General features: G+C 40.6%; 1 protein-coding gene across 1 annotated transcript; it reads left to right on the top strand.

Annotated features, from left to right (window-relative positions):
• Window positions 1–77,917: 77,917 nt before the first annotated feature.
• On the top strand, window positions 77,918–143,817 carry LOC140724582 (opsin-3-like). Its single transcript, XM_073039009.1, has 4 exons — window positions 77,918–78,272; window positions 96,911–97,239; window positions 125,398–125,628; window positions 142,763–143,817. Exons 1-4 carry the CDS (start codon window positions 77,918–77,920, stop codon window positions 142,946–142,948), a joined length of 1,101 nt encoding a protein of 366 aa, XP_072895110.1. The 3' UTR covers window positions 142,949–143,817.
• The last annotated feature ends 362 nt before the right edge of the window (window positions 143,818–144,179 follow it).

Raw genomic sequence — 144,179 nt, 5'->3', positions numbered from 1 at the left:
CAGTGATGATTGCTACACGGTTACAACATTGGACACTTTTCCTAGGAGCCCACTCTTATAATATAGAGTTCAAGGGTACCAAACCACACAGCAACGCTAACGGCTTGTCACGTCTTCCACTGTTCGCAACTGAAGAAGAAAAGTCTTCATACTGTGACCCAGCCTTGGTGGACCAGTTGTTAGTAACAAATTCTGAAATGCAAAGGGAAACAAGGAATGACCTGACATTGTCAAAACTCTAAGACATCACTCTGCAAGGATAGCTGGCTCATAGTAATCCTGTGTTTCCAGAGTACTCAGTGAGACAAGACCAACTGTCTGTATGTTGAAGGGGACTGATGGTTGGATCAAATGTTATATTTCCCTCTAAACTGTTGGAGTTACCCTCTAAATTATCAGTGTTAGAGAATCTGTATGAAGGACACCTGGGTACAGTCAAGTCAAAGAGTCTCACCCAGAGCTATGTGTGGTGGCTAGAATAGATACATAGATTTAAGCCTTGACCAAAAGCTATTTGTGATGCCAAAAAGTTCAAAGGCACCCGCATAGGCACCATTACATCTACAGGAGTGGTTGTCATCACCATGGCAAAAGTACATATTGACTTTGCTGGGCATGCTTCTGCTTGCTCTGGATTCTCATTTGAAGTGGCCAGAGCTTATACCATTGAAGTCAACCACCTCAGAAAAGACTGTTTCCACTCTGAGGACTATCTTCACCAGAAATGACTTACGTGAACCAAATGTAAGTGACAACGGACCACAATAAATGTCAGAAGAATTCAAATTATTCATTGAAAAAAATGGCATCAAACAATTTAAGTCACCTCCTCACCACCCAGCAACAAATGGGTTAGCTGAAAGGTTTATCCAAACCTTCAAGAAGTCCATTACAGCTATGGACAAGGAGGTTGTTTCTCTGCAGCACAAGGTAGATAATTTCTTTTTTGTGTAGATAGATAGATAGATAGATAGATAGATAGTTAGATAGATAGATACTTTATTCATCCCCATGGGGAAATTCAACATTTTTTCCAATGTCCCATACACTTGTTGTAGCAAAAACTCATTACATACAATACTTAACTCAGTAATAATATGATATGCATCTAAATCACTAACTCAAAAAGCATTAATAATAGCTTTAAAAAAAAAAGTTCTTAGGTCCTGGCAGTTGAATTGTAAAGCCTAATGGCATTGGGGAGTATTGACCTCTTCATCCTGTCTGAGGAGCATTGCATCGACAGTAACCTGTCGCTGAAACTGCTTCTCTGTCTCTGAATCTGTATCAGAAGTCTGTTCATGTGGCAACAAATCAAACTCCTGTAATGCTGTTCATGAGCAGGAATCTGAGATCTCACATAGACCTCCTGCAGCCAGATCTATGGAGGGAAGTCCAGAATAGATAGTTCAGCCGGTTGCCAAGTGAATTAGCAAGGAGTTTTGAGGTCGGACAGGAAGTCTTAGTGCGTGATTACTGAGAAAACAAGTGGACACCCTATAGAATAGCTACAAGCATTGGATGTCAGAGATTCTACATGGAGACATCATTTGGGCCAAATACCAGATGCTCAGCCAAAGAACACACCTGACTCGACCGCATCCAACAAGACAAGACACATTACCACCGCTGGACCTAATTCTCGGTAATGATCATGTCACTAACAGCAACGTGACACCTGCAACAGGGAAAGTTATCTTTGACAAGGTGCTGGCCAAACATAACGTCACTCCACTGGTGTAAAGGTGCTACCCTGAAAGAAATAGAGCGCCACTCAAAAGACTGAATCTTTACTATAGAGAAGTTAGTTATGAACTGAAGTGAAAATTTGTTTGTTTGTGAAATGGAAATTGAATGTTTTTTTACATATACAGTTTTATGTTACATTATTCTAAAGGGGGAGGAAATGTAATGTATGGTTCTAATTCTTTTAGAGCAATGACCCCCCCCCCCCAGCACTGATAACTTATCTATGCGCACAGATGTGTTGTCCTCTCATGCACGTTGATCTCTCTCTCCCTCTTTGTAAAGTGGATACACAAGTTAAAGACATATCCCGTGTGTGTGCTTTTATTTATTTGAGATGTAGTTGTACAGACACAACAGAATTGAGGAGATTACTCTGAAAGTAATGAGCTGAATTGGCTTATTCTCTGTCTTCCAAAATTCACATGGCCCACAGTGCATTCTGGGTTAGTGAAGGAAGTAAAGAAGAAAATCGAAGGAGCCTTGGTGATAACTTTACAGCTGTCCATAGTTTCTGGGGTAGAGTCTGAGGGTTTGAAATCTTAATTCTTTGCACTTTTTGTTCAAACAAGTGTGTACCCTGAACTACAGTCCAGTCTATTTAACCTCTAGAAACAAAAATCAAGGACATAATTAACACCACTTGCAAATATGTTGTTTGCACAAATGTTGTGCTTTTACTTAAGTAGGGTAGTGATAACAGACTCGATAATTATAGAGTCTAATATCCATGGAAGACAAGATGCTGGAATGCTTTTTGAGGAATAAAATATAATTATATTTGGAAAGCTGAGGGTTGATTAGGAGTAGCCAGCATGGCTTTGCACGTGGGAGATTTTGTCTTACAAATTTGAGCTTTTTCATGAAGTGACATGGAAGGCTGACAAGGGGAGGGCGATGGACAAAATATAAATGGACCAACAAATCCACTGTAAGATAAGTGGGTGGAAGAGAGTGGTTGACATTTTAGAGCAATAAATTTCAGGTATGCACTCTATATGGACTTCAGTAAAGTTGTTGATAAGGTTCCCATGCAGTAGTCTACTCTGGAAGGTTTGATCATAAGGCATCCAAGCAACTACAAATGTTTGTATTTTACAGAGAAGGTGGTAAATATATACATCTGGCTGCCAGAGGAAATGTTTGAGCCTGGTACATTAGATCCATTTTAGAATTGTGTCTACAGGTATATACTGTAGATGACAAGAGTTTAGAGGGATATGGGCCAAGTGCTGCAAAATAGGATTATCTCAAACATACATCTCGATAGGCATGGACAAATATGGAATGAGCGGTCTTCTTTTCTGTGCTCTACAACTCTATGATTCTATCATCAGAGAAAACCTGTTTGGATTTCAAAAAGGGAAAACGTGTGACTAACTTGACGGATTTTTTTTATTGAAGGAACAGAGAGAATTGATGGAGAAATTGCATCTAAGGACTTATAAAAAGTGTATTAGATTGTTCCATAATGAACTTATGATCACTATGAATGCTTGTGGTGGGAAAAGCAGTGGCAGCATAGTTAGAAAATCTGCTTAGAGACAGGAAACAAGGAGATTGTGGATCATTGTTTTTCAGACTGGAGGACAGTGTACAAAGGCTGGGACTGGATCACTGCTTTTCTCAGATACATATTAATGATGAGATTGGGTACATATTCCAAAATGTCATGTGATACAAAATTTGGAAGACAATGAACTTTGAGTAAGGAACTTCAAAGTAACACAGAGAGTGGTGAAATTTAATGCTATGAAATATGTAATGTTACATTTTGATTGGAAAAATCAGGAGGGGCAACTAGAGTGTATAATTCCAAAAGGAGCAACAGAACAAAGAGACCTAAGGATATATCTACATAGTCAATTGAAAGTGGCAGGACAGGTTCACAAAGTGTTTAAAATCATACAGAATCCTGGGACTTATAAGTAGATGCATGGAGTGCAGGAGCAAAAATATCACAATACAACTATAGAAATCTGATTCTGACACAAGGCAAATATTGTACTGAGTCTGATTGCTACTCCTTAGTGACATTGTGGAGGCTTCAGAGAGTACAGAAAGGATACAGTAAAGCAATGATTCCCTACTTGGGATCCAAAGACCCGTTGCTTAATGATATTGGCCCATGTCATAAAAAGGTTGGAAAAATCCCTGCTCTGAAGTGATTCTAGAAATGGACTTCAGCTATTTGGATAGACTGGTGAGTCTGGGTTTGTCTTCCTAGGGAGAGAGGAGATTGTCAAGAGATTTTGTAAGAATGTTTAAGTTCATTGCAAATGATATACAGGACCATCAGAACATTAAACTCATTCTATTGGTGGAGGAAACAAGTACCAGGAAACATCAGATGAAAGTGATTGGCAAAAGAGTCAAAAGTGAAATGAGGACAAACTCTTTTCTGCAACAGAAATGCATGGCTAATGCCAGTAATGAGGGCAATTTCAAATATAACATTCCAAAGGGTGCTGGATATGTGTCCGAAAGGTAAGGTTTTGCAGAGGTATGGGGAAATGGTGGGTAGGTGGGCTGGCTAGATTGCTCTCATACTGAGCTAGTAAAAAAAGTGTTTAAGTGGCCTCCTCTGTGTTGTGATTAGAGAGTAATTATATGAAGAAAAAGGCCAGTTTATCAATGACATATAGAAAAACAAATATGTAATTAAAAGTTATCATGAGGAGAGTTCAGTTATCATTCCAAACAACATTAAAATAAGATTTCCTCAGTCCAAAACCAAATTAGACAAACAGACAACTTATTCGGAAAGACAGTATTAAACATGTAATCTATCAATAACTCCATTATATTTTGTGTCAGAGTTAAAACAATATTGTATGTGTCTGTGGTGATTGAGGTTTTGTAAATGAAAACTTAAGCCCTTATTATTTGACTTCTGCACTCATAGATAAACACCTAAGCCACTGTTAAAATCCTAACAATTAAAGTGAGCTACATGATTTCAAAGCAACAAACACAAAATGATGGAGGACCCAGCCTGAGGAAGGGTCTCAGTCTGAAATCGCAATTGCTTACACTTTTCCATAGATGCTGCCTGACCTGCTGAGTTCCACCAGTATTTTGTGTGTGTTCCTTCGGATCTCCAGCATCTGCTGGTTTTCCCGTGTATACAAATTTCTACATCAGTTTACTTTTACATTCAAGTAGCCATCTTTATCAAATTTAGTTTATAAATGAAAACATTCTCACATTGTAGCCCAATTTTGAGCTATGAACTAGAATTTGTAGCTGAAGAGATAGGAACAGGCTTTGCTATATAAAAAGTGCTTGTAAATCTGATTCTTGCAATTGCATAGCCTTTGTCTGAATATCAGCAATCTCCCTTTTATCTAATGACTGATTATAAAAATATTAACATTTCCATGGTTTCAAGGTGATACAGAAAATCTTGCTTCTTTCAAGCTTTAAACTGCTCAACTTCTCACGTCATACACAACTTCTTACCTTCACACTCTCCAATCATTTGAGCCCTTTACTTTCTGAATCCTTTATACTGATGTCATCAGTCATTCGATATGTTTCGTACTGATACAGTAACACAGAATATAATTTGTTTCAAATTTCCAAGACTGAAGCATATACTTTCTTGGTAGCAATTAAACTAAAAGAAAATATCAGAATGCAGAAAAAGTAAAAATAAAATTGCTCAAGTATAAAATGGAGAATTTCTCTCTCACATGTGCTAATCATTATTCAAGCATCCTGTTCGATAGTTTATGTGCTATCACTGAAGCATTTTTCCTCAGTTGGTGGCTTTAGGCAGTTACCTTATGTGAAGCCCAAATCAGCCCTTTTTAGAAAACAGTCAGTAGAATTTGTGTGGAGGATGTGAGCTGGAGAGCAGTATGCTGGCTCTGAGATCAGTCTGATATTGGGCAGTGTGCCTTACCTCCAGCTGGAATAGCTTAAGTTCATGAAAATAGAGCCAATTGGGGATTTCATGGTTGGAGTTGAAGAAGTGTGGTGTTTATAAAGTGTAGAGGGGTTCTTCTTGTCACAAAAAAGTACAGTAAAAACCTGAAGTGTTGCTCCTTTTCAACTGGATAGCACCCTCCCTTCCACAGCCCAAACTTAAAGTTACTTCCTCCAACCACTGCATCTCAAGGTCATCAATAGGTCCGGGTTAGGGGTTCGCTCCAGCCATCGCTCCCCTAAAATGGCCAAGATGTCTGATGTATGCTATAAAATCACAACATATATAAAATATGAAAGGCACTAACCTCCTGACAGTAGTTTGGGTGGAAGGTTAAGTTATGCAACATCAAAACATCTTCAGAAGGTCTGAGTTATTTTAAAAATAATACAAGGGTTAACTTTGTATAAAATTTAAGTTTTTTCATTAAATTTGCAAGTATACTCATTTCACTAATTTTGGTGTAGAATATGTCAATTAATGAACACTAAGTCAGCCTGACAGCATACGTTTCTTTACATACTTTCCTTGAGCAAACCATGCAAAGGGTTTTTGGACAGTTTCCAGCTCCTCAGTGTCCAAAGGGAGGAAAATCCTTTGGGCAAAGTCTCCTTGACCTTAGATTATGCTATTTTGTAGTACTTGGGCAGAACAGAGTAGCTGATCTTTCTGCAGCAGCTGATAGCTGTCCCAGCCAGTGCAGAGTCCCATGTTTTGCAGGTATCCAGGTTGATCCTCAAAATAAAATCTGCATCTCTTCCCAGGCTGAGCTGAGACATTGAGGCATGGAGCTGAGATGTAACTCTGTTCCCCACTCCAAAGATGCTGAATGACCGCTAAGTATTTCCAGCATTAGAGTACAGTCAAGTTTGTTTAACACCTCCTTATAGGACGATGCCATTCTCCAAGCAATAAATCTGGTGAGCCTTTTTTGCAGCTCCCATGCAAGTACATTAATCTTAATGCCTTAAATTAAGTATAGACCAGGTAAAATCTATTGTTTGCTGTACCAGAAAATGAACGTTCAAGGATCCCAGGTCTCTCTAAACACCAACACGTTTTAGTCACTATTGCTGTGTTAGAAATGTACAAATAAACACACAAAAATAAAATTGTGATAAGAAACAAATAATTTATTTTTATCTAATATTGTGAGAGCTAAATATGTTTGAGGAAACCAGGGATAATTTCTCTGGTGTAGTCTTTGGATCATATGCAATCACCCAGGAGAGCAGATGTAGCATTAACTGAATATTTTATCCAAATTCACATCCCATAATATAGTTTGCTTTCTTTCAGAACGGCACTGGATGATTAATCTAAATTCCTGTTTTCAAGACAACAGAAAGCAATGGATCCATAATCAACTAAATCACAGCCAATCCATAACCAAGGTCTCATAATCTCTTCATACATATCCTGACTTGAGCCCGAGGACCTGTAATTGTTTTCACACCTGACCTAACCTGCAAAAACCACTGTAAGAAATGCAAAATGGTTTCCTACAATTTACCACCCATAGAATTCACATGCTTCCAGAAGAGAAGCTGACTGGGCTTTAAGATTAATTTTGTAGATATAAGTAAGAAAACAAGACAGAGAGATAGAAATAGAGAGAGAGAAACAAGGACTTTCTGGGTCCCAGGAAGTTTGTCTTGTTGACTATAAGAACATCTTTATGTGATCTGGCTGTGGAAGATATATACTAAATAAATGTTGAAAAATTAAAGAACAGAAAACACTTGTGACTATAAGTTTTATCAATTGGAACAGAAATACATTGCGACTAATGAATGTTAAAAATATAAAATCTACTCTAAATTGGTACCTGGGACCTCCGGTGAGAGGTAGCGAGCTTTAGTTGTTTTGGTGATAGAAGAAATACATCCAGATTACAACAGAACCAGTCAATTTGCTGATGTCCTCAATGTATGAGAATTATTATTTGCATTCACTTATGGTGTTGCTTTTGTATTAATTTGAAACCGGATTAATAGCCTGAGATTAGCAACTTGTCCCGTGATTAGGCTGGGGTTATATCAGTGGGTTGCTTGCAGCAGGGCTTGAAGGGCTGATAGGGCCTATTCAACGCTGTATCTCCAAATAAAAATAAGTAAAATAAATAGGTCTGCTTACACTAGAATCACCATGGCAACCCTGCATTCACTCTTTCAGAGCTAACTACTTTGTCCTTTCCATACCTTCACTGCTTCTCTGTAACTTAAAATGAATATTTTTTCTTTTATTTTCCCAGTTTTGATATAGGGTCTTTGATTTTAACTACTTTCTCTTTTCAGACATGTTAAGCGTTTCCAACTTCTTTGTTTTCATTTCAGATTTCCAGCATCTGCAGATTAAAAAAAAACTCATTTCTGTACCTCATCCAAGTCCCCTTGATATCTTTTCCTAGATCTGCTTGATACACATTGCCATCTCGATGTTTATTGCCCTGGAACATTTTAACACTTAAGCCACAACATAAGTGTGTTTGTTTTTGGTAACAGTTTACCTTGGAGGAATGCCATGGATAAATTGTGGGAAACAAAAAATTGCTCTTTATTGAGGCTAGTTTTGAGGCCACACCATTATATAAACTTAGGGTCAACATATATATAACAGAGAACAGCATTCCTTCCATTTTGTTTTTTAAATAATGTGCAAAACTGTGGAATATAGTGATCAGTGCCTCAGTAATGGAATGAGATTTTTGCCTCTCTTTTGTCTACCCAAATGGAAAGGAGAAAAAAAGAGAGAAGGAGGAACTTGCATTGATATAGCATATCACAAAGTATCTCACAGCCAATAAAATACCTATGATGTGTAATCATAATTTGAGGACAGAATTTTCATTTAGATACCTTTTACAAACATATGAATGCTCCACAGTCAAAGCAGTACTTATTTAAAACTGCACCAAATTGCAGATCTGGATTATAAAATGCAGAGAGTACAGCCATGAGTTGTAACAGGGCTTACATATTCTAACAGACTAAAGGTTAAGTTGGCCAGAATTGCTAACAACAGCACACCTCTTCCCAATAAGCTTTATGCATTTTCTGCACATTTTCAGCGGAAGGAAATGGGTATGTCGTGTCCTCACCGACAGTCTCCAATGCGCTGGAACCTGAAGTCCACATTGCAGATGTATGATCTGTCTTCCAGAGGGTGAACATGCATCATTGGGCCAAAATGGTGTCCTCAGCCATGTCCTTATATTCTCTGCAGATCAGCTGTTACAGGTAATTGTAGATGGTTTTCATCTCTCCCTGCTTCAAGCTGTGGCTTCCTCCTACTTTAAGGCAACCAGCATCATCCTGGTATCAAAGAGAAACAAGCTAACCTGCCTTAACGACTACCACCCATAATGAAGTGCTTTCAGATGTTGGTCACGGCACATATTAACTCTAGTCTTTCAGAAAACCTTGACTTACTGCAATTTGCCTACTGCCGAAATAAGTCTACAGCAGATTTCATCTCCTTGGCCCTATACTCATCACTGGAGCATCTAGACTACAGCTCCGCATTGCTATTACTTCAAGCAAACTGATCACCAAACTCCAGACCCTGAGAATCTACACCTCCCTCTGCAACTGGATCCTTGACTACCTGACCAAGAGATCACAATCAGCGTAAAGATAGGCAACAACATCATCTCTACCATGATTATTCTGGACATTGGTGTTCCACACGGTTGCATCCACAGCCCCCTACTCTAGTCCCTGTGCACTCATGACTGTGTGGCCAGACAGTTTGAGGGCTGAACCTCAAGTAACGATGAGTCGGAGTACAGGAAAGAGATAGAGAGCTTAGTGACATGGTGTCATGACAACAACATTTCCGTCAATGATAACAGAACCAAAGAGCAGGTCATTGATTTCACAAAGGAGAACAATGCGCATGCTGCTGTCTACATCTAGGGTGTTGAGAGGTGAAGCGGGATGAGAGCTTCAAGTTCCTAAGAGTGAATGTCACCAATAGCATGTCCTCGCCCAACAATATTGATATCACAGCCAAGTAAGCTCACCAATGCCTCTACTTAATGCTGACTGTTTCCTTTGCTACAGGTGCCAAATGATCTGCTTAGTTTTGCAGGCAATTTCTGCTTTTATTTCAGACTTCCAGCATCTGCAGTTTCTTTATTCATTTTCACTCAATTTAACTGGGTGGGTGCTACTGTAAGGGTAGGTGTCAAAACAGCATTGCATGAGCATTGTTGCCACCAGCCGGCTGTGCAGTTAACCTCTACTTTGAGAATGTCACCAACAAGCATTCAGAAACTAAAATGGAAGCAAATAAGTGCTGGTAGTGCCAAACAAAATGCCACTGTACCCCAATATTCAGCCTTGAAATTTCTGTATTTCATTTGAATGCAATTACAGCTTCTCTTCTTATTGTTATCGTCAATTAGGAGGTACAGAAGCCTGAAGGCACACACTCAGTGACTCAGGAACAGCTTCTTCCCCTCTGCTATCTGATTTCGAAATGGATATTGAGTCCATGAAAATTCTGCCACTTTTTAAAATATATATTACTTCTGTTTTTGCACTATTTTAATCTATTCAATATTCATGTATATACTTCTTGTAATTGATTGATTCAATGCATTTATTCATTTATCCCTTTCTATATTATCACATATTGGATTGTACTGCAGTTGCTAAATTAACAAATTTCATGACACACGATTGTTGTAAGGACTAGATACGGTGGATGTGGAGAGGATGTTTTCTCTGGTGGGGGTATGCAGAACTAGAGAGCATAGTCTCAAAACTGAGGGGCGACCATTTAGAACAGAAGTAAGGAGGAATTTTTTTAGCCAAATAGTGGTGAATCTGTGAAAGGCTCTGCCACAGACTGTGGAGGCAGTCAAGTCCGTGGGTATATTTAAAGCCAAAGTTGAGAGATTCCCAGTTGATCAGGGCATCAAGGATTATGGTGCGAGGGCATGTACATGGGGTCGAATGGTATCTGGGATCAGCCATGACGGAATGGTGGAGCAGCCTCGATAGGATGAATGGCCTAATTCTATTCCTATATCTTTGGGCCTTATGGTCTTATGCTGGTGATAATAAACCTCACTCTGATTCTGATTTTCTTTCCCTTTATCCTATGGTCCACGCTCCACTCCAATCAGATTCCTCCTTCTCCATCCCCTGACCTGTCCCACCCACCTGGCTTCACCTTCACCTGCCAGCTAGCTTCTTTTCTCTTCTTCTTAATCTGACATCTTCTTTCTCAGTCCTGAAGAAGGGTCTCAGCCAGAAACGTCGACTATTCATGTCCATAGATGCTGATTGACCTGCTGAATTTCTCCAGCATTTTCATATGTGGTGCTTCAGACTTCCAGCACCTGCAGAATTTCTCATGTTTACAGAATAGAAATGGCCCTTCAGGCCCTCCAAATCCACACCCACCATCAAGCACTCATTTACATTCCCATCACACTCACTCTTTTCTTCTCTCCACATTCCCACTAATTCCCACCTAATCTTACCCTTGGGCAAATTGCAATGACAAATTAACCAATCAAACTACATGTCTTTAGGAGGTGGAAGGAAACTCATGCACATTCAATGATAACATGTAAACTTCACCTTGTGGCACTGGAAACCAAGATCAAATCCAGGTTGCTGGAGTGTTAAGGCAACGGCTCTGCTGGCTATATTGCCCGAATTGATTTCTGAAGACATTCAGCTTTAGCTAAATACTGACTTCTAAGTTGACTCCTTCCCTGTACTGGATGAACTGATAATTCCTCCAACTATCTGTGCTAGATTGTGTTGGATCCAATCATTCCCCATACTTACGTGCAGCCACAAGTAGTACTTGTGACTCCACAGTGTATCGGTCTTGCATGATCTTTGCATTGCAATGGAGCTGGCTGCCAGCTGAGCTCCAGGCAATCATCAAAGTCATGTGTAAGACTATGTTTAGAATGCAAAGTAATATCTGGATGGAAAAAATGCCCAAGGGTTGAGTTAGGGAGAAAAAGGAACTTGGTAATGACTTGCACAAACTATCTGCAGTTTGAAAATCAGAAGGAACAATCAGGTGAGCAAGGTATGAAATTGGAGAAGAATCACACGTGTGCTCTGTGTTAATTGTGATTATGTGTCCTCTGTTCAAGTAACTTTCAGTTCTTTCATCATAGAAAACAAGAGCTTGGAAATAGGCTTCTCAATCCACTGAATCTGTAGCAACCATCAAGTAGGATTTATACTTCCCTGATGCAGGGTTTTAACCCAAAACATCAACAATTCCTTTCTCCACATAGATGCTGCTCAAACCTTTGATTTCATCCAGCAAATTGTTTGTTGCTCAAAATTGTAGAATCTACAACCTCTTGTGTCACCTTTATATTTTCCTACATATTTCTTCCTGCATCATCTCCATCACCTTGCTTACCTTCTATACTTATATACTGGGGATAACTCACAACGGGTGATCATACATCCAACTTGCACACCTTTACAACATGGAAAGAAACTGGAGCACTTGCAGAAAACCCTTACGGTCACAGGGAGAATTTGTAAGCACCATGCAGACGGCACTAGAAGACAAGACTGAATTTGGGTGACAACTGAGTGGTGAGGCAGGTGTGCTACTAGGTGTCCCACTGTGATTTGCCATTACATCTGCACCCGTCTGTCACTCTGTGGACTTTCACAGGAGTGGGGTGAGTAACGGTGAGTTTGGTGCAGTATGTCGACTTATGTGCTTATCACTGCCAGATAGCCAGCAGTCTGTCGAATCTAGGTTGTGTGGTCGTGAGGATTGAACTACTTGCAGGCTTGTGAAGGTGGGGATATATAATATTTGGTGAAAATATGATTGATAGAGATACGTAATGGAGATGATTGCATGGGTCTGCAAGTCTACAATCTACAAGTCCACTAGGGACCTTAGGGAAGTCATGGGCCTGATCTCTGTGAGTACACAAGGCCACTGCAAGCTGGGGGTTTGGAAGGGGACAGGCCTAGGGTAGGAGGACAGTCTGTGTATGTGAATGGGTGGATGGGATGGTGGGGTGGAGGGAGGAAATGGACTTCCTTTGCTTTTGCTGCTTTGTTGTTTTATTCTGTTTCAGTTGTTGCTGCTTATATTGTTCTTTGTTTTGTGTTGTACTGAGCATTGTAGGCATGATATATCTATGAGGCGATGCTTGTGGGATGCCCACAGCACATCTTTGGTTGTGTTGGATGTTAATGTAAATGATGCATTTCATTGTATGTTTTGATATACTGTAGATGTGATAAATAAATCTGAATCTGCAATAAAAATGAGAAAGCAGTTAAGTCTTGGGTTTGCAAAGAATACAGTGGGATATAGATTAGTTGCAGAGAAATGGCTAATAGAGTTTAACCCTGTCCAATATGAATTTTTGCACCTTGGTAGGTTGAATGCAAAGAGACAGTACAGTGGTAAAGCGAAGATCCTTAATGGTGTTGATGAGCAGAGGGATCTTGGGGTCCAAGTTCATAGCTCACTGTAAGTGGCTCCACAGGTTGATAGGGTGATTGAGAAGGCTTATGGCATGCTTGCCTTTATTAGTCGAGGCAGTGAGTTCAAAAATCAGGAAGTTATGTTGCCGCTTTATAAAAATCTTGTTAGGAAGCATCAGGGGTATTGCACACAATTCTGGTTGCCCTATTAAGAACGGATGTTGAGGTTTTGGAGAGGACGCAGAAGAAATTTAGCAGGATGCTGCTTGGATGAGAGGGCGTAGACTATAAGGAGAGGCTGAGCAAGTTTGGCTTGTTTTCACTGGAGAGTTGAAGGATGAGGGAAGATCTAATAGAAGTTTACAACATTATGAGGGGCATATACAGAGTAGACAACCAACATATTCTTCCCAGGGTTGAAATGTCTAATATCAGAGGTTATGCATTTAAGGGGATAGGGGGTAATTTCAAGGGAGATGTGAGGGGCAAATTTTTTTTATAGAGAGAGTAATGGGTTCCTGGAGTGGTGGTAGAGTCAGAAGCATTAGAGACTTTTAAGAGACATTTAGATAGGTACAAGAATGTGAGGAAAATTGAAGGATATGGACATTGTGTATGTAGAATAGATCAGTTAATTAGCCATTTGATTACTAATTAAATTGGTTCAGCACAACATTGTGAGCCAAAAGACCTGTTCCTGTACTGTACTGTTCTATGTTCTATGTTCTGTTTGAAGACTTGGCCTCCACACTTACCTGTGGTAGAGACTTCTACACTTCACTGTCCTCTGAGTGAAGACATTTTGCATCACCTTGGTCCTAAATGTCTTATACTGCTTCGTGAAACAAAATGATGGAAAAGATTCTACCTACATCAGGTCTGTTCAGCTTGTCAGAATTTTATGTTGCAATGAGATTACCATTTACCAATCTAAGTTCTGGTAACAAAATGTTTTGTTGACTCCGTTTGTAAAAACAGTTGATTATTATAAAGCTCTCATTCATCAGAACCAGGACGAGAATGGTGGTCCCTGAATCTTATGCAAATTTGTCAGACCCCCTGCTCCTGTGAATATGAACTCTTTCAAGCAAGCATTAATGTTAAAATACATATAAAATAACATTTCTGGATATTCACAACTATATAAAACATGAAAAGATTGAAATGATTCCTAGCAAATCAATTCTAGACCAGCTGTATATTGCATTTCCATTTTAATATACAAAAGAAGTCTCCCACATGTAGCTAAACAGTTATGTAACAGAACTTCCTGGCATAAGGGTTCAGAGAAGATTCACGAGAATGATTCCAGGAATGAAAGGGCTACCGTATGAGGAATGTCTGGCAGCTCTTGGGCTGTATTCCCTGGAGTTCAGGAGAATGAGGGGGGATCTCATAGAAACATTCTGAGTGTTAAAAGGCCTGAACAGATTAGATATGGCAAAGTTATTTCCCATGGCAGGGGATTCTAGGACAAGAAGGCACGACTTCAGGATTGAAGGACGTCCTTTTAGAACTGAGATGCGGAGAACTTACTTTAGTCAGAGGGTGGAAACTGTGTGGAATTCATTGCCATGAGTGGCTGTGGAGGCCAAGTCATTGGGAGTATTTAAGGTGGAGATAGATAGGTTCTTGATTAGCCAGGGCGTCAAAGGATATGGGGTGAAAGAAGGGGTGTGGGGATGACTGGAAGAATTGGATCAGCCCATTATTGAATGGGAGAGCAGACTCAATGGGCCGAATGGCCTACTTCTGCTCCTATAACTTATGGTCTTATGAAAATGTTATTGAGGTATTTATAGCAGTGACCAATGAAAGGGCTAAGGTGATACATTTTCCTTTCAACTCCAAACAACATTTCCGATAAATACAGAAGTTTATAAATTATCTTCACAGATCCAAGCATCAATCTCTCTCAGCAGCAATTCTTACTGGATTTTTGTGGATCAATATTTTTATTATTTTGTCTGATAAAGTTTGAAAAATATATGACCTGCTGATTTAAATGACCAAAGTCTGTGGTCAGCAGTGAAGCTATGACCCTTGCTGTTGATTAGAAAAGTCAAAGATTCAGCTTACACTAATCTCTTAAAGACAAACAGATTGAAGATTTGCACAAAAAGCAAACTGGGAAGAGTGTAATTTCTAACCAGATTTCCATACAATTTATTGAGCACGAAATAAAAATCAGATCAAGTCTATAGGCTTCTCGTCAAGAGGCTTCGAGGAGAAGAGGCGGAGAACGAGCTTGCTCCCAGTTAGGCTTTACAATGCCTCCTGAGACGGTGATGTGCCTCTCATGTGAGATGTGGCAGTCTCCAGGGAACACCCCTCTCCTGCAGAGTCACATCTGCCAGAGGTGCATGTGGCTGGGCGATATGGAAGACCGTGTAAGGAATCTGGAGCAGCAGCTGGATGACCTTCGACTCATAAGGGAGAATGAGGCAGTCATAGATGGGAGCTACAGGGAGGTAGTCACGCCTAGGCTGCCGGAAGCAGGTCGTTGGGTGACAGTCGGAGGGGGGAAAGCGAAGGAAAGTAGACAGGTAGTGCAGAGCACCCCTGTAGCCATTCTCATGAATAATAAGTATACTGTCCTGGATACTGTTGGTGGGGACGACCGACCAGGGGTGAGCCATGGTGGCAGGGCCTCCGACACTGAGTCTGACCCTGCGGTGCAGAAGGGTGGGACGGAGAAGAGGAGAGCTGTCATCATTCGAGACTCTATAGTCGGGGAGCAGACAGGAGATTTTGTGGACGTGAGAAGGAAACCCGCATGGTTTGTTGCCTCCCGGGTGCCAGGATCCGGGATGTCTCTGACCAGGTGCATGACATCCTGGTACGAGAGGGAAAGCAAACAGAAGTCATGATACATGTTGGTACCAATGACATAGGCAGCAAGAGGGATGAGGTCCTGAAGTGTGAGTTTCGGGAACTAGGCAGAAAGCTGAAGAACAGGACCTCAAGGGTGGCGTTCTCAGGATTGCTGCCAGTGCTACGTGATAGTGATGGAAAGAATTAGAGGAGATGGGAGTTGAATGCGTGGCTGAGGAGTTGGTGCAAGGGACAAGGTTTTAGATTTTTGGATCATTGGAATTTCTTCTGGGGAAGGTGGGACCTGTACAGATTGGATGGGTTGCACCTGAACTTGAGGGGGAGCAATATTCTTGCAGATAGGTTTGCTAGCATGGTTCGGGAGGGTTTAAACTAATTTGCAAGGGGTATGGGACCCAGAGCGATAGAGCAGTGGAAGAAGTACATGGAGTAAAGCCAGATCTAACATATAGAGAGGCATTGAGGAAAGAGAAGCAGAATAAAGGGTGTAAAGGTAATAAGGTAGAAGGGTTAAAGCATGTGTACTTCAATGCAAGAAGCATCAGGAACAAAGGTGATGAACTGAGAGCTTGGATACATATGTGGAATTATGATGTTGTGGCCATTACAGAGACTTGGCTGGCACCAGGGCAGGAATGGATTCTCAATATTCCTGGATTTCAGTGCTTTAAAAGGGATAGAGAGGGGGGAAAAGGGGAGGAGGGGTGGCATTACTGGTCAGGGATACTATTACAGCAACAGAAAGGGTGGGTAATGTAGCAGGATCCTCTTTTGAGTCAGTATGGGTGGAAGTCAGGAACAGGAAGGGAGCAGTTACTCTACTGGGGGTATTCTATAGGCCCCCTGGTAACAGTAGAGATACTGAGGAGCAGTTTGGGAGGCAGATTTTGGAAAGGTGCAAAACTAACAGGATTGTTATCATGGGTGACTTTAACTTCCCTAATATTGATTGGCACCTGATTAGTTCCAATGGTTTAGATGGGGCAGAGTTTGTTAAGTGTGTCCAGGGCGGATTCCTGTAATGTTGACAATATGTTGACAGGCTGACTAGGGGAATGCCATACTAGATCTAGTATTAGGTAATGAACCGGGTCAGGTCACAGATCTGTCAGTGGGTGAGCATCTGGGGGACAGTGACTACTGTTCCCTGGCCTTTAGCATTATCATGGAAAAGGATAGAATCAGAGAGGACAGGAAAATTTTTAATTGGGGAAGGGCAAATTATGAGGCTATAAGGCTAGAACTTACGGGTGTGAATTGGGATGATGTTTTTGCAGGGAAATGTACTATGGACATGTGGTCGATGTTTAGGGATCTCTTGCAGGATGTTAAGGATAAATTTGTCCTGGTGAGGAAGATAAAGAATGGTAGGTTGCGGAACCATGGGTGACAACTGAAGTGGAAAAATCTAGTCAGGTGAAAGAAGGCAGCATACATGAGGTTTAGGAAGCAAGGATCAGATGAGTCTATTTAGGAATATAGGGTAGCAAGAAAGAGCTTAAGAAGGGGCTGAGGAGAGCAAGAAGGGGGTATGAGGAGGTCTTGGCGAGTAGGGTAAAGGAAAACCCCAAGGCATTCTTCAATTATGTGAAGAACAAAAGGATGACGGGAGTGAAGGTAGGACCGATTATAGATAAAGGAGGGAAGATCTGCCTGGATGCTGTGGAAGTGAGTGAGGTCCTCAATGAATACTTATTTTCGATATTCACCAATGAGGGGGAACTTGATGACCGTGAGGACAATATGAGTGAGGCTGATGTTCTGGAGCATGTTGATATTAAGGGAGAGGAGGTGTTGGAGTTGTTAAAATACATTAGGACAGATAAGTCCCTGGGGCCTGATGGAATATTCCCCAGGCTGCTCCACAAGGCAAGGGAAGAGATTGCTGAGCCTCTGGCTCAGATTTTTATGTCCTCATTGTCCACAGGAATGGTACCGGAGGAATGGAGGGAGGCAAATGTTGTGCCCTTGTTCAAAAAAGGTAGGGATAGTCCGGGTAATTATAGACCAGTGAGCTTTACATCTGTGGTGAGAAAACTGTTGGAAAAGATTCTTAGAGATAGGATCTATGGGCATTTAGAGAATTATGGTCTGATCAGGGACAGTCAGCATGGCATTGTGAAGGGCAGATCATGTCTAACAAGCCTGATAGAGTTCTTTGAGGAGGTGACCAGGCATATAGATGAGGGAAGTGCAGTGGATGTGATCTACGTGGATTTTAGTAAGGCATTTGACAAGGTACCACATGGTAGGCTTATTCAGAAAGTCAGAAGGCATGGGATCCACGGAAGTTTGGCCAGGTGGATTCAGAATTGGCTTGCCTGCGGAAAGCAGAGGGTCGTGGTGGAGGGCGTACATTCAGTTTGGAGGGTTGTTACTAGTGATGTCCCACAAGGATCAGTTCTGTGACCACTACGTTTTGTGATTTTTATTAACAACCAGGATGTGGGGGGTAGAAGGGTGGGTTGGCAAGTTTGCAGGTGACACAAAGGTTGGTAATGTTATGGCTAGTGTAGAGGATTGTCGAAGATCGCAGAGAGACATTGATAGGATACAGAAGTGGGCTGAGAAGTGGCAGATGGAGTTCAACCGGGAGAAGTGTGAGGTTGTACACTTTGGAAGGACGAACTCCAAGGCAGAGTACAAAGTAAACAGCAGGATACTTGGTAGTGTGGAGGAGCAGAAGGATCTGGGGGTATATGTCCACAGATCCCTGAAAGTTGCCTCACAGGTAGATAGGGTAGTTAAGAAAGCTTATGGGGTGTTAGCTTTCATAAGTTGAGGGATAGAGTTTAAGAGTCGCGAGGTAATGATGCAGCTCTATAAAACTCTGGTTAGGCCACACTTGGAGTACTGTGTCCAGTTCTGGTCGCCTCACTATAGGAAGGATGTGGAAGCATTGGAAAGGGTACAGAGGAGATTTGCCAGGATGCTGCCTGGTTTAGAGAGTATGCATTATGATCAGCGATTAAGGGAGCTAGGGCTTTACTCTTTGTAGAGAAGGAGGATGAGAGGACACATGATAGAGTTATACAAGATATTAAGAGGAATAGATAGAGTGAACAGCCAGTGCCTCTTCCCCAGGGCCCACTGCTCAATACAAGAGGACATGGCTTTAAGGTAAGGGGTGGGAAGTTCAAGGGGGATATTAGAGGAAGGTTTTTTTACTCAGAGAGTGGTTGGTGCATGGATTGCACTGCCTGAGTCAGTGGTGGAGGAAGATACACTAGTGAAATTTAAGAGACTACTAGACAGGTATATGGAGAAATTTAAGGTGGGGGTTATATGGAAGGTAGGGTTTAAGGGTCGGCACAACATTGTGGGCCAAAGGGCCTGTACTGTGTTGTACTATTCTATGTTGTATATGAAAATTGTCGATGAGATATGGTAAACAAACACAATTTTCTTTTGGAAAGCATTGAAATTTGAAATAATTATCTGAGGAAATTGTAAAATTAGGTTTTATAGCTACAGAAGCAGTTGAGCAGCATTTAATGCCTGAGCATATCAGTAAACGGATCACTCAACACACCTGAGCCTGCACCTCCGGAAACAAGGACGGTGGAAGCTTGTCAGTATACCCGGTTCAGCAGCCAATAGGTTCACATTACTGTGGAAGGGGTGTGCAGAATTAAAGCAAGTGTTTATAGTTGCACATATTGGATCTTAAGGCACCATTCTAAAGAGAATAAATTGTTCCCAGAGTCCTGGACATTACCTATCTAGCAAATAACACCAAACAAAAGACATGATTTGCTATTTATGGAAATATTCTTTGCTCAAATTGGCTGTTGGGTTTCCTCTATTACAGCACTGGCTTCATTCAAAATGTACATACTTGGTTATGATATTTTGGGAGCATCTATTTACATACATGAGAGGCCTTTCTTTCTTTTTATATGTGCATTTATGTCGATGCATTCAAAAACTATCTTGCATGTGCTTTCTTTCTAACTTTCCCTTTTAATAAACTATACTTTAATTTTAATTTTCCCCTTCTCTTATGCATCTCATGTCTCCTCTCTAATATTTTGCCTTTGTGCTTCACATGAAATTAGATTAAATTCTTTCCCACAATGCCAGTTCATCTTAGAAACATAGAAAACCTAAGCACAATACAGGGCCTTTGGCCCGCAATGCTGTGCCAAATTTTAGAAATGACCTAGGGTTACCTATAGCCCTCTATTTTTCTAAGCTCCATATACCTATCCAGGAGCCTCTTAAAAGACCCTATCGTATCCACCTCCACCACCGTCACCAGCAGCCCATTCCATGCACTCAATACTCTCTGCGTAAAAACTTAGGTACTGACATCCCCTCTGTACCTACTTCCAAGCACCTTAAAACTGTGCCCTCTTGTATTACCATTTCAGCCCTGGGAAAAAGCCTCTGACTATCCACATGATCAATGCCTCTCATCATCATATACACCTCTATCAGGTCACCTCTCATCCTCCGTCGCTCCAAGGAGAAAAGGCCAAGTTCACTCAACCTATTCTTGTAAGGCATGCTCTCCAATCCAGGCAACATCCTTGTAAATCTCCTCTGTACCCTTTCTCCACATCCTTCCTGCAGTGAGGCAACCAGAACTGAGCACAGTACTCAAAGTGGGGTCTGACCAGGGTTCTGTACAGCTATAACACTACTTCTCGGCTCTTGAACTCAATCCCATAAGGAAATTTGTCTTCAGAGCAAAAAAAGCCCTATCGAACCCAGGTACCCCAAGACTCCGAATTCTTCTCTTTGCACCATATATCTAAATGCACTTTACTTTGTCTAACTCAGCTATGTGTATTTTTGCTGGTGCATGGCAAATAAGCAAGCATTAAGTGGTCAAAAGCAATTCCCATTAATGTCCTCTGAAAGTGCTAAAAGGTCTGATTGCATCATTTCAATCTCTTTGCTTCCTTTTAATCAGTTCCCACATGGACCACAACTTTTGGTCTGTTAAATCCTCTTCTTCCACACTATTTTTTAAATGTCCTGTGTTCAATGAATTTCATTTCCATCCCCCAGAGCAGAAAATAGCCACCCGTGAAACATTTTGTTGGTTGTAGAAAGCTAACCTTCTCCCAGTCACCCAATCCCTTATGACTGCTGCATTTAACATGCCACAATGATTTGCTGTAAAATCCTTTGTTTGATAGTGATTCAGTTATTTGTAAAAAATAAAGTCAGCAGGGGTTTGTTACTCTATGGGTATTCAGTGATGAAAATCAATGTAATCATTTCCTGATCTCAGAGAATTACTGCACCGTCCATTGCTATTCTAGACTGTTAACACACCTGCTTCTGGTTTTCCTGCTCCATCATCCATTTTAATCAACAGGCCTTGACTGACAATACAGAAATAAGAGTTCAAATCCCACATGGCTGTAATGGAAATTCAATTTACCTAATGATAAAATCTTACTTAAGCCAATCTTACTTAAACTGGTCCAACTGTGAATCCACTCAGCAATATGTTTGGCATTTTATGTCCTTCAATGAACCTGTAGATCACTCACTTGTAGCAAAATCAACTAATCAGAGAAAGAATTAAACTGGACAGACCACTCGTCATTGAGTTGGGCACATTCAAATACGAGTCTCTCTCAGCTCAGTTGCAAAGTCCTCAAAAGAATTGGTAGAGCTGACCAACAGACAAGTCAGGCTATGTCCAAGCATAATTTCTTGTGTCAGTCTCCTGCTGGATACACTCACTTGCAGAATAAATCCACCAGGTACATTGACAGACCCGATGGTACCAGCCCAAACATGGATAAGAGTTATCCATCTGATTATCACTTATCATCTTTTCTCAGCCACTGAATCAGCTGAGGGATGATAATAGGTGGAGACCAAAAAAAAACATACTCTGGGTGAGGGATTTCAATACTCACCAGTAGAAGTGACTTGCTTGCCACATCACTGGCTAAATCCTGAATAATACAGCTGCCAAATTGAGTGTGAGGGTCAATACGAAGGAAAATCCTTCTTGACCTTTTCTTTGCCAATCTGTCCATGGCATCTATCCATGACAACATTTGTAGTAGTTAACATTGCATAGTCCATGTGGAAACATGTCCCAGCTTCACACCCTCCATCACTTTTTGTGGCACTTCATTTAGGTTGATAGAGGCAACCTGGAGACCAAAAATCTGGGCATCCTTGGGCTGTTGTGACTTATCATTATTAATAGCAGAAATATACAGCTCAATAATCTGTAACCTCATGGCCTGTCATTTCCCTCACTCTACTATGATTATCAAGCTATGGAACCAATGTTGTTACACCGAGGAGTGCTCAGGGAATCGGGTGTTGCTAAAATGGGGTGCCAACCTGCTGAAGCAACAAAAATGGCATGAAATAGAGTTAAATAGTCTGACAACCAATAATGAGATCAAAGCTCCACACATCTGAACACAAATGGAGGAGGAGAACCTCCAACAACCAACAGGAGGAGAAGACCCCATGAAGATTACACCCCACAATAGGGCAGTGTCCAACACATAAATTGATGCATTTCCAACCATCTTCAGCAAAAAGCAGTCTGCTGGAGGGACACAGCAGGTTAACTGGCATCGGTGGGGTAGTGCAAGGAAATGACAATGTTTCAGGTTGAAGGATGAAATTTTTTAACCCAAAACATTGACAGCATATTTCCCCCTCCAAAGATGCTGCTCATATGCGGAGTTCCTCCAGCAGATTGTTGCTTCAGATTTCAGCATCTGCAGTGCCTTGTGTCTCGAACTATCTTCACTTTGAGTGGATGAACCACCCCAGTTTCTTCCTGACATTCCTACCATCACAAAAGCCAATCTTCAGCCAGCCTCCATAAGATATCAAGAAATAACAGTGAGCACTAAATATAGCTAATGCTCCTAGATAAGAGTTTTGAGGACCTGCGCTCTTGAACCAAACAACTGAAGCAAAAAAAATTACAGATGTCACCTCCAGCTGAGCTGTTTCAGCAGCATTAAAAATAGCCAGAAAAACAGATAATGTTGAGATCAGTTAACTGGTTAGGTAACCTAATTAGCAGAGTGTTTCCAGAATTTTCCATTTTAACTTCAGACTTTCACAGTACCATGCATAAGTCTTAGGCACATGTGGAGAAAAATCTGTACAGCAAAGATGCTTTCAAAAATAATGAAATGAAAAGTTTCTAATTATCCAAAAAATTACTATAAAGAGCAGTAAATGGTAAAAAATGAAATCAAATCAATGTCTGGTATAACCACATTTTGCCTTTAAAATTGCATCAATTCTCGTAGGTACACTGTCATGCATCTTTCTAAGAAAATCATCTGGTAGGTTGTTCCAAGCATCTTGAAGAACTTATTATAGATCTTCTGCAGACTTTGGGTGTCTTGTTTGCTTCTGTCTCTCCAGGTGATCCCAGACAGTCTCGATAATGTTAACATCAGGGCTCTGTGGAGGAAATATCATCTGAAACCATAGAAAAAAATCTAGGCTGCCTTAGATTTTTGCACAGTACTATACAAAACCTGTATTCTGTTGAATTTTATTTACAAGGTCTACACAATGTGGAAAATTACTTGTACTATATTGCTCAAAAAAGCAAAATAATTCTGTCTGATAATGCCTACCTTATCATTCTCCTCTCAGTTATCAGTACAGTGACACAAAACACCATTGTCATCAGTTTTCTCAAATGCCCTTTACTCTGCAATAATCAGTCCATGTTACAAGGAGTGACTGGGAGTGAACCCAAGTGCAGGGCACAGACACGGAGACAGGCTTGAGAGGTGCTTGCACAGTAAAGAACATGGAACAGATAACCAGGGGAATCTTGACCTGGAGACGAGGTTTTCATAGAATATTTAGAGACTGGAGCTGAACTTAGAACTAACGGTCCTAAGTGATCGGGAAACGAGGTAAACACATGGGAATCGACCAACAAACTGGTGACCCGAGGTTGTGACGTCAGAGTTCTTATCCTGCAGTCTCTGATGGAAACCAGGTGTGCTGTGATTAAGTGAACTAGCAGCAATTGGGAATCTAACGACTGGAATTAAGGCATAATAAAGGAGATAGGAGCGAGATGGGGGACAGCCAGATGGGACCATGACAGTCCACCAACGTTAAGTTCAGGTTTTGGCTGGACCACTAGGTTACAGATCTCATCTCATCCTTGCTCCAAACAAAGCAGAAGAGTTAAATCTCAGAGGTAAGGTGAGAATAAGTAACCTCAACATAAAGTAGCATTTGACCAAGTGAGGCATCAAGAAAACTTGGTGTGAAATAAGTCAATAGACATTAGTGGGAAACACTTCTGTGGTCGGAGTCATATCTCAATGAAAGTTAGATGGCTGTGATTGTTTGAAGTCAATCAAAGGCTAAGAACACTTTCTCGGAATGATGTCCAAGATTCAAATAGTTTCATCAATAAGCTTTCTCTATCAATTGTTCAGAACTGAGCACAATGTTAAATTCCATTCACAGCTCCTCAGCAAACAAAGTAACCCATTCCAGTATCAGCTGATAATTGGCAAGTAATATTTGCACGACAAAAGAGTTCAGCTGATTACCCACAGCAATCAATGACATTTGCCATTGCTGAATCCCCATCATTAATACCTTGGGGATTAACAGGATGTCATCTTGACCAGCCATAGAAATCCTATTCTGTGACTGGATGCCCTGCCACATGATTAAATTCTGGACACTCCAGTTTCTTTCCATCATACACTAGGGACAATTCAAGAATGTGATGGAGTGCTCTACGCTTCCTGGAGCTCCAACATTGCTCTCAAAACTTAACATCACCAAGACTTTGATGCCAGCTTGCTGCCACCCTATCAGCCACTCAAATATTTATTCCCCTGATCACCAGTAAACATTATTTGCGTTGTAGAGGATGCTCTAATAGCATTTGCAACTCTTGTGAGTTCCACTGCCAAGAAGGATAAGGCCAGCCAGCACAGAGGATCATCTCCAGGTACAGGTACAGTGTCCCTCCAAACTGCAGACATGCTGAAAGAACACAAATCACTGGTCCTGCTCTGCTGCTGGGCCAGTTCCTGGAGTATCCTAGGGGAACGTGCAATAGAAGAACTGCAGTGGTTTGAGAAAGCAGCTCATTGCTGCCTTTGCAAGGACAATTAGGGAGGCTGCCAGTAATAACCATTTCACAAAAATTAGGAAAAAAAACCAAAATGAAGTTCTCCATCGTATATGGAATGAACATGCATCACAGAGAATTCTCATTATATGTTGTGTCTCCAGGTACTCCCAAAGCATAGAAACACTGCAAATGAAGGTACTTCCTAGTTACATCATTACTGTGCACCAACTACTCTCTCCCCAACTGAGTGAATGGAGTCACATTTAAGTCAGGTGATCTAGTGTGACACTTCCTTTCATGACTACCCAGGAGATTTATAATCAGCATTGCTCGTACTAGTATTTCTTTATTCCATTTTTTCCACAATGCTTGAATTATATTTTGCGGCTGCTGTTGTGTGAATTGAATGCATGTCACTTGATAATAACACAGAAGCTTAATTACTATGTTACCATGACATCTTTTTAGACATTGCGCCTGAAAGACACTTGACACATTGAGCACTTCAGTCATGAGACTTCAGGAAAAGAAGGAGAATGTAAAAATAATGTTTGTTCTATATTGTCAATGCAAACAAACTTTGGAAGAAAGATGTTTGCCTGCAGTCAAATTATTGAAAATTGAGAGGACATCAGGAAATAACATTCAAACTAAATAAGATCGAAATTGCCCTGGACACTCTGAAATTAATTACTAATTACTTGTGACATTCAATAACATATTTGTTCTATTTGTTAAAAGCTGGCTGACAATAGCTCACATTCAGTTTCAGATTTATTTATCACATGTACATCAAAACATCCCAAGGACGTACCGGGACCAACACGCAAATGTCACCACACTTTCCGGCAGCAATACAACATGCCCACAAAGCTCAACAGAACATAACAAAACTTAGACTGAACCACATGGACGTACCTGTGTTTAAGTGGGTCTGTGCCTTTCAGAAGCTCAAATAACATTGAAAAGTAAGAAGCAAAAGCTGACTGTTCACTTAATTGAGATTTTCTTTGCATTTTCTTCTTAATTTAAGTGAGCATAAATTACAAAATGTTCATTAAGAATTTGGATGTGTTACAAGATAACAAAAGTGCCTTCACTAAGCTAAAATTAATAAGTTCTGATGAAGGTTCACTGTTTACTCTTTTCCATTGATACTGTCTGGCCTGCTCAGTTCTTCAAGCATTTGTGTGTATGTTATGAATATGTTTTATTTAGATTGAATATCTGTTGTGGAAACAAATACTTTAATGGTTCTATGTGAAGTATGCAAAATACTAGTGTTTTTTTTGCTAAAATTGAAATCTCTTCTTGAAGAATTACTTATCTGAAATTAATTTCTAGGGTCTAAGATTCAGAAGAATATTGAATTGAATTGAATTGAATTTCGGTTTATTGTCATTTAGAAACCACAACTGCAATGCAGTTTAAAAAATGAAATAACGTTCCTCCAGAATGATATCACAAAAGCACATGACAAAACAGACTACTCCAGAAAATCCACATAACGTTTGGCAATCCCCAAATCCAGAGTCCAGAGAGGCTGCTACATATTAACATCACGCTACCATCTTAGCGTGTTCCCAGAAAGGAGCTCCAAAGCCACCAGACAAAACAAGACTACCCAGACACACCAAGTCAGGAGACCAACTCTACCACCCAACAAAACCAAAAACTAAAGCTACAAGACCTACACAAAACCACATTGTTACATATAGTTATAGTTAATATATAGTTACAACAGAACAACGATACCATAATTGATAAAAAAAACAGACTATGGACACAGTAAAAAGAGTCCAAAGATGTTAAAAGACTATAAGTTTGAAAGAAACCACAACACAGTTTCCACAAGTCCTCAGGGTCCTGATAGACTCATCATCCCACACAGGCAGCAGAAGGGAATACCCCCGTTATGGACTTCCACGGTGCCTGACTCAGCCTCACAGACACAGCACACAATGAAAGCACCACCGGACCCAGCCTCACAGATGCAGCACACAGTGAAAGTGCCCTGACCGCAGTGGACTCCGAGATCGTCAAACCTCTGAGACTCTGAACATCACCTCCAGCACAGCCTATCTGAGCAGCATCCTCTGCTGAGCGCACTATGACGCCCCTGCCACTGGCCACCGGCAACACGACCCCGAGGACTGGGGGCCTGTTTTTCCCAGCAGAGACCCGGACCTCACAACAGCAGCAGCAACGAAGAAGGCCTTCTTGGAGATTTCCAGATGTTCCTCCATGCTCCCACATCCGTTTTTCATCAGATTAGGATTGTGCAGGGCACCCCGCTTAATAAATAACAGGTATCATCTCCGGAGAGGCTGCTGCAAACTGCGTCGCGCTGCCATCTTGAATATATGAGCAAAATTTTAAGGAACAAAAGAAAACAATCTTTTTGTGTTGGACAATCAAAAAAAAAAAGATTCAGTTTGTTCCTAGATTATGCACAATTTCTGAAACCTGACCAACAGGAAATTCAGTACATCAGCTAACAAGAGAATAATTTCCATCTGATGGCAGGTAACTTGTAAGAATGGGTAGACGGTGGTTTTATATCAACCTGATGTCACTATCAAAAACAAAATACTGCAGGTGCTGGAAATTTGTAATAAAACAACACTGGTTTTGTTAAAATTTCTCCATAAACTCACCATGCTTTATTTTGTTAGCAGATTTGTGTTGAAAGTATTTGCTCTTCCCCAACAATGCAAGTTTGCTCTCCCTACTTTGTAAGGACCCAACTATGACATAAATGTGAGCGACATTTTCTGACTTCAAACAATTGGGCTCTTCTGATAACTTTCTTGAAACACCCAACTGGACTCTCAATTTGGTGCTGCAGTGCTAAGTTTGTATTCAAAGCATTAATGATGGTTGAAATGGTGATCTTATACTTAGACATGAACTTAGGAATATCTTTCTTTTCCTACTTTAAATTAAAATGATTATGTGGTGTAACATTTCATTTCTTTGTTAGTAGAGAACATCTGCGGTATTTCGTTCTGGTTTTATTTATTCAAATTAATTTATAGGCAACCCCCACATTATGCTCTGTTAGGTTATGGCAATTCATCTCTGCAGAATTTACAAATCACACCCCAAAATTTGAAATATGGAATAAAATTTACTCTCAAGGGATTTGTTTCAGCTTGTTTCTTGATAATGTGCAGATGAGGCAGCTTCTCATTACAGAAAATTGTGAAACAGACTGTTTTCTAGAACCCCAAGAATGTGAGGCCGGCTGTATTTATTAATTGCAGAGTTTTCCCTTCATGTGCTGCATGCAATCTTTGCAACATATTGTCTTCTAGTCAGGTAGTGCTCTGGACTCAGCAGTTAGTGAGCTAATGGTGTTTGAAAAATATGCGGGCAGAAACTGCATGAGTCAATGAATTAATTTTTTTTCCCTCATAATCAAAAGACAGTGTAAATAAGAAATTCTCCATAAATGTTGGGTAAATGTGTGGCTGAGGGATTGGAGCAGGGGACCGGGATTCAGACTTCTGGATCATTGGGACCTCTTTTGGGACAGGTGTGACCTGTACAAAAAGGATGGGTTGCACTTGAATCTGAGGGGGACCAATATCCTGGCGGGGAGGTTTGTTAAGGCTATTGGGGAGAGTTTAAACTAAAATTGCTGGGGGCTGGGAACCAAACTGAAGTGATGGAGGAAGGGGAGGTTGGCTCACAAATAGAGAAAGCTTGGAGACAGTGTGAAAGGGAGGATAGGCAGGTGATAGAGAAGGGATACACTCAGACCGATGGTTTGAGAATTGTCTATTTTAATGTGAGGAGTATTATGAATAAAGCGGATGAGATTAGAGTGTGGATCAGTACTTGGAGCTATGATGTTGTGGCCATTACAGAGGCTTGGATGGTGCAGGGGCAGGAATGGCTACTTCAAGAGCCAGGCTTTAGATTTTTCTGAAAGGACAAGGAGGAAGGCAAAAAAGGTGGGGCATGGCACTGTTGATCAGAGATAGTGTCACGGCTGCAGAAAAGGAGGAAGTCATGGAGGGATTGTCTACTGAGTCTCTGTTAGAATCAGGAAGGGGTCAATAACTCCACTGGGTGTTTTTATAGACCACCCAATAGTAACAGGGACATCGAGGAGCAGATAGAGAGACAGATTCTGGAAAGGAGTATTAATAACAGGGTTGTTGTGGTGGGAGATTTTAATTTCCCAAATGGTGATTGGCTTCTCCCTAGAGTGAGGGGTTTAGATGGGGTGGAGTTTGTTAGATGTCTCTAGGAAGGTTTCTTGACACAGTATGTAGATAAGCCTACAAGAGAAGAGGCTGTACTTGATCTGGCATGGGAAATGAATCTGGTCAGGTGTCAGCTCTCTCAGTGGGAGAGCATTTTGGAGATAGTGATCACAATTCAATCTCCTTTACCATAGCATTGGAGAGGGTTAGGAACAGATAAGTTAAGATGTTTAAATGGAGTAAGGGGAAATATGAGGCTATCAGGCAGGAACTTGGAAGCTTAAATTGGAAACAGATGTTCTCAGGGAAACGTATGGAAGAAATGTGGCAAACGCTCAGGGGCTATTTGCTTGGGGTTCTGGGTAGATACATTCCAATGAGACTGGGAAAAGATGGTAGGGTACAGGAACCATGGTGTACAAAGTCTGTTGTAAATCTAGTCAAGAAGAAAAGAAGAGCTTACAAAAGGTTCAAAAAACTAGGTAATGACAGAGATCTAGAAGATTATAAGGCTGGCAGGAAGGAGCTTAAGAAAGAAATTAGGGGAGCCAGAAGGGGCCATGAGAAGGACTTGGTGGACAGGATTAAGGAAAACCCCAAGGCATTCTACAAGTATGTGAAGAGCAAGAGGAGAGATGTAAGAGAATAGGACCAATCAAGTGTGACAGTGGAAATATGTGAATGGAACCAGAGGAGATCGTAGAGGTACTTAATGAAAACTTTGCTTCAGTATTCACTACAGAAAAGGATCTTGGCAATTGTAGGGATGACTTGCAGTGAACTGAAAAGCTTGAGCATGTAGATATTAAGGAAGAAGTTGTGCTGGAGCTTTTGGAAAGCATCAAGTTGGATAAGTCACCAGGACTGGACAAGATGTACCCCAGGCTACTGTGGGAAGCAAGGGAGGATATTGCTGAGCCTCTGGCAACGATCTTTGCATCATCAGTGAGGACAGGAGAGGTTCTGGAGGATTGGAGGGTTGCAGATGTTGTTCCCTTATTCAAGAAAGGGAGTAGAGATAGCCCAGGAAATTATAGACCAGTGAGTCTTACCTCAGAGGTTGGTAAGTTGATGGAGAAGATCCTGAGAGGCAGGATTTATGAACATTTGGAAAGGCATAATATTATTAGGAATAGTCAGCATGGCTTTGTCAAAGGCAAGTCGTGCCTTATGAGCCTGATTGAATTTTTTGAGGATGTGACTAAACATATTGATGAAGATAGAGCCGCAGATGTAGTGTATATGCAAGGCTTATTGAGAAAGTAAGTAGGCATGGGATCCAAAAGGACATTGCTTTGTGGATCCAGAACTGGCTTGCCCACAAAAGGCAAAGAAAGGTTGTAGACAGATCGTATTCTGCATGGAGGTCGGTGACCAGTGGTGTGCCTCAGGGATCTGTTCTGGGAGCCCTACTCTTTGTGATTTTTATAAATGACCTGGATGAGGAAGTGGAGGGATGGGTTAGTAAAATTGTTGATGACACAAAGATTGGGGGTGTTGTGGATAGTGTGGAGGGCTGTCAGAGGTTACAGCAGGACATCGATAGGATGCAAAACTGGCCTGAGAAGTGGCAGATGGAGTTCAACCCAGATAAGTGTGAGGTGGTTCATTTTCGTAGATCAAATATGATGGCAGAATTTAGCATTAATGGCAAGACTCCTAGCAGTGTGGAGGATCAGAGGGATCTTGGGATCTGAGTCCATAGGACACTCAAAACTGCTACATAGGTTGACTCTGTGGTTAAGAAGGCATATGGAACATTAGCCTTTATCAATCGTGGGATTGAGTTTAAGAGCCAAGAGGTATTGTTGCAGTTATATTGGACCCTGGTCAGACCCCCCCCCCCGCCCCCGGAGTACTGTGCTCAGTTCTGGTTGCCTCACTACAAGAAGGACGTGGAAACCATAGAAAGGGTGCAGAGGAGATTTACAAGGATGTTGCCTGGATTGGGGAGCATGCCTTATGTGAATAGGTTGAGTGAATTCAGCCTTTTCTCCTTGGAGCAACAGAGAATGAGAGGTGACCTGATAGAGGTGTACAAGATGATGAGAGGCATTGATCATGTGGTTAGTCAGAAGCTTTTTCCCAGGACTAAAATGGCTATCACGAGAGAGCACAGTTTTAAGGTGCTTGGAAGGAGGTACAGAGGAGATGTCAGGGGTAAGTTTTTTATGCAGAGAGTGGTGAGTGTGTGGAATGGGCTGCCAATGGCGGTGGTGGAGGTGGAAGTGATAAGGTCTTTTAAGAGACTCCTGGATGGATACATGGAACTTAGAAAAATAGAGGGCTATGGGTAAGCCTAGGTAATTTCTAAGGTAAAGACATGTTCAGTACAGCTTTGTGGGCCGAAGGGCCTGTATTGTACTGTAGGTTTGCTATGTTTCTAAATGCTCTTGAAATAAAGAACAAGTCCTGAACATCCAAACTGCATACGGATGAAAAGCTGATATTTCCTATTGCAGTACAACCTGATCCGTTCTCTTCAGTCCCTTGGATTCTTGACAGTTATCAAACTGTGCAATACACACAAAATATTGGAAGAACTCAGCAAGCCAGGCAGCACTTATGGAAAAAAGTACAGCTGACATCTCGGCCTGAAACGTATACTGTACTTTTTTCCATAGATGCTGACTGGCCTGCCGAGATCTTCCAGCATTTTGTGTGTGTTGCTTGGATTTCCAGCATCTGCAGATTTTCACTTGTTGGTAATTATCAAACCATGAAGTGTACTGAGCCCCAGGAAATCAAAATAAATATGTTACCCAGAGTAGTGACGCTCTCAACTTGTCTCTTATCTGCACTTTTCAAACGCTTCATAAAATATTAACATAAAGCAAGAGTAATGAAAGGCGAGCTGTGTTTTGTGCCCGCAGTATTTTGTCTAATTACATTGTTTACAATAAGCTTTGTGCTTTTTCTTTATTGCCTTTTGATCTATCGGCAATGCCCCTGGCTCTGAGTTCTTTCACAGAGAAAACTGAACAAATTTTTGTCATTTTGGGTTTCCAGCAGCTCAGCAATTACAATGATTTCAACAGTGTGGAAGTTCTAGCGTATGCCCGGTGTGTATGTGTACTTGTGGAATGTCTTGAAGTGTTTCACTATCATAGAGAGAATATAGAAATTAAAGAATTTGTTCTCATAGACCATCATTATCTCTGTCATTTAATTCTCAAATTACAGACATCCCTTTTATAATTTCTCTGCTCTGTCCTTTTTCTGAAGCTATACCCCTTCCACTTCTGGTTCTTATGGAAGGTCTCTAAACTTCAATCTGTCTTGCCTGATGCCTGTCACAAATCTTGCCCAGACTTCTTTGGATCCATTCCTGAAAACAGTCAAGTAACAAACTGGTCTGAACGTTCCAATGTGTCACATGACATTGGACATGTGATGTATGATTCTTAAATTTTTTTGTCTTTTTTTGAGAAATTGCTATGCTGAGAGGATGAAGGGCCCCAGATCTGAAATGAGACTATTTCTCTTTCTACAGATGTTGCCTGACCTACTGTGTGCTTCAAGCAGTCTCTAATTTTGTTGAAGATGATTGGTTTTCTCAGCAAATCTCACATTTGCCAGTTTCTTGCAGTAGGCATAGAAATAGCACACCAATCCCCATGCCCTTGACTACAGAGGAAGACATTTTTCATCCAACACTCCACTTATTACAGACACTCTAATTCTTACCTGTATTTATCTCACCAGATCCACATATGGTCCTGTTGCATCACTGCCCTCTCAACTCACCCCATGCCCTACCATTGCATGAAGCACATTCCTTCCCCCAGCGTTGAGCAAACACTGATACTTACCATCTCCTATTCAAAACCAATCCAATCAGTTTCTCTCATAAATCACAGATCAAAACAAAAGTCTTTACATGGTCAATGATCACGTTAATTCATGAGTTGTGAAGCATCATTCCTATTTATTTATTCCTCAGGACCTAGGTGCCACTGGCAAGGTGTCTGTTGCCCATCTCTACCTACACTAAATTGCTTTCATTGGCTATTACTGTTTTTCTGGTGAAGGTACACTCATAGTACGGTTGGAGAAGGAGTTCCATGACTTAGAAAAGATCCTGCGGGCGGTGGTGTTTTCATACCCCCGGTATTTTTCGTGATGGTAGAGTTTGCTGAATTAAACCTTCACATCAACCTTCATGGCTATCTTAAACTTTATTGCATCTAGATACTGACTTTGAAAAGACTAATGCAAGCAAACTGTCATTATCGTCTGGTATAACTAAACAAACTCCAATGGTGTACTACATTCTACAGATTCTTGGTTTCTCATGTTATACTTGATATAATGAGCCAATTTAAGCTGAAGTGTGAGCAGTGGATTCAATGCTTCTTTCATCTTCGATCTTCAAGGTTGCAGACTAACTTTGAATCACAGGGAGTAAGAGGCCACAAAGCTTCACCTCAGGCTGGTCTTCATTAGAAAGGGAAGTTGTTTTTCACCATATTTCATTTCTTGATGTCAATTAGGTTACAATAGAGTCTACAGTAGTTTAATGTCTACTTTTCACTTTTCATTTTTTAATCAATTAAATTGTTCTAAGTTTTTTACACATAGGATATCAAAGGAAGATAAACACAGAGTATGTATTTAAGGGCAGTGATCTGTCAAAGGCCATCATATTGGTTCAGCAGCCAAACCCTCAGGTTCTACTGTTAGTTTAGCCCAGAAATTCAAAGCAGTGGATCAGATTGAGCTGGATTTTGTCTTTTGTTGCAATCAATCACAAGTTCAAATTTCAAAGTAAATTTATTATCAAAGTACATGTATGTCTCCATAAGCAACAATGGGATCCTTTTTTGCGGCATGCTCAGTAAATCCAAGAACCATCAATCACTGAAAGACAACAAAATGTGCAAATATAAAAGGAATAAACATAATAAATAAATTAGCTATAAGTATCAAGAACATGAGATGAAGAGTACTTGAAAATCAGTCCATAGGTTGTGGGTAGAGTTCAGTGATGGGGAAAGTGAAGTTGAGTGAAGTTCAAGAGCCTGTTGATTGAAGGGTAGTCACTGTTCCTGAACCTGGTGGTGTGGCTCCTGTACCTCCTTCCTGACGGTAGTAATGAGAAGACAGCATGGTGGGGATCCCAGATGATGGATGCCGCTTTCCTGCAACAATGCTCCATGTGGACCTGCTCACTGGTGGGGAGGCTTTACCAGTGGTGGATGGGGCCATATCCAATTCCTTTTGTAGGATTTTCCACCCGAGGGCATCGGTGTTTCCATACCAGTCTGTATTACAGCCACTCAATACTCTCCACTACACACCTATAGAAGTTTGTCAGAGTTTTAGATGTCATGCCTAATCTTCGCAAAGTTCTAAGGATGTAGAAGCATTGTCATGCTTTCTTCATAATGGCACTTATGTAAGTGCTGGGCTCAGGACAGGTCCTCTGAAATGGTGACACCAAGGAATTTTAAAAATGCCAATGCTCCCCACCTCTCATTTCTTGATGAGGACTGGCTTATGAACCTCCTTATTATATTTTGAGTAATATTAAAACAGTACATAATTGTTAAGAATTGTTAAACATAGAGTATCATGCACGAATTATACAGATAGCAGGCATTAATACAAATAAGAGCTAGTCTTCAAAATTGTTCAGATGTAAATAGCAAGTAGTGAGCAGTTCTGAAAGTAAATGGAGAGCTTTGTAAACAGAGTACAGGCTGCTAGACCACTGCAGGAGTCTACACATGAAACATTGTTTGTAAACTGACATGACCATGAGATGTTCTCTTAAGCATCAGCCAAACATATGATGATGGGGGTATATTTGGCCTACATCACACCAAGCTTCACATACCTTCAACTAAGTTATTTTGCATCATTGTAGAAGTGATCATGAATGTTCTAGACCAGGGGTTCCCAACCTTTTTAATGCCATGGACCCATACCATTAAACGAGCCCTCCATGGACCCATGTTCTACACAAAACTTACTTTTTCACTTAGCACATCAAGCATGTTCATGTTATTTGAGGCACGATCCAGGAGAAGATGGAGCTGGAGTTGGAGTCAGAATCTGAGAGGTAGCTGGAGTGAGCAGAGTGAAGAAAAGCTGAAGTGGAGCTGTTTTAGAGCCCACCCACTTAAATGGGAGCGAGGTTTGATCCATCTATGTGCTGTACTGATTTAGAAACAGACTGGAAACAGCCCAGAGCGTATCAATATGGTGGGACTGAGGCTCAGGCCCAGGTTGAGGAGAGATTGTGGTGCTTGGACAATTTAAATGCCGGGAGACAGACTGAAAGAGCACAGTGTCAGGACCAGATGTGAGGGTTGATCCAATTCTGCTTTAAAACATTTTACTCCACTCTCCTCAGCACTGAGGCTGAGGCTGTGTGGTGCCCTGGCTGTTCTGGGCCTAGTGACTATGAGCTTCGCAGTTATTTGCCTCCGTGTGATGGACTGAGCCTGGGACTATGGGCCCACTCTGGCTGCTCCTGGCTTCGGGTTTATGGACTCAGTTCATTGTTCTGAATGCTGATGCTTGCTTTATTGTTTGCATGATTTGATTTGTTTCTTCTCTCTGCGCGTTGGGTGTTGGTCACTCTTAAAACTGGGTTCTTTCAGGTTTTTTGTTTGGTCACTCCCTGTTAATTAGAAGAATCTCAAGATTGTATAATTTATACATACTTGATAATAAATGTACTTTGAACTTGCAACGTGTGCAGAAGAGCATCTCTGAATGCACTATGCATTGAACCTTGAAGTGGATGGGCTACAGCAGCAGAAGACCATGCATATACTCTCAGTGGCCACTTTATTAGGTATAGGAGGTATGATTTGTTGAGTTGTTCTTGTTCACTTATGTGTGATCTCATTTGACAGGACAGACATATGGAGTGCCTACTTGTCAACAATCTACCAATGTCTACAGCACATTAAAGGCCCTTCAGCCCACAATGTTGTGCCGACCATGTAACCTATTCTAGAAACTGCCTAGAATTTCCCTCGCGCATAGCACTCTATTTTTCTAAGCTCCATGTACCTATCTAAGAGGCTCTTAAAAGACCCTGTTGTATCTGCTTCCACCACTGCTGCTGGCTGTGCATTCCACACTCCCACCACTCTGTGTGAAAAACCTACCCCTGACATCCCTTCAGCACCTATTTCCAAGCACCTTAAAACTATGCCTCTTTGCATTTGCCATTTCAGCCCTGGGAAGAGGGAAAAGTCCTCTGGCTATCCACAGGATCAATACCCCTCATCATCTTGTACACCTCTATCAGGTCACCTCTCAACCTCCATCAGCCCAAGGAGAAAAGGCTGAATTCACTCAACCTATTCACATAAGGCATGCTCCCCAATCTAGGCAACATCCTTGTAAATCTCCTCTATACCCTTTCTCCACATCCTTCCTGCAGTGAGGCAACCAGAACTGAGCACAGTAATCAAAGTGGGGTCTGACCAAGGTCTTGTATATCTGTGACATTAACTCCAAGTGAGATCTGACCTAGGTCTTGTATATCTGCGACATTAACTCCAAGTGAAATCTGACCAAGGTCTTGTATATCTGTGACATTAACTCCAAGTGAGATCTGACCAAGGTCTTGCATAGCTGTGATAGAACCAGAGGTTAAACAACTTCAGTTGTTTTCTCTGGAGCTGAGGAGATCTGGTAGAGGTTTGTAAGATTATGAGAGGCATAGAGAGAGAGACAGACAATATCATTTTCCCAGGGTTGAAGTGTCTAATACCAGAGGGTGTGCATTGAACGTGAGAGAAGGTAATTTCAAAGAAGATGTGAGGAGAAAGTTTTTAACAAGTTTTTAATTTGGTGCCTGGGATGTTCTGCCTAGAGCGGTGGAAGAGGCAGAAATATTTTTTAAAAATTTTGAGATGTACATGAATGTGAGGAAAATGGAAGAATTATGGACATTGTGTAGGCAGAAGGGATTAGTTTAGATGGTCATTTCATTTCTAATTTATTTGGTTTGGCTCAACGTTGTGGGCTGAACAGCCCATTGCTGTACTTTACTTTTCTAAAAGGAGAGTCTCTTCTGCCCTGAAATTTCTTCCTCACAATCCATCCAGGGTTCTACTAGAGCAATACACAGCCACAGGCAGTAATTCAGTAAAGCAGGCAGATATCACACTCATTACTTTACAAGGCAGACAGATACAGGTACATCATTTTATTACCATGGAGGTCAGTCATAATGAACAGGCACTGAGATCTGCGTTGTTAGCTGCCTTTCAGCAGGTGCAGAGTATAACAGGCTTCCCACACATTGTTATAAAATAGTCAACCCAAGATCTCCCAGGGATGTTCAGTTACCAGAATAGCTGGAACTTCAGGAGGTTAGTAACCTTACTGCAGCCCTGCACAAGATTTCTCTACAACTTCCTGTATTTGCTTATGCTGTGGCAGCTGTCTCTTCCTGATCTATTTCCCCTATACTTAGACTCAGGAGCAAACTACTTACACACAGTTGGCGACTACAGTAAGACAAACTAAGAGGTCCAGCTGCTATCTAAAATGACTACTCTAACAGAAACCTCGCTGATTTAATCACTGTTGTGCCAGAATTCACATGAGGTGCTTTGCACAAGCTGGACAGCATATTTTAATTCGCACCAGATAACAGCTCCAGAATGATAGTGACCTTCCCATGACCACGTGGTTTTCCTCCCACAGCCAAAGACGTACTGGTTGGTAGATTACTGCAGTCGGTCATTGTAAATTGTTCTGCAAATAGGCAAGGATTATGCCGGGGAATTGCTGGGCAGCACAGCTCCAAGTGCTGGAAGGGCCTATTCATATTGTATCTCAATAAAAAAAGGTTTATTAATATCAATTTATATGAAATTAAATTTTTATTTTTGGGAAGAAGACCAGTGCAAAGACATAAAATTATTATAAACTCCACAATTAAATAGGACAAAGAATAAATAATAAGGCAGTGTTCATGGACCATTTAGAAATCTGATGCTGGAGAGAAAGAACTTCCTCCCAGAATATTGAGTGTGGGTCTTGAAGCTCCGATACCTACTCCGAAATGGTAGTAATGAGAAGGGGGCATGTCCTTGATGTTTTCATGATGGATGCCGCCTTCTTGAGGCATTCCCTCGATGATTTCCTCATCAGAGTTGAGGGTTGTGCCCATGATGGAGCTGGTTGAGCCTACAACTTTCTGCAGCCTCTTGCAATCCTGTGATTGGAGGATCCATACCAGGCTGGGATTCAACAAGTTTAAATACTCTTCAGCATACATCTATGGAAACTTATAAGAGTGTTTATTTAAATTTAAAGCTCAAACTCCTAAAAAGGTGGAGCTGCTGGTGTACCTTCTTCACAATTGCATTAATATATTGGGCTCGGAATAGGTCCATCAGGATGGTGATGCCCAGGAACATGAAGCTACTCACCTTTTCTACTGCTGACCCTCAACAGGAGGTTGTCCAGACTTCCCCATCCTGAAGTCCACAAATCAATTGCTTGGTCTTGCAAATACCAAGCGTAAAGTTGTTACTGCAACACCATTCAAGCAACCAATCTATCTATATCACCAGCTGAATAGAATAATTTTCTCTGTCTACTTTGAAAACTTGGTGATTTGACGACTGGTACGTGTAGAATCAGAGACCAGGAAAAGTCAAGAGGAGTGGTGGCTGAGTGAATTTAGAACAGGGAAGATTCGGATCTTGTAATTTGATGGAATATTTGTGCTGCTTTGATAATATTTCTGAAATGATCAAAGTGTGGCCGATGGATATAAAGCTAACTTTTCTACAGAAGAATCAAATATTTATGAATCAGCTTTTTTTGCGCTTTTGAAGGATTTGGAGCCTCAGATTAGATGTGAACACCTGCTGCTTGTAATAATTTTCTAAGACTGTTGTGACCAGATAGCAATCCAGAACAGAAAACAAATGGAAATAGTGGAAGCACAGCAGCACTAGGCAAGGGATATGGGGAACAAAATAGGAGAATATTGGAAGAGTCAATCAAGACAGAAAGAGAGGGGAAAGAGGAAAGAAAATGCTAGAGAGAGAGGACAATGATAGTGAGAGAAAGTTAGAAGGAAATTGGCATTTCAAAAGGTAGAGGTAAGAAGGAACCAGGGAAGGAGCAATGCAATGTAATGCAAGGAGTAGAGTAGCAGCACCAGATCACAGAGGATGGTAGACTCTGGCAGCTCCATCACTCCATCTTCACCACCGAGGACCTCTTCAAGAGGTAGAATCTCAAGGAAGGCTGTATCCATCACAAAGGATGCTCACAATCCAGGACATGCTTTCAGCTCATTACAACCATTGGGGAGCAATGCCCAGTGATTCAGAAACAACTTTCTCCCTCCTTGGCCATGTGAACCTGTGAACACCATCTCACTATTTGTTCTTTTAGCACTAGTCTTTAATCTTTGTAAATAATATAATTTTATGTCTTTGCCCTGTACTGTTGCTACAAACAACTGTCATGTAGTTTAAATCAGTGACAGTAAATCCAATTCAGAACACGAGGGGCAGCTGGTAAAGGATATTCTGACGAAAAGGGGGAGGGAGATACCCAGGGACAAAGGAGATGGAGGGTGCAGAGGGGCAGGGAGAAGGATGTGTGATACTGGTAAGGGAGATTGATAGTGTGGAAAACAGGGAGTTGCAGACAGAGAGAAGAGAGCAAGAAGAAACAAAGGGAAAGTGAAGAGTGACCATCCAGAAGGATATAAGACAAAGGCTTGTTCCAGAAACAATCAGATCATGAGTATAAAGGTAATAATAGGCAGCAAATAAAATCGTACCTGCAATTACAGTATATTGCATGATATGGTGAATTCATTTTATTACTGAGTGGCCTTGGCATATGGAACAAATGGATCAACAACATCCATCTTGCAGGAGAAAAATGCTGAAGTTGTGCACTGGGTACAAGGTAAACACTTAACTCCTTTGCATGGTAAATTAGCAAGAATTATTTTTAGGATTTTCTTAAGCTCCAGGTGGTACCCTTTAAGATGGTTTACCAAATGTTTTATATTTAGCAAAAAGACTTCCATTTATATAGTTTTCCAAACCTCATTTTTTCTAAAATAAATTTGCAGTTTAAGATGGGACTGATGAAATTCAGCAACTGCTTGCTGGTGGCAGATCAAACAAGGAAAACAACTAATTACTTAATAACTTTTTTCCCCTACTAAACAATCACTACAAACAATAGACCCCTGCTGGAGTCAAGCTGTTGAACTGCCTGTACCACATGGCAATTTTTCAGTGGGAACTGAAGTCTGGAAGGTGCAGGACGGCTCCAGCGAAGTGTGTATAGGCCAAATTGAGGCGCTGGAATCTGTGCTGGAGAGCAAGGAATGCACCAATATTTGAGTTTTTGACAGAGCACTGGAGCAGGGATCCAATCACAGACCCAGTACTGTGCACACAGTGATATTAACTGAGGATCAAATCCCAAGGTGCGAACAAAGTCGGCAAAGTTCAGGCAGAGATCAAAATATCCAGAGAAATCCAAAAACCAGAATCGGGAAACAGGCAGAGTCAATATTCAGACTGACAGTACAGATACAAATGCTGGAAAAGACTCAGGAAAATTCACTGCACAATCTGGCAACAAGCAGGTGAAAACACAGGACTGAAATACACTGGAATAAACAGAGGCAGATGATAGGTGGAGCACAGTGAGACACGGGTGGCAACAATACAGGTAATAATGACAGGCAGATGACAGAGAGACCATTCAGTGATACAGGGGCTGGAGTAAAGCAGGAACAGGTACAGGAGCACATGGCAATACAAAACCACAAACTGACAACTAGGGTGAAAACACACAAAAAGACAGTTCACCTGGAGGTACTGACCATAATGCCCCCTCTACGGAAGCCTCTGGTGTCACAGCAGGTAGCGCTGGGTGCTGGTGATGAAGATCCCTGACGCGAGAGAGGTCCAGAATGTTACGAGCAGGGACCCAGCACCTCTCCTCAGGCCCGTAACCCTCCCAGTCCACAAGGTACCGGAGGCCACAGCAACAAATGTCCAGCAGTTGACGCACCGTGAAGGCCTCTGCCTCATCAATGTGCCATGGGGGAGGGTGGTGGTTTTGGGGTCAGGACACAGGGTGTGGCTCATAAAAGGCTTGATGCATGATACTTAGAAGCTGGGATGAATGTGGCAGAAAGTGGAGGGGAGCTTGAGATGGATGGCAGCAGGGCTGATGAAGCAGGGGCAAGCTTGCAGGAATCCACCTTGAGGGGCAGGTCTCGGGTTGATAGTCACACGCTGTCCCTGGTGGCAATGTGGGCCTTGACACGATGGCGGTCAGCTTGATGCTTGATCCTAGCAGAGGCACGGAGAAGGGCAGAGCGATTGCACCTCCAGGTCCACTGAAAATGGCAGATGGATGCCTCCACAGGTAAAATGCTAACAACCTCCTCCTGTGCAGGAAGCAGTGGAGGTTAGTAGCCAAGGGAACACTTGAAAGGGGACAGACTGGTGGGTGAGGATGGATGAGAGTTTATGGCGTACTCGGCCCAGGGTAGCTGCTGTCTCCAGCTGTTGGTTGGCCCTCTCAGTCTGGCCATTGGTCTGTGGCTGGAATCCTGAAGACAGACTCAGAGGCACCCAGAAGAAAACATAATGCCCTTCTCAATGTGAATTGAGAGATCCTGTCTGACACAACATCTACAGGTAAACATGACATTTAAAAACATGCAGTATTAGTTTCTTTGGCAGAGGGGAGTTCAGGTAGAAGAATGAAAAGTAGACTTGGAGAAGCAATCAAATACTGTGAGAATGGTGGTGTTACCATCTGATGTGGGGGGGGGGTGGAGGTGGGAGGGGGAAGACCAATGACAAAATCCAGGGCAATGTGGGACCAGGGTCTCTTGGAGATAAACAGGGGTTGTAACAGACCAGTGGGTGACCTCCACAATGAGCTGCCAGTTGGTGTTGGGTTGAATCAGGATGGGGGCAGAGGTGAAACGTTCCCTCAGATCAGAGAATGCTTTTTCAGCAGCAGGGGACCAGGAGAATCTGACAGCAGATGAGGTAAGAGCAGTGAGTGGTGCAGCCAGTGACTATAATTTCTGATGAAGCAGCGATAGAAGTTAATGAAACCCAAGAAGTGTTGCAACTCCTGACAAGTCGAAGGTTGGTGCCATTCAACCACCACCTTGACCTCCTGTTGGTCCATCTAAATGGAACCGCCTGAAATTACATACCCCAGGAAGGAGACAGTATTCTGATGAAGCTCACATTTCTCAGCCTTCACAAAGAGCTGATTCTCCAGAAGGTGTTGGAGAACTCTGCAGATGTGATCTGTGTGTTCAGCAAGGAACTGAGAAAAAAATCAAAATGTCATTGATATACACAAAAGCAAATTGGGTCAGCATGTCCCTGGGAATGTCATTTACCAGGGTTTGGAAGACAGCGGGGGCATTGGTGAGACCGAACGGCATGACCAGATACTCATGATGGTCTGAGGTGGTGTTGAAGGCCGTCTTCCACTCATCCCCTTCGCGGATGCAGACAAGAGGGTAGGCATTATGGAGATCAAGCTTGGTGAAAACTGAGGCTCCTTGCAGTAGTTCAAATACTGAGGTCATGTGCGGAAGAGGGTAATGGTTCTTAACAGTGACTTCATTCAATGCATGTATGCAAGGAGAAGTGTTTCCTTTCAACAAAGAAAAAAGTGTCATCAGCAGGGGAGGAAGATGGCCGGATGATGCCTGCAGCCAGGGACTCTTAAATGTAGATACTCATGGCTTCTGTTTCAGGTACGGACAGGGAATACAGGCGGCCCCTTGGGGAGATGTGCCAGGCAAGAGGTCAATGGCACAATCATATGGATGATGAGGCAGCAGGAAAGTGGCCCGGGACTTGATAAACACAGCCTTGAGGTCCATGTATTCAGGAGGGATGGCACTAAGGTCTGGAAATTCCTCAGGGGGATCTGTGCTTGGAGACAAGGGGATCTGAAAATGACGGAGGCAGTGGGAGTGACAGAATGGGCTCCAGCCTACAACCTTGTGACTGAGCCAGTCAATGTGGGGGTTGTGTTTAACTAACCAGGATGGCCCAGGACAATGGGAGCTTGAGGAGAGGCAATAACATAAAGGGTTAACTGTTCATGATGGTTGCCAGATAAACTGAGACTCACTGGGGCTGTGACATGGATGATGTTAGCCAGTCTCTGACCGTTCAAGGCATTGGCCAGCAATGGTGACTGGAGAGCAGATGTGGGTAATCCCCACTAGGCAGCTGAGCCAGAATCGATAAAAAACCCTCGGCACCAGAATCGACCAAGGTGGAGACTGCTTGGCGATGGATGCCCCACTCCAGAGAAGCAGGAATGAGAGAGAGTGGTGTCGAGGAGGGCCAAACAGGGTCACACTCACCAGTACTCCTCATCCTACTGGTGAACGCTTGGCTTTTACTGGGCAGGTGGAGATGAAGTGGTCTGGTTGGCCACAGTACAGACAGGAACAGGTGGTGATTCTCCTTTGTCTTTCAGTTGGCGTCAGGCGGGTACAGTCAACCTTCATAGCTTCATGCTCTGGAACAGGAATTGTAGTTGGGGGCAAACGGCAGTGCAATGTAGACTGACGAGGAGCTTGGAACTCACCCAGTGCCCCCAGGGACCCTCTGGAACCCCTCCCTCTGCGGCACTGCTGAAGGCGAACATCAATATGGATGGTCAAATCCACCAGGGCTTCAAAGGTTGCAGGAAGGTCCTGGGTGACCAGCTCATCTTTGATGTCTTCACAGAGGCCAGGAAGGTGTTGTACTGTGCCTCTGAGTTCCAGCCGCTGGAGGTGGCTAGGTTCTGGAATGCCATGGCATAATCTGAAACAGATCTGCGTCCCTGGTGCAGGGGCGGCATTTCACATCCAGTCTCTCTCCCATGTTTGGAGTGATCAAATAATTTTCGTATCTTCTCTGAAAATAACTGAAAATTACTGCAGAGAGGGGAGCCTGCCTCCCAGACAACTGTTCCCCGTTCTCTCACCCGACCGGCCAGTTGGGTGATGACATAGGCTACCATGGCCTGATCAGGGGGAGAATGGTGGTTGCAATTCAAAAATGGGGGTGCACTGGGAAAGAAAAGAGCAGCAGATACCAGGCTCACCTGAGTACTTTTCTGGAGGAGGCAGACAAGGCTCTTGGACAGGAGAAGCATGCAAGGACACAGAGGGCAGGGCAGAAGGTGCAGTCACAGAAAGTTGATGGGCACTCTGGGACAGCTGGAGTGACTGAGTCTGGGCCACAAGATCAGCTACTTTGGCAGAAGGCAACTCCATTGCCCTGAACACAAACTTCAGTTGGTTCTGGTGCCTCCCCAGCATCACACCCTGTTGTTCCAGGGCAGCTCTCAGATGATCAGGGTCTGCTGGATCCATTCTGGCCAGATTGTACTGTCAGGGCGCTGGAGCAGGGATCCAATCACAGACCTTGTACTGTGCACACAGTGATATTAATTGAGTAACAAATCCCGAGGTGTAAACAAAGTCAGCATCAAAGTTCAGGCAGAGATCAAAACATCCAGAGAAATCCAAAAACCAGAATCAGGAAACAGGTGGTCAATATTCAGATGGACAGAGTACAGATACAAATGCTGGAAGGGCTCAGGAAAATTCACTGGCACAATCTGGCAACAAACAAGTGAAAACACAGGACTGAAATACATTGAGCAACAAACAGAGAGGCAGATGATAGGTGGAGCACAAGGACCCAGAGAGCAGTAAGGCAGGATTTGGGATGTACGTGTTTCAACTTGGAGTTGAAGATTGGTCACTGGGATTCAAATGGTGTTTCTGTCTTTGCAACAAAATTATTAGCAATCTTTTGGGCCTTATGGTGGATAGAAGACTCTGGACCATGCAGGGTTATCAACTGTTCGATTCTGCATCTGCCTTACAGCCTCTAAGGGAATAAATCAAAAGCTTGTCCTGACATAGTTATTGAGATTCTCTTAGCTTTGTTTACAGTAGGGAAGATGGGTTGTGAAGTTAGATTTACATGGATACCTGGGCAGGCTGGGGTGGAGGGAAATGAAATTGTGGATGGCATTGCAAAGTCTTCCTTACAGAGTGGGCAGTAGGAATTAGAATACCCTTAGGCAGAGCAGAATTGAGAAGTAGGATTAAAAAAGGCATAGAGAAGAAATGGCAAGAGGATTGGAAAAATGAATTAAAGGGAAGGCATTTCTTTTCTAGTCACCCTCTAGTTAGAAAGGTCTCACACTGTTACTCTTTAAATCATAGTGAAGTTAACAAGACTTAGGTTGGGGCATTGTGGGTAAACTATTACTTAAAGATAATAGGAAAACATTCAACTGGATTATGTGACTGTGGTAGTTCAAAGATAGTTCAGCATATTTTGCTGAGTTGTAATTGATATAAAATTGAAAGAAAAATATTGTTCAAGAGGCTGTCTGACATAAATGTATTTTGTTTTTCTGTTAAATCTTTGTTTGGCCACCAAGAGAACCACCATCTGATTGAAGAGTTTATTATCCTGTTTCTACGTGTGAGTGACTAGTTTATATTTGAGAATTCGAGTTTCTTGAAATTCTGTAATTAATTGTACATCTTGCAGAGGGCAGTGTCTAAACTGCCAGAAATGGAAGAAGAAGAAGAAGAAGAAGAAGAAGAAAGTGGAGCACAATGAGACACGGGTGGCAGCAAAACAGGTAATAATGAGAAACAGATGAGAGACGGAGTACTCAGTAATACAGGGGCCGAGGTGGAGCAGGAGTGGGGACAGGAGCACATGGCAATACAAAACCACAGACTGACAGCTAGCGGGAAACACACAAAGATAGAGTTCAACTGGAGGTACTAGCAGCATTCCCGGAGCGAACTTGGAGGCAATTCAATTCGGCAGAACCAAGGCGAGGTGAATGGAGCTGATGCAGAGTTGAGAGGGCGTGGCCTCAGTCCAGGTCTGAGCGCGAGGAAAGACACAAGGTTTGATTGAGATAGATTCAGGACAGACCTGGCAGCCAAAAACCTGGCATCCATGCTTTGGACTATCAGCAACATCACCAACACTTCACCACAAGTGTAACCTTGTGGCCTGGCATATCCTTTACTTTGCCACTGCTGTCAGATAATGAGCAAACTACGGTTCTGTGAAGAGGTTTGAAGTCCATAGTAGGAATTGGTTTCAACTGATATATTGTAAATGACTTACCATACTGGTGAAGGTGCAACATGTGTGTTCACAATGAAAGCAGCAACATGATAATAGACGGAATTCAGCAATCCCACGATCAAAGGATCAGGTTAACTGGGATTTCTTCATTGTTACTTGATGTAAATCTTGGAATTTATAACCCAACGTGACAATGGGAGTGAATTCACCAGGAGAAAAACAACTGTTCAAGACTGCCAGTCATCACAAGAGTAATCAGAATCAGCTTTACTATCACCGGCATGTGTCATGAAATTTGTTAACTTAGCAACAGCAGTACAATGCAATACATAACCTAGCAGAGTAAAAATATAATAATTTAAAATAATAATAAATAAACAAGTAAATCAATTATGTATATTGAATGGATTACAAAAAATGTGTAAAAACAGAAATTATATTAAAATAAAGTAAGGTAGTGCCCAAAGATTCAATGTCCATTTAGGAATCGGTTGGCAGAGGGGAAGAACCTGTTCCTGAATGGCTGAGTGTGTGTCTTCAGGCTTCTGTACCTTCTACCTGATTGTAACAGTGAGAAAAGGGCATGCCCTGGGTGCTGGAGGTCCTCGATAATGGATGCTGCCTTTCTGAGACACCACTCCTTAAAGATGTTCTGGATACTTTGTAGGCTAGTACCCAAGATGGAGCTGACTAGATTTACAACCTTCTACAGCTTCTTTTGGACCTGTGCAGTAGTCCCTCCATACCAGACAGTGATGCAGCTTGTCAGAATGCTCTCCATGGTACAACTATAGAAGTTTTTGAATGTATTTGTTGACATGCCAAATCTCTTCAAACTCCTAATAAAGTATAGCTGCTGTCTTACCTTCATTATACCTACATTGATATGTTGGGACCAGGTTAGATCCTCAGAGACCTTGACATCCAGGATCATGAAGCTGCTCACTCTCTCCACTTCTGATCCCTCTATGAGGATTGGTATGTGTTCCTTTGTCTTACCCTTCCTGAAATCCACAAACAGCTCTTTCATCCTACTGACGTTGAGTGCCAGGTTGTTGCTGTGGCACCACTCCACTAGTTGGCATATCTCACTCCTGTATACCCCCTCGTCACCACCCGAGATTCCACCAACAATGGTTGTATCGTCAGCAAATTTATAGATGGTATTTGAGCTATGCCTAGCCACACAGTCATGTGTATATAGAGAGTAGAGCAGTGGGCTAAGTACACACCCCTGAGGTGTTCCAGTGTTGATCGTCAGTGGAGAGAATATGTTATCACCAATCTGCACAGATTGTGGTCTTCGGGTTAGGAAGTTGAGGATCAAGTTGCAGAGGGAGGTACAGAGGCCCAGGTTCTGCAACTTCTCAATCAGGATTGTGGGAATGATGGTGTTAAATGCTGAGCTATTGTCAATGAACAGCATCCTGACGTAGGTACTTGTGTTGTCCAGGATGGGTATTTATTCGTGCTTGCCTATCTGGCAGACTCAAATTCCATGGGAGTTTTGCTTTGAAGCCTATAGGTGCTGATTGTGAAGAACTAGGAAAGAGAATTTAGGCAGTAAAATTTCAGATGATCTCAGGTTTTCAGAGACAAGTAGTTACAAGTGACTTTGTATGGTCAAATCTAGAGATAATAGGTGCACAAATGAGCATTAGAGTAGCAGATGCTTACTTTAGATGATGTTATGAAGTGATCTCATTAGTCATCTGGGACTATATGAAGCAATGCTGCAAGCAATTCCCAGTTTCAAAAAAGTGTAAGAGAAAGGGGTGGAGTGAGTGGGAGGAGAGCTGATTTTGTGATAGTACTGATGAGGATGGTATTGGTTTTCTTCAGATTTAATTGGGGGGAAATGTTTACACATTGAAAGCTGCAAATTGAACAAGAAGACTGATAGTATTGACAGACTGAAGATCAAGAGATGTGTTGGAAATAAAGAGGAGATTGTTGTTAATGTATAGTTGGAGACTTCTATTATGCTTCGAGAAGTTGCCAAGTGGCCCTAGGGAGATAGGAAATGGGAAGAAGCAAAACAAAAGGCTTTTACATTGTACAGAGTTAATGGTGCCATGGCACAGGAAGAGAAGTGATTGTAGGTTAAATTTCTGGTGGCTGCTGGGTGAATAAAAATAGTTGTAATTCAATGAAGCACAATGGGGTGATGGTGGAGAGGCAATGGAAGGAAAATATTGTGGTCTACCATGTCAGTAGCTGTGGTCAGGAAGGGTGGAAAAAGATTAGACAGATTGGTTCCGTCACAATCACATGAAATGCTATGGCTAAAGTAACGTTAATGAAATCTGCTTTAGTAGCCTGGCAGAGCTAAATTGCAAATAGTTCTAGCAGAGAATTTGATGGTGTCAGATTAGCTACCTCTGATTTCACTGGTTACGTGTCCCTTACCCTCACTTAATTTGTATTCACTCAACCCTTTCTGTTCATAAATACTTCATCTGCAGTCTCAAGCTGCCCAAAGAAAATGGTATATTTCCTACAGGCAAATTTCAGCTGCTTATCTGCATTTATAACTAAGGACTTCTGTTACTTTATTTTTCTCTTCTACAAGGTTGAAACCTGTATTGCTAATAATGAATCAATTCCATCCACCTTATGATCACAAAGAACATAGGTATTCCTTAAACAGGCCTATTTCCCAATATATCTAAATCATTTATGAACATTTGGGAACAGTGAAGCAAAACAAACTGGCACAAAATCGGAGAGTCATACAGTACAGAGGCAGAACATGATGTCAGGCGCATTGCATTGCTGCTTCCCAGTTACACCATTTGCAGGTGACACTAAGAATAGGGGGTTAGTGGACAGGGAGGAAGTCTATCGAAATTTGCAGTGTGTTCTAGCTGAGCTGAAAAATGGGCTGGAAAAGTGACAGATGGAATTTAATACAGAGAAATGTGAGGTGTTATTTTGCTCTCCTTTCACCATTTTGTATAAGGTTTATGCATGCCTCTGATATATAAACCCTAGGCTCTCAGTACCATCCAAAATATTCCTTCTCCACATTGAGTGATCAAGAACTAAAGGTTCCCAGGAGACAGTTGTATCTTTTCGGGAAAACTTACAGCACGTCCTTGGCTCTTTTCCTTTGTAAACATTGTAACCTGTACACGTGGAACCGCACAGAATGTTGTATCTATTTCATGATTCTTGTGTTTGGTATGCATGTGATAGGGCCTGATGAACTGAGCTTACAGAGTGTAATGTGGGTCCAAATGGGAGTGCTGTGTTGGTCTGTGACAGACTACTGAAATGTATGGTTAAGTATGAAAATAGGCATCAAACTATAGGAGTCTGCACTAATTATTGAATATCTCAGAATGGTTGTAGATGGGTCATATTCTGCATGGAGGTCGATGACCAGTGGTGTGCTTCAGGGATCTGTTCTGGGACCCCTACTCATTGTGATTTTTATAAATCACCTGGATGAGGAAGTGGAGGGATGGGTTAGTAAATTTGCTGATGACACAAAGGTTGGAGGTGTTGTGGACAGTGTGGAGGGCTGTCAGAGGTTACAATGGGACATTGTTAGGATGCAAAACTGGGCTGAGAAGTGGCAGGTGGAGTTTAGCCCAGATATGTGTGAGGTGGTTCATTTTGATAGGTCAAATATGATGGCAGAATAGAGCATTAACAGTAAGACTCTTGGCAGTGTGGAGGATCAGAGGGATCTTGGGGTCCAAGTTCATAGGACACTCAAAGCTGCTACGCAGGTTGACTCTGTGGTTAAGAAGGCATACGGTGTATTGGCCTTCATCAATCATGGGACTGAGTTTAAGAGCTGAGAGATAATCTTGCAATTATATAGGGCCCTGGTCAGACCCCACTTGGAGTACTGTGCTTAATTCTGGTCGCCTCACTACAGGAAGGATGTTGAAACCATAGAAAGGGTGCAGAGGAGATATACAAGGATGTTGCCTGGATTGGGGAGCATGCATTATGAGAATAGGTTGAGTGAACTTGGCCTTTTCTCTTTGGAGCAATGGAGGATGAGAGGTTACATGATAGAGGTGTACAAGATAATGAGAGGTATTGATCGTGTGGAAAATCAGAGGCTTTTCCCAGGGTTGAAATGACTAGCATGAGAGTGCATAGTTTTAATGTGCTTGGAAGTAGGTGCCGAGGAGATGTCAGGGGTAGGTATTTTACGCAGAGAGTGGTGAGTGCATGGAATGGGCTGCCAGTGGCAGTGGTGGAGTCGGAAACGATAGGGTCTTCTAAGTGACTCCTGGATGGCTACATGGAGCTTAGTTAAAAAAAAAGAAAAATAGAGGGCTATGGGTAAGCCTAGGTAGTTCTAAGGTAGGGGCATGTTCGGCACAGCTTTGTGGGCTGAAGGGCCTGTATTGTGCTGTAGGCTTTCTATGTTTCTGTACAGAGAGAAGGGATAGTTGCCAGCATACAGACCATGAGCTCTATGCCGGGTGAGAGGTCTTAATCTTCAAGAACCCTTTTCCTCAATTGATCAAATGTGCATGAAAAGCTGTGCTAACTCATTTACGCATATACTGACAATGTAAATCAATTGAAGAGCTTCTGTATGCTAAAATTTCCCAGGAAAAAACACCAACAAAGCAGCTTTCAGAGTATCTGGTCTCTGTTGACCGAACATGAACTGACCTAGGTTAGGCAATTCACTATGCAATTGTTAATGAATCAAAGCTCACACTTTATTGTCTCTGTACAAACATCAAGATAACACCAGGCCCACCAACTTAAAGAATAATTTCTACTGTTCCCTCTGTACCTGTACTCACTAAGATCACTTCTACAATTTATAACACTGAAATGGAAGATTTCCCATTGGCCAGATGATTGATTTTTCTTCCCTCTGCCTCTGGCATGGGAATTTTTCTTTGCAATAGTTACTCTCCAGAGTTCTTGCTGCTTTCATTTTAAACCTTTCATTTTTATGTTTTTCCCTTATCAGTTCAAATGTTGCATTTCCATCTTATTCGCTCAACATCATCTGACTGATCTGTATCTGATTCCCATTGGATGTGGCCAAGGGCTGAACTACATTGTGCCTTCGTGACATCTTTTGTTCTATTCAATTCTGGTTCAAACCAGTTATAATGGGTTATCCAGACACTGGGCCAAGATGACAAGATTAAATCTGCAAACCTGCCATTGTGCACAAGGAACTCTTCATTTGGGAATGATCTCAGGTTTAGTAGATCAATAGCAGAAACTCCTTGTGTCCACGTTCAGTTGCTCTGATTAAGTTATCCCAGAGCCAGAATCAGTTCATCGAACAATTCACAAAATGGAGGATACAGAGCAGCTTCTCAAAATGGCAGCCACACGGTAGGAACAAAGACCAAAGACATCTGGTTTGTCTACTTGCACTGTCCTTGACCCATTCACATTTGATATTCTCCATATTTTAATTCTTCCATGGCATTATTATTTTGCAGCACAGTTGAGAGCTGTGATATGTTGGTGCAACCCATCATGTGACGCTCAATGGAAAAACATTGAGGAGCGGGTACTTCCCATCCCCATACAAGGTAACAACCTGCAAAGGTACATAATTACTATTGATAACCCATGGGTGAAATTGACTCATAAAATATGGAAAATTACTATAAAAGAATATAATCTAGAGGGAGATATTGCAATTCTTAAATGATATGCATATGACTTGGATTTTACACCAAATAAATTGGATGCTAGATTTAAGGACTGGACAGCTAAAGGAATAACAGTTCTTTGCAACATAATGAAAGAAGGAACACTGTTCAGTTTTGAAATGTTTAAAGAGAAACACTTATTAGAAAAACAAGATTGTTTTTGATATTTGCAGATGCAACAATATGTTAATAAGACAATTAAAATGTAACCAAGGCAAGTACATGCTTTATAGAGCTATTTAGAAAAGCATATAATTCAGATAACAGTAGTAGAATCATTTCAAGCGTGTATAAGGGGTTGTCAAATCTTAAGACACATTCGACTTCATACATTAAAACAAAATGGGAGAAGGAAGGAGGGATAATTATATCTGAGGAAGAATGGACAATAATATGGAGGTATCAATGGAAGTGTACCAGTTCACAGAAATAGAGTTTGGATGGAAAAACTTGATAAGATATTTTATTACACCCTCTCAGAAATCCCATTATGATAGTAACCTTCCTGTTTGCTGGAGAAATTGTGGAAATCAAAATGCAAATCATTATTATATTTCTTGGGACTGCCCTGTTATCAAAAACTATTGGAGGGGGATACACAATGCCCTACAAGACATCTTTAAATGTGAAATACCCTTTGAGAGTAAGACCATATACTTTGGATATATACCTCAAGAATGGTTGAAAAGAGATAAATATTTAATGAATATACTGTTGGTGGCTGGTATAAAGACACTTACTAGGAAATGGTTATCACAGAAGAGCCCAACTTTAAATACATGGATGGAAATTACAATGGACATTTACAAAATGGAGAAGATAATAGCATCTGTTAATCATAAGCTGGAACAATTTGATTCATACTGGGAAAAATGGTTTAACTACATAATGCCTCATAGGCCTGATTTTATTCTCACAAATCAATGAATATGTTGTAAAAAAGATCGCTCCCTACTTGTACATAGTTTTTTCCTTTTGCTTGTTTTTCCTTTCCACTCTTTTCTATAAGTGTATACCTCAGATAAATACTTTGTGGAGTTTTGTGACATATATCATATATGATATATGTTGATATATATGTACAATGTCTGAAATACATCTTATGGAAATGTTTGTTTGATGATGAACTTCAATAAAAAAAATAAATTACCAAAAAAAAATAATTCTTTCATGGCCAACAGTCTCCAGAGTTTGATGTTCATTTTCATGTTTAGTTGTAATTCTAGATAAAGGAAGTTAAGGCGTACCTATTCCATGTAAAAATGATGGGTTTTTTTTACTATAGCACAGTACTGAGTGTTAAGATATACATGCACCTTCACATTTCTTCTCAGGAAAACTTTATAAAAGTTTTCTAACTCCCAAAGATATGGGTTGTATATGATCTTAACACAGTTTAATTGCCAAAACAAAATCACAAAAAATCAGTTTCACATGGCTTTATTCTGAGCATAGATCCCATTTATCAATGATACAATGTTTTTAAAATGACAAGCAAAGCCATGAAAATGGGGCACAGGACCAATAATTTAATTAACATAACACTATCTGAATTGTTTTGCAACTACTCATGTTTGACAGCACAATGTAATATCTATTTCCATGCATTACTTTGATGTTGGGCTATGATTTTTTACGGGTATTAATCTGATGGTATATGATATTAATACAACTTGCTCTTAGAACCTTATTGTAACTTGCTGAAAATATTTTTAGAAGAGTAATTTTAAAAAGACTTTTTAAAAGTCTTTGAAAAGTTGAGCACAGAAACAGACCTTTCGGTCCATCTAGTCCATGCCTAACCATTCAAACTGCCTACTCCCATCAAACTGCACCAATCTCATAGCCCTCTATACCCCTACCATCCATGTACCTAACCAAACTTCTCCTAAATCTTACAATTGAGTTCGTATGGACCTCTTGTGCTGACAGCTTGTTACGCTCTCTCATGACACTCTGAATGAAGAAGTTTCCCCTCATGTTGTCCTTAAACTCTTCACCTTTCACCCTTAACCCATGACCTCTATAGTCCCATCCAACCCTAGTGATAAAAGCATGCATGCATTTACCTGTTTATATCGTTCATAGTTTTGTATACGTCCATCAGATCTCCACTCAGACTTCTATGTTCCAAGGAATAAAGTCCTAAACTACTTAATCTTTCCTTATAACTCAGGTCCTCCAGTTCCGGCAACATCCTTGTAAATTTTCTCTGCACTCTTTCAACCTTATTTACATCTTTCCTGTAGGTAGGTGACCAAACTGCACACAATACTCCAATTAAGCCTCACCAACGTCTTATACAACTTCAACAAAACATCCCTTCTCCTGTACTCAATACTTTGATTTATTAAGGCTGATGTGCCAAAAGCTTTCTTTATGACCCTATCAACCTGTACCGCCATTTTCAATTAATTATGTTTGTGTATTCCCAGATCCCTTTTTTCTACCACACTACTCAGTACCCGGCTGTTCACCTAACCTCGTTGGTCCAGATCCCAGTGCAAGCTCTGATCATCTTCATCACTGTCCACTACACACCCAATCTTGGTGTCATCTTCAGATTTGCTGATCCAGTAAACCACATCATCATCCATATCATTGATATTTTTGATAAACAACAAGGAACCCAGCACTGATTCCTGCGAAACTCCACCAGTCACAGGCAACCCGTCAGAAAGACAACCATCTATTACCAGTGTCTGGTGTCTCCCACAAAACCGCAGCCTAACCCAATTTAATGTCGAGTGACTGAACCTTTTTGACCATTCTCCCCTGTGGGAACTTGTCAAAAGCTTTGCTAAAGTCCACGTAGACAACATCCACTGCCTTCCCTTCATCAACTTTCCTGGTAATTTCTTCAAAAAACTGTAAGATTGCTTAGACATGACCTATCATGCACAAAGCCATGCTGACTATCCCTAATCAGTCCCAAAACGTCTGCTATTTCTTCCCCATATTTGTCACTGATAAAATGTCCTGCTGTATTCCTTCACACTGTCCAAAACTGTTGGTATCTTCTACAAACATGCTTATCCACCCAGCTACACTTTCATCAAACTCACTTATCATTATCAATAGAGGTCCCAGCACAAATCTTTCCAGAAACACCACTGGTCACAAGTATTCCACCTCTACTCTCTGTGTTCTATCAGCAAGCCAGTTCGGAATCCAAACTTCCAATTTTTCTTGGATCCCATGCATCTTTATTTTCTGAATCAAACTACCATGAGGGACTTCATCAATTACCTTACTAAAATCCATGTAAATAACATCTACTGCCTTAACCTCATCATGCAGCTTTGTCATCAACAGTTGTCATTCCACAAAATCCTACGGACAGTTTGTTCAGCCATTTCCACTTCATAGGATTATGATGCATGCAAATCAGTTAAACAATTTTAACAAAAGTAATTTTGTGGCAGTGACTGTGAAGTATTGAGACAAATCTTGACCTTATGATATTTTTATATTTTTTTTCTTTTAGAAAATAATTTGAGATTGAATAAACAAATACATCATTCAGATTTGACATTTATTTATGTTAACTGTTCGCTAAGACTCAGGAAGACTGCCCTTATCTTTGTCAATATAATACCACAGGGATGTTTACAACCATTTCAAAGAGCAACTGGTTTAATATCACATGTAATCAACATTGTAGCACCCCACATATTAATGCACTAGATTTTGCAATTTGATTGTAAGTAATAAGCTTTATAACTTGTTTATGACATGACATGTACTTCAAAGCTTAGATTTCTGTTGTTAATAAATGTGCCTATTTTTATGCCCTTGTGTCTGGAGGTTTCAGTTCTTTTTATAAATTTAGGAATTTACCTTAATGAATTTTTGGACTTTAAAAATAAATTTCTTGGTAATGTATATATATATATATATATCACTCACACTAACATAGTCAATGTAAAATATGTTGAGAATGATGGCACAGAGATTTGCTAAAACCTGTGCATCTTGCTTAAGCAACTCTTTTCTTGTATTGTAAGAGATTAGAGGAGTTATGTTATTAGGACTATACTTGAGTTACTTGACAGAACCAAAGTGAAGTTAAAGCAATTTGCACCGAGGTATCAGAAACCCGAGAATTTTCTACCATCACATACCCAGTAACATAACAAAATCCATACTTTAACAGTGAACAAGGCAGGGGTGCTAATTGGTCCCCCTCTCACCTCACCCCCACAACTTACATCCCATTCTCCCAAACAGAGAATGTGTCATATCATGGATCAACTTCACTCTTGAGGGATAAACATCCTCTTGAAGGGATACATCCATTTTCAAACCAAATGTCGAATTCTGACAGAAATTAAATAAAAGTTGCCTGATAAATCAAGAAAAGGCCTTTCAAAGTTCAATGTAAATTTATTATCAACGTGCATAAATGTTATGTTTTATAACTTCAAACCTCAAACTAACTCAAATGAATACATGAGAATGTGGGAATGCGGGTCTAACTTTGTGTTTACTTTAAGCAAGGCATACACGTATCACGTGGTAGTGTGATGTTGTAAGCTACTCACATATTTGTACATATAACTTATAATGAGTTATTTAAAAAAAGAAGAATGCTTAATCAACCTGTATATAAGATTGCTCAAATATTAAATACACAACACTTCTCCCTGCTTAGCTATAAACTCCAACTCAATAGAGAATGCATCTCAACTGTATACACAGTATACTGTATAATACAACTACCATACAGACATGCCCATAGCATAGTCAACTTTTAAATTGTCCCATTCAGTCCTAAAGATTTAATCACTGTGGGGCATTTCTTACTTTTGTGGGATAACATGATTCCTAATAAGGGGGATCACTCTGTCTGGCAGGTGAGACGTGGCTGTCAATTTCAGGTTCTGGGGCCTCCTCCATGGCGGTTATAGGAACTGAATCTAGGGCTGCAGGAAGTGGTAGCTATCTTTCTTCTCTAACAGTTGACTCTGCTCTCCTCATGGATGTGTCATCTCCAGGTGATATCAGACACAATCCCCATTGTGTAAGAGAATGATCCAGTTCCATCCTTATTCTTTCTGAGCACCCACTTTTGATCACCTTTGTAGTCCCTCACCATGACTGTTTTTCTAGGAGTGAAACATCCTTTTCTGAGGAGCCTTCAACTTGTCTCAGCTATTCACCTTACATACACCAAGCTTGAGTGCAAGGGACGATGCAGGAACAGCATGGCTGATGAGTTGTTAGTTGTGGAATGTGCTGCATTAGTTGCATTACAACATGCAAGAAGGAAATTGGTTGAGATTCTGGATCAGAGACAGAGTAACTGGGTGGTATGGTGCAGATGTAATATATCTTATTCCATTCACTTTCAGGAATGACTGAGACTGTTCCGAAACAAACTGGTCCATTGACACCGGCTTCTCAATACATCAACAGTATTCAAGGCTGTAGTGGAGTGTATTGGCAACACTTCTGGCCACTTTGCAGCTGCATCCAATACTAGTAAAAATCTGTGCCCATGAAGGGTCCGGCAAAATCCACATGAATCCTCTGCCAGGGCAATGCAAGCAATTCCCAGGCACAGAGAGGTGCTGCTCTTGGCATCTTTCAGCCATGTTGGCACCCTGTACAGTGTATGGCAAGCTGCTTGATCTGCTGATAAATCCCTGGGCCACCAGACAAAGCTTTGTCAATATAATACCACAGGGATGTTTACAAACTTTTCAAAGAGCAACTGGTTTAATATCACATGTAATCAACATTGTAGCACCCCACATATTAATGCACTAGATTTATGTGCTCAAGATCTTACAATTTGATTAGGTGATAAGCTGTTTAAGCAACTCTCTAGCTGTATTATAAGAGATTAGAAGAGTTATGTTAGTATGTGTGGTGAACTAGATATACCTGTCTGACTGCTCCTGTGGCTCCTCCCACAGACCCCTGCTGACTGCTCCTGTGGCTCCTCCCACAGACCCTGCTGACTGCTCCTGTGGCTCCTCCCACAGACCCTGCTGACTGCTCCTGTGGCTCCTCCCACAGACCCCTGTATAAAGGCGACTGTGGGCTGCTGCTCTCCCTCATTTTCCCCAGGATGTAGTGCTGTTTATTCTTCCAGTCAATAAAAGCCGATATCTCACTTCCTAAGTCTCAGCGTGAGTTATTGATGGTGCATCAGTATGACAACACCAAAGCAAAGTTAAAGCAATTAGCACAGAGGCATCAGGAACCCAAGAATCTTCTTCCTTCACATATGCAGTAACATGACAGTATCTATACTTTAACAGTGATCAAGGCAGGAGTGCTGATTGGTCCTCGTTTCACCTCAACCACACCCCCCCACCCCCAGCCCACATCCCAAGTTAGATACAAACAGATAATGTGCCATACTATGGACCAACTTCACTCTTGAGGGAATAACAGCTTTTCAAAGGGATACGCCCATTCGAAAGCAACGCCTAGAAATGCCAAATTCTGACAGAAATCAAATAAAAGATGGCTTGTAAATCAAGAAACAGCTTTTCAAAGTTCAGAGTAAATTTATTATCAAAGTACATTAATGTCACTGTATTCAACACTGAGATTCATTTTCTCCTGGACATTCCCAATCAATCCATAATAGAATAATAACTATAATAGAATCAATGATAGCCCACACCAGCTGGGTGTTCAACAATAGGTAAAAGACAACAAACTGTGCAAATACAAACAAAGCAATAGTAATAATAAATAATAAGCAATAAATATCAAAAACATGAGATAAAGTGTCCTTGAAAGTGAGTCCATAGTTGTGTGATCATTCAATTGAAGTTGAGTGAAGTTATCCCATTTCTTTCAAGAGCCTAATGGTTGAGGGGTAATAACTGTTACTGAACCTGGTGGTGTGAAACCTAAGGCTCCTGTACCTTCTTCCTAATGGCAACAGTGAGAAGAGAGCATGTCCTTTGTGGTATGGGTCCCTGATGATGGATGCTGTTTTCATGTTGATTGTGGGGAGGGCTTTACCCGTGATGGACTGGGCAATATCCTCTGCCTTTGGTAGGATTTTCCATTCAAGGGCATTGGTGTTTCCATACCAGGCTGTGATTAGCTTGTGAATATACTGTCCACCACACATCTATAGAAGTTTATAAACATTTTAGATGGTATGAGGAATCTTTGAAAACTCCTAAGGAAATGGAGGTGCTGCAGTACATTCTTCATAATTGTACAAGTGCTGGGCCAAGCACAGGTTCTCTGAAATGATAACACCAAGGAATTTAAAGTTCCTCACCCTCTCCACCTCTGATCCTCATATGACCTCCTATGACTAATGGACCTCTGGTTTCTTACTCCTGAAGTCAAATATCAGCTCCTTAGTCATGCTGACACTGAGTAAGATATTGTTTTCCTGGCACCATTCAGTCAGATTTTCATCCTCCCTCCTGTACGCTGCTTCATCACCACCTTTGATTCAGCTGACAACAGTGGTGTCATCAGCAAACTTGAATGTAGTGTTGGAGCTGTGCTTAATCATTCAGTCATAAGTGTAAATCAAGTAGAGCAGGGGACTAAGCACACAGCCTTGGAGTGCTTCAGTGCTGATGGACATTGTGGAGGAGATGTTGTTGCCAATCCGAACTGAATGATGTCTGCAAGTGAGGAAATTGAGGATTCTAATTCACAACAAACTGTTGAGTCCAAGGTCTTGAAGCTTAATGAATAATTTAAAGGGGATGATAGTATTGAATGCCAAACTGTAGTCAATAAAAAACATCATTCAATATAAAGGCTATTCACATAAAAATAAACCATAAATTTGATTAATTAAAGACATTTAACTATTCATTCAATTTTAAGACATCTTTAAAAGATTTTATGTGATATCTTTATAAATGTCTGAAGGCAGTATAAAAGAATTAATTTAATGTAGTATGTAAGTGGTGATGAGGAGGCATACAGGAGTGAGATGGATCAGCAGGTTGAAACAACGAAGTAGTACTCAACATCAAGAAGACCAAGGAAATGGAAAGGGACATTGAAAGCACACACACCAGTCCTCATCAAGGGATCAGCAGTAGAAGAAGTGAGCAGTTTCAAGTTCCTGGGTGAACAGCATCTCTGAAGATGTATCCTGGGCCACAACACATTGATGCAATTACAAAGAAGGCACAACAGTGGCTATATTTCATTAGGCATTTGAGGAGACTTGGTATGTCACCAAAGACTTCCACAAATTTCTCTGGATGTAATGTGGAGAGCATTCTAACTGGTTGCCTCACAGTCTGGTATGGAGGAGCCATTGCACAGTATCAGAAAAGAAAAAGAAGAAATTGCAGACTTACCCATCTCCATTGTAGTAACCAGCTTTGCCAGCATCGAGGTAATGCCTCAGAAGGTGGTATCCTTCATTAAGGACCCCCATCACCCAGAATAAGTCCTCTTCTCATTGTTACCCTCAAGGAGGAGGTACAGAAGCTTGAAGACACACACTCAGAGTTTTAGGAAGAGCTCCATCCCCACTGCCATCAGATTTCTGAATGGACAATGAACCCATGTACATTCCCTCACTTTTCATTTCCTTTTCTGTTCTCTTTTTTCACTATTTATTTAAATCGCTTTTTAAAAATATGTTCCATATTGTGATTTATAATTTTTATTATGTATTGTGATGTACTGCTACCACAAAACAACATACTTCATAACATCTGCCAGTGATATTAAACTTGATTCTGATTCTGATATCAGATTGGCACACTATAGTGTGAAAGGTTGCCAATGTGAATAAGTGCAGAGAAGTTAACCCTTTTCACTTAACCCTTTTCGGGCATTCTGCACATTATGAAGGTTTAATTGGGGGAAGAAGGATGACATTGAGAAAGCCTGTCAATTCTACAATAACATTTACTTGTACTCTAGAGCTAAGTAAAGAACAATGTCCTGTTATATCAAGGTATACTGAGGCATTTCTGGGAATAAATAGGTGTTAGTCTAACTTCAAAATTTAAATTAATGAGAGAACGAGGTTAGGAAAAGATGATTAAACACTTATTCTTAGAGAAGCCTGAGCCTTTGTCTAGGAAAGCTAAAGGGTGGATTGAATTGAATAACACCCCTGGTGTGGTGTTGGGAAATAGAATTATTGAAAAGTATTTGATTGGGAACAGTTGAAGACCAAGAAGAGGTAATAATTGAGGACCAATGGAATGGGATGTGTAAAAGGAGAACTGCAATATCTTTTATGTCTATTTTTGTAATATGTTATTTATTGTATTTAACTGAGAAGTATAAGGAGAATTAGAATGTTGTAATGGGCTGGATTGATCACATCCAAAGTACTCAAACCAATTCAAGTGTCCAGGGGATATGGTAATAAGCATACAAGCACAACAAAGTAACTAAAGCCTAATTTATTATCATGAAAAAGAAAGCACAAATAAACTACACAAAATACAACATAATAAGTTACAAAGATTTCATGGCTCATGATTCATAGTCTCCATTTGATTGTCACTATTGTCGGGCAACTCCGAATTCCGACTCATGATATCACCCTGGGTCCATCCTAGGACCCAGATGATCATGATTCCTCGGTCTAGGTGAAGTCCCAAGAACTGAAGGAAAGTTGCCTAAATAAATATAGGTTCAATCAAACAAACATAGCAAGACACACAGAGACAGACAAATTAAATTGGTCCTTTGTTCTCATGCCACTGGTGCCTTGAGGCCAAGAAAGAATCCAGCTACCATTAGCAAACATTTGACAAACACTGTTTAACTTGTACAGACTCCTTACATGCTGTGACCTCACAGAGAATTGAAGCGTGACTTGGAATTGTTTAGATTTTTATCTAATATTTTTATAAAATTTAATATATCGCATCACAAATATAAACCAGAAATGGTTAGTTTTTCTCCATCTATATTGTAGTAACAAAGGGGAATTACAGAAATGTCACCAAGTAGCATAGTTGACTGAGAAAGTAACACCCAGCTAGAAGGTGCCAACACAGAGAGATGCAGACCAGGGAATTCAGTTGATCATCAAAAAAACATGATTGTATGTAAATTATTGGAAATTAAGGAGCCATTCCGCACCTCCTACTACATCCAAAGCTCCAGAAAGTTGGGGCAAATGAATTATGTCATGGAAACTGTCCTGAGAAATGCTATACCATGGACAGACTGTTCCTGTTCATACATTTTACCCATCATACAAACAAGCCTCCTGTGATCACAAATGAGATGACTGAATTTTCCAAATGCAAATAACAACTGGGAAAACCATGAGATTTCCAGACAAAATTATAACTGAAGGGTCAGGCCTATAGCTCATATGGAATAGAATTATAAGTATTTGGTTGGATTAAGTACGCAGATGCAAGTTTTTAACAGGAGGCACTGCAGAAGTAAAAACACCAGGGTGACTCAGTAGACCTTGAGATATCTCAGGTTTGGGAGTTGGTCATAGTGCAGTTAACCCCTCAGGTGAGTTTGGTCCTCAGTGGGACAACCTGTATCAAGTTCTCCTCGCAAGCTAAACTTGAGCTTGTTTGGAGGGGTTTTCAGGGGTAAATGGCTACAAATGATTTGATATGGTCAAATCTAGTGAAAGTGAGGTCTCCGTTGGTCCAGATCAGCCAAGGGTGTTGCAGTAAAATTTCAGATGATCTCAGGTTTTCAGAGGCAAGTAGCTACAAGTGACTTTGTATGGTCAAATCTAGAGAAAATAGGTGCACAAATGAGCATTAGAGTAGCAGATGCTTACTTTAGATGATGTTATGAAGTGATCTCATTAGTCATCTGGGACTATATGAAGCAATGCTGCAAGCAATCCCCTGTTTCAAAAAAGTGTAAGAGAAAGGGGTGGAGTGAGTGGGAGGAGAGCTGATTTTGTGATAGTACTGATGAGGATGGTATTGGTTTTCTTCAGATTTATTTGGGGGAAAATGTTTGCACATTGAAAGCTGCAAATTGAACAAGAAGCCTGATAGTATTGACAGACTGAAGATCAAGAGATGTGTTGGAAATAAAGAGGAGATTGTTGTTAGTGTATAGTTGGAGATTGTTACTATGCTTCAAGAAGTTGCCAAGTGGCCCTAGGGAGATAGGAAATGGGAAGAAGCAAAACAAAAAACTTTTAGATTGTACAGAGTTAATGGTGCCATGGCACAGGAAGAGAAGTGATTATAGGTTAAATTTCTGGCACTGCTGGGTGGATAAAAATAGTTGTAATTCAATTAAGCACAATGGGGTGATGGTAGAGAGGCAATGGAAGGAAAATATTGTGGTCTACCATGTCAGTAGCTGTGGTCAGGAAGGGTGGAAAAAGATTGGACAGTTCTGTCACAATCACATGAAATGCTATTACTAAAGAAATGTTAATGAAAACTGCTTTAGTAGCCTAGCAGATATAAATTCCAAATAGCTCTAACAGAAAGTTTGATGGCATCAGATTGGCTATCTCTGATTTCACTGGTCCCTTGTCCCTTTTCCCTTACCCTCATTTAATTTGTATTCATTCAACTCATTTTGTTCATAAATACTTCATCTGCAGTCTCAAGCTGCCCAAAGAAAATGGTATATTTCCTATAGGCAAATTTCAGCTGCCCATCTGCATTTATAATTAAGGACTCCTGTTATTTTATTTTTCTCTTCTACAAGGTTGGTCACCCTGTTATGGTTAATAATGAATCAATTCCATCCACCTTATGATCACAAAGGACACAGGTATTCCTTAAACAGGCCTATTTCCCAACAAATCTAAATCATTTATGAACATTTGGGAACAGTGAAGCAAACCAAACTGTCATAGAATCAGAGTCATACAATACAGAAGCAGAACATGATGTTTATCCATGCTAATCCGATTTGCCTGCATTGGTCCTGAATGACTCTAAGCAATCCTTATCCAAATTCCTGCTTTTTAAACTTGGTAACAGTATCACCATCCACCACCTCCTCTGGCAGATTATTCCAGATATTCACCACCCACTGTGAAATGCAAACCCCTCAGATCTCATGTAAATTTCTCATCTTAAATCTCTACCCTCCAGTTCTAGATTCCTTGCTCTGAGGAACAAGGATCTGACTATCTATCCATCTATAGCCGTCACAATTTTTGGACTTCTATGAGGTCAGCCATCAGCCTGCTACATTCCAGTTGAACAGAAAACTAATTTTAACATAAAACAAATTTTAACATGAAATATGTGCACTTCTATACTTTCCTCAAATCATTCTATTGTTCTATGCAGCTGTATACTACTTTAACCCTTGTCATGCTGCGGCTTCCACATCAGTCTGGAAAATCTGAGGGAGAAAAGTTGAAAGCATCCTGCAAAAAAGTTCCACTGAATTAGGCAAAACATACATATTTTTGGTCTCTACCACCCTGAAACCAGGACCTAGTAATGATCAAGAAATAGGTTTCAAGGGTGTAGTGATATATTTAACTCTGTAGAATATAAATGCAGAGATAGTACAGTATTCAGATTAGATGCACAACAGCCAAATACATTCTATTTACCAATGCAAAGTACTTTGAATCTTAAGCACAAGAGATTCTGCAGATGCAAATTGATTTGCGGACCAACAAAACTGACTTCCTTAATCTTGGCATCAGTTATTCTGATTTGATTTATGAATTTAAATAACAAATATAGGCAATTTCTTTTTAAAATGGTGCATGATAGGAAAAATTCATGGTGATTATCATGATCAGCAGCCTAAAATCCATAAGATACACCCAAAGGTATTCAGGAAGCAAAATCTTTCTCGTCCACTGTTATAGGAAGGATATGGAAGCTTTAGAGAGGGTGCAGACAAGACTTACTGGGATGCTGCCCGGATTAGAGAGCATGTGTTATGAGGATAGGTTGAGGGAGCTAAGGCTTTTCTGTTTAGAGCAAAGGAGGATGGAAGTTGACTTGATAGAAGTGTTTAGAACAAAAGGTCATAAACAGAATAAGCAGAGAGAGACATTTTCCCAGGATGGAAATGGCTAATATGAGAGAGCAAGATTTCAGATTCAGATACAGTTTATTGTCATTTAGAAACCGCAAATGCAATGCAGTTAAAAAATGAGACAACGTTCCTCAAGAATGATATCACAAAAGCACATGACAAAACAGACTACACCAGAAAATCCACATAACATTTGGCAATCCCCAATCCAGAGTCCGGAGAGGCTGTTGCGTATTAATATTGCTGTACCATCTTAGCGCATTCCCCAGAAAGAAGCTCCAATCCACCAGACAAAACAAGACCAAAAACTAAAGCTACAAGACCTGCACAAAACCACATAGTTACAACATATAGTTACAACAGTGCAAACAATAGCATAATTGATAAAAAAAAAAAGACCATGGGCACAGTAAAAATAGTCCAAAGATGTTAAAAGATGTTTAAGGTTATATAAGGAAATAACAGGGAGGATGCCAAAGGGTGGTGGGTGTGTGGAGCATCCGGCCAGGGGTGGTGGTAGAGGCAGATACATTAGGGACATTTAAGAGTAAATTTGATAGACACAGGAGTGAAAGAAAAATGGAGGACTATGAGGAAGGGAAGGGCTAAGTGATTAAATGTTCAGCACAATATCGTGGCCTAAAGCACCTGTACTGTACTGAACTGGCTTGTTCTAAGTTCACATTTTTCTTGTGGAGAGGTGCCCTTCAGATGGGAAAGCCATGAAGTGAAATTGAAATAAAACCAAGCAAGGAATGAGATAGGCTGGGAAAGGGTTTTTTGGGGTGGTCTTTGTAGGTCACGCTACTGTATTCAGAACCACTAGATTGCTCATGTCTCAACCTTGGGTATTTACCAGATGTATATCAGAAACAAGAACTTGGGGCTACATTACATACATAACCTTGACGTTCAGATTGAGAGAAGGAGAGGGATATACACTGACTGTTGGGAAATGGCATGTCTTTCCAGTCCAAGTTCAGGTTTGTGCACAGATATTTGCTCATGACCATAGGTCTGTTAGAGTAATGAGTTACAAACACTGGCAGTACCCATCTGCTAAATATTTCATTAAACATTTCAGCTGGTCTAAAAGCTTCTATACGGCTTTTAATGTGCTTTCATTTTAGAATGATAGCTGGTCATTTAAAGAATTTCCAATTAAGCTAGTAAGTTCAAAGGAAGCATGGGAAAAAGAGCTGCAAGGAGTATAAAGAGAGCACAGGGAAATGGGTCCTGTTAAGTTTAAAGGGACCATAGGAAACAAGACCCTGGGGAGTTTAAAGGGAATACAAGCACCAGACTTCTGAGTGTTTAGAAGCAGCACAGAAAATAGAGTCTCATGAATTGAAAGAGAGAATAGAAAACAGGGTTTAAGTGAGTTTAAAATAAGCGCATAAAACACCCCCGGAGAAAAAGATCCTTGGTGTGCTTAAAACTAGTGCAGAAAACAGATGCCAGGTGCCATATTATAGGGATTTCTGTAAGATCAGAAAACAGATTATCAGAATTTTACTGTTCGTCTAATTCTCCATTATTGATATGGGCTTTAGCATTGTGTAGAATTTCTCTCTGACCTTTTGCACATAAAAATTATATTTTTGTGAAGAAGTCAAACCATTGATTTGAGTTAAAAGGAAGATTCATTTGCTTAGCTCTAGATGTCCTTCTTACTGTTAAATATTTTCTGTTTTGAATTGCTGTACATGCAGAGATGGTACGCTACATCTCCATATGCAGTTCATACTATTCTCATTTTTCTGCTTTGGACTCAGCTTTGCAGGTTCACCTTTCATTACTCATCTACTGCATGACTGTACACTTTCATCAAACTTTAACATTCCTGGCTCCTATCCCTATAGATTGTGCAGTTTCATATGCAGGATGAAAGATGTGTTAAATAATGCAACAGTAACACTTGGTAGAAGGTGAAAATCTAAAAGAAAGGCAGAACATGCTGGAAATCCATTAAAGCTCAGCTAACTGGAAGACTTGGGACTTTAGTGGTGCTGATTTTCTGCACCACTGGATGTTATTCCAATAATACTGCAACACATTTTTATTTTATTTTAATTTCCATGAAATCTGCTTAAATTTTTTCCACACCTTCCATCTATGAACTTGAAGACACACAGTGTTATCCATTAAGTCTTCCAGTGTAACTACTCTAAGTCATCACTTAGTCTTTTTCTTCTGATGTGATTTCTATGAATACTGGCATTATCACACTACAATCGATATAATTTTCCACTTCCTCCTATAACTGCTTAGTTCATTAGCCACAACATCAACTCACTAACTACACTGACTTTGCCTGTGCTACTGAACCACCCATCAGTAAGTTCCTTTACCTAGTGTACTCACACCTGATGTTGCGCGCTCTCTCTCTGCCCCCCTCCCTCTCTCTCTCTCCCTCTCCCTCTGCCCCAATCTTCTGTAGAAATGCACTTGACTCAGAAGGCATGTTATATCCCCTTCTTGTTCAGAGATTTGCTGGTAACTTGGTTTTGCTCAGAGTACCTTAAATGTTAACACAAAACTGTAAACCAATTATGCTAATTCACAGTAGTCTTCTTGTTTGCAATAAAGCTATTTTATTCTCTTGTTTCATGTGAGATACCACTGGAACATGCTCATTGTATTCATTCAATTCTCTAATTACACTTCACATATGCAGATGCTTCATATATATTTGTCAAACATATACTAGTATGGTATACTTCAGCTTGTGTCATAACTGCTATTCTTGCAGAAAGGCTCAGAACCTAGTTTGCAAATTCTTCCTCGTCCAAAATAACTGCATTATCACCATTCTGAGCACATCTGAAGTACATCCAGGAAAGACTAACATTTTTTTTTACTGGGAATTTAATGCCTTTACATTTACAGTCCAAATAAAAATAAATGAAATGTTAAAATTCAATATATGCAATTATAACATTTTGTTTTCTCGAAGTTTCTTGATTGAGTTGAATTACAAGTTAAAAATGAACTGCAACAAATATAATTTTCAGATGCTGTAATTATGGAAGAGTTTGAGATTTGCGGGAAGTGAAATAATTGATTTCAGAAAAGAGTTACATAGAATAGTACAGCATTGGACAGGTTATTTGGCCCATTATGTTGTATCAATCTTGATGCCAATTTATACTTAATGTCCTCTTCCTGTGTTTCCTCCATCTCCCTTCATTCTCTTCATATTTATGTGTGTATCTTAAAGCCTGTTAAACTGCTCCAAACTGTTTGCCTCCATTACAACATCTAGTAACATATTCCAGACACCTACCACTCACTGTGCAAAAAACTTGTACATTCTCCCTCTCACCTTAAATGAATATTGTCTGGTGTTTGACTCTTCTACCTTGGGGAAAAGATTCTGACTGACTATTCTATCTCTGCTCCTATCAGGTCTTCCTTCAGCCTCCAGTGCTTCAGGAAGAACAACTCAAATTTGTCCAACCTTTCCTTATAGTTAATACCCTCTAGTCCAGGCAGCAACTTGGCAAACCTATCTGCTCTCATTCCATAGTTTCTACATTCTCCCTATAATTGGACAACCAGAGCAGCAAGCACTACTCTAAATGAGGTACAACAAATGTTTTACATAGCTGCAGCATGATTTCATTAATCTCATGCCCATTACTCCTACCAATGAAGGAAAGCCTGCCATATGCCTTCTTTGCCACCTTATCTAATTGCATAGCCACTCTCAGTGAGCAATGGACTTGGACCCCATGTCCCCTTGTACCTCAATGCTATTAAAGGATCTATCATTTGCTGAATTCTTAATCCTTTCATTTGACATCCAGATGTGCAACATCTCATACTTTCCCAGATTCAACTCCATCTGTCACTTCTCTGCCCATATCTATAACTGATCTATATTCCACTGTATTCCTCAAAAGTCACTTACATTGTATATATCTCCACCAAACTTGGTGTCATCCACAAGCTTGCTATTCCACCCACCTATATTTTCAGCCGAATCATTGATATAGGTATATCACAAATAACAAAAGCTCCAGCAAAGGTCCTTGTGGAACACCCATTGGTTACAGACCTCTAGCCAAAGCAACAGTTTTCCATCGCTACTCTCTGTCATCTAATGAACAGCCCAGTTCCGAAGCCAAACTTGCAATTCAGCCTGGATTCCATGCATCTTCATCTTGTGAATCAACTTAGCATGAGTGGCCTCATCAATTACCATACTAAAGTCCATGTAGATAACTCCCACTGCCGTACCCTCATCAAGTTCCTTTGTCATCTCCTCAATCAATATGTAAAGTATAACCTGCTCTGTACAAAACCATGCTGACTGTCCCTAAGAAGGCTATGCCTTTCCAAATTTGCAAAAATCTTATCCCTCAGTGTCCACTCTTATAGTTTCCCTACCACTGATGAGGTTTACTATTCTACAATTACATTGATCATCCTTGTTTCTCTTATTGCACGAATGCACAACATTTGCTACTCTTCAGTCCTCTAGAACCTCACCTGACACTCGTGAGGATATAAAGATCTTTATCAAAACCTCAGCAATCTTCTCAATTGCTTCTTTCAATATTCTGGCATATTTGTCATCTGGCCCCAATGACAGACCACTTCAGTGCTTTTCAGAAGACACAGCACTAAGTTGTCCTTAATCTCAAGATGTCATGCTCCATTAACATGCCCTATTTTGTTTTCATTATTCTCCAATTCTTTCTCCTTGGTAAATACTGACTCAAAGTATTCATTTAGTACCTCAGCCACTTTCTCTGACTCCAATTCCCTTCCTTACAGTAGAGTGAACCTACCCTTTGCTTAGTGATGAAGAAGGATTTTGGCCCAAAACATTGACTGCTTACTCTATTCCCGAGATGCTGCCTGTCCCTTCAGCATTTTGACTGTGTTGCTTAGAATTAACAGCATCTGCAGATTTTCTCATGTTTCCTCTTTTTTCTTTTTAGAACATGTCTCGGGATTCTACTTAATCCTGCTCACCAAAGAAATTTTATGCCCCATTTTGCTTGAGCACTTTCCAACTATCATTATATTCTACAAGGATTCAGGCTGATCTTAGCTTCCTAAACCTTACAAATCCCCCCTTTCTCTTTCTGACTAAACTTAGGGCACCTTGGGTCATCCAAAATTCCCATATCTTACCTTCCTTGTCCTTACTCATTAGCAGAACACATTGATCCTGAATTCTGATCAGCTGTGTCAGAATTCCCATATGTCAGATTTGGGCTTGTCTGGTAGCAGATGTTCCCAATCAACAGCTTTTAGCTCTAGTCTTATGCTGTCATAGTTTGCCCTCTCCCAATTTAGTACATTTATGCAAGATTTGATTTTATCCTTATTTATAACTATCTTAAGCATAATGATTGTGGTTACTATTCTAAAAATGTTCACTCACTGCCAGATTTTTCAGCTGCCCTGGCTCATTTCCCAAAACCAGGTCCAATATATTTTCTCTTATAGTCATTCTCTCCATATACTCTTTCAGGATCCCTTCTTGGATGCACAAAATAAGTCCCAACACATCTAAACCTCTTGTGTTAAGTAAGTTCCAATTAATATTGGGAAGTCAAAACCCCCCTACTATGGCAAACCTATGTATCTTATCATAATGTATCTACATATCTGTTCCTCCACCTCTTGTTGGCTTTTGGGGGCCCAAAGATCTATCCCATCAGCTTAATCCACCTTTTTTTATTTCAGGGCTCCACCCAAATTGTCTCTGTGGATGATACTTTGGTGTGTCCCCTGTCAGTCCTGCTCTAACATTCTCCTTTTTCAGTAGTGCATCCCTTCACTTTTATACTCCTTTCTGGAATGTTGAAAACAACAAAGCCCAGGAACACACAATGCTGAGTTCCTCCAGCGTGTTGTACGTGTTCCCAGGAACACTGAGCTGTCAGTCCTGTCCCTCACACAATCAGGTCTCTGTAATTGCAACAACATTGCAATTCCATGAACCTGTGGAAATATACCTGTAACCCTGAAGCCTTTTTGAATTTATAACTTTTGTAAAATATAACGTGACAAGATGGAACCTGTGTGATCCCAGAGTGCTTAGCTGGTTTGTTGATGTAGCTGGATGGGAAGCCTGCAAGGGTATGTGATTTATAGCAGGGAGTGCTTTGGCATTACATGATTGAAAGCAGAGAAAAACAAGTCACGGTTGTTGGGGGAGGGGGTACAAGCCTCAAAGCAAAAACACTCACTAAAGACAAACACAGCTCATTCAAGAAGGGTGCTAGATAAATCAGGAATGCGGTTAAGGCATGGAACAACATCAAAGATATGAATTACCAGACTCTGTAAATGTATAAAAATGCTCTTATTTGAGCTGTAAAATTGAAGTTACCTTAATATACAGAAGTAGTCTTTCCTTGCAAGTAATAAACACACTTATAATTTGATCCACTCTGAGTTTGTTGTAGCTGGTACTATATATTTTGAAGACCTAGCTGAACAGTACACGACCTACTGATCCAGGAATTAGTTAGGTGTGTCCAGAAAGGATTTTTGACACAATATGTAGACAGGCTGACTAGAGGAGAGGGCATACTGGATCTGGTCATACGACAGTTCTCTCAGTAGGTGAACATTTTGGAGAAACAAACCACAACTTTGTCATTTACCATGTCACCATGCCAGAGTGGGATAGGAGCAGATGACATGGGAAATACTTTCTTTAAAAAAAATAATGCAGGCTGCTTTAACTCTTTTATCATGTAACCATGTTCCTCCTCTCCTCTGTGAAATTAAAGTTACCTGACCTACTTCCCTCAGTGCCTCACATCAGGCAAATTCACACTCTGCCACCACAACCACTTTAGTTCTGAACTAAGCCAGGGGCTCACTCAGCTGAGACGTCTTGCAGCTTAATGCTCTCACTGAAACTTGATCACTGACTAGATTTTGCCCATTGGCACACAGTCTGGGAGATCAAACTCCTAGCAGTATAGCAAGGAATAAGTGATTGGCCCAATTTTCTGACTGGGAGGCAGGTCAGAAGGCGAGCAATTCAGGGAATTGCCCACACGTCTGGCTACCTTTCAGCCAGTTAAACTGGGCCCATGGGTGTCCAGCAACACATAAAGCTGTCTGGAACAGGTCACTGTGCCTCTTATACAGATGGACTTTCAAATGCTCCTTCCTCAACACCTGCAGCCTCAAAAAACTGCCCTAACCTTAAAACCTTATAATTACATTTGTATATAATGCCAGTTAATGAATCATGCTATGCACGTCACCAAACACACTACACGCATTCACAACAACTTCCCCTCTCTCTTACAGGAAAAGCTACTATATTATTTATATATAAACTACTGTACTGTGCCAATGGCTTTTGGGACTGCCTGGTGAAGGAAGTCATTGAAATAAAACTTGAGGAAAAGATATTTAACAAAGGTTTGGCTCTAAGTAAGAACTGGAATTCAATTGTAAATAAGTTGGGACAGTGGAAACCTGATTGGCTGAGGACAAACCAATTAGGAAGGAAGGATGGTGGGGTATAAATACCACCATGCTCAGGTATCATCCTTGTTGAAGATGGAAGAGTTTGCCACCGAAACATTGCCGAGAAATTGAGGCTCACTTTTTTTTTACTGTACTAAGCAGACACGACATACAGTACAAGCAACCAATCCAGTAATTCATTATATATGACAAAATTGGTGAAAGCATTAATTATTATTTTCATCCTAAACAATTTGGTAAAACTTTATCAGCATATCTCTGTATGGAAGCAGTGCCTCCGGACATTGCAGCTGCTGTATCATTGTTGCACTGAGGGAGAAAAATATGCTTCATAACAGCTACATTACAGCAGCATAAGAGGCGATGAGTGGGTAAGAGGTAAATGAGATAGAGTGTGACATGACATGTTTTCAGTTTGTGCGCCCTAAGCCATTATGAATCGCGGGCTTATCAGGAGTCAGTGATAGCAGCATCTACACCAACAAAAGAAGCCAGCAGTATTACCAGTAATGCTTGTAGACAAAAGAAGAGCATTGAAAAATTAGTCTGGCAGAGACCAAGAGCAAATTTTTAATGATGACATGTTCTGTTAATTTACTCCTAGTTTTACTGAGTGAAAATGCATTCTTACAACACAGTTTCTGAGAGAGAACATGGCAGACTATGAGAAGACTTCAATTTCTGGACCAATGTCTTTATATACATTGTTAAGTTCAGAAATCAGAATCAGGTTTATTATCACCAGCATGTGACCTGAAATCTGTTAACTTAGCAGCAGCAGTTCAATGCAATATAGAAGAGAAAAAAATAAAATCAAAATAATAATGATAATAAATAAGTAATTCAATTACAGTGTATGTATATTGAATACATTAAAACACGTGCAAAAATCAGAAATACTGTATAGAAACATAGAAAACCTACAGCACAATACAGGCCCTTCGGCCCACAAAACTGTGCCAAACAAGCCCTTACTTTAGAACTACCTAGGCTTACCTATAGCCCTCTATTTTTCTAAGCTCCATGAACCTATCTAGGAGTCTCTTAAAAGACCCTATCGTTTCCGCCTCCACCACCGCTGCCACCAGCAGCCCATTCCATGCACTCACTACTCTCTGCATGGAAAACTTACCCCTGACATCTCCTATATTAAAAATGTATATTAAAAAAAAGTGAGGTAGTGTCCAAGGGTTCAATGTTCATTTAGGAATTGGATGGCAAAGGGGAAGAAGTTGTTCCTGAATCACTGAGTGTGTGCCTTCAGGCTTCTGTACCTCCTACCTGATGGTAACAGTGAGAAAAGGGCATGCCCTGGGTGCTGGAGGTCCTGAATAATGGATGCTGCCTTTCTGTGACACCGCTCCTTGAAGATGTCCTGAGTACTTTGTAGGCTAGTACCCAAGATGGAGCCGACTAGATTTTTAACCCTCTGCAGCTTCTTTCGGTCCTGTGCAATAGCTCCTCTATACCAGACAGTGATGAAGATGACTGAGATATTGACCATCCAGCAGCCCAGCAACCGAATCTTCTGCTTCACACACTGCTCCTTGCATCGCATTCTATCCCTGAACTCCCAACTTTCAATTGTGGCAGCTACATAATCTTCACAGACCCACCACAATCTACAGCAGTCCAGGCCTCCCAGCTAAGGACAGACTCCCAACCAGATCAATTTCCTTTCCTCTTCTAGAAGAAGACTGTACATGATCAACAGCAGCAACAGACTGACAGGGTTGTACCTGCCTGCTGGTTCAGCAGCCTGAGGAAGAGAGGGCAGTACTGGGGTAGCTGCCAGAGGCAACATGGTGTGTGGCTCTTGGCTAATCTGTCTATTTTAATCTTCAGAATACAAATGGTCTAAGGATGCCCTGCTACTTCTACCTTCCGTCACATTGTCCCTCCCTTTGCCTCTTTCTTCCTTGAGATAGCCTGTGGCTGGGTGTTGGTAGGCTGCTCAGTGGAAGGCAAAGAACTGCCGAGTGGTGAAAGCAGCCCAGTCCTGGAGGCCAGTTTGCCCTCCATTAACTCTGACTACACTTTCCATTGCCCCTGGAAAGGAGTAATGTAATCAGGGTTCATACCCATCATGGTTACTCTCCCATCTTCTCTCACCTGCCAGACAGAAAACACAAAACCTTGAGAATGGTAAACCACCAGATTCAAGAACAGCTTCTATCCCACTTTTAGGAGACTCTTGAAAGGATCTCCAAGAGGCTAGGAGATGAACACCCCATGTGCCTCTTTGTGGCTCTTGGACTTCATTTGTCTACCTGCACAGTGCTTTCTCTGTAATTGTAACAGTATATTCTACATTCTTTTTTCCCTTTAATCACCTAAATGTTCAATCAGGTATGATTGGATGGCATATAACCAAAGACCTTCAACTGTATCTCATTACATATGAAGAAGGCACTCCATGTATCATATTGGATAGGAGTGCTTCAGTCCGGTAGGAACTAGGACTAGGCAATGATGCTTGTAGCCAAAGCATCAGCTCCTCAGAGGATGACTGATGTTGTAGAAACATTGGAAGGTGAAAGGAAAATGTGAAGCAAACAATGTATTGAGTGCCATGATTAACAAATAAGAAACAGCTTACCCTGACACCTTTCACATCCTTGCCTGTGACTTCATTCAAGCTAGCTTGAGGACATCTCTGCCCATCTACCATTAGCACATCACCTGCAGCACCAGAGGACCCAACACATTTGCCAATGCCACACCACCATAAAGAATGCCTATCGTTCTAACCCTCAGCCTCTTTTTGGGAAATCTGATCACCTGGCTATCCTCCTCCTAGCTGCAGATAGGTAAAGGCTAAAGAGGCAGACAATGAAGAGATGGTCATGGGAGGTAAAGGAGTGGATATGGCCGTATTTAAGCACTCATTAAAGGACCTGTTGTTACAGACTTTGTAAAAACTTCCATGGATGAATGTGTACCCATAATATCATTCACAGTCTTCCCCAACCAGAAGCTCTGGATAAACCAAGAGATCCGGAATCTTCTGAGAGCTAGATTGGTGACATTCAGGGCCCACCATCTCAGTTGTGATGGGGCAATTCCAGATCAAACTAGAATCACACAAGTATGCTCAACAGCTGTGGGAGGATTTGAATGCCATCCCCTCCTACAAAGCAAAACCAAACAACATAAATGACAACAAGTTCTTGCTACCAGATGAGCTCATTGCCCTTTGTGCTCGCTTTGACTGACAGAATATGGAGGCACCTTCATGAGCCCCCACGGACCCCGGCAATCTTGTGATTTCAGTCTTTGAGGCTGATGTGACAGCATCCTTCAGGTGTGTGAACCCCTGGAAAACACCCAGCCCAGATGGAATGCCTGACCAAGTACTGAAGACCTGTGCTAGTCAATTGGCTTGAGTATAAACTGAGATCTTCAACCTCTCCCTTCAGCAGTCTGACATACCGTACCCACCTGCTTCAAGCAAGCTTCAGTCATACTGGTGTCTAAGAAGAACTTGGTAACCTGCCTCAATGACTATCATCCAGGAACACTTCCACAGTGATGAAGTGCTTTGAGAGATTAGCCATGAACCATATCAACTCCTGCTTGAGTATTGACTTGGATCCACTCCAATCTGTCTACTGTCACAACAGGTCACCAGCAAGTGCCATTTAATTGGCCCTTCACTCAGTTTGTGGGACATTTAACCAATGGAGATTCATGTGTCAGGATGCTCTTCATTGCCTACAGCTCAGCATTCAATACTATCATCCTCTCGAACTCATGACTAAGCTCCAAGACCTGGGCCTTGATACCTCCCTGATTTCCTCACTTGGAGATCACAGTTAGTTTAGAATGGTACTCCTCCATAGTCACCATCAGCACAGGTGTAACACAAGGCTGTATGCTTAGCCTTGTGCTCTACTCAATGTATGCCTATGATTGTGTGGCTCAGTACAATTTCAGTAGCATATTTAAGTTTGCTGACAACACTACTGCTGTTAGTCAAATAACGGTGGTGACGAATCAGCATATAGGACAGAGATTTAAAATGGTGACATAACAACAACTTCTCACTGAACATCGGCAGGAACAAAGCTGATAATTGACAAGCAGAGGAGGAAACGGGAGATCCATGGATCCATGGTCCTTTTCAATGGATTGAAGACAGGAGAGGCTCAGTAACTTTAAATTTCTTGCTTTACAGGGGCCAGCACCTACATAAGTACCATCACAAAGAAGGCACAACAGCACTTCCACTTTCTTAGACACTTGTGGAGATTTGGCATGTCATCTATAACTTTGACAAACTTCGATAGATGCACAAAGGAGAGACTCCTGATTCATTGCATCACGATGTGGTATGGAATCTCCACTGCTCAGGAACGGAAAAGGCTACAAAAATTGGTAGATATAGCTCAGTCCATCACAGGCAAAGCCCTCTGCATCATCGAGCACATCTGCAAGATGTTCTGCCACAAAACCAGCAGCTTCCATCATCAAAGACCCATCATCCAGGCCGTGCTCTCTTGCTACTACCATCGGGCAGGAGGTCCAGGAATCCTTGGTCCCACATCATCAAGATCAGGAGCAGTTATTACCCTCCAACAACCAGGCTCCCGGGCTAGCGTGGGTAAGTTCTCTCACCTCAATCCTGAACTGACTCCAGAAACAATAGACTAGCTTTCAAGGACTCTACAACTTGTGTTCTCAGTACTATCTATCTATCTATCTATCTATCTATCTATCTATCTATCTATCTATCTATCTATCTATCTATCTATCTATCTATCTATCTATCTATTATTTATTTATTATTTATTATTATTTTATTTGTGCGATTTGTCTTCTTTTGCACATTAGCTGTATGTCAGTCTTTGTTATTTATAGTGTTTTCCCCATGAATTCTATATTACATTATTTTATTTTCTTGTAGATGTCTGGAAGAAAATGAATCTCAAGAAATGGTGGCATGTATTCTGATAATAAATTTACTTTGATCTGTGGCACGAAGAGGAGGGGTGCCATGCAAACACACAAAAAAAGTCTTGTCATTCGCTGCAAAAACGAAATGAAAAGCCATGGTTCAGTGTCTCAACAGCCACCTGCATTAAAGAGCGAAGTTTCAGCAAAGAATCCGCAGAGACGGCTCAAACAGAGCCTGACAAGCGCCGCGGACGACCTGACGAGACGAATCAGGAGTCCTCAGCTGATGCGCCCAGCTGTTTCTAGCGGTTTGCACATCTGTGAAGTGTATGGTTTGGGGCGGGGAAAGATTTTCCCGACCATCCTCGCCTCATCTGCGCTCAGGATAAATGGAGAGTTAAAAAAAAGCGCGCCATCCACAAGGAGGGAGAGCTGTTAAGTGATTGAGCATTGGACCCCAACCTCCTCCTTCACCTCTGGTCTGTTACGTGTAGACACTTTCGTGAGTCGGTGGGCAGTGGCGGCTCTTCAAAGAATGTGGCTTCAAACTTTCTTCCCCGCTTACTAATGCAGTGTAGAGGGCGGGAGATGTTTTCACTTAACCAGAGTGTCATGAACTATAGTGGCGGAGAGGAAGGGGCTTTCTATGACTGGGAGGCAGCCGGTCCCTTCTCGCTCGGCCCCACTGGCCATCTGGTCTCCGCCGTGTTCCTGGGTATCATCGGACTGTTGGGCTTCACCAACAATTTCCTGGTGTTGCTGCTGTTCTGCCGTTTCAAGGCACTGCGCTCGCCCGTTAACCTCCTGCTCGTTAACATCTCGCTCAGCGACCTGCTCGTCTGCATCTTGGGCACCCCTTTCAGTTTCGCTGCCAGCACCCAGGGGCGCTGGCTCATCGGGAAAGCGGGCTGCATTTGGTACGGATTCGCGAATGCCCTTTTCGGTGAGCTTCAGCAGAATATCTCGTTAAGCAGTAAATTCCAAAAGGGAATTGGATCTATGAATGAGGGAAAGCTTTGATTTATACGTCATATCTAACCCAGTGAATAGTGGTGCGATATGTAACTAGATAAGAAATCCCACAATTGTGCCTGTCGTCGTTCTGTTAGTGAGAAATATTGTATAATCAGTTATTGTTTGCCATCGTTCAGAACTTCCCAGAGCTCCTTCTAGCCAAAGTTGTCAAAGTTCTAGTCAGCGTTGTAGTTACAGTGTGATGGAGAGGTTGCAGCGGGTGAACGGGCTCTCACAAACCCGTTGGATTAAGAAGAGGGTGATCAGTTTTAGTGATGCTGGATACAGACTGAGAACAGGGTAAACTTCACTGATCTTTCAAATAGTTGCATGGGATTTTAAGCATTTAACTGAGAGACATCCCATATGAATGATGGTAGCTTTGACATCTCATCCCCCCCCCCCCACCAAAAGTGCCTCAACGGAATGTAAGCCCGTGCTTACGCTTTGAGATTTATCCTATTTGACCTGTAAGGTGGCAGCTATGTGATATTTTAATCATGTGCATATCAACAGATGTAGTAAACACATAAAATATAAATCTAAGTATCTTAAATTTGTAGTTAGTGTGTAAATAGTGAGAGTAGAGACAGGATGATTTGGCAGATAAATGTGTGGCTGAGAAGCTGGTACGGGGGCAGGGCTTCAGGTTCTTAGATCATTGGCACCTCTTCTGGGGGAAGTGTGACCTGTACAAAAGGGACGGTTTGCACTTGAACCCAAGGAGGACCAATATTCTCGTGGGTACGTTTGTTAGAATTGTTGGGGAGGGTTTAAGCTAATTTGACAAGGGGATGGGAACTGGAGCGAAGGGACTCAGGATAGGACGGATGGTGAAAAAACAACTACAGCATGCAGTCAGACTGTCAGGAAGGGCAGACAGATGACAGGACAAAATTGCTGCCAGCAGGGTGAGTATCAGTGCATTAGGAATGCAGATACAAAAAGGGTAGCAAATACGGTATTCCATGTGTAATATCTCAATGCACGGAGTAAAGAAATAATGTGGATGATCTTGTTGCATGTTTACAGATTGTTGGGTATGACGTTGTGGCCATCACTGAATTGTGGCTGAAGGATGGTTGTAGTTGGGAGCTGAATGTCCTAGGTTACACAATGTATCAGAGGGATAGGAAAGTAGGCAGACAGGGTGGCGTGACTCAGCTGCTGAAGAATGGCATCAAATTATTAGAAAGATGTGACATAGGACTGGAAGATGTTGAATCCTTCTGGCTTAAGTTAAGAAACTGGAAAGGTAAAAGGACCCCAATGGCAGTTATATACAGACCTCCCAAGAGTAGCTGGGATGTAGACTACAGAATACAACAGGAAATAGAAAAGGTATGTCAAAAGGGTAATGATATGATAGTTATGGGAGATTTTAGCACGCAGGTCGATTGGGAAAATCAGGTTGGTAAAGGATCTCAAGAAAGTGAGTTTGTTAAATGCCTATGAGATGGCTTTTTAGAGCAGTTTGTCATTGAGCCTACTGGGGGATCAGCTATATTGAATTGGGTGTTACGTAATGAACTGGAGGCGATTAGGGAGCTTAAGGTAAAAAAAAACTCTTTGGAGAGAGTGATCACAATATGATTGAGTTCAACTTGAAATTTGATAGGGAGAGAGTAAAGTCTGACATAGAAATATTTCAGGGGAGTAAAAGAAATTACAGTGGCATGAGAGAGGAATTGGAAGGAGATGCTGGCAGGGATGACAGCAGAGCAGCAAAGGTTTGATTTTCTGAGAAAAATAAGGAAGGTGCAGGATAAAAGTATTCCAAAAATGACAAGTACTCAAATGGTAAATAGTAGAACCATAGCTGACAGGGAAGTCAAAGCTAATGTACAGGCAAAACAGAGGGCATGCAACAAAGCAAAAATTAGCAGGAGATAGAAGATGGAAAATGTTTTAAAACCTAGATAGCAACTTAAAGAATCATTGGGGGAAAATGAAATATGAAAGTAAGCTAGCAAACAATATCAAGCTGGATAGAAAATAAAAGAGAGATTAGAGTGGATATATGAGCCCGAGAAAATGAAGCCAGAGAAATAATAATGATGGACAAGGAGATGGATGATGAACTAAATGAATATTTTGCATCAGTCTTCACTGTGGAAGACACTAGCAGTGTGCAAGGTGTTGAAGGGTGTGAGGAAGAGAAGTGAGTACATTTACTATTACAAGGGAGACAGAGCTCAAAAAGCTGAAAGATCTAAAGTGCATAAGTCACCTGGACTAGATGAACTAGAGTTCTGAAAATGGTAGCAGAAGAGATTCTAGAGACATTAGTAATGATATTTCTAGAATCTTTGGACTCTGGAATGGTTCTGGAGGACTGGAAAATTGCAAATGATGCTCCACTCCTTAAGAAAGGGAGGAGGCAGCAGAAAAAAATATATAGACCGGTTAGCCTGACTTCAGTGGTTGGGAAGATGTTGAAGTCAATTGTTAAGGATGAAGTAATGGAGTACTTGGTGCCATAGGACAAAATGAGACAAAGTCAGCATGGTTTCCTTAAGGGAAAATCTCGCCTAACAAACCTGTTCGAATTCTTTGGGGAGATTTCAAGTAGGATGGATAAAGGGGATGTAGTGGATGTTGTATATTTGGATTTTCAGAAGGCATTTGACAAGGTGCCACATGTGAGGCTGCTTACAAAGTTAAGAATCCATCATATTACAGGATAGTTACTAGCATGGTTAGAGTTTTGGCTGATTGGTAGGAGGCAGCTAGTGGGAATAAAAGGATCTTTTTCTGGTTGGCTGCTAGAGACTAGTGGTTTTCCGCGGGGGTCAGTGTCGGGACCGCCTCTTTTATGCTGTAAGTCAATGATTTAGATGATGAAATAAATGGCTTTGTTGCCAAGTTTGGAGATGATACAAAGGTTGGTGGAGGGACAGGTAATGTTGAGGAAACAGGAAGGCTGCAGAAGGATTTAGACTGTTTAGGAGAGTGAGCAAGAATATGGCAAATGAAATACAATGTTGGAAAATGCATGGTCATGCACTTTGGTAGAAAAAATACATATGCAGACTATTTTCTAAATGGGAGGGGGAATAATCCAAAAATTGAAGATGCAAAGGGACTTAGGAGCTCTTGTGCAGAACACCAGAAAGGTTAACTTGCGGGTTGAGACAGTAGTGAGGAAGGCAAATGCAATGTTAGCATTCATTTCAAGAGGTCAAGAATATAAGAGCAGGGATGTGAGGCCTTACCTTGAGTATTGTGAACAGTTTTGGGCTCCTTATCTAAGAAAAGATGTGCTGGTATTTGAGAGGATTCAGAGGAGGTTCACAAGGATGATTCCAGGAATGAAAAGGTTATCAAAGGAGGAATATTTGATGGCTCTGAGCCGGTACTCACTGGAATTTAGAAGGATGAGGGGGTATCTCATTGAAACCTTTTAAATGTTGAAAGGCCTAGACAGAGTAGGTGTGGAAAGGATGTTTCCCATGGTGGGAGAGTCTAGGACAAGGGGGCACAGCCTCAGGATAGAGGGGTGTCCATTTAAAACAGAGATGCGGAGAAATTTCTTCAGCCGGAGGGTAGTGCATTTGTGGAATTTATTATCACGGGCAGCTGTGGAGGTGGGTCGTTCGGTGTATTTAAGGTGGAGATTGATTGGCCACAGCGTCAAAGGTTATGGGGAGAAGGCCGGGGAGTGGGGCTAAGGAGGGGACAAAAGGATTCAGACATAATTCAATGGCGAAGGAGACCTGATAGACCAAGTGGCCTAAATCCGCTCTTATGTCTTATGGTCTTAATTATCCATCGTGAGATGACTTATTAAAATCTATTTCTCATACTATAGGCTCTAAAAGTAAAAAAAAAGGTACCAAAATTTAAATTCATGTAAATATTTTCCTGATCCAAAAAGTTTAAGCCATTAAATAACTTTCCTTGTTTTTATGCTGGGTTTCTGATTCAGGAAACAGTGATTGAGTGTATCATTTTGAATAAGGCAGAACATCCTCTATCATTGTGCCTTGGTACATTCAATATTGTGAATCTATCATGTCACTTATCTTCAGCAGACTGACGATGTCTTGTAAAATGTTACATGGAGAAGTCCTTTGAGTCCATTTCACCAAGCTGACATCCATCCCTCTTTTAAAGTAGTCTGGAAAATTACAATTTCTGATATAAGCAACAAGTTACATGGCAGATTGTACAAGCAAACATGTTTAGCAAGAGATCGAGGTTTAACACTTGCTTTTTCTCGTGAGTTACTGCTTCCTATCAGTGCAAATTAAATCCGTGCGTGGCTGTAACTTTGTGCAGACTTGGTCAAATTGGCCAAGGTTCTGCACGTATTTGTGTAGATTTCAATTCTTAAACCCTTAAGAAATGAGCACATGTATACTTGACATGTCAAATTTTTAATCATGTCAAGGTTTAAAAAAATGACTTGGAGGTACACATTGAAATCAATTGTTCACATCTCTTCACAGTTCAGATTTGCACTCTACTGGCAGTCAAAAGTACATAGGTCAGAAGCCTAAATGAATTGTTATACGAACATGATTTCTTAGATACTTAAGGTTTTTATTTCCCATGTAGATGTTCCAACAATACGTACCATTCTCTATAATGTTGTTTGTCAAAAGCAATTCAAACTTTACTGTTTACTCAAATGAAGTTTGAATTAAAGTGTTGGGGCACTGAAATTAAATGATTAGGATAACTACAGGTTAAAAATAGCATTATTGGTTCTATTGTTTATATTTTTGTGAATAACCAATGACATATTGAAATATGAGAGCAGGATATTACATTTATCCAAACAGTTGCTATTTACCACATGAAAGCAATAAGGTTTTAATATCAGGTAATGGATATTAGTATTCAGAAGTCAGTCTTCAAATGCATAGAAATGATTTAATGATATCTCTAGCAACTCGAGGATGATAAAGAAACAGTTGTCATTCTATGTGCTGTGCTTACTGTTGTGCAAAGTAGCTGTTCTCGCTTTTATCTGAATATTTTGGGAGCCTAATGATATCTTGGTAGTATTTCTTGCCTTAATATGTGGAAGAAAGGCACATAGTATTTTCAGTGAGAATCAGAAACTATTGCAGGAGATGAAAAGCTGAAAGGAAAGAAAATGCTTAAGATACTCAGTAGGTGACCCAGCAAATAAAGAGAATTAATATTAATATTTTATGTTGACCCCCATCAGAAGAACTGCCAATGAAGTTAGTCCCCTTTTTTAAACAGATTTACAAGACATTCCTGGGCATCACAAGTGGTAAGCTGTTACATAATTTCCATTGAAGAGGATTGTCCTAGAATATATTGTTCTGCTGTGTTTATCCTAGCTATTATCCTTTTGAAATAGAAAGTCTAATTGTTGCAAAATAAACTAAGTTTCAGAACATTTTATCAGGAAACTGCATAGGAGTGAATTGGTGTTTAGGTGTTCTCCTGTTTCAGGTCACTGCTTAGCAGCGAATTTTAACTTTGCTGCATGGATGCCTATATGAAACAGAGCATTGCTTGCTTAGTGCCAACATCTAAGTGAGATGCAAAACTGCTGGAGGAATCTAGCAGGTGTAGCAGCATTTAAGAGACAAAGGGATGTTTCATGTCAAAACGGTGCTTCTGGACTGAGAATGTAGAGGGAAGATAGTGAGCATAAAGAGGTGTGAGGAAGGAATGAAGCTGGGTCTGCAAGTCACTAAGTAGAACTAGATAAGGAGGGCACTGATGAATGGATAAGGCCGTTGGGGGTGGGGTTTACAGTTTGCCAACAGTGACTGATGGATGATAGACAGAATCAGGTGAGAGATAAAAAGGGCAGATGGAGCCAGGTTGTGGAAGAGTTGGGAGATGGAGGTAAAGACACATAAGTGGAGAAAAAAAAGGCTTCAGATGCAGGAATCTGATAAGTAAGGAAGGTGGCAAGGAATTAGATAAGGGACGGATGATAGACAAGCTGGAACCAGTGGAGGGAAAGGATAGGAGACTCAGTAGGTTGTGTATATGGGTTATATACAGGTAGAAACAGATGGGAAAGCAACCATATCTGGGTAATGGAGGCCTGGGAACTGTTGGAACCTAAGTGAATCAAAATGAGAATGGAACAGAGTACCTGAAATTAGGAAATTCAGTGTCCATACTGTTCGGTTGTAGACTATCTAGGTGGATTAAGAAGTATTGTTCGTCTCGATCGCATTTGGTGTCAATCTGCAAGTAAAAAAGGCTGAGGATATACATGTCAGTGCAATAACTTTTTTTTCTTTCTATATTATCATACGTTGCATTGTACTGCTGCTGCTAACTTAAATTTCACAACACATGCTGGTGATAGTAAACCTGATTCTGATTCTGAATGAAATGCCATATCACTAGGAGCTCAAGATGACCTTTGCAGTCAGAGTGTAGGTGTTCTGCAACTGGTAGTCTATTCTACATTTGGTTCCACTACAATCAGTGGAATTAATATCCAGTGTGACACACAGTTGCAAAGGCAGAGTTTCTGCCCCCTTCCCTCTTATTAAATTTAAGCAGCTATGTTTGGATGAAGACTATAATGAGGACAAAAACAAAAATAAGAGAGGACAAAACTGAACCCTGGTGAAAGATTATCAATGAGCAGGTACTGATTCATTTAGTTGCCATCTGCTTTACTAACTGTTGATGGAAGGGTGATAAAATAGTAACTCATGAGTGTAATCCTTCTTGGATTATACTTATTAATTTAATAATGTAATAAGTATAACCCAATGCCACAGCTTTACTGGAACAGCTTGGTAAAAAGTGAATAAACTCAGCTACTCAGTCTCTTGCACTGCTGATATTTTCTGAGTTCACACCATTAAGTGTGTCTATATACACTCAGTTGCCACTTTTTTAACGAGAGTTTTGCCCACAGAATTGCTGCTCACTGGATACTTTTAGCTTTTTTTTTGCACCATTCTCTGTAAACTCTAAAGACTTTTCTGCATGAAAATCCCAGAAGATCAGCAATTTCTGAGACACTTAAACCACCCCATCTAGCACCAACAATCATCTCATGGTCTTAGTTTTGCATAGGCTGTAAAAAAAAAAGTTTATATTCTTGCCCTTATTGGTGGGGATTACAGCAAAAGATAGTCTGCTTGCCATTTTAATTGAAGATTATCCGTCTTGTAAAAAGAATAATGCGACTGTCACCATTGCACTCAGTTGGTCATCTAACAGTACTGTATAATTGATAATTAATTTGAAATTATCATTGTTGCTCAGTAGATGAATAAAACTAGAAACAAAAACAAAATAGTCAACAAATTGAGCTGTAAAGTCCAACAATTTGCAGCACTCTCAATATTGACAATGGCAATAACCCCTTGATGGTTTTCAGCTGTTACTAGAACTGCTAATGAAAGATAATGTCTTTTAAACTATAAAACATTTTAGAAAAAGTGTATTGGACCCAATAGTACAAAATATTCCTTCATAATACTAGCTATGCCACTGTGTTGACTCAATTTGAAGAACTTTGTAAAAAAAAACTGCACCCTTGTAATTTTTGAACAAATGACAAGCATATCATACATAGGCTGTGGTGCGTTAGCCTGGATTTTGTAGTTTGTAATTCTCAGCTACAGCTCTGATTTCTGATTGCCTCATACTTGCCAAGTTTAGTTCTGGAAATCTGAACTTTCAAGTAAAGAATGCTCTGTATCCAAAAAAAAAAGCCATAAAATCACCCTGGAAAACTTTTGATAGATGGATAATCCATTTTTTTTAGCTTTGTCATTAATTAATTGTTATTAAGCTTGAATTCTTCTGAATAATCCAACATTCAAAAATAGAAAAAATAGTGAAATAAACTTACTAAACTTATTAAAAGAATAATTAATAGCATCACTTAAAATCTAAGAAAGTAAAATCAATGCGGCTGTAAATAAGAATAACTAAGGAAAGTGTAACCAACCCTTTTATACATTATTCTACACAATTCTGAAATCTCCTTTCAGGCAAAATCCAACATGATGTCAAATTTGAGGGAGTTATAGGAGATCCATATTTAGCTGTTGATTCAGTGGCTGAAATTTCTTAGCAAGTTTGTACTTACGCGTTTGAAGATACACATGCTTTAGACCCAACCCTCTTGCGTTTATAGAGTTTTATGCTGGCAGATTACCATGGAATTGATAACATTAACCAACATACAGTGGACACATTGAGTTTGGAAAGCTGCAATTGACTTAATCTTCTTAGACAAAAGATGAGTTGCTGCTCCTCAAGGCTATGTAAGCTTTCATTATAATGCTATAGGACATTGGGATTTGAAGGATCCATTGGTGGGATAAGCAAACTATAAGTAGGTGTCCTCTCCCAGGTCAATAACTGTATGACAAAGCAATGGATAGGCTGTATTTTTCACATGCACAAGGTAAGTTTCCTGAAATAAATGTTGTTTTCTGAGCTCTGTCATAATAAGAGATTGATAGGCAGCAGAAGAAAAGATTCAAGGATATTCTGAAAACTTTGGAAAATTTTCAACACCCTTTCAATCCCAGGGAATCCTTAAGCCTCAACAGTTCAAGACTGAGACACAGATAGGATACTATCAAAATTCTTAAATCAACGTGTTAAAACTATTCAGAAGGCTAGCAGTGGAAGAATAAATAACCAAAATATGAACTAGCACATTGGAATAATTAGCATATTATTATAGTAGAAACAAAGCCTTCTTGTAACCTTGTACATTATATGTTGCATATATTTGTATTAACCTGTTGGGGATTGGAGGGTGCAGGCCAGAGGGCAAGGTCCTGGAGTCCATTTCTGGTCTTTCATTACCTGGCATCCATAATCCTCAGTGACGTTCCACTACTTTCTCTGCTTGATAAGTGAGTCAGGAAACATCAAAAAAAACCTCTCAAGCAAAAACACTTACTTTGATAATTAATTGAGCTGAAAGACTTAAATGAACTTCTTGGAATGAATTATTAAAAGCATTACTCACCAGCAACTTGGTGAATGAAATAATGTTTAACAAATAATAATCAAGACAGAAAAATGCTGGAAACACTCAGCAGGTCAGAAACCATCCAGGAAGAGAAAGAGACTTGATGTTTCAAATTGTGATGCTTTGTTCAAATTCAGAAAAAATGGTTTACATTTGCTGCATTTTCTGATATTGTTCTGTAATTGTACAAGTGGCCATAGTGCTCACAAAGAGTTAATTGAACAAATTCTATCTGGCCATTGGTCTTTCAATAGATTAGAGCAGTGTACAGTGGAAAATCTGAAGCAAATTGTTGGAGAAGTGGCCTGCCCTCATTTCCTGGAATGTCTTCCATAATATGACACTTTCAACAAACATATGGCCAATGTCTCTGCTTTAAGTCTGGCCAACAGAAAACATGGGAGATAATCCTGTTCTGCAGGTGTTGTAAAGCATTCGTATTGAACAAGTATGTACATGCCTAATTTGACACATCCACTGGTATGGAATTCCTGTAAGCATTGTTTTCAATGGAAATCTGGAATCACTATGTTATGAAGAGAGAGGGATCACAGAATAATCATTCTGGTATCAGGCAACAAACAGAAGATTAGGAACAGTTCCATGTTCAGGAACAGTTATTACCCCTCAACCATCAGGTTCTTGAGTGAAGGAGCTAACTTCACTTGCACTATCACTGAACTGTTCCCACAACTTTTGGACTCATTCTCTAGGACTCTTCATCTCATGTTCTCCATATTTATTGCTCATTTATTTATCATTATTATTTCTTTCTTTTTGTAATTGCACAGCTTGTTGTCTTTTGCACATTGGTTGAACACCTAAGTTGGCGCAGTCTTTCATTGATTCTATTATAGTTATTATTTTATAATGGATTTATTGAATATGCGTGCAAGAAAATGAATCTCCGGGTTGTACATGGTGACATATATGTACTTTGATAATAAATTTACTTTGATATTGACTATGAATTCTCCAAATCCAATTCACTGACTTGTTGGCGGACTGCAAAGTTGCTGTGAGGCCACGGTTGTAGCAAGGACAAGACCTGAAGCTGTGATGTCACCTGTTTACAGATGCCCGGGGAGAAGCATTGGAGTCGGTGTGCTCCACTGAAGTGCCGGGAGCGGCGTGTAGAGTTGGTGTTGCTGCCCAGTGTTTGCTCAGCAGAAGGCAAGCCATATTGTGTTCGACTGCAGATTGTTGCAATATTCACGGACTCAGGGTTGTGGACTATATTTTTTTTACATGGCTGTATTTTACTGATATCTTATACGTGCCTTGTGCACTGTATGAATGTTAGCACTGTGTTTGGTTCCTGGACCCTGGATTAAATTTGTTTTGTTTGGTTTACTACTGAAGTGTTACAGTGAACTGAAACAGTCAATGCCTATAGATCAGTTCCCGGGCTGATTTTCACTGACTGGTCATTTTCCTATCAGCATCTGAAATATTCTTGGGTAAAGCATTTAAATAGTTATGCTTTGGGATGTACTGTTGAGCTTCTGTGACTTTTGTAGTTGCATGATTTTTCAGAGTAAAAGCTTAATTCCAGTTCTGGCTTTGTTCCATCTCTTGGCTTTGGGTCGCATCAGTAGTTATAGGCAAGCAACACAACAAAGTGACTTTGAGGTGCTGTACTGACTTGGCAACTTCGCTGGAAGATCTGTGCGCAGTTGTACAACAGCAACAAGTTCAATCTGAGGCAGCCCAGCTGAGGTTAATTGAAACCTTGACCAGCAGGTTACCAGTGAGTTCAATGATGTTGATATCAGACACTGAACAAAACTCATGTGCATCAGTTGTCACATCCATTACCATGTTCCATTTCAATACTCTTCAGGAGTTATGTTTGCATCATGGTTCAAATGTTATGAAGATAAGTTTTGGGTTGAGTTCACAAGTAAAGACAACTCATAGAAGACAAGCAATTTTCTCCAAAAATTGCTGAACTTGAGGGCTATTTCAACTGCATTCTGCCTTAGAACTCATGAAAGATTATTTGAGAGACTCTCTGAGCAGTTTTGTAGTTCAGTATCTCTCTTCACTGTTCACTACCATTGCCTAAAACTTGTGAAACCCTTTCACCAAGCCTGTATACAAGCTTGGCTCATTAGGTAACTCTGCTGACAGCCTCATGACTCAGTGGTGAGAAGGCCACCTTTCATAAACAACATACACCTAGGGTCAGTATGATTTGAGGTTCAACCAAACAGGAAAGTTAGGATGTTCCAATTAAGGAGCACAGGTAGTAGTGAATGTTGTGTAAATACTGCCTGTACACAGTAATCAGTAGCCCAGAAATGAGAGATCATACACCAACATAAAATTATAAAGAAAGTATATTTGCAAAATTTTCAACTTACAGTCACAGAAAACAAATAGAAAAATAAAAGGGCCCATTACAGTAAAACCAGTCCAGAGCGCACATAAATGTTGGAGCTCGTTTCTGGATTAGTTGGAGGTGTATTGCTTTACTCTTGTGCTGGACCCACAGGCTGCCTCCACGTTCCAAACTTCCTTTGAACAAACTAGCACACTCAAGTGTATTGGCCCTTCCCCCTTGGAGCTATTCATCTGCATAAAACACTTCTTGCACTGTCCTTCCAACAGCATTCTGCAGCATCTTCCCTTGTGCCCCGCTCTGCAGCTCTCACCAAAAGACCCCAAACCAGACTACAGTCCTTCAGAAATCTGATCCCACCCAGCTCTCTTGAATCTTCCACTGGGCAGAAAGTTACAACTGGCTGACACAACATTCCTCAGTTAGACAACATTGCCCCTTATCTTCAGCCAAAGCCAAAACACTCTTTCCAGCAGGACACAGTGCTTTTATAGAAAACTGCTAAAATAAAATACCTCACAGCATAGCATAGAAATCTTAAACCAGAACATTACATTTGTTAAACATGACACTGACGACTTCATCACACATGCCCCTGTATGTGAACAGTTCAGGCTGGGTAACATGATTTAATCACAATTCAGATGTCTGATTCCTATTTGTGGGCTTCAGGCACCTGGCCATGCTGACATTCATAAATGGCTTCTCGCCAGACTGAAACAAGATCCTGATATGACCCTAGAAGCTATCACTGAAGAATGTCGACATTTGATGAGCCTGAAAAATGATTCCAACCTGATCAAACAGAACCCTGTCAATGCCGTTTCCACTGGCCCCGACGTCACTCAGCAGGTTTCTGGGCAGCCAAACTCAGCTTGCTGGAAATGCAATGCATGGTATTATGCAAGAAACAGCCCTTACAGGAACACAGTTGCAACAAATGCCAAAACTGCGGTCATAAAGAAGGCTTTTGCGGTCCTTCACCAGGGACCAGTGAATCACAAGGACAGGAAGGTTCAAAGGTGATAGGTGCAAATGGGAGCAGGGCAGGGGGTGAAGCAAAGAGCTGGGAAGTTGATTGGTGAAAAAGATAAAGAGCTGGAGAAGGGGGGATCTGAAAGAAGATGGTAGAGGATCATGGAAGAAAGGGGAGGGGGAGGAGCACCAGAGGGAGGTGATGGACAGGTACGGAAATAAGGTGAGAGAGGGAAATGGGAATGGGGAATGGTGAAGAGGGGTGTGCAATTACCGGAAGTTTAGGAAATCTTCAAACAGTTGGAGGCTACCCAGATGGAATTTAAGGTGTTGCTCTTCTAACGTGTATGTGACCTCATCACGCCAGAAGAGGCTGTACTCCAGCTGAAGGAGCAACACCTGGCTGAGCATTTCTGGAATCTTCTGGCAAACAAGACAGAATCTGCAGATGCTAGAAAACCAAGTAACACACACAAAAATGCTGGAGAAACTCAGCAGGCCAGGCAGCATCTACGGAAAAGAGTACAGTCGATGTTTTGGGCTGAGACCCTTCATCAGGACTGGAGAAAAAAAGATGAGGACTCAGAGTTGGGAGGTGGTGGGAGGGGAGAAAGAAACATAAGGTGATAGGTGAAACCGTGCAGTGGGGGAGGGGTGAAGTAAAGAACTGGGAAGTTGATTGGTGAAAAAGATACAGGGCTGGAGAAGGGGGAATCTGATAGGAGAGGACAAAAGGCCATGGAAGAAAGGAAAGGGGGAGGAGCACCAGAGACCAGAGGGAGGCGTTAGGCAGGCAAGTAGATAAGGTGAGAGAGGGAAAAGGGGATGAGGAATAGAGAAGGTGGGGAGCATTACCAGAAGTTTAAGAAATCAATGTTCATGCTATCAGGTTGTAGGCTACCCAGATGGAGTTTAACATATTGTTCCTCCAACCTGATTGTGGCCTCATCACAACAGTAGAGGAGGCCATGGATTAACATATCGGAATGGGAATGGGAAGTGGAATTAAAATGTGTGGCAACTGGGAGATCCTGCTTCTCCTGGCAGACAGAACGTAGGTGCTCAGCGAAGCGGTCTCCCAATCTACGTCAGGTCTTGCCGATATACAGGAGGCCACACCGGGAGCACAGGATACAGTATATGAACCCAACAGACTCACAAGTGAAGTGTAACTTCACCTGGAAGGGCTGTTTGGGGACCTGAATGGTAGTGAGGGAAGAGGTGTAGGGGCAGGTGTAGCACTCATTCCGCTTGCAAGGTGATGCACCATCAATAACTCTCAGAGATAGGAGGCAAAAGGTAGGCTTTTATTAGCTGCAAACATGACCATGACATCCTGGAGACTGAGGGAGGAGCAGTGCCTCCAATCGCCTTTATACAGGGGTCTGTGGGAGGAGCCACAGGAGCAGTCAGCAGAGGGGCATGTCCAGACAAATATACACATAGTTTACCACATCTCGGAGACTGAGGGAGGAGCAGTGCCTCCAATCGCTTTTATACAGGGGTCTGTGGGAGGAGCCACAGGAGCAGTCAGCAGAGGGGCATGTCCAGACAAATATACACATAGTTTACCACATCTCGGAGACTGAGGGGGGAGCAGTGCCTCCAATCGCCTTTATACAGGGGTCTGTGGAAGGAGCCACAGGAGCAGTCAGCAGAGGGGCATGTCCAAACAGGTAGACACATAGTTTACCACACAAGGATAAGCGCCAGGAGGGAGATCAGTGGGGAGGGATGGATGGACAAGGGAGTTGCATTGGGAGTGATCCCTGTGGAAAGCAGAAAGTGTGGGGGTGGGGGAGGGGAAGGTGTGCTTGGTGGTGGGATCCCATTGAAGATGATGGAAGTTATGGAGAATTATGTGCTGGATGCAGAAGCTGGTGGGGTGGTAGGTGAGGACAAGAGGAACCCTATCCCTGGTGTTGTGGCGGGAGTATGGGATGAATGTGAAATGGAAGAGATGCAGTTGAGGGCAGTGTTGATGGTGGAGGAAAGGAAGCCCCTCTCTTTGAAGAAGGAGGACCTCTGGAATCTTCTGTTTTTATTTTAGATTTTGAATATCTGCAATACTTTAATTTATTTAATGAAATCAGAATTATTTCCAAGGAAGTTAGCTCATTATTCTCTATTTCTCAAATCTGTACTTTAAAAAAAACAAGAAGGTGACAATGCAACAATAGCATACAATCTTGACAACATTCAGAACTAAATCAGTCCTGTGAGCACAAGTTTAATTGCTGTACTTGTCAAGCTGGAGATTTCACTTTTGTCTGATGTATGTACTCTACCACAAAGAACTACGAGAAGGACTTCTGCCATTCCTAAGTTCCCTGATTCCTTTGAATGTCAGTGCTCTCCATTAGTAATGAAGCCATGCCTGCTAACTTTATTAACTTGCTATTACAAACAACATTTCTTTTTCTGTTTCTCACTTCACTCACACCATCCACAGAAACCCATGTAACTGGACAAGGATTATGACTCATCAGCACATGGTGTTTACTCTGTAGGTAGGTTACATGATGAGGCTTGACTTGGAAGTGGTTCAGATGGATTAGATTTTATTGCACAGCTTCTCATCCAACTTCTCCACACTTAAATGGACTCATGGAAAAGGCAGTATTGATTATAAACAGTCTTCATATATATTGTGTTCAGTGCTCCCGGTTGGCCTTCTATATATTGGTGAGACCCAATGCAGACTGGGAGACCATTTCACTGAACACCTATGCTCTGTCTGCCAGAGGAAACAGGCTCTCCGAGTGGCCACACATTTTAATTCCACATCCCATTCCCATTCCGGTATATCAATAGACAATAAGTGCAGAAGTAGACCATTCAGCCCTTCAAGCCTGCACCGCCATTTTGAGATCATGGCTGATCATTTACTATCAATACCCAGTTCCTGCCTTGTCCCCATATCCCTTGATTCCCCTATCCATAAGATACCTATCTAGCTCCTTCTTGAAAGCATCCCGAGAGTTGGCCTCCACTACCTTCCGAGGCAGTGCATTCCAGACCCCCACAACTCTCTGGAAGAAGAAATTTTTCCTTAACTCTGTCCTAAATGACCTACCCCTTATTCTCAAACCATGTCCTCTGGTACTGGACTCTCCCAGCATCTGGAACATATTTCCTGCCTCTATCTTGTCCAATCCCTTAATAATCTTATATGTTTCAATCAGATCCCCTCTCAATCTCCTGAATTCCAGCGTGTACAATCCCAGTCTCTCTAACCTCTCTGCGTAAGACAGTCCAGACATCCCAGGAATTAACCTCGTGAATCTACGCTGCACTTCCTCTACAGCCAGGATGTCCTTCCTTAACTCTGGAGACCAAAACTGTACACAATACTCCAGGTGTGGTCTCACCAGGGCTCTGTACAAATGCAAGAGGATTTCCTTGCTCCTGTACTCAATTCCCTTTGTAATAAAGGCCAATATTCCATTAGCCTTCTTCACTGCCTGCTGCACTTGCTCATTCACCTTCAGTGACTGATGAACAAGGACTCCTAGATCTCTTTGTATTTCTCCCTTACCTAACTCTACATCATTCAGATAATAATCTGCCTTCCTGTTCTTACTCCCAAAGTGGATAACCTCACACTAAACATTAAACCTCACATTAAACGTCATCTGCCAAGTATCTGCCCACTCACCCAGCCTATCCAAGTCACCCTGAATTCTCCTAACATCCTCACCACATGTCACACAGCCACCCAGCTTAGTATCATCAGCAAATTTGCTAATGTTATTCTTAATGCCTTCATCTAAATCGTTGACGTAAATGGTAAACAGCTGTGGTCCCAATACCAAGCCCTGTGGCACCCCACTAGTCACCACCTGCCATTCCGAGAAACAACCATTCACCGCTACCCTTTGCTTTCTATCTGCCAACCAGTTTTCTATCCATGTCAATGTCTTCCCCTCGATGCCCTGAGCTTTGATCTTACCCACCAATCTCCTATGTGGGACCTTATCAATCGAGGTACACTACATCCACTGGATCTCCCCCATCTAACTTCCTGGTTACATCCTCGAAAAACTCCAACAGATTAGTCAAGCATGATTTACCCTTGGTAAATCCATGCTGGCTCGGCCCAACCCTATCACTGCTATCTAGATATGCAACTATTTCATCCTTAATAATGGACTCTAGCATCTTCCCCACCACCGATGTCAAGCTGACAGGTCGATAGTTATCTGTTTTCTCCCTCCCTCCTTTCTTAAAAAGTGGAATAACATTAGACGTTTTCCAATCCTCAGGAACTGATCCTGAATCTAAGGAACATTGGAAAATGATTACCAATGCATCCGCAATTTCCAGGGCCACCTCCTTTAGTACCCTAGGGTGCAGACCATCTGGACCTGGGGATTTGTCAGCCTTCAGTCCCATCAGTCTTCTCATCACCGTTTCCTTCCTAATGTCAATCTGTTTCATTTCCTCTGTTACCCTATGTCCTTGGCCCATCCATACATCTGGGAGATTGCTTGTGTCTTCCTTAGTGAAAACAGATCTAAAGTACTCATTAAATTCTTCTGCCATTTCTCTGTTTCCCATAACAATTTCACCCAATTCATTCTTCAAGGGTCCAACATTGTTCTTAACTATCTTCTTTCTCTTCACATACCTAAAAAAGCTTTTGCTATCTTCCTTTATATCCCTGGCTAGCTTGCGTTCGTACCTTATTTTTTCTCCCCGTATTGCCTTTTTAGTTAAGTTCTGTTGTTCCTTAAAAACTTCCCAATCATCTGTCCTCCCACTCACCTTAGCTCTGTCATACTTCCTTTTTTTTAATGCTATGCAATCTCTGACTTCCTTTGTCAACCACTGTGGCCCCTTTTCCCCCTTTGAATCCTTCCTTCTCTGGGGGATGAACTGATTTTGCACCTTGTGCATTATTCCCAAGAATACCTGCCATTGCTGTTCCACTGTCTTTTCTGCTAGGCTATCCGTCCAGTCAACTTTGGCCAGCTCCTCCCTGATGGCTCCATAGTTTCCCCTGTTCAACTGCAACACTGACACCTCCGAGCTGCCCTTATCGTTCTCAAATTGCAGATAAAAACATCATATTATGATCACTACCTCCTAATGGCTCCTTTACTGCAAGATCGCTTATCAAATCCTGTCTATCCATGGCCCCCTCTACTGTCCAGATGAAGCCACACTCAGGTTGGAGAAACAACACCTTATATTCCATCTGGGTAGCCTCCAACCTGATAGCATGAACATTGATTTCTCTAACTTCTGTTAATGCCCCTCCTCCCCTTCTTACCCCATCCCTATTTTTTTCCCTCTCTTTCCCTCTCACAATAACTCCTAGCCTGTTCTCCATCTTCCTCTGGTGCTCACCTCCCCCTTTCTTTCTTCCAAGGCCTTCCGTCCTATGATACTCCCCCTTCTCCAGCCTTGTATCCCTTTTGTCAATCAACTTCCCAGCTCTTAGCTTCATCCCTCCCCCTCCTGTCTTCTCCTATCATTTTGGGTCTCCCCCACCCCCTCCCACTTTCAAATCTCTTACTATCTCTTTTTCCATTAGTCCTGACGAAGGGTCTTGACCCAAAATGTCGACTGTACTTCTTCCTATAGATGCTGCCTGGCCTGCTGCGTTCCACCAGCATTTTGTGTAAGTCTTGAGAATTATTCATTTTGAACATATGAATAACAGTTCATATTTGCAAGGGTAATTTGCCTGAAAATTCCTTTCCTATCAGAAAAACAATCTTACAGGAAATATAGAAATGATTGACAGTCATGATGGATCCCCTCCACCCTCTTCACTTTGTGACCATCAGGAAGGTAGTGTACACTCTCAGTGATTCAGGAACACCTTATTCCCCTCTGCCATTTGATCTCTAAATGGACATTGAACCTATGAACACTTCCTCAATAATTCTTTTTGCTTACACTACTTATTTTAACTTAAGTATTTAATGTATATATGCTTTTTTAATGTAACTCAGTTTTAGAAATATTTATTTTTCATGTATTGCATTGTACTGCTGTCGTAAAGTTAACAAATTTCAAGACATACACTGGTGATATTAAATCTGATTCAAATATTTTGATACGCAACACAAACTGAAACACAATTTTCCAGAGACAATAAGCAATTTTAATCAATATCTGAATAAAAAAGGAATGTATCCAAAATTATATCTACTTTAGAATGTTCCAAATATTTATAATTGCATATTAATCAAATTTTGGTTAGGACTATTCACTTCAATATTATCACATTAATATTTAATTTTGAACATATGAATAATCTGCTTGTTTTTATTACCAGGAACTGTATCGCTGGTATCTTTGGCTGTACTTTCATATGACCGTTACATTACAATTACCGGGGTTGCAGAAGCGGACAGGACAAACTACCAGAGTGCTTTTGTTGGAATTTCAGTTTCCTGGATCTACTCTTTGATATGGACAGTGCCACCACTATTCGGATGGAGTAGCTACAGTCCTGAGGGACCAGGGACAACATGCTCTGTGAACTGGTATTCAAAAGACATTGCCAATGTGTCTTACATTATGTGTCTCTTCATTTTCTGTCTGGCCATCCCTTTTCTGGTGATCATCTGCTGCTATGGAAAAATGCTGCTGGCAGTGAAGAAGGTAAATGGCATTTCTATTACACAGTTTCATCAAAGTGCAAGCACTTTGGAATGGCCTAAATCAATGATTTGCTGAAAATGGTATTGTAGTTTTGTCAATCAACACAAATGATTTCTGTAAAAACACTGTCTAAACTTCGAGAAACCAATAACCTGGTAAGAGAGAAAAGAAAGCATTATTCAGCAAGGTGAGCTGAGAATGCCAGCCCTTAACATCAAGGCACCAATTGCTTTGGAAATGTGGCTTGGTGAGCCTGGTGAAACTGAAATCAACAGGCATAGCTGGGTAAAACACTCCATTGATTTGAGCCATATCTCATACAAAGAAAAGTGGCTTTAGTTGCTGGAGTCTAATTATCTCAATCCAGAATATCCTGGCAAAATTTGAACAAGGCAGTGGTTAGACTCAACTATCCTTAGCTGCTCCATCAGTGATCATTCTTACATCATAAGGGAACACATTCTTGTGATTGCAACGTGTTCAAATCCATTTGCAACTCCACAGAAAATAAAGCAGGCCATACCAGCCTAAGAGTATGTTAAAAGCTAAGAAACTAGACTGAGAATAACTTATCGGTCATTCAGATTGTTCTATAGATCAAGGGTTGTGAACATTCAGCTTGTTCAAAACTGAGTTCCATGAATTTTTGGACTGTAAAGAAATTGGGGAAATGGGGATTAGTTGCGAATGTGGAATAGAGGTAAACGTTAGCCTTGGCAGCAATGCTGATATTGTGCAATGGAATGAATGGGGAGTGGTAAGCATCTGGAATGGCTTCTCCTACTGGTGCAGGTAGGTAATTGAATCAATTCTTGAAGGAAAAAGTGCCAAACTATCTGCAGTTTCCTGTAAGTTCTGGCCTATTTATATTCAAATTTGATATGAACAATGAGTTTGCCAGGCAAAGGTTTGTATATTTTAGACAGAGTGAGGAAATTATGACTTTCTACTTAAATCTATAACCACCGGTACTTAGTCAGCAATCTACTCCCCAGTTCTTGCTGTGGAATTATAATTATAACCTGAAGTTAGTTTGATGGTGAGATTACTTAATTTGACTGTGTGCAATTCTAGATCTATGTGGAGCAAGTAAGATGTACATATATTGGCAGATCTCTTGAAGTGGAAAGTTTCCAAATGAGTTTTTTGAAACAACATAAAGGAATATGTTACTAATTACATTTTTATGTTGCAATTGATGAAGTACTTTGATCTTTCTGTCAGTGTGATGATGTGACATGAAAGGAGTCAATGTGAGGGGCAGAAGTTGATATTTGAATCAACCTTACACAGCCAACATTATCATCGTCAAATTTCTGACAGTGTAACACAGGATACTACTTGTACTCCATTAATGAGCAGGAAAACAATACCTGACTTGCTAACCCCACAGCTGACAAAATGGTGGCATTTGACAGTTCCTTCACAGGAGTCACTTACTGCTGACCTGCGTTGCTTTTTAAAAGACTGGAGTTGTTTTCAAAACGTATTAGATGATCAGGAGCAAAATTGCATCCTTTGTCATTTCCTATTGCCTGTGGTGACAGCATAGATGAAAATTAAATGGTGCTCTTGCTATTTCCTTTGTTCCTAGAATCCAGTCATTAAAGTACTGCAGGAATTTTTTTTAAGAAAAGTGTAATGAAGACTAAACTAGCATACAATGAATAAGCTACCATATACTGATAAAACTTAAGTCTGACATGCTAGGGATTTTGGTGCCAACCCAGAATATTTTTTCAGACAATTAGATGATACTCCTGTTAATACAACATGTTTTTTCATTCGCTTTTTTGAGATGTATGCAGTATTATAATAGATATCACATTAAGTTTGAAAGAAGATGGGGAAAGGGACTCTGGTATGTTTATAGAAAACATGGAAATGGGGCCCTGGCAAGTTGAAAATGAGTGCAGAAACTGCGGCCTGGTGAGGGGAAAAGGGACATAGAAACTAGGAACTTGGCGAGTTTGAATGGAGTGCAGCTGCTGTGTGACCCGGTGAGTAGAATGGAGCACAACAAACACAACCAGGTGAACAAGATGCCGAACCATTAGGATTTCTGAATGGTTAGATAGTAGATTATCAGAGTTTTACTGGAAAATGCTCTGCTTTAGTGCCATTAAGTAAAAGTCTGAGGAGCATATGCATGTTGTTTTTAAGGCTAAGTATTAATGAAGATTAAACTGGATCACATGGAATTTTCAGATGGACAAACAGGAGGAACTGCATAGGCCAAATAAAGAATGGTGGTCTTCATCAGACTTCAAGGAATCTATGCTCCAAAGAAGCTCAGAAAACCTCATGAAAATTCAGAGCCCGTTTATAAATACCCGCACCATCCACCTTGAGACTGAGGGTGCTGCCTTTCACAGATTTCATTTGTTACTGCCATTATTCAACTACTGATGCTGAAATACACTCTAAACATCTGAGCATTACACTAGATAAGTCCTCTAGGATCCAGGCCAAATCTGCATCCCACTGGTTTCTAAGGAGCTTGCAAAGTTTTGAATAGGAAGCAAGGAAGAAATCTGAAATTATTTGACTTTACTGCTTTAATTGTAGTTAATATAACTTAGTAATTTTAAAAAATGATTTACAGCAATTTTCTTTTAGAAACATAGAAACATTTCCCCCATTTTAAATGTAAGGGGCATTTTACAACAGTTATTTTCATTGAGAGTTTCCATAGCTGGCAAAGGTCCACTATCGGTTTGCTGACTATTATAAGCCATGCAAAGGGTATAGCATGGAAACACACACTTTGGCTGGACTTGTCAATGCTGACGAGATGTCTGTGTATACTAATCCCACTTTCCTGCACTAATCCCATATTCCTTTATTCCTTTCCTATCCAAGCCCCTGTGCAAATATTTGCTTGACTGCTTAGATCATACCTGCCACTGCAGTGTGAAAAAAATACTCCTCTGATCTCCTTTAAATACTTTACCTCACTTCTCTCAATTTAAAATTATGTCCTCTAGTTTTAGACTCCTTTACCCATTGACAACATACAGTAACTATATGCCCATCTGTGCTCATACATTTTATAATCATCTATAAAATCACCAGTTCAGGGTGAGGTACATTTAGAACACCTCTTATGGACAGGAAGCAACCTTCTACCAACTAGAATGTAGCCCACACAGGAACTAATGCAACATTGCACTAAAACTTGCAAACATATTTATACTGTAGTGACATGTGACGGAACAGGGGTGGTTACACTTCAAAGGAAGTTAGTATCCGTTAATATTCAGGGTATTATAAAGTTGTATCCATTAGCACTGTTGCAAAGTTCTCATTCAGAACATGAGATACACTTGCCTTCAGTGAGAAGCCACACTGATGCGCCTGTTAAAGCTACTAGTACTCCATCCAGAAAGTGTAACCTTTGCTTGAGTGACACTGTTAATGTAAAGGTTTTACCTTCTTTCTATGGAACTCATAACAATAAAATAAAATCAATTTCAGAACAACCTAGAAAATCATCCCTAGTTGATTCTGCTAAATGCTCTACCCACAAACACCCTCTTCTGAAATTCATATCACTGACTCCACCTCTGTTCAAAGTTGAGCTTCTTTCGGTGACCTTTCACAATGATCCAGACCTAAACTAAAATGATTTTTTTGCTTCAGATTTATATTCAAACCTATTGAGTATCGCTGAATGCAAAGCTGATTTGAAACAGCACAATGAAGTTCTGAACATAATTTTTCATGTCAGCGTTGGGTCAGTAAGTATCACTGTTGGCTCTGGTTTGGATAGTTATGGTTTAAAGTCCAGCTTCAGTAAACTAGGCTTACATTCTTTCAAATGAGCCATAAGGAAAAATCCTCTCGAAGAAAAGACACATGGCATTACATTGCAGTATAATAAAGCAGTAATCCCACATGTCCTAGACAATATTTATACCATAGTACTCCAAATCAGGCAAACTGATCATTTTGTAGAAATTAAAAGCCATATTTCTAACAATACAATATGGTTAAATGACATGGGGATTCCTATATAATTTTTTTTATTAATTTTACTTAGAGATACAACATAGAACAGACTGTTCTGGGCCACCAAGCTGGTCCGCCCAGCAACCAACCAATTTAACCCTACCTAATCACAGGACAGTTTACAATGACTAATTAACCTACTAACTGGTACATCTTTGGACTGTGGGAGGAAATTGGAGCACCCAGAGGAAACCCATGCACATCACGGGAAGGACATACAAACTTTCTTATAGAGTACACCAGAAATGAACTCTGAACTCTAACTGTAATAGCATTGTGCTACCTTAGGATGCATTTTCTTGCAGGTATTTACAGGGAAAATGAAACATTCAAATTTTAAGAAAATCTATACATTAAAGAAAGGCTGATAACCTTTATGCAAAAGAAGAGAAACCATACAAAGAAAGAGAATACTGAGTACACAAGTTGTAAGAGTCCCTGAAAGTAAGTATGTAGGCTGCATATTAGAGTAATGTGGAATTAAGTTATTCACACTGATTCAGAAGCCTCTTAGTTGTAGGGTAACAACTGTCCTTGAACTTGGTAATGTGTGACCTCAAGCTTCCTGTGTCTCCTGATGGCACAAGCAAGAAGGGAACGTGGCCTGGATGGTGTGTTTCTTTAATGTAATGCTGCTTTCTTGTGGCAGTGTTCCATGTAAATGTGCTCAATAGTGGGGAGAGCTTTGCCTGTGATGCACTGGGCTTTCTGTAGTCTTGGTGTTTCCATTCCAGGCCATGGTGTAACCAATCAAGATACTTTCTGAAATGCATCTATAAATGTTTGTCAAAGGTTTTGGTGACATGCTGAGTCTATGCAAACTTCTAAAAAGTAGAGGTCCTGCCTTGTCATCTTTATGGTGGCACTTCCAAGCTGGTCCCAGGACAGATCCTCTGATTTAATGCCAAGGAATTCATATACAAGTATTTAACCAAACTATGCAATTGCTAGACAGTGGGTGTTCCAGTATTGCAGTTGTGATATTCCAAAGACAGAATGGTCTTCTGGACATTTTATAGAGATGCTTAAAATAATATAATTCGTGTTGAAATCATTGGCTTATGAATGAAGTAACTTTACATATTGCTGTGACTAGAGATCATGCAAGAAATTATAAATAGAACATAAAGTTTACCTTTTGTCTGAGCATTTATATTGACTGGATAGATTAAAGACTTGGAATTTACTTGACCTAGAGTAGGTCTGCAGAGGCAGACATATGGTAGAAAGGAAAAAAAGGTATTATTTTGATTAAATCCATACTGGCATGCACTTCAGGTTTCCTGCTTGATTTGCTTGTCCATGGGCATGTGGCTGTAGATTAATTTGATTTCTCAACAAAGAAACAGTGCATCAAAAGCTGCAATAGCTGCTGACACAGCTTGAGAGAGTATTTGAACTACTACTGCATGACTTCAGTGTACATCAGTAAAATGTCAACAATGCTGGGAATTGTGATCTGGATTGATCCCTCAAAGATAGTGAATGATTGATAAAGTCCACTAAAACATATTTACATTTAAACACACAAATATATTTATGTGTTTATACAATTCCTGAAACCAATTGCCCTCTTTGGTGGAGATGATCCGGCAGGACTATTTGAACAGGATACGAGTTTGTTGTGATGTAGTAGAGGGTATTTATCCCTCAATCAATCATTAAAATGGATTATATTTAACTTACTCTTGTGGAAGATCATTGTGTTCACATTTGCTGTACTTTCTTTTACATTGTAACCATAAATTCAGTTCATAACTACTTCACCAGAACACTTCTTTAGAAGGATATTCTGAGGTCATCCCGTCCTTTTTAAATGTAATTGTATATTTAATCACAGAATGGCAGATGTGTCACCAATGTACAATTAGTAGTTTGAAAGGTTCGAGGAGAATATTAAAATACTCTGAAAGGTTGTTTAGTAAATATATATTTGAGATTTTCAAGTGCAGAATGCTAACCCCAGCCTTCCAGCCAACCTCGACCCATTGCATTTCACCTAGCATTAAAAGAGACCTATGGTAGACACCATCTCTCTGGCACTGCACTTATATCTCAAACAACTGGACAGTAATGGTGCCTCTATTAGTCTGTTGTTTGTTGACTACAGCTTGGCCTTCAATACTGTAATTCCAAGCAAACAAATCTCCAAACTTCTAAACCCGGGATTCAACATCTCTCTTTGCAGCTGCATTCTTGACTTTCTGACCAACAGACTGCAATCAGTAAGAATAGGCAGCAACACCTCTGGCCCTCTGCCATGGTTATTCTCAACTCTGGTGCCTCACAAGGCTGTGTCTTTAGCCCTGTACTCTCTTTCCTATACAGTTATGACTGTGTGGCCAGACTCTGTTCTAACTCCATCTACAAGTCTGCAGATTGGGCCGCATCTCAAATTCCAACGAGTCGAAGAACAAGAAGGGGACAGAAAGCTTGGTGTTATGGCAAAACAAAAGAGCTGGTCATTGACTTTAGAATGTGTAGTGGTACATGTGCTCCTGTCTACATCAACGGTGTTGAGTTTGTGAAGGTTTAGAGTTTCATATTCCTCGGAATTACCAACAGCCCATCCTGATCCAACCACGCAGATGCCAAGAACAAGAAAGCTCACCAATGCCTGTACCTCCTCAGGAGGCTAAAGAAATTTGACATGCTCCTGTTGACTCTTACCAATCTTCATCAATGCATCATTGCTTGGTATAGCAACTACTCTGACCATGACCGCAATAAAATGCAGAGAGTTTTAGACGCAGCTCAGCACGTCATGAAAACAAGTCTCCTCTCCTTAGACTCTATCTATAGTTCTCATTGCCTCAGTAAAGCAGCTCGTATAATCAAAGACCCCATCCAACCCAGAAATACTCCCTTCATTCAGGCAGAAGTTACAAATCCTGAAAGCTCTTACAATGATGCTCAACGATCACTTCTACTCCACTGTTAAAAGACAGTTGAATAGTTTTCCTTGTGCGATAAGATGGACTCTTGACCTCACAATCTTGATCATAACAATCTTGTTATGAATTTGCACCTTAATGTCTTCCTGCACTGTGCTTTCTCTGTAGCTGCTTTATTTTAATATTGTTTTACTGTGTACTACATCAAGAACTGTATAATGAATTGATCTGTATGAAAAGTATGAAAGACAAGCTTTTCACTGTATCTCACATGTGCCAATAATAAACCAGTCCAGTTTCTGTCAGTTTCCTTGCAGTCTGAGAGATTGCACAGGATCAAAATAAGCTGTAGAGCTGTAAATTTAGTCAGCTCCATCATGGACATAAGCCTCATGGTATCCAGGGCATCTTCAAGGAGCGATGTCTTAAAAAGGCGGCATCTATCAATAAGGACCCCAGCACACAGGTCATGTCTTGCTCTCATTGTTACCATCAGGAAGGAGATACAGAAGCTTGAAGCCACACACTCCACCATTCAGGAACAGCTTCTTCCCCTCTGCTATCGAATTTCTGAATGGACATTGAACCCATGAACATTATCTCACTACTTTTCTTTTGCAAGGACAACAAATTTCATGACATATTCCAGTGATATTAAACCAGATTCTGATCTGATTCTCAACACAATTAATATCAGCTAAATTGCAAAATAGAAAAGAATAGAAATAGAAAAGAAATAGAAAAGATATGCTTCAATTACTTTAAAGTTATAATTTAAGACCTCATGTTTCAAGGCCATGTTCATTACTGCAAAATATAACTTGAATTAAAAATTTAATAACATTTAAATTTTGTATAATTTCTTCTATTTATTTAAACTGGTTAATTGATTTTGTAAGACACCAGGACATATAAGTTTGGATTATGGCACTATGAATGTTTGCAGCTTCTTGGTTATCACTTAGTTTAACATCATCAGGTATTGCTCTGAGTTCCAGAATGCCAGAGTAGTCTCTGCCATTGTTGTTGCAGATGAGAGGAAAATAAGAGCTTACCCACTTTGGAAGAAAGCACGAAAAACAAATTGTTATTTAAAACGTATTACATTACAAAGACATTATCATAAGTTCATGAAGGATAAGGGTCATGGAAGCAGTTTTGTTCCCCTTTTCATGGAAAGATGTCCGTGCATTGGAATCAATGTGGAGAAGTATTGGTAGGTCAATTCCTAGGATGACAGGATTGTTCTACACAGAGAAGTTTGATAGTTTCACGGAAACTTAGAAGAATGTGAGGTGATTTAATTGAAACATAAAATTTTGAAGGAAAAGAACAAGATGGCTGCTGATGGTATTTTCTTTATGATGGTATCACATGAAGACATAGAGTTATATGGCATAGATGAAGAGGCCCTTTGGTTAAATCATCCATGACAGTTTGCATCCTCCTGAGCTAGTATTTGAAAATCACTTTAATATTATATGATCACTATTCTACAATATTTTCTTACTTTCTAGAGCTGTTTCTCTAGTGCCAATCTTACCAAATTGCATCAGCAGTAGTGCAGCTTACAAAACTTATCAGTTGTAAGATATTTAACTGTATTTGGCTGAATAATTATAGAGTTAAACAGTATGGAAACAGACCCTTTGTCTCAACTGGTTTGTGCCAACCAAGATTCACATCCAAAGTATTCCCATTTGCCTGTGTTTAGTCCAGATCCTCCTAACCCTTTGATATCCACGTACCTGACTAAGTACCTTCTGAAATGCTGTTAATGTACTTGTCTCACTCACTTTCACTGGCAGCTCATTCCATATATTTACCACTTTCTGGGTAAAAATAAACTGCCCCTCAGTTTCCTAATAAGTCTCTCCCCTCTCACCTTAAACCTATACCTTCTAGTTCTTGATTTCCCAACCAGGGGGAAATGACTGTGTGCACTTTATTTCTGCCCCTCATAATTTGATATACTATTACAAAATATCCTCTCATTTTCCTATGTTCATATGAAAAAATGTCTCAACCTGCTGTATCTCTCTCTATTAGTAATTCTTTTGGTTCCTGTCAACCTCCTCCCAAATCTCCTCTGCACACTTTTCAGCTTAATGGCATCTTTCCTGGAGCAGGGTGACCAAAACTGAAGATAATATTGCAAATCCAACCTCATCAGTGCCTTGTACAACTGCAACATGACATCCCAACTTCGATACTCAATGCCTTGACCAATGCTGAAGAGTCACCAACAATGTTATTTAAAGGGCCAACCATGATAAACATACATCCAAAGTCAGACTGCTGCACACTGCACACCCAGTTTACTCTGCACATTGTTTGGACTGAAGACTGACCCTCAACATTTTACTGCAACTAAAACTGCCCTCCCATTGGCATTTGCCTTAAGCTAACACTCTTCTTCATGGCCATACAAAAAGCATCCCCCAGATGCTGCAAGCATTCATGGGACCAGTTCACCTTCATTTACAAATTTCCTGTGTCAGGATTTTTCCAGGTTGCTACTGCAGCTCTCTGCAGAATTTCAGAACTGACCATATATTGCTGCATTCAGGAGATCACCTTAAATTCATACTTGAGAGAAGATTTCACCCACTTTTCCTTTAGCCCATAGGAGCAGGCAGAATGGGCACAGAAATTTGCCTACATTGTAGGCATTCATTAACTATATTCACGTCCTGCAGGGAACACTTGACTGGGACCCTGGATGGCTCCGTAAGTTTAATGAGGTTAGCCAAAAATTTCCTATTAGCTAGGAAATCTCATTTATTAAAGGGAAGTTGCCTGCTTTTGTTCTAACCTGTATCCTGAAGTTATTTTATTTTCCTCTGTAGGAGAATGTTGAAAGTGGTAGAGTATTGCAAGAAACTTCAGCACATCCTGAGCTATATAATTATTGAGATTCAGTGCAGAATAGGCTTCTCCGATGCTTCGAGCCATGCCTCCCAGCAATCCCCCAATTTAATCTGAGCCTAATCACGGGAAAATTTATAATGACCAATTAACTTACCAAATGGTAGGTCCTTGGACTGTGGGAGAAAACAGGGGTACCAGGAAGAAACCCACGCGGTCACAGGGAGAATGGACCAACTCCTTACAGGCAGCAGTGGGAATTGAACCCTGGTCACTGGTACCATAAAGCATTGTGCTAACCACTACACTACCATGCCACCCCAAGTCTCCTGGGAAACATATCAGTGTACTAATTACTTTGATCAACAACCATTGCAGAGAATCAATTGAGCAGGATGTTAAGAAAACTATCTGATTTGGTGAATATAATATTGGCAACTCTAGTCTATAAGCACCTGTCCCACTTTTTGAAGTAAGCCACCCCTCTGGTAGGTTATGTGATGAGCAAGACTTTTGAAATTCCTTTCAATAACCTAAGAGCTCTTTTCATGCCCTCAGTAATCTCTGGTGTAGCCATGGAAAAGTAAGTTCTCTGATAACTAGTGATGGTGTTGTGTGGATATGTCTTTAGCAATGGAAGATGAGCTGTCATCTGTGTGTCTAGTTAACAGCAGCAGCAAGAAATTTGTTCCATTAACACCTGCTGTCCCTGAAAAACATAACATTTTCTTTCAGAAAACAGTGCAGGTAAACTTCTAGATTAGTGTTTCCCAACCCTTTTTAGCTCAATGTCCCCCTAAAACACCATTATACTTGCCAAAGCCCCTCTTAGGCATAATATATTTTCCAGCACCCCCATAATGTAAAGACATGTCTATCATATGCTAACATGAGAAAATTGATTCTGCTTTAAATTTTTATTTCTCTTTAACTTGGCTTACACAGTACCTGTGCGCTGTACAGCAGCTTTGATATAAATGTGATCCTTGAGCTTGATGGCTTTTAGCAAGTGCTGAAATATCTGGTTCAAGTTTTGACAGCAACAGCCTTAAGTCTCCATGTGTACCAATGTCCAAGCAGTTTCTGATTTTTTGTAATTATGTGGTTCACTGCACTGAAGCCTCTGTCAACAAGGTATGAGGATGAAACTGCAGTGAAGATCAGTTTGGCTCTTCTCCAAAGACCAGGAAACTTTGTATGACTGCGTAGCTACATACCACAAAAGTTGACATTTTTGAAAAGCATTTTTGCTTCTTCATCATTCTGAACTTCAGTAACTCCCTCTTACAAGCTCTCTTCTTGTTCCTTGCAAGGAGATGGGTTAATTAACCAATCTGGAATTTCCCGACCATTCAAAACCTTGAATCAATTCTGAAAATCCTTCTTCAGTGACTGTAGGTGTAAACAATACTCTTGAAAATGACCATCTTTGAAAGAGAGTGCCATATTTCCAATGCAGGGAAACTCTGAGAACATTCTGCTTATAATGTTTTGTTTATATATTTCCAATTTTCTGATAAAAGTGGATACTGCACATTTTGTCTAGATTAAATTGAAATTCTCACCCTGCAGTTTCATGTTTAGAATGTTCATTTTGTCCTACAGATCAGCTAGGTATGCCACATCTCCAAGTAGAAGTTCAATCTTGTTTCCCAAGCTCTTGTCGACTTTGAGCAAAAATTCAATCACAGTATCAAAAAGATCAAAGAAACATTTTAAGCCTTTTGACAGCCAACACACTTCAGTGTGGTAAAGAAAGAATTCAAATTCCTCATCATTATCTTGGCATAACTGATGAAAAATTATGCTATTTAACAGTTGAGCTTTAATTTTGTTGATAACAGATATTACAAGAGTCATACTTGAAAAAAGTTGCTGGCTAAGGTTTTTGGCTGCAAGATGTTGACAATGAATTACACAATAGATTGCAAACAGACTTAGAATTTCTTTCTTCATAAATGCCACTAAACTGCATGGTGACCTGTCGTACTTGGTGCTCTATCTGTTGCACAAGAAATCATGTTCCTAATCGGAATACTTCTATCCTCAATATACATTTTGAGCTCTTTATTGATAGATTTTCCATTGATGTTTGCTTTTAACTTTTTACAAAAGAGAATCTCTTCATAAACTTTTCCATTTTTGATAAACCCTCCATATGTCATTAACAATGCCTCACAGTTGACTCATCCAGTTATATCCCAAATTCTGTGTTTTGTAGCTTTGTGCATAGGTGATGCTCAATGTCTTCATTTATTTCATCAATACGATGAGCTGCAGAGTTATTACCCAGATGAATTGATTTTAAAATGCTGGCATCCATTTTGAGAACAGTGGTGAGCACTTCTGATACAGCAGGCATTATTAATCTTTCACTGATTGTATGAGATTTTCCACATTTTACTATTATTTTGGAAATGTTATAAGAAGTAATGAGAGCACCAAAAGGTCATTTTTAGCTTTCTTGGCAAATGACTTGAGTGTGCAACATTTTTCAAATGCTTCTTTCATCTTCTGGAACTGAGTAATACCTATGGAGCCTTTTTGTGGTGTCTTTTACGGAAGTGCTCCTGCAATCTTGATGGCCTCATTAGTCAGTATAGTATTACAAATAAGACACTGGAGGGGTCATTAATCTGATGGGAATGGAATAAAACCATACTCCAGGTATGTCACATTGTATTGACTCACTTTCTCCAGTTTCTGTTTCTTATAAGGATTAGAATTCAAGGCTTCACTGCCTTCGGACTCATAGAAGCCATATGTACAAATGTTTGTATTTATCCATCATTAATAAGGCTAAATTAAAATAAACTAACACAAACTGGGAACGCCTATCAGATATTGATGACAGCAGCGAGTTGCAACGACTGGACAGGTTTCATGCCTCAAGTTAGGATGCCGCTTACCACACCCCCAAAAAATTTTGAAGGCTCCCTCCTCCCCAACAACTTCTATTTCCCCTTACACACTGTAACTGCCGCTGTTGGAAATCACTGTTTGAGATAAATATGCTACTTGTTTTTCATTCAAATGTTACTGCATACCTTGAAATAATTTTGATCGAGAGGTGAATTGCACATTATGCTATCTCTATCTGAATTTAGCTCTAATGATTTGCAATTATTTTTGCTTGAGTCATATCCCCAATAATGAGGTTGACATTCAAACTGCAAATGGTTCTTTTCTTACTCACAAAAATGACATCTTATACCAGCGAAATAGGGCCAGAAATAAGTTTAATCAGAGGAAAACTATGCTTTTCATGAACTGAAGTATGAACAATATCAAGCTGAAGCAATTTTGTGCTGAGATCGTAGATATTTTTGGAGCATCGGCCTTAAAGAATTGAGTACAGGAGATGGGATGTTATGTATTTGTATATAACATTGGTGAGGCCTAATTTTGTGTATTGTGTGCAGTTTTGGTTGCCTACCTGCAGAAAAAATGCAAATAAGTAAGAAAGAGTACTTAGAAAAGTTACAGGAATGTTACCCGGACTGGAGATTTGAGTTATACAGATAGGGTAAACACAAGCAGGTTTTTTCCACTGAGATTGAGTGGGACTACAACCTGAGGGCATGCGAGCTCAATTTCAATGTTTAAGAGAGGTTTGGAAAGGTACATAGAGGGTAGGGATATGGAAGGCTGTGGTCCCGGTGCAGGTGAATGGGAGTATTCAGTTTAAATGGTTTGGCACAGACTAGATGGGCCAAAAGGCCTGTTTCTGTGCTGAACTTTTCTATGATTCTATGATGTGCAAGGAAGTCACATTCATTCCACATGCTGTCAAGAATTATTTTTCCCTGCCAGAAATATGGGTGATCATTGTAGTTTCAAGTAAGGGATCTAAGGTTACTTCAAGTGGGTAGGATTAAATTGTACGGTGTGAGTTGTCAGTATACAGTACTTCTAAAGAGGCAATGAAGAGCTGTTATAACAGGAGAGCAGTTGTACTAAAAGAATTGAAACTATTGTGAGCTAATAAATGATCATTTCCAGATAACAGACAATCAGGCACATGATTAATCCCAGGCTATAAGATCAGGAATGAAAACAGAAGCACTCAATAGGTCAGGGGTCAGGTACTATGTGTAGAGGATCCTTCTAACACATTTCCTTTTGCACTGGGTGTTTTCATCTCTAACGAGTGTAACAGAGACCCCAATGATCCTCTCAGCAGTCCTCACAATACTTTGTAGGGACTTGAAGTCAGACACTTCGCAATTCCCATACCAGACGTGATGCAGCTGGTCAGGACACTCTCAATAGTGCTCCTGCAAGAATTGGATAAAATGGGGGAAGGGGAGGGCAGAGAATTCTTGATCAAAGAGGTGGTGTTGAGGGACCGGGTGATACTGTCTGATACAGAGGAGTCATGTATAAACAGTGAGGAGTGGCCAGCTTGCACCTTCCAAACGTTCACTGTCATCTCTTTGGTCTTTTCCACGTTAGTACTCAAGTTGCTGTGCTTGCACCGCTCTACCTCCTCTCTGAAAGCTGCTTTGTCATTGTCAATGAGGCCAAGCACTGCTGTGTGGTCACTGAACTTGATGATTCGGTTTGACCTGCATCTAGCAATGCAGTCATGCGTTCGTTAGTAGTGTGAACAGCAGTGAGCCAAAAATGTTTTTGTAAACATGGATTGACTGTGGCCTTTCTGTTAAGTAGTCTCGAATCCAGTTATAGAGAGAGAGAGTCTGAGGCTCAACGAGGACAATTTACCAGCTTCTGAACAATGATCATATTAAATGCCGAGCTGAAGTTAATAAAAACATCCTGGCATATGAGGCACCATTTTCTAGGTTGGACAGGACGGAGTAGACTGCAGAGGCTAGAACATCATCAGTAGGCTGATTTGAGTGAGAAACAAACTGTCCAATATAGCAGAATGTAATGTGATGGAAAGAGCAGCTGCTGTTGAGCTGATTCCCCCGATCTGAAAGCAGAATACCAATCTCCCAGCCATGTCCAGACCTCTGCTGTCAGCCATGGCCAATTTCCCCTCTGACTTGTTTCTTTTTCACAGCTGCACAGCCCAACCATTGCTCTCAGCAGGGAATTCTTGCATGGCCTGAAAACTGTGAGGCAAGTTAAAAATATTTTTGTGATAAAATAAGTCAGAATATGGAATTTTTCAAATCAAACAAACACAAACCAAACTCACAACACAAGTAAACGATGTTAGGCAGTCAAAACAACTGACAGACACAATAGCAAAAATAAAATGTTTCGACTAGATGGTGTCGGCGTTCAGTGGGCTGACAGTTTATTAACAATGTGCTACTCACTTCCATTCTGTGTTTATTGCTACAACTTGTAAGCGTGTTGCCACTTTAAACACTGACAATGTAAATATGTCAAAGCTCTAAAATGTGTGAAAGTAAAGGTTGTGGTACATTTATTATTTAGAAAATGTATAGATTATATTAACACTCAATTAATTACAAGGTATTTCACAATTATATTAACAGATTTCAAAGGGAGAGAGGGAATCTGAAAAGGTGGGGGATGAAGCAGCCTTTGATAATGCTTTCAGACTTTGGAGTTCACCCCTAATTTGAATTGTGTGATGAAGTTTTAAACAGTTTTATTCCGCACAAGATGGCATCTAGGGGGCAGGAGCTGAGAAAGACACAGGGCATATAGTAAATTTGGGGACTGTGGATTTCCCTGTTCTCAGTGCTGCTCTACCCACTGAGTCTGCACCAGCTCCTTCAAAGGGCAAACCAGTTAGTTCCTCTCTGGCCTTTTGCCATGGTACTACCACTCTATATTCATCCAAATGACGTTTACAGAAAACTAATACAACAATACCACTTCTCCTCTCTGGTCAAATTTGAACCAAGCATTGAATAAAAATATATTTCATCACAGTTCCTTTATTTTTGTAAAAATCTTAATCATTTCTTTCCCCTTTCTAATTGTACTATTGTGCTGCAAACTATTTTTCTTTGTTTACTCAAGGTAAATTCTTCATTATTTTAAACATCCATACCAGATCACAACTCCGTTTTTTTGGCTTTCAGAAGAACTCAGCTTCCTAATTCTCCCCTTATTTCTGTAATTCCTTATCTCCAGAACAATTCGAGTAAATCACTTCAATCCAAAAGCTTCATGAGCTCATGAGCTTCCTGAAGCGTTCTACCAAGTGGACACAAAGTTACAGCTGTCAGCACATTAAAAGTCAATATTTATGGCAGTTTGACATCTGTATGTTGACAGATGAATTTTAACCAGACAGAATTTAAGTCTCCAGTGAGAAGTAGCATGAAGTAGGGAATTTTGATTACATCAATGAAAGCACAATTGATATAATCTTCAAAGGCTTTTGAGCTTTTCAGCTACACATGTTAAATACATAATTCATTTTATAGATCATTAACAATTATGTAGCGCCAACTAACCTTACACTTGTACAAGGATTTCTTTCAAACACAGTCATTTCTTATGTATATTTAAGTGGCAAAGCAACTCGTCTTTGCACTGTTCACTTCTCCCATCACCCCTTGGAACATATTCATCCATTGCTATGTCACTGCAGACACAAAGTTTTGCATTGAACCAAGACTAAGAGCACAGAGATCTACAACCCAGAGATCAGAACATCCATTTACTTAAGTGTACACAACTTAACATCTGTGAAGCCAAAAGTTTCATTAAATAAATCACTGGGAGTTAAAATTAATTTCACAGATCAAAGCAAAAGAGCTAAGCTATTGTATTATCTGCTGATCTTTCACATATGGTGCTGCTGGGATAGGGTCAGCATTATGATCCATGCTCAATTAACTTGAAAAATTGGAGTGAGTCACCATCTTCAAAATCAGAATCAGCTTTATTAACACTGACATATGTTGTGAATTACTTTGCTTTGTGGCAGCAGTACAGTGCAAGGCCTAAAAATGACTATGTTACAATAAGAAATGTATGATAACATAATAAAACCCCTGATGCACCATCAATAACTCACTCTGAGACGTAAGAAGCGAGGTATCGGCTTTTATTGACTGGAAGAATGAACAACACAACATCCTGGAGAATGAGGGCCGGCCTCAGGCCTCAGTCGCCTTTATACAGGGGTCTGTGGGAGGAGCCACAGGAGCAGTCAGCAGGGGTCTGTGGGAGGAGCCACAGGAGCAGTCCAGACAGGTATATGTAGTTCACCACAACCCCTCAAGCTCTTAATGAAGTATGTTGGGCCCAGGATAGATCTTCAGAGATGTTGCCACTCGGGAAATTGAAGCTGCTCAAAGCATTCAATGCTGACCTCTTGATGAGGACTGCTGTGTGTTCTCCTGATGTCCTCTTTCTGAAATCAATATCAGTTCTTTGGTCTTATTGACTTTGAATGCAAGATTGTTGTTGCAACACTACTCAACCAGCTAATCTATCTCACTCCTGTACGCCTCCTCCTCATCATCTGAGATTCTGCCAACAACAGTTGGTCTTTCAATGAACTTGTAGCTGCTGTTTGAGCTGTGCCTAGCCACATAGTCATAAGTGTAGAGAGAGTAGAGCAGTGGGCTAAGTACATAGCCTTGAGGTTCGCCGGTGTGGGTTGTCAGTGAGGAGATGTGATTCCTGATCTGCATTGACTATGCTCTCCTGCTGAGTAAGTCAAGGATCTGGTTGCAGAGGGAAGTACAGAGACCCATGCTTTGGGGCTTATTGACTAGTACTGAAGGGATGATGGTGTTAAACACTGAGCTGTAATCAATGATCAGCAGCCTGATGTAAGTATTGTAATTGTCCAATGGTCCAAAGCCAAGTGGAGAGCCAATGAGATTTCATCCACTGTCGACCTATTGTGGCGGTAGGCAAATTGCAGTGGGTCCAGGTCTTTGCTCAGGCTTGAGTTTCTTCTGGCCATGACCGACCTCTCGAAGAACTTCATCATTGTAGATGTGAATGCTACTGGGCTACAGTCATTGAGGCAGCTCACCCTGTTTTTCCAGAGCAGCAGTATGATCAATGTTGCTTTGAAGCAGAGGGAATCTCTGACTGCAGCAGTGAGAGATTGAAGATGCCCTTGAAGTTGGTTGGCACAGGTTTTCAATGATCTGCCAGGTACTCCATTCGGGCCCGACTTGTAAGGGTTGTGATGCTGGCCTCTGTGTCAGGCATCACAGGGTAGCCAGATGCTGCAGGGATTCACAGAGGTATACTGTATTATTCTCCCTTTCAAAGCATGCATAAACGGTGCTCAGCTCAGTGAGACAGGAAGCCTCACAGCATTCATGACGTTAAGTTTTACCTTATAGGAAGTAATGGCCTGCAAACCACGCTGTAACCAATGTGTCTCTTCTTTCTCTAATTTCACCCAGAAATGCTTTTTTACTCTTAAGCTAGCCTTCCTCAGGATATTCCTGGACTTCTTGGAGAGCACTGAGTCACTGGTCTTGAGCACCACAGATGTAGCCCTCAGCAGACCGCTGACTCCTGATTCATCCGTGGCTTCTGGCTTTGGTATGTCCGGCATAGTCTCGAAGGCACACACACTCATGCACACATCTTGAAATCAGTGACAACTGAGGCATATTCATTCATATCCAAAGATGAATCCCTGAATATGGTCGAGTCCACTGATCCAAAGCAATCCTGTAAGCACTACTCGGCCTCCCTTAATCATACCTTTAGTGTCCCTGACCACTGTAACCCATATTGTAAGTCCAGGTTGTGAAGGACAGTCTCTGTTGTGAGTTGTAGAAAAGTACAACACAGAAACAGGCCTTTTGGTCCATCTAGTCCATGCTGAAAACATTTAAACTCCCATCAACCTGCACTAGGACCATAGCCCTCCATACACCTATCCAAACATCTCTTAAACATTGAAGTTGAGCTCACATGTACCACTTGAACTGGCAGCTCATTCCCACAATCTCACAACCCCAGAGTGAAGACATTTCCCCTTAAGTTCCCAATAAACTTTTCACATTTCACTCTTAACCCATGACCTTTAGTTGTAGACTCACCCAACCTCCATGGAAAAAAACTTGCATTAACCCTATATATACCCTCATAATTTTGATATCTCTATTAAATCTCCTCTCAATCTTCCTTGTTCTGTGAAATAAAGTCCTAACCTACTCTATCGTTCCATGTAACTCAAGTCCTCCAGACCCAGAAACATCCTTGTAAATTTTCTCTGTACTCGTTCAACATTATTTACATCTATCCTGTAGATAAATGACCAAAACTGCACACAATACTCCAAACTAGGCCTCACCAATGTCTTATACAATTTCAATAAACAATCTCCTCTTTTGTACTCAATACTTTGATTTATGAAGGCCAATGTGCCAAAAACTTTCTTTACAACCCTCTCTACCTGAGACATCACTTTCATGAATTATGGATCTGTATTCCCGGATCCCTTTGTTCTACCGTACTCCTCAGTGCTCTACCGTTCACTGTGTAAGGCTTACGCTGGTTTGTCCCACCGAAGTGCAACACTGTGACAGCACAGGCTGGCAATGCTAATTCTCCTACTCACATTGCCCATTTGCCCAGTTAGTCACTCCCCCTTGTTCTGTCCCTGGTCTAGTTTCCCCAGTAGTTCACACACTTTGCCCTACTGTTCTGCAGTTCTAGGGAGTTCACCATTTACAGACAAACAATTGCTAGCTTGGCTAATCAAAACAATCCCTTCAGTTAATGTGCTCTGCTGATTTATAGCTCATTAAAAATAAGGATTCTAGACAGGCATTCCAAACAGTTTCACTTATTTTCACTCAGATCATTACATCCATTTGTAGACAGCAGAACAGCCCCAAAAGTCCCGAGAGACAGTTTGTGATGTCCTAAAATAGTGCCTGGGTTAATGGGAGCAGCATCATCACATCTTACAGGGGCAGCCCCACTGGTGGGGAGGCATTATTCTTTTATAATCTTCTGAGCCTGTGGACACTGATCTGTGGGTTTAACTAAGGCATTGGTTGTGGAATAAAACCATAGGATGTTAGAATCCCTGTTTAAAATGTTCCAATTCTGCAACTGAAATAATTATTATGATCTGGTCACATGATTATCCCACCTTCCCCCTCCCTTCAGACCAGCAGTAGAATTTTCTGCTCCTTCTAGGCCAGGAGGGGGCAGACTTGAACCCTCAGTCTGGCTTTGCTAGGGAGGTGTGGAGCTTGGATTTGATTGTTGGTGAATACTTACATTGGAAAGTTAACAACAAAGCATGTTTGGAAAAAGCCTCTGTATATTTGTTAATTTTTGTACATATACATTTGTTTTTATTTGTCTATTTGTAGATACTTTTTTTTCTCTTTACAACTACTGGGCGAGTTTTTTTTTTTTTTTCACCTAGCACTAAATAAAACTCATTGCACTAACATGTTGTTGCCGCTTATCATCTGTTTTTTTTTCAACTAGTGACCCTCAACAGGCACTCTTACCCACACCTGATAGCGAGGTGTGACAAACACCTTACACTTGTTTTCACTTAGTTCCATCTGCTGTTTTTCAGTCCTTTTTCCAGTTGGTTCAGATCCTGCTGCAAGCCATGACAGTCTTCCTCGCTGTCCACTACATCATCAATCTTGGTGTCATCTGCAAATTTGCTCTTCCAGGTTACCACATTATTCTTCAGACCATTGATGTAGATGACAAACAACAATGCACGCAGTGTCGATCCCTGTGGCACTTCATTCGTCTCAGGCCTCCAGTAAGGGAGGCATCCATCTAGTACCGCTCTCTGGCTTCTCCCACAAAGGTAATGTCTAACCAATTTGTACCTCATCTTGAATGCTGAGCGACTGAACCTTCTTAACCAGCCTCCTGCACAGGATCTTGTCGAATGTCATGTTAAAGTCCATATGGGTGTCAGCCCCCGGGGACTGATCCACCCTAATTTGCCTCAAGAAGCAAACACCTCCTCCTGTGTAATCTGCAAGGGGTCCATGAAGTTGATGGCATTTTGCCTCACTTCTATAGACTCTGTGTCCATCTTCTAAGTAAATACAGATGCAAAAAATTCATTTAAGATCTCGATCTTTCCTATCTCTTTTGGCTCCACCAATGGATTACCAGTCTGATCTCCTAGAGGTCCAATTTTATCCCTTGCAATCCTTTTACTCTTAGCTTATCTGTTGAATCCCTTAGGATTTTCCATCACCTTGACTGCTAGGGCAACCTCATGCCTTCTTTTAGTCCACTGGATTTCTTTCTTATGTGTTCTCTTGCATTTCTTATAGTCCATAAGCACCTCATTAGTTCCTACCTGACCTCTAATGCACCTCCTTTTTTTTCTTAACCAGGGCCTTAATATCTCTTGAAAACCAAGCTTTGCTACACATGTTATCTTTATCTTTTATTCTGACAGGCAAATACAAGATTTGTGCTATCAATATTTCACTTTTGAAGGCCTCCCGCTTACTAAGTACATCTTTGCCAGAAAATAGCCTGTCCTAATCCACGTTTGCCAGATCCTTTCTGATACCATCAAAACTGGCCTTTCTCCAATTTAGAATCTCAACCTGCAGACCAGACCTATCTTTTTGCATTTTTGTTTTGAAACTAATGGCATTATGATCACTAGATGCAAAGTATTCCCCTACACAAACTTCTGTCATCTGCCCTGACTTACTCCCTAATAGTAGATCAAGTATTGCACACTCTGTCATTGGGAGTTCTATGTACTGATGAAGGAAACTTTCCTGAACACATTTGATAAACTCTATTGCTTCTAGTCCTTGGAAAGAATGGGAGTCCCAGTCATTATGTGGAAAGTTAAAATCACCTATAATCATCTTCCAGTTTAAGATAGTGCTGGTGAACCTCAGCAACTCTGGCAGGTGGCTAATGAAACAAAGAAAGCAACCAAATATTTTGTTAATCAGACCTTTTTCTGGCAAACGATCATTGCAAGTAACTTCCCTTTGGACATGGAGGCAATTCGATGTGGCAGAACTGAGGCAAGGCAAGGCAGTGGGCCTGTTGTTGAGAGCAAGGAAGACCCAAGGTTCAATCCTTTTAAGCACTGTGCCAAATCAGAAAGGTCAGTTACAGGCCGAATTGAGATGGCGGTGTCCAGGCCACAGAGCACCAGCAAATGAATTTGATGTTTGGACGGATTTCAGGCGCCGGGTGAGATTGGAAAGGTCAGGGTGTCAGGGCTTGAGATGAGGGGCATTCCAGTTCAGCTTGCTGCACCACAACTCAGCTCTACGCTGAACAATGTGGAACTATGGGACTCTCTTGACTTCAGTTCAGAACGCTATTTGCTTGCGGTTATTGTTTGCATGATGCTTTTTTTCTCTCTGCTCACTGGGTGTTTGATGGTCTTTTTTAAATATGGGTTCTTTAGGGTTGGTGCGGCTGTAATGAAACCCAATTTCCCTCGGGATCAATAAAGTATGTCTGTCTGTCTGTCTGTCAGTCTGTTTCTTAGTTTCACTGCTGCCTATTAGAACACAAATCTCAGAGTTGTATAATGGGTACATACTTTGATAATAAATGTACTTTGAACTTTTATAACAACCTTATGTTTCTTGTAAAAGTCTGTGATCTCACCACACATTTGTTCCTCTAATCCCTTAGATTGTTGGGTGTTCTATAAGATAGATGCATTAACATGGTCATACCTTTCTTAATACTCAGTTCCACCCATAATCTGAAATGCAAAGGGACCTGGGCAGAGTTCACTAAAGTTTAACTTGCAGCTTGAGTCAGTGGTGAGGAAGACAAATGCAATGTTAGCATTCATTTCAAGAGGACTAAAATATAAAAGCAAGGATGTAATGTTGAAACTTTATAAAGCACTGGTGAGGCCTCATTTGGAGTATTGTGAACAGTTTTGGTCCCCTTATCTTAAAAGGGATGTGCTGAAACTGGAGAGGATTCAAAGGAGGTTTACAAAAATGATTCCAGGCTTGTCGTATGAAGAGTATTTGATGGATGTGGTCCTGTATTCACTAGAATTCAGAAGAATGGGGGTAACCTAATTGAAATCTATTGAATGGTGAAAGACCTTGAGAGGCTGGATGTGGAGAGAATGTTTCCTATGGTGAGATAGTATCAGACCAGAGGCCACAGCCTCAGAATAAAGGGGTATCCCTTTAGAATGGAGATGAGGGGGAATTTCTTTAGCCAGAGACTGGTGAATCTGTGGACTTCTTTGCCACAGGCAGCTGTAGAGGCCATGTCTTTAGGAATTCTTAAGGCAAAGGTTGATAGGTTCTTGATTGGTCAGGGCATGAAGAGATAAGGGTAGACAGTAGGAGGTTGAGGCTGAGAAGAAAAATGGATCAGCCATGATGAAATGGCAGAGCAGACTCGATGGGCCAAATGGCCTAATTCTGCTCCTGTATCTTATGGTCTTATAATGCCTCACTAGATAAGTTCTCCAGTCTGTCCTGACTGAGCACTGCCATGATATTTTCCCTGATTAGTGATACCACCCCTCCTCCTTTATTCCCTCCCTCTCCGTCTCATGTCTAAAACAATGGAATCCCAGAATATCAAGCTTCCAGTTCTGCTCCTCCTGCAGCCAAGTCTCAGTAATGGCTGCAATATCGTAATTCCAGGTGTTGATTCATGCCCTGAGATTATCTGCCTTTACTACAACATCTGCATTGGAATATACACAGCCCAAGATATTAGTTGCACCAAGCTCAACCTTTTGCTTCCTGACTTTGAGGATTTAACAGCATCTGTCTCCACAACCTCTTCGTGATCTGTCTGACACTCTGGTTCCCATCCCCCTGCAACTCCAGATTTTTTTCTCTGCAATCATCTAGTAAAAATTGCTTCTGAATTCAATAAAAGACTGTTCTTTTATTGCATTCAATAAAAGACTTTTCTTTTATTGCATTCAATAAAAGAATAGTTGTGAAACTGCTTAACTCCAATAACTACATGTACAGCAAGGTTACCTCATCAGTGAGCTGCTCATGGTTCAGAGTAGCCAGCCAGGGTGTCGTATGAGCTGGTGGTGGTTCAGAGACAGTGAGCTGGGCTGATGGACTGAGAGAGCTGGGTTGTGCCAACAGACCACAGGAGGAGCCAGACTGGGTTCAGAAGAGCTGACCTGGGTGCAGACAATGCTGCTGGCTGCTACTCAGAGGCACCAAAGTTGGTGCCTTCGAGTTGGCATGAAGGTGGCGTGTAGTGAAACCATGAGTGACTGTGTTAGATGTTTCTTTTGCGGTCACAAGACCCTGTTGGATATTGATTGCCGCAGGCTGCTTCCCTTGTTTAGTGATGAGCCAGGTGACGAGACAGCAGCGTTGCCTCAGTTGTAGCAAGGACTAGGCCTTCAACAGCGGGCTTGCTTTGCAGCACGGTATCTGGGTTCAGTTGGGGGTGGCCTCTCTTGTCAGTGCTGCCCTCTAGTGTTGGATTGGTGGAATTACTGGTTAGACTGCTGGGAAGCATCAACTTGCAGGACTTGTCGCTTAGGATCTTACTAAAAATATGTTTTCTGACGTAACAATGTTCTGTTTTTTTCCCATTCTCGTTATTTTGAATGTGCGTGTATGCTTTTGCACCTTGACCCCAGAGGAATGCTGTCTCGTTCAGTTGTATCTATGTATGGTTTGAAGGACAATTAGACTTGTTTTAATTTGATATGATAAAAACAAACAAAACCAAGCAATATACATTAGCACCGGAACTCCCCCTAACACAGAAAACGTACACTCGGTGGCCACTCCTGTACCTAATAAAGTGGCCACTGAATGAATATTTCATGGTCTTCTGCTGCTGTAGCCCATCCAGTTCAATGTGCTATGCATTTGGAGATATTCTTTTCCACATCACTGTTGTAACGCATGGTTATTTGAGTTACTGTTGCCTTCTTAGCAGCCTGAACCAATATGGCCATTCTCCTCTGACCTCTCTCATTAACAAGGCGTTTTTGCCCACAGAACTGCTGCTCAGCGGTGGGTTTTTTTTTGTTTTGCACCATTCTCTATAAACTCTAGAGACTGTTGTGCATGAAAACAGCAGTTTCTGAATTATTGAAACCAGCCTGTCTGGCACTAGGAATCACTGCATGGTCCACATCATTTAGATCATATTTCTTCCTTATTCTGATGTTTGGTCTGAACAACAACTGAACCTCTTGACCATGTCCACATGTTTTTACACATTGAATTGGGTGATTAGATATTTGCATTAACAAACACGTGTCCCTAAAAATGTGGCCACAGAGTATAGGTTTCAATTAAGGCTAAGATATTAAAATGCTTAAACACCTATATAATCTATTATTCTGCTTTACAGGACAGTTTTTTTGTGTCCTGGAAAACTAATATTAACTTTCAAGATTACTTAAATTCATTTGAACCTCACAAATGATTCCAAGGAAGTTAAGTGAGGTCAAAACCACTCATACAATAATTAGTCCCTTTAACTGTTGTACAATACTGTCTTGTTAAAATATTTGCAATCACTTTAACAATTTGATATTTGGGACATTTTGCCCTCCATTTATTCTGAAAGGTAATGGTGATGAGAACTTGTTTCCCTTGCCTGTGATCACATTACAACTTCTGAAGAAAATGTTATTGATGAACCGGCAAGAAAAGGTTTAAAGTAGTAGCATTTTGGGCCACCAGTAACTACCATTTGGTCGACCGCCTACTATGCCTTGGTGATTCCAATGCTTGTCATTATGCTTTCTTGTCATTGCATGATATCTATATTATTTTCTTCAATTTTAATACAATTGAAAAATGTTCAGCAAATAACTGATTGGTTAAAATCAATTAAATCAGCACTTTCTCCAGTAACAAGGGGTAATTAAGATGTCTTTTGACATATCCCACATAAGAAAACTTAGAGATTTTGACTTAAATAAGAGAATAAGCATGCAATTCATCAACAGTAGATGTTCTAAGACTGTGACTCATAAGTTACGTGTTAACTTAATAATAATAAGTACTTTATTGATCCCAAGCAGGAAATTATTTTGTTATGGCAGCAACATTTAAAAACACACTTAGCAATAATAAATATAATAATAATATTAACTAATAATAAAGTACAGAATAACAATATACACAATAATAATTTACCAATGTGCAATATTACAGTCTTGGTTAATATTCTGTTAAATTTCACAGGTATCTCCAGAACTGTTTGGTTTTGATGGCAATCTATTTATAGCAGCTAAGCAGAAATAAATAAATGAGCGACTGAGATATTATATTAAAAAAGCAACATTATGAAGTGTTGTCAAGTAAATATCTGAAGATGGCCATTAGTTCCATAATATTTGGATCAGCAATAAACATAAATTTTTATGGGTATATTATGATTCATCCTTTGTGGAAGATTTGGAAAACAAATTATAGATAGAGGACTGTAAGTAGAGGAGTCCTGGTGTCTGAGATCCTGTAATGAACATTTTTCATGTTTAACAACATTCAGGTGTACTAGTTATTTATTCAGAATTCTGCTTTGTAAATTTGCAACGTCTATAGATAGACCATAATAAAATAATCAAATAATGGCATAGCTCGAATGCCATCCATAAATTTTCTGATGATACAACCATTGTTAGCAGAATGTCAGATGGTGATGAAAAGGTGTACAGGATACCAGTTAGTTGAGTGCTATCACAGCAACAACCTCACACTCAACGTCAGCAAGTCCAAGTAGCTGATGGTGGACTTCAGGAAGGGTAAAACAAGTGAACACAAACCAATCCTCATAGAGGGATCAGAAGTGGAAAGAGTGAGCAATTTCATGTTCCTACGTGTCAATATATCTCTGAGGATCTAGCCTGGACGCTATGTATTGATGCAGCTATAAAGAAGGCAAGACCATGGCTATTATTTCATTAGGAGATTTGGTTTGTCAACTAAAACTTTTGAAAACGTCTACAAATGTGGAGAGCATTCTGACTGGCTGCATCACCATCTGCTATGGGTAGACTACTGCACAAGAAACTTCTGCAGTAGTTGCAGAAACTTGTAAGATCAGTCAGCTCCATCATGGACACTAGCCTCCATAGCATCCAAGATATCTTCAAAGTATGATGCCTTAGGAAGGTGATGTCCATCATTAAGGACTCCACCACCAGGACATGCCCTCTTCTCCTTGTTAATGTCAGGATGGATGTACGAAACTCAGAAAGCACACACTCAGTGATTCAGGAACAGCTTCTTCCCCTCTGTCATCTGATTTCTAAATGGACAATGAGCCCATGAACACTACTTTTTACTTACTTTGCACTACTTATTTTAACTTAACGACTTAGTAGACATATATATATGTAAAGTAATTCAGATTTTTTCGCTATATTTATTTATCATTTATTTCATTGTACTGTTGCAGTAAACAAATTTCACAACATATGCTGGTGATATTTAACCTGATTTTGAAATAATCATTTTAAAATAATTAAAGTAAGTCTCCTTTGGTTAATACAAATGAGTTAGAAGTTTTAATACTAATTTAGATTTATGTAATCCAAATATGGTGGTTATTTTATTCATAGATGGGCATAGGTATCACTAGCAAATCCTACATGTTGTATTTCTCATATTTCCTGATTTCCTGATAGCCTCGTCTTACTCTCATTCCTCTAAACTCCACTTGGTTGCTCCTTCTGGCTTGAAGGGCTGTTGTGGAGAAATTCATCTATGGTACCAGCTACACCATGTTGTAACAGTGATGGTAGAAGTGAATTTTTAGGGTGGGGGATTAATTTCAGACAGGTAGTCATGGTGTTGAGTTTTTGTGAGTTTTCTGCTGCCACTTCTCAGGCCATATTTGGTTGCTGAATGCTAACACGGACTGTTATGTCTTCTGAACAGACGTAAACACAATTAAAAATTGTGCAGTCAGCAGTGACCCTATTTTTAATATAATGTAAGGTATGACATTGATAAAGCAGCTGAAGATGGTTGGAGTTAGGACAGTGCCCTGATGCACTCCCACAGTGATGTCCAAGGATCAGGATGATTGATCTCCAATAGCCATAAGACATAAGATATAGCAGCAGAAGTAGGCCATTCAGCCCATCGAGTCTGCTCCACCATTCAATCATGGGCTGATCCAATTCTTCCAGTCATCCCCACTCCCCTGCCTTCACCCCATACCCTTTGATTTCCTGGCTAATCAAGAACTACAACCAACATCCAGTGTGTGAGTGTTGATGAAATGTGACTGACTGTTCCGATCTCCAGAATACAAAATATTTCCAGCATTTTCCAGTTTTATTCCTATGTGCGAGGTTTGACTAACACCAATGGAGTGTTTTCGCCTTGAATCCTATTGACTTTAGTTTTACTCGGATTCTCAATGCAGTATTTCGTCAAATGTCAAAGATGTTAAAGCAGCTACCTTCTGGAATATAGTTCTTTGGACCAAGCCTATAACTATTTCTGCTCTTCTGCTGAATGTTTGCTACATTTTGTCTCTATAGATAAGAGTAAACAACTCCATACGACGAGGGAAGGAGTACAAGGTACTGTTCATGGTGACATGTATGGTAATTTGTTTCCTGCTCTGCTGGTTACCCTATGGAATTGTGGCACTCATGGCCACTTTAGGACATCCTGGCCTGATCTCGTCATCTGCCAGCATTATTCCTTCAATCTTTGCAAAGAGCAGCACAGTCTACAACCCCATTATCTATGTATTTATGAACAGACAGGTAAGATGTTTTTGAATGTGTTTTCCCTTTTGCAATTTGTATCACAGGTATGCCAGTTTTTTCCTATAGCTTCCTCAATCTGTAACAAGGTCTTAAATCCTCAGGAAGATAGTCCTTCATTCCAGCCATCTGTGAATGTAATGTAATCTTGGTTATGAATGCACACACCAATCTTACTTTGTAATTGCCTGAGGTAAATCTATGAAACATTAAACATAACTGTTACTATTCTTATCTTGGTAAGATATGGATTATTAATGTCACCCTAAAGGCATGGTCTGTTAGGCTAGGTGCTAACATGTTTACAGAGTAAGTTGAAAAGACTTGTAGACCAATAGCTGAAACTGCCACCAATACTGACTATATCCAACCAGTAACAGCTAATTATTGACAAGCGGAACATAAGAACTGAAGAGCCATTTAGTACTTTGAACCTGTTCTGAAACTCAGTTAGGTTCATGGCTGGATTGTGTCTAAATAACTCCAGTTTTAGGCCACAGTTTCATACACCTTGGCTAACAAAAATCTCAGTTTCAACATTTCAATTGACCTAACCTTGACAGCTATTTGAGAAACTTGGTTCAAGGCTTTCACTGGCTTTCACCTGGACAAAGGATTCCTTATATCTCCTTCAAACCAGCATTTTCTGGTTGGTTGACATAACTAGTGGTATTCTGCAATGGTTGACATTGGGACCTCTTTGTTTCATGTTATGTGTCAATGATCTGCATGATGGAATTGATGGCTTTGTGGCAAAGTTTGATGATGCCAGATAGGTGGAGGAGTAGGCAGTGTTGGGGAAGCACAGCGTCTGCAGATTAGGAGAACCATCAAAGAAGTGGCAGATGGAGTTAAATGTAGAGAAGTGTATGGTGATGCACAGCAGTAGAAGCAATAAAGACGTAGACTGTTTTCTAAACGGGGAGCAAATTGGAGGTGCTCATGCAGGATTTCCTAAGGGTTAACTTGCAGGGAGGAAGGCACGTGCAAAATTAGCTTTCGTTTTAGTTTTAGGGATTATTAATTTTGGTTTTCCAGGAGAAGAAATAATTTCTCTCCATTTTTCAAAGAACAATGATAGCTCAGTGGAAGGTTACGGTGCAGATGACTGTTGATCGAGACACATGAGCTTCATTGCAAATTCAACCTCAGCTGCTTAAATGCATTTGGAATCATAAAAGTAGTGTCGGAAGCTTACACATAAAACTGAGATGTTGATAATAAGTCATCTGGTTTACCAATGCCTCGGAGAAAGGAAATGTGGTGTGCCTACCTGGAATACTCTGCACTGATTGCTCTTAACCAGATGTTTGAGGAAGCTACTAAATTTATAGATTAGGGATAAGAAATTAATGCTAATCTAGCTGCTGATGTCCAAACTTTTAAAAAAAAGCAAACCTACCTTAAGTTGCTCACTTAAATCCACCTTAATCTTCTTGCTTAAGAAAATATAAATCTGATGCAAACAACTTGTTCTCATAATTTAACTCTTTAGCATGCATACTGAATTCAGCCATTCTTTCTTTGCTGAGGAATGGTGCTCAGAACTGAACACAATTTAAAGTTCTAACCAGAGCAATGTATCTCCAGTCCTTTGTATTCTTTAGCACACTAGCTTTTAATGCTGCCTTTTCCCCTAGATTTCCATTCCTAACAGAATGTAGATTTTGATCACTTACCACGTCAAAAAGTTGCTCCCTGTCCTCATCCCAATATGAATATCCATTAAATAAGCTGTTCATTAATGAAGATTAGGCAAGAGGGAAATCTTTAAAAGTGTAAATTCTGAGTTAATTTATCTTCCTGTTCATTTGTTTGGGTAATATTCATATTCTCACCATCATCAGTACAACCATGCAATATTCTTTGACTAAGTTAAAACTAAAGAAATGAAGGAAGGAACTGGACTATTAAACCTTCAGCCAAATGCACAAGCTACTTAAGACATGAATTCTTAGTCCATCCAGAGGTACCCCCAGACATTTAATACTTTTTCCTTTTCAATAATAATTTATTTTAGGATTTATTCTGATATTTCCAACAGCAATGGACCTTTCTATGGTGAACACTATTGAGAACTATTCATTTAAAACTTCATCCACATCCTCTTATTCCTTGCAGAGAAGTCCATTTTGATCCCTATTTTTTTCCCTGGTTACCTTCTTGAACTTAGCGTACTTATAAAATGCTATGAGATTTCCTTAATCTTGTGTATCAGTGCTGTTTCGTGTCCATGCTTTATACTTCTACTTGCTGTTTGAAATGATGCTAAAAGGCGATTAAAACAAAACTCACCGAAAAGCAAGGATTTATTGGAATTTTATATTCCAATTTTGTAGTCTTTACTAAAAGGTAGGATTACTGAGTAATTTGTAGGTTATTCTTTTGTAGTTTTGTGACTTTGCCTTTAAGGAAGGTCTCATGGTTGTTGTAGGATGCTGAGCCATTTGATTCCTACTCTAGTATTGACTAATTATAATTAGAATGTAAAACAAAGAAATTCTACTTGTTCAAGTGCAAGATTTTTCCAAATGCCATCATACATGGACTTGAATGCTTAAGAGGCATGAAACCCAATGTTTTCCCCATTAGACCAACTAATGATTAATTTAGGAAAGTAAGTTCTGCACATCAGTTCAAATTGTTGTGTGGTTATTCATATCTTAACTATATCTCTTAAAGGATAGATGATTATTGACTACGACATAGAACATAAAAGAGTACAGCACAGGAACAGGCCCTTTGGCCGAGCTAATTAAACTAGAAATTTAATACCAACTAAACTAACCCCTGCTGCCTATATAAATGTCCATATTCCTCCATTCTACACTTTTGTATGCCTACGTAAATGTCTCTATCATATTTGCCTCCACTACCACCCTGGCAGAGATTCCAGACACCCACTAGTTTCTATCTAAAAACATATTGTCCAGCACATTTCTTTTGAACTTACTTCTTCTCATCTTAAATGCATGCCTTCTAGTTTTACACGATACAACCCTGAAAAAAAATCCCAGTTTTCTACTCTATTTATGCCTTTCATAATCTTGAAGATTTCTATTATGCCTCCTGTCAGCCTCCAACGTTCCAGAGAAAACAACCCAGATTTGTCCTAATGCTCCTTTGAGAACATGCCCTGTAATCCAGACAGCATCCTGGGAAGTCTTTTCCAAAGTCCCCACATCCTTCTTAATTGTTGGAATCTTTTATGCTCCTTAGAGTGAACTACTTTGAAAAATATTAAAACAAACATGAGAGAAGACACACCATTCCACTGGGTGGAAGATGTTAGCTGATATGCTTTGGACCAGTACGTCACCAAGTTCTGAGACAAAACAGTAGCAGTAGGAGATGTTCAAATAATGAAAGAACAGGCACTCTCAAGGCATGGTGCTTGTGCAGAAAAAAATGTTTATTAATCTACCCACATGGCTGGTATTTGTTAATACATCAGCAAAATCCATTAGTCAAAACTGGTATGCTACGCATTATATTCCATGCACCACACTTCCCATCCCTCATAAAGTAACAACTTGCAGCCACTCAGCACTCTAATCTTGCTTTTCGCATGTTCTGCACTTACCATTATTACAATTCTTAAATAAATGTCCTACCAGAAAGCATAACTTCCCTACTTTTGTACTGAATTCCCTGAGCAATAAACAATAATATTGTTACTTTTCTAAATATTTGCTATATTTATACAATAGCTATTTATGAATTATGGACTTATCATCATTTAGATAATATGTTTTTGTTTACTTATTCTGCTAAAATGGAGATTTTCCAATTCCCACTTTATACTAATTTGCCAGATCCTTGCCTCCCTGACTTAACCCAGGTATATAATTTTATAATCTCCTTATGTCCTTTTCATAATTTTTCTTTCTTTCTTTGAGTTACTAGAAAATTAAAACATCATATCTTCAGCCACTTTACCTAAATAATTATTGTAAATTATAAAAAGTTGAAGGTCTGTTACTGATTCTGTTACCTATTACAAACACGTCAAGCAGAAAAAAAAATCATATTTATTCTCAGTCTGTTGGCCAGCTAGTCTTAAATATACGTCAATCTATGTTAGCTGAACCAAAAATATATAGCCTTTGCTTATTTTGGCCATCAGTCTTAAAGAGAAGGAATTTTGTACAAGTAAGAAATCAAGAATAATCATAACCAAATGAACCTAAATTGTATTTGGAGACACAAGAAATAGTGGATGCTGGAATCTGGGACAAACAAAATGCTTAAGGAGCCTAACAGGTCAGCAGCATTTGTGGAGATATTCCGTGATGAAACCCTGCATTTGTCTCAATCCATTATATTGACTATTCTTCAGACTCCACAAATGCTGCTTGATCTTATGAATTCCACTAGAAAAGGGGTCCCCAACCTTTTATATGCCATGGACCCTTACCATTAACAGAGGAGTCCACAGAACCCAGCTTGGGAATACCTGCTCTAGAATTTTGCTATTTTTTTGCTTCAGTTTCTGTTTGTATCGTTCATGTCTATTTGACAGGCTCTCTCAGCTCTCACTGGAAACCTTATTTTAAGTTTCACTTTATAATTACATCAACACTGGTACACTAGAGTTGTGTAAAATACTCTTGTAATCTCATTAAGATAGGTTTAATTAAATTTTAATGAATTAAAAACCAGATTGGAATGCTGGCGGTTGGAAGTGTGGAGGCTGGGCAACAAAAAGGTTGCCCAGCTAAAGTGGTTTCAGACACATTAGTGAGAATGGGTATGGCAGGGCGTGCATGAATTTCTAAGATCTTGCATTCATACTACCGATGTAAGCTACATTTCTCCTTCCTTTCTCCACAGCAGTGCCTATAAGTAGTATTAAGGTGTCAAGTTAACTTATTTATACTTTTAAAACAAAGATCTAATTTTGTTTGCTATCCATTGCCTCATCATAATTTGCATGTTTAAAAACACAACCATTCAGTACTTCTTAGCTAATTCTTCATGACGAATGAACTCATGTTGTATTAATGGCATTTGTGTTTTAGGTCAGCACTATTCTTAATTGTGTAACTGTGGACAGACCTTTAACATTTATGAGTTAAATTCTAACACAAATCCACTTTGGGTGGTATTTAGAAAGGCAACATCTTGACCAAAGACCTACATTTTAAGGAACATATGTAGTAGATGGAGAAGTATAAGAAATGAGAGATTTGGGGAGGCAATTCTAGAGCATAGGGAATATGCATTTGGGATAGTAGGAGGCTAGATTTTGAGGAATTAATCCTGCAGGATTGTAGGGTTGAAGTAGCAAATGGAGATGAAAAAGGAGAAGGCCCAGCAAGGCACTGAAAATAAGGATTTTTTGAAGAAAGAAGTATTGCTTGACAAATCAGTATGAACAAGAGTAATGTACAGATGAAATATGGAGAGATGAAATCTCCTTTAGACAGCTTACCAGTAAGGTCTGAATATTCATTGATATGTGGCACCTTGGTGTTGCAAAACATTTTGGAAAGAGGACAGGAAGAGTGACTCCAAAAAAATCAGAAATGCAGCTGGGCACAGGATTCCTTCTCCCGATCATTTCCCAATGACTGCAGCCAGGATACTATAGCAGAATAAAATTAGGATTGACTTTGACTGAGCCGCTGAATCCACAGGAAAATAGTCTGCTGACATTCACAGTCTCAATTCAACAGATGAGGAATAACTAGCTGAGCAGTATTTGAAGTCTGCCTGCAAAGAATCATTTATGGAATGAGCTCCCATCTGCACAACAGGGAGTGCATTACATTGATGCTATGCGGATGTGTAACAGTGATCTATGGTATATCTGGCTAAGTATCCTATGCATTACAGGCAACTGAAACAATCTAAAATGTACTAATATTACTGTGGCTTGACAAGATGACGGGGCATGTCAGTACACTTGTGAGAATGAAACTACACTACTGTTATTCTAAGGAAGGCAACACATTTAATCAATTTGGCAAGCTAGACATATTTTATAATGCTTAATACTTGGTGACAGCACATTACTGCAGTATAGACAAAGAGCCTTACACTTGAATCATGCTTGAAATTGATATTTGGCATTAAGTGTGTGGAAAGTTTATTTCATTAGGATTCCTTGCTGTGACCATCAGAAATCTCTAGACCAAGGTATAACTGTTTTAGAACATAGAACATAGTACAGTACAGTTCTGAGCAGGCCATTCAGCCCATAATGTTTTGTGATATCTCAATGCCAATTCATACTAAATGGCCTTATCCTTAGCATTCATATCCCTCCATTTCCTTCATATTTATGTGTCTATCTAAAAGCCTCTCAAACTCCACCAAACTACCTGATTTCTCTACTACTCTTGATAACCCTTTCCAGGCATCTACCTGTATCCAAGCAAAAAACTTGCCCCTTGTTGCTGTTAGTTTCCCTGCTCTAACCTCAAAGACATGTCCATTGATGTTTGACATTTTTACCTGAGAAACAGATTCAGACTGCTTACCCTATCTATGCTTATCATAATTTTACACACTTCTATCAGATGTCCCTTCAGCTTCCAACACTCCAAGGAGAACAACCCAAGATTTTCCAATGTTTCCTTATAGCTTGTGCCCTCTAATCCAGGCTGCAAGCTGGTAAAACTCTTCTCCACTCTTTCCAAAGTCTCCACATCCTTCCTATAATGGGGCAATCAGAACGGCACAACAATGCTACAAGTATGGTCTAACTAAAGTTTTATATAGTTGACTTCTTTACTTGTATATTTGACACCCCTATCAATGAAGGCAGTCATTACATACGCCTTCTTAGCAATATTATTCACTTGCATAGTTACTTTCAGTGAACTTTGTATCTGGGCCCCATGGTCCCTCTTTAGTTCAATTCTATTAAGAGGCCTGTCATTAACTATATACGTTCTCTTTCAATATGACCTCTCAAAGTGCAACATCTCACACTTGCCTGAATTAAACTTCATCTGCCACTTCTCTGCCCATATATGTAACTGATCTATATCCTACCGTAGTTTTTGATAGTCCTTTACATTGTCCAGCAATCCACTCTACCAATATAGATGTCATCTAAAAATGTTTACTAATCTACCCATCTACATTTTCATCACTGATAAATATCAAAAACAACAGAAGTCCCAGCACAGATCCTTGTGGAACACCACTGGCCATGGATATCCAGCAAACCATGATGATTGTCCCTAAGCAGCTCTTTTCTTTCCAAATGTGCCTACATCCTATCCCTCAGTATCTTCTCCAGTAGCTTCCTTGCTGCTAGCCTGAGGCTGGTTGGCTTATAGTTACCTGGATTGTCCCCATTTCCCTTCTTGACCAAAGGGACAACATTTACTGCTCTCTAGTGCTCTGAAACCAAGACCCTTGCGAGAGAGGATGCATACATCCTTGTCAAAGGCCTAACAGTCTCCTCACTTGCTCCTTCAATACTCTGGGATATATGTCATCAACCTTGGGGACTTATCCACCTTAAGGCTTTTCAGGAGACTCAGCACTGCCTCCTCCTTAATCTTATTATGTCCCAGCACTTTAGTCAGTCAAGTCAAGTCAAGTCAGTCAAGTCACTTTTATTGTCATTTTGACCATAACTGCTGGTACAGTACATAGTAAAAATGAGACAACGTTTTTCAGGACCATGGTGTTACATGACACAGTACAAAAACTAGACTGAACTATGTAAAAAAAAACAACACAGAGAAAGCTACACTAGACTACAGACCCACACAGGACTGCATAAAGTGCACAAAAACAGTGCAGGCATTACAATAAATAATAAACAGGACAGTAGGGCAAGGTGTCAGTCCAGGCTTTGGGTATTGAGGAGTCTGATAGCTTGGGGGAAGAAACTGTTACATAGTCTGGCTGTGAGAGCCCGAATGCTTCGGAGCCTTTTCCCAGACAGCAGGAGGGAGAAGAGATTGTATGAGGGGTACATGGGGTCCTTCATAATGCTGTTTCCTTTGTGGATGCAGCGTGTAGTGTAAATGTCCCTGATGGCAGGATTTAGTATGTCCCACTCAGTTTTCACTGAAGGCTGCAACATTTAACCAATTTTTCAGTTTTGAATACAGATGTTTTCAATGATACACTGCTGAAGCAATGTGCTGTTTTTTCTTTATATTCCTATTTGAATTGATTTTTGGGCTTCAGTTGTGTAATGGAAACAGTTGTGAACTTGATGCACCATCAATAACTCACGCCGAGACTTAGGAAGTGAGATATCGGCTTTTATTGACTGAAGAACACTACATCCTGGGGAAATGAGGGAGAGCAGCAGGCCACAGTCGCCTTTATACAGGGGTCTGTGGGAGGAGCCACAGGGGTAGTCAGCAGGGTCTTGGGAGGAGCCACAGGAGCAGTCAGACAGGTATATCTAGTTCACCACATTCACCCCTCCTTTGTTTAAAAAAAATTCCCAAGTATATTTACAGGTTAAGTCGATCAGGTGGTCGAATCGTTCGCTGCGATCTACGGAGCTCCGGCTGCAATTGCACAGGAGCCGGAGGTGATGACGGCACAGGTGCCGGAGGTGGTGTGTGCTCCGAAGGCGGAGAGTGGGTTAATTCTGTCCCAACAGGAGGTGTCAGGGATCCCTCGCGTGTGAGCGAGGGCCCTGGAACAGACGCATACGGAGTCTGTGTGGGGCACGGTGCGCGCGGTGTCACCTCGGGTACAGGGTGCAAAGTTACCGTGGAGTGCTCGGGGTAGTGGTCTGCTGCTCCGGCGGGCGCCAGGTCGCGGACAGAGACCGTGTCCTCCCGCCCATCAGGCAAGACCACGTAGGCATACTGGGGATTAGCATGCAGGAGGTGAACCTTCTCGACCAGTGGTGAGTACTTATTACTCCTCGCATGTTTACGTAGCAGCACTGGCCCCGGGGACGTCAGCCAAACTGGTAGGGTGGTCCCAGTGACAGACTTCCTGGGAAAAGAGAATAAGCGTTCGTGAGGGGTGGCATTAGTGGACGTACACAACAGGGAGCGGATAGAGTGGAGTGCCTCAGGGAGGACCTCCTGCCATCGGGAGACCGGCAACCCTTGTGACTTAAGGGCTAAAAGTATGGCCTTCCACACCGTGGCATTCTCCCTCTCCACCTGGCCATTCCCCCGGGGATTATAACTCGTGGTGCGACTAGTAGCTATGCCCCTAGCAAGCAGGAACCGGCGCAACTCGTCACTCATAAAGGAGGACCCTCTATCACTGTGGACATAGCAGGGATATCCGAACAGTGTGAAGAGCTGGCGCAGGGCTTTTATGACGGACGTGGTAGTAGTGTCGGGGCAGGGAACGGCAAAGGGGAATCGCGAGTACTCGTCAATAATACTGAGAAAGTAGACATTGCGGTCGGTGGAGGGAAGGGGGCCCTTAAAGTCCATACTCAGTCGCTCAAAAGGGCGGGTGGCCTTGACAAGCTGCGCAGTGTCAGGACGGTAGAAGTGCGGTTTGCACTCAGCGCAGATCTGGCAGTCCCTGGTCATCGTCCTGATGTCCTCCAGGGAGTACGGCAGGTTCCGGGCTTTAATGAAGTGATAAAACCGGGTGACCCCCGGGTGGCAAAGTTGGGCATGAAGGGCATACAGCTGGTCGAGCTGGGCACTAGCACACGGTCCCCGGGATAGGGCATCAGACGGTTCATTGAGCCTGCCAGGCCGGTACAGGATATCGTAAGTATAGGTGGAGAGTTCTATTCTCCATCGCAAAATTTTATCATTTTTGATTTTGCCCCGCTGTTGGCTGCTGAACATGAACGCAACCGAGCGCTGGTCGGTCAGCAAGGTGAACCTTCTGCCGGCGAGATAGTGCCTCCAGTGCCGAATAGCTTCCACTATGGCTTGGGCTTCTTTCTCCACCGTGGAGTGCCGAAGTTCAGAGCCTTGAAGGGTACGGGAAAAAAACGCCACTGGCCTGCCTTCCTGATTGAGGGTAGCAGCCAGCGCGACGTCAGAGGCGTCACTCTCTACTTGGAAGGGAATGGTCTCGTCTACCGCATGCATCGTTGCTTTGGCAATGTCCCCTTTAATGCAGCTGAAGGCCGCGCGGGCCTCGGCCGAGAGGGGAAAGGTGGTAGACTTGACCAGGGGGCGGGCCTTGTCTGCGTAATGGGGAACCCATTGGGCGTAATAGGAAAAAAAACCCAGGCACCGCCGGAGGGCCTTGAGAGTAGTGGGAAGAGGGAGTTCTAACAGGGGGCGCATACGGTCGGGGTCAGGGCCAATGACCCCGTTCTCCACGACATACCCAAGGATAGCGAGTCGTGTGGTTCTGAACACACACTTGTCCTTGTTATAAGTCAGGTTCAAAGCATCGGCCACCTGGAAAAAACGTTGGAGGTTGGCGTCATGGTCCGACCAGTCGCGACCACAGATGGTGATGTTATCAGTAATCTCTTCACTGATGCCCAATTTGAATTTTACCAGGAATTCTTGGCCACAACATTCAAAACTTTTTTTTTCTGTAAATATGGACCAAAGGACTGTTTTCCGGAGGCCAAGTTTGAGAGATTGTTCTTGACAGTTCAGACAGCTACTGTTGAGTGTGGCATCAAGCAGCACTAGTAAAACTGAAGTCAACCTGTTACTTGCCAGGATGAGTAGTATAACTCCAACAAAGCCAACAGGCTCAACACCATCCAGGACAAAGCAACTTACTGGTCTCGTACTCCACTCACAACTCAACGGAAGCTGAAGGTGAACAGCCTCTTCAGCAGAAATAAAGTGTGTTCTTTCTTCAAAGTGTCAATGGGATAACCTGGAAGATTGACTAAATTGGCTGCAACACCATAAAATCCTTAAAATTTCAAGGGAAGGGAAACAGAATATTAAATAAATGAAATACATTATCAAAAAGTATGAATAGATTCACCTGTAGCTTGTGGCTTATGGGAAGAAGCTAGATAGATAACTAATTAGAGGGTCTCTTGGCTCTTACTAGAGCACTGATTAAGGAAAATCAGAAAGGGCTTCAAACCATCATCACAGTTTGTTGCTCTGTTCCAATTATTTTCCAGTTCAGATAAACAGTTATTGATTTGAGGTCTTAGGCTCCACAAGTATAGCCTGACTTTTAAACATAGAGCATAGAGCATAGAACCATACAGACTCTATGGCCCATGGTGCAGTGCCGACCTCTTAACATACTCCAAGATCAATCGAACCTTTTCCTCCCACATAACCCTCCACAGCAGTAGGGCAACGGGTGGCAGGATTGAGTGCAGGAAAGATGGTATGACAGGTAAGACCAAAAGGAGGGACTGCAAGGGGTGATAAGCATATTGGACTGATAGGTTGAAATATGTTTATTTCAATACTAGCAGTGTTATAGGTAAGGGGCATGTACATAGAGCCTGGATCATAAAACATAGATCATAACAATACAGGCCTTTCAGCCTATGATGTTGTGCCAAACATTTAATTAACTCTAAGACCAAGCTAACCCTTTCCTCCTAAATAGACCTCAATTCTTCTTTCATCTATGTGCCTGTCTGAGAGTCTCTCAAATGTCCCTATACTTCGTGTAAAGAGGGCACCGGAACTGAACAAAATACTCCAGGCTTTATAGAGCTGCAACAATACTTTGTGTCTCTGGAACTCAGTCCCCCAACTAATGAAGGTCAACACACCATACACCTTCTTAACTACCCTGTACACTTGCATGGCAACTTTGAAGGATCTAATGACGCGAACACCATTATTGCTCTGTTCCTCCACACTGTTGAGTATCCTTGTACTCTACCTTTAAGTTCAGCCTTCCAAAGTGAATCATTTCATACTTTTCCAGATTGAAGTCCATCTGCCACTTCTCATCGCAGTTCTGCATCCCATCAATGTTCCATTTTAACTTACGACAACCCTCTACACTACTTACGATACCACAAAACCTTCATGTCATCTGCAAATTTACTGACCCACCCTTCCACTCCTTTATAAATTTCATTAATAAAAGTCACAAAGAAGCAACAGTCCCAGAACCGATCCTTATGTAACAGATCACTGGTCACCAATCTCCATGAACTACAACCCTCTGTCTTCTAACAGCAAGTCAATTCTGAACCCACACAGCCAAGTTTCCCTGGATCCCATGCCACCTGACTTTCTGAATGAGCCTATCACAGGGAACCTTGACAAATACCTTACTAAAATCCATATATATCACATCCACTGCTCTATGTCATCACAAGAGTAATATTGAACGGATTCAATTAGGTGTATAAAGGGTTCTTGTACTTCTGGCAGATAGCATAATGTAGAACAAAATGTCTGCTTTCAGTTTTTCAGGTTTTCAAGAAACAGAAATTTTTCAACAATTCAGTGAAAATAATGCATTATTTGATGTTTAACTGCTGTTGGGACTATTTTAAAGAATCAACTAATTACTTTTTGTTAGAATTTTAAATCTGAGAATATATTTTTAGTTGGAATATATGTAGTATTAAAGATGGTCTACTTTCAATGTAGAACAGAAATCAATTTGGAATCTGATCTTCAAAATATCCTAAAAATCACCCACTTGTTCTCACTGCTGGTCTCTACTATCTGTCAGCGGGATTTTGGGGCAAATTAATGAGTTATAAGGGAATTGATATTCCTTAATAATAAATATAAGTAAATTCAGCTGTCAAGCATTCACTCTCATACAAAAGAGCCATTTTCTTTGGAGCGTGTCTTTAATGTGAGGATCCTTGGTGATGTGAGGAGGGATTAAGTGGCCTTGTGAATTTAAAATAGAACTGGGGGATCATATGTGTCAGTAACATCACAGAAATAGCATCATATTTAAAATTAATTATGAAAAATGACATATAGCCAGTGAAGCTAAGAAGCGACTCAGTGGAACAGAATATCTAGACGCCTGCAGCTGGCGGATTCTGGATTGGTTCTGGAGGACTAAAAATTACAAATGTTACTCCACTTACTCTCTGTATACCCATGATTGTGTCCCCACCCACAGCTCCAATCTGCTAATTAAATTTGCTGACGAAACTACACTGATTGGCCTAATCTCTAATAATAACGAAGCAGCCTACAGAGAAGTCATCACCCTGACACAGTGGTGTCAAGAAAACAACCTCTCTCTCAGTGTTGCAAAAACAAAGGAGCTGGTTGTGAACTACAGGAGGAATGGAGACAGACTAACCCCTATTGACATCAATGGATCTGGGGTTGAGAGGGTGAACAGCTTTAAGTTCCTCGGCATAAACATCACCGAGGATCTCACGTGGTCTGTACATACCGGCTAGGTGGTGAAAAAAGCACAACATTGCCTCTTTCACCTCAGACAGTTGAAGAAGTTTGGTATGGGCCCCCAAATCCTAAGAATTGTCTACAAGGATACAGTTGAGAACATCCTGACTGGCTGCATCACTGTCTGGTACGGGACCTGAACTTCCCTCAATTGCAAGGCTCTGCAGAGAGTGGTGTGGACAGCCCAGCACATCTATAGATGTGAACTTCCCACTATTTAGGACATTTACAAAGACAGGTGGGTAAAAAGGGCCCAAAGGATCACTGGGGACCTGAGTCACCCCAACCACAAACTGTTCCAGGTGCTACCATCTGGGAAATGGTACCACAGCATAAAAGCCAGGACCAACAGGCTCCGGGACAGCTTCTTCCACCAGGCCATCAGAGTGATTAATTCATGCTGATTCAATTGTATTTCTATGTTATATTGACTGTCCTGTTGTACATACTATTTAATACAAGTTACAATAAATTGCATATTACATTTTTAGACTGAGACATAATGTAAAGATTTTAACTCCTCGTGTATATGAAGGATGTAAGTAATAAAAGTAAATCCAATTCAATTCAATCCACTCCACAGAAGGGAGAGAAGCACAAGAAAAGAAATTATAGACCAGTTAGTCAGACCTCAGTGGTTGGGCAGATGTTGGAGTCAAATGTTAAGGATGCAGTTTTGGGGTACTCAGAGGCACATAGTAAATAGGCCATAGTCAGCATGGTTCTTTATGGGAAAATACTTTGTTGGAATTCTTTGAAGAAATAACAAGCAACATAAACAAAGGAGAATTGGTGGATGTTATGTATTCAGATTTTCAAAGGCCTTTGACAAGGTGCCATACATAAGCCTGCTTAACAAGTTAAGGGTTTATGGTATTACAGGAAAGATACTAACATGGATAGAGCACTGCCTAATTGGCAGGAGGCAGAGTGGCCATAAAGGGAGCTTTTTCTGGTCGGCTGCTGGTGTCTAGTGGTGTTCCACAGGGGTCTTTTTACTTTATATGTCAATGATTTGGATGATGGAATTGATGGCTTTGTGGCTGAGTTTGCAGGTGATACAAAGATAGGTGGAAGGGCCTATCTTTGAGATAGTGTTGAGAAATATTACTACAGAAGGATTTAGACAGATTAGGAGAATGGGCAAAGAAGTGGCAGATGATATGTAATGTCGGGAAGTGTGTCGTCATGCACTTTTGTAGAATAAAAGCATAGACTAGTTTGTAAATGGAGAGAAAATTCAAAAAATTTGAAGTGTGAAGTGACTTGGGAGTCTTTATGCAGGATTCCATAAAGGTTAATTTTCAGATTGAGTTGGTGAAGAAGGCAAATTAATTTCAAGCAAACTAGAACATCAAAGCAAGGATGTAATGTTGAGGCTTCATAAGGCACTGGTGAAGCCTCACTTGGAATATTGTGAGCAGTTTCAGGCTCCTTATGTAGGGAAGGATGTGCTGAGATTGGAGAGGGTTATAGGAAGTGGAACAGAATCGATAGGCCAAATGGCCTAATTTTGTTCCTACATATCTAATGGAGGGCCCCACCACACTTTTAAAGAAATCACTCACAGGGTGTTGGCTGCAGTAAAATCATTCATCCTCAATCATGAATAATTGACTAAGAAAAGAAGAAAGGGGAGAGGGGTAGAGGGCACATTGCAACAAAATGAGGAGGGTTCTGAGCCACAGACTGTCAAGAAAATAGTAGTAGTAGTAAGCCTCCATTAGTCTCGATAGATCATGGATTTGCACCTTGGAAAGTTTCCAGGGTGCAAACCTGGGCAAGGTTGTATGGAAGACCGGCAGTGCCCATGCTGTAAGTCTCCCCTCTCCACACCACTGATGTAGTCCAAGAGAAGGGCATTAGGACCCATACAGCTTGACACGGGTGAGAGCAATGTGTGGTTGGGTGCCTTGCTCAAGGATGCACACTCAGCCTCAGCCAAGGCTTGAACTAGCAACCTTCAGATCACTAGACAAACACCTTAACCACTTGGCCACGTGCCAACACTGTCACTAAAATGCATGGTAGGTCAATGTATAGTCCTTAAGGGTCAATAGATTCCAGGCTTATTGCTACCAGGGGACAGCAATCAAAACCAAACATTCCAGCCAAAGAAGACATTGGTGTATAATGAAGCAGACAACAAGCCAATTTTGCAGTTAGAAGTACAGATTATAAAAACTAGGACTGTTCTCCTCTGAACTGGCAAGATTGAGAGATGATTCAATAGAAATTTTCCAAATAAAAAAGGGTCTAAACCAATTGAATACCAAAGATGGCATGAGGAAAAACTTCTACATGCGAAGAATAATTATGACTTGAGTGTCTCAGTAACTTTCAAAAATTAAGTTCCTGAAGAAAAATTGCAGGGTTATGAAACAAAATGCATTGCTCTTACAAAAAGCTGAACAAGCTTGATGGAATGATCGTTCTCACTTTTAAAAAACAGCCTTGTGAGCCCCGGGAGGGTAGAAGTACATATAGTTTGCCATTGATATGGTTTACAGGAGGTTAGTGGAATACTAACATGAGATAAAATAGATAAAGATAAGACACTAGAAAACTGGCAGTTTAAAAGCAGGATGGATTACTGAAGAAAATCAGGGCAAAAATTGCAGGTGTGCTGATTACTCCCTTCTGGTCCTTCTTCACTGCAGAGGTGAAAACAGATAATTAAAGAATTGTAGGTATTACACCATTGTTCAGAGAAATACAGCAAAGAAGGTCATATATGGTTATTACAGACCAGTTAATTTAACATGAGTGGAGGGGGAGTACATAAATCAAAACCTACAAAAAAATTAACTGAATTACTCTGTAAATTAACCAGAAAATTAATGAAACTGAAGACTTTTCCAAGTTGTATAATATTGTAGTTCTTTTTCCATTATTTATGACATTCAAATAAAACAATTATGTTCCTCTATATTGTGATTAAACACAATATTTAAATTTCAGTCATTGTTAACAAAACTATTTTATCTGTTTCCCCAGGATGATAGGAAAATAGCGAACTAATATTAAAAGAGGAATGTTATCTTTTTGTTGAACATTTTAATGTTTAAGTTATTTACTCATTATGTCAACTTTGTTGTACCTGTTCCAGTTCAAAAATATTCTTTACAAGATCACTCTTCCAGTAGTATATTTTGGTGATTACTTTTTGAAAACTTTCTTTGATATTTTGCTCAGCTTCTGATTGAATATGAAAGTAAAGTTTATATGATATTGCTCTTCCATTTGAGGGGAGTGAATGTGATTTTTTTTTGTTTAAGTATGCAGTACCTTATCTCTAGTGGGGGACTTGAAGCCTGGGGTCAATAGGCAACTTTAATTTCAAATCCTTAATTCTTTTGAATTAAGTATAATCACATAAATATCAGTACAGCATTTGTATTTATGGAAAACTTGTAGCAGATTCACTTTCAATGTAACAAAATTCAAGTTTCCAAGCAGACTGATTTACATGGAAGAAGTTGAGAAAAGTGTAGAAGGAGTAACTGAATACCTAATGGTGGTAGGAAGGATCCAGATAGTTGCATTATGAGAAGTAAGCAAGATCAGCAAATTCAGCTCTTAAATAGACCTAGCTACAGGCACAAAAGTTGGATTACATAGGCTTGAAGGAGAGGTGACTTCCAGTATTGGGCTGATTTCAATTGGGGATAAAATAATGTCTAAAAAATGTGATAAATCAAGATAACTGTAGAATCATTCTTATGAATGCAAAATGTGTACTTATGAGAATTAAAGGATTGAATTATGCGTTCATTATAAATCCAGCCGGTTTCACAAGTATAATTGCTTATTCTGTAGCTTCAGTCAATAATCAATTTGCTGAATGTTTACTTTGATTTTCTGCTCATTTATTTCAACCAATCCAGTTCTACAAATGCTTTAAATCACTTCTGACCTGCCAGAATTTGCCTCTCGATTTAAGATCCAACTGTCTCTCTAAGACTATAAAAAATGACCGCTCCAATCCAAAGAACTACAACAATACAAGCTTCATAAAGGCCTTCAGAATTCCACGAACAACAGCCAATGAAGATCACTGTGAATGCAATTAAAGCAGTACAAGTAAATAACCTACCCAGTGAAGTTTCACACCCTCCACGAACTTGATTACCACACTACAGCATACGGCTATTTCTGACGGAAAGTCCAAAGCACTTCAACAATCCTTTGTAAGGAACTTCTCAAGTTCTTGTGGAAACTACAAAATGTGTTAGCTTAGGAATCAGCAATTAATTTGTATCAGCAATTAAAATGAAAAAGAGATTGCTTGAAACACTCAGCCGGTCAAGTAGCATGGATGGGGAAGAAAAGAATTAATCTTTCAGTTTGACTATCTTTCACCATAATTTGTAAAAGAAGCATTAACATTCTGTAAACTAAATGACTTATAGTGAAAGATACATAAACTAATGGATTTATGATGTTGTTAGAATATATATATGTGATAAAAACCCATCATCAAAAAAATCATTATATTTCATTCTTAAGGCTAGTTTGTTGACTTTGCAGGTGTTTCTGAATGACAATACTGAGAATACTTTTGGTGTGTAATGAAAACATTTGAATGTATTTTGTTTTGCCAAAAGCTTGCTAAGTGTTACATGTGATCTTTTATTAGTGTTACCATCAAAAGAGCTAATCTTGGAACAGCTATCCTTGAATCAAAGGCTCAATTGCAACCAGTGAAAGAAGCCAACAAACAAATTTGATAGAGTGTAAAGCAATGATTTTCATTTGGCTTTAGCACTTGTAGCTGGAATAGTTGGCATTTCAAGCTAATGTGTAAAGAATGGACTCATTTTCAGCAGAATCCATAGAAAGACATTGAAATTCAGAGCACATTGTAATTTGCTTCAGTGTGACTTTTTTTAATATAGTAGTAGTTCAGTTACTGGAGTATTTTAACAAGTATGTAACGGGCCTTGTCTTGTCAATTGCCTTGTCAATTAAACTAAAGCTATGTTAAAAACTACTTTTGTTTGCCAAGTTGATAACCTATTATAGTTAAAACATTGTTTTAAAAATATAATTTGATGCATACATTTGGCTCATAGTCAGATTCCTTGATTCACATAATGCATGCAATTGGGCAACTCAATTAAATGCATTGAAAATAAATACTCTAATTTGTTTTCTGAATGAGAGAATGTGAACAATGTTGGGGTTACAGTCACAGAACTACAATATTAGAAAAGGGAAATATTCAATTTCAACCATTTAATCAAATCTGTGGAATTGCTGCTGAAGTAAACTTCAATAGCAGCATTTCTTGAATACAACTGT

The sequence above is a fragment of the Hemitrygon akajei genome, chromosome 3, assembly GCF_048418815.1.
Source record: "Hemitrygon akajei chromosome 3, sHemAka1.3, whole genome shotgun sequence".
NCBI classification, from domain to species: Eukaryota; Metazoa; Chordata; class Chondrichthyes; order Myliobatiformes; family Dasyatidae; genus Hemitrygon; species Hemitrygon akajei.
The sequence above is the reverse complement of the archived record's forward strand: the minus strand, read 5'-3'. Positions and strand labels throughout refer to the sequence as shown.

Excerpts from the sequence above, each read along its gene's own strand:
- LOC140724582 (XM_073039009.1), top strand. The coding sequence starts at position 77,918 with ATGTTTTCACTTAACCAGAGTGTCATGAACTATAGTGGCGGAGAGGAA. Across the intron at positions 97,240-125,397 it reads TGCTGCTGGCAGTGAAGAAG|ATAAGAGTAAACAACTCCAT; the intron begins GTAAATGGCATT and ends TTGTCTCTATAG. Across the intron at positions 125,629-142,762 it reads ATGTATTTATGAACAGACAG|TTCTACAAATGCTTTAAATC; the intron begins GTAAGATGTTTT and ends CAACCAATCCAG.